The 144,179-nt window shown below is 32.7% G+C and overlaps 1 protein-coding gene across 4 annotated transcripts; it reads right to left on the bottom strand.

The window, feature by feature from the left end:
* Window positions 1-44,080: 44,080 nt before the first annotated feature.
* Window positions 44,081-143,078, bottom strand: SCN9A (sodium voltage-gated channel alpha subunit 9). 4 transcript variants are annotated; one of them, XM_031960535.1, is made up of 26 exons: window positions 142,740-143,078; window positions 136,327-136,445; window positions 135,866-135,955; window positions 135,132-135,260; window positions 131,114-131,205; window positions 129,940-130,152; window positions 125,596-125,659; window positions 124,208-124,349; window positions 121,407-121,613; window positions 118,536-118,823; window positions 116,570-116,941; window positions 113,928-114,060; window positions 112,999-113,237; window positions 108,599-108,772; window positions 106,993-107,349; window positions 103,036-103,512; window positions 88,577-88,697; window positions 73,920-74,074; window positions 70,623-70,796; window positions 64,254-64,376; window positions 62,507-62,788; window positions 61,048-61,101; window positions 60,144-60,281; window positions 52,696-52,800; window positions 48,761-49,031; window positions 44,081-46,758 (listed from the first exon to the last, which is right to left on the bottom strand). In XM_031960535.1, exons 1-26 carry the CDS (start codon window positions 142,995-142,997, stop codon window positions 45,569-45,571), a joined length of 5,967 nt encoding a protein of 1,988 aa, XP_031816395.1. In that variant the 5' UTR covers window positions 142,998-143,078; the 3' UTR covers window positions 44,081-45,568. The 4 variants fall into 4 exon arrangements, with proteins under 4 accessions (XP_031816395.1, XP_031816397.1, XP_031816394.1 ...); XM_031960537.1 differs by having other exon boundaries at window positions 116,603-116,941; XM_031960534.1 differs by lacking the exon at window positions 131,114-131,205 and adding an exon at window positions 130,898-130,989.
* Between the last annotated feature and the right edge of the window lie 1,101 nt (window positions 143,079-144,179).

Here is a 144,179-nt window from a genome sequence, read left to right as displayed (position 1 = left end):
TTTCCTCTTCTTTAAAATGGAGATAATAATATCACCTATCTCTCAGGGTTGTTATGAGAAGAGAATGAGATAATATTTGTAAAGTACTTTATAAACCAAGAAATATTCTAAAATATTATATATTATTATTGTATAATATCAATAATAATATCATTAGTAATAAAAACCAGAAGATATTTTTGAAACCTCAATTATGGAGTCCATGAGTTCATTATAGGTACATTAACTCTGTGTTAAGCATAGATTCATAACTGGCCAAACTTTAAAGATATCCATAAATAAAACCAGTACAATTGCTTACTACAAGAAAGTAATGATTACTTTGAGCTTTGTGCTATGGACTAGGATTGCCAGTATGTTTCTTTTTAAAAAGATATTCCATTTAACTTGTAATTAAAATTTTTTCTTTATAAAAGGAGCAATTTAAATTTCAGTTTTTTCCTTGTTTCTTTCTGGATAGGAAAGAATTTTTCTCTGGGTAGAAGAAGGGGGAACAATATTTATTTTTATGCATTTGCTCAGATTTGGGAATATAGTCTATGATATGGCAAGTTATGGTTATTTCTAATTGACACAGCTAAATATAATTGAAATCAACTCTAATTGCCTTGCTTCAGCACTTGAACAGTTTTTTATTCCATGAATCTGGGTCTCCAAGCATAATGCAAAATATTCTCATCTCCTTTTGCCCTTCTTCTGCCAGGCACTCTATCCTTCCCTTTTCCCTTAGTAATTCCAAGAAGAAATCAGCTTGAATAAAGTATTTTCCTGCATACTTGGCCAAGCACAATAATCCTCTCTGGTAACATTCTTCTAGAATTATCCTAGGAAGTGGAAGGGACCACACTGCAAGTCTGGATTGAGTGCCAAAGAGAAGGAGGCAGAGGAACAAGAGCATATACTGGCAGCATCCAATCCAATTTCCTCATTTTACAGACAAAGCTAAGGCTTTGTTCAGTGGTACACCTAGAACTAGAATCTTGCTCCCTTATTGCCTAGGCTGTGTTCTTTGTGCTAGCTGCAAACTAAATTGCAATCGGTATTTTGAATAAGGTTCCATAGATTCCACTGATAATATAATAAAGGAACTGGACTTGACATGTGATTGAGTTGGTATGGGAAATTCCCAGATGAGAAATTCCCTTTACTGATGCAGGTCAGCAAGTTCTTTGGAATTCACAGTTTTATGCAGTCTAAGTACTTTTTTTCTAAAATTTTCATTTTATTTTATTTTATATACATATATATATTGTATTTTACACACACATACATATATATATATATACAATAATATATATTGTATTTTAATAAAACTAATTTTCTTTGTAATTGTATGCATTTTATTTTATACATTTGAAAACATTAAGACCATAGACTTTACCAAGATGTCAAATGGATTCACAACACAAAAAAAGATTAAGAACTCCTACACTACAACATCAAAATATTAAATGACTTGTTCAAGATCATATAGCCAATATGTAGTAGAACTAGGGATGATTGAGGTATTCTTGGTTTTGAGATTAGCTCTTCATCCACATATGCCTATATCATGAAATGAAGTCTTCTATGACTCACTATATCTAGAAAGTGGTCAATTAATCATCCTCTAGAAGGTACGAGAATTTTCAGGAATATATACAGGCTATATGCTTGGTGTACTCTGTGTTGGCTGAACGTTCATTGTCATTATTTCATTCTTGTCAAGTGGCCCAGGCTGGCTTTATCAAGTTAGTCTTTTGGAATTTGAGAAGACTGTATGACCAGAATCAGCTCTTTAAAAGACTTTTTTCCACCTTTTCCCAGCTAGCTTCAATCTTTTTCTTTTCTCAAGAGAGAAAAATGTTTTTAGGGGAAAAAAGCCAAATTGTTCCAGGAGGGGTAATAAATTGTGAATAGTTAGGAGTGGTCAAATTTCATGTCTTTAGCAATTTTTAGCTTGATAGAATATAACCCTTGCTTCACAGATGCTTCTGTCCCGACAGATGCAGGGATATTTTATGGAACAGGATTCTTCTTTAGACTAGAGTCCTCATTCAGAAATCTGGGAAAATCTTTCTGCTGAACAGTCTATTATGCTAGAACCAATTTCCTTAAGCATCATGTATATTGTGAATCTGAAGGAAGTTTTATCAAAAGAAAAGTAAATGATTAAAGATTGAAACAGCAAAAAATAAACTTTAGTAACCTAACATTTCAACAATCCTCAAAATGATTCTTTTAAAAAACCAACTTTATTTTCAGTTCTGAATTCTATATCCCCAACTTTCTTTCATCATTAACTTAGGAGTCAAGAAAAATAAAATCCATTGCATACATATATATATATATATATATATATATATATATATATTCAAGAAAAACAAATTCCCTCATTAGTTAGGTCCAAAAAGAAATAAGAAAAGAAAATATGCTTATATTTTCTTATATTTTCATATGATAAATATGAGGGACCACTTTGATTCTCTCAATTTTCTGTGTCTCTTAAATTTGTGGTCCATTAGTCATTGTATTGATCAGAGTTCCTAAATCTCTCAAAGTTGTTTATTACAATATTGCCCAATGATAACTCTTTCCCAAAACAACTCTCAGCTCCTGTTAACAATTCTTAATAGCTCTCATATATGTCATTTCTCTGATAACTGTCTATAGCTAGGTGTGGTTGATTCTTAGCTATCTAAGGCCTCAACTGTTCTCCTAAAGTATCTTACATTAATAGATGAAAGTCTAAGTTCCTCTCTTAGTTTGACTGTTATTTATAGATATTCTACCAGAAGACTGGAAATAAGATCCCAGACTAAGCATTTCTTTCTTTTGGATTCATTTTGATTTTATTTTTAGTTCCAAATTCTCTACCTTCCACATTCATTGAGAAAGGAAGAAAAACCAAACATATTACAAGAATATATAGTTATGCAAAACAAATTCCCCTTTAGTCATGCCCTCTGCCCCCCCCCCCCCACCTTCAACCCCACCACAAAATAACAATAAAAAAGGATTGAGAACATGTGTTTTGATCTGTACCCTGAGCTCTCTTAAGTGGAGGTGGATGACATGTTTTATGTGGTTAGTATCAGTTATAAAATCTTTCAAAATTGATTATCTTTAAATATGAATTTTATATATTTTACATATTTTATTTTCCCTTTTTTATGATTTCTTTAGCATACATATCCAATACTGCGGAGTCAAAGGGTATGCACAGTCTTATTGCATGGTTCCAAATTACTCTACCTAATGGCTGGATTATTTCACAACTCCACTAATAATGCATTAGTATCCCAGTTTTCTCACATCCAATCCAACATTTATAATTATCTTTTGCTGTCATCTTAGCCAATCTGAAAAGTGTGAAGTGGTATCAAAAACCACTGGTTTTTTCTAGTTTTTTTTTGCTTCCCTTCTAATCTTGGATATTTTGGTTTTATTTGTGCAAAAAACTTTTTATTATAATATAATCAAAATTTTCCATTTTCCATTTAATAATATTCTCTAGTTCTTCTTTGGCTATAAATTCCTCTCTTCATCTTCCCAATTTTCAATTCTTTGTCATCACAGAAAGAGCTGCCATAAGTATATTTTGCATGTATGGGTTCTTTTTCTCATTCTTTGCTATTGTTGATGTGTAGAGAAGGATTTTTCTGTTGAGGTTTATGCTCTCTGTTTATAGCGCAATATCATTGTACTTACAGAGATGTAAAGAATGGTGTTATGTTCTGTTTCCTTAAAATATGTTAAACCTCCTTTTGTATGTTTTTGGTGCTTTTTCTGTACTGAGCTACAGTAGAACCCAAGAAATGAATATATTTCTAGATAAATATAACAGAAATATCATCTCAGTTCTGGAATCTTTCCTACCGTTTGACATTAGAACTGTTCAATCTTTGCCCAGGGGTTAACAGAGCAGCCCACTTTATTTGCCCAATTTATAGTCTTTCTATATAGGCAAGAATGGTCAGAGCACTAAGATTGAATGCAAAATTTTTATCATGCTACCTATCCTACGTAATATCAAATTCAACAAACATTGCACCTAGTAAACTTAAAGTCCTAAAATATTGTATCAACAACAGTTTTCAACATATTCAAACCCACATCTCCTATCTTCCTTAATGAGGCTGGGAAAACGAGTAAGGATTCACAATCTTGAATAAAGCTAAGCAAGGGTACATTAATAAATTCCCAGAGCCTGATCAATTTTGCTTCAAGTCTTTTGTTTTGCAATGTTTCCTAAAATGATTCTGAAACTAGAATTTGTTAACTATATAATACAAAGAGAATTATAGCATACTCTATATTTTATTGTTTACTAGCAGTCTAAACCTTAAATTATCTAATGCTTAAAAGCCTAACTCTTGTTACTTCATAAAACAATTTTAATACTTTAATTTTTTTCTGATTGCAATAGAGAAAATAATATTTGCAAAATGACTCATCTACTTGAAACATACCAACCAAAATCCAGTGATCTCAAGACTTCATGGCCACAGAGGAGAATGATTAAATTGACCCATTCCTTTCTGAAGATTTGAGAATGCAAAGGTCAAGAGGAGGGAAAAAAATGATGTCAGGAGTAGAAGAAATCTATATAATCCATAGGTAATAGGCTGCTGCACTTACTCCAAATACAAAAGTCAAGCTACTTTAAGCCCAGGATTGGTATTCTGTAAAATGAATAGTGAAATTTTATCAGTCTCTCAACAAGCATTTATTAAGCATCTACTATTTCCAGGCACTATGGGTGGGGAATATAGTGTCTATCAAATTCCAGGCACTATGATAAGGGCTTTCCTTCCCCTCCCCACCTATAAACATTATCTCTTTTGATTCTCAAAAGAATCCTGAAAGTGAATGACTGTTTTTATTCTTGTTTTATAATTTGGAAACTAAAAAACAAACAACATAGGTTATGTGATTGACCAGGGTCACATAGATAGCATTTGAGGACAGATTTGAACTCAGCTTTCCCTGAGTTCCTGCTTTGTGCTCTATCTAAAGCATCATCAGCTGCCAGGTGCAAAGACATTCTGTGATCTTGAGGAGATTGGAATCTAATGAGACAGGGGAACTATATAAACAACTATGCATAAGAAATATACAAGCTAAATTGGAGATTATTATCTGAGGGAAGACACTAGCATTAAAATGGATGAGGGAAAGCTTATTGTAAAGTAAACCTGGACTTAAAGGAAGTCAGGGAGGCCAGATGACAGATAAAAAGGAGAGAATTCCTATCATGGGAGACAAGCAATGAAAATTTCTGAAGTTGTGAGATGTGTGCCTTACACTAGGGAAAGTAAAGAATGCAATATCATAAGATACTAAAGTATGTAAATTGGAGGATGGAAGAAGGACATAAAAAGACTAGTGAGGTAGAAGAAGGTAAGGTTATGAAGAGACAAACATAAGAATTTATTTTTGATACACAAAGTATCAAAGGGTGACCGGAGTTTACTAAACAGCAATGTGACATGGTTAGATTTGTGCTTTGGAAAGAGCAGTTTGACTGCCGAGTGGAAGACAGAATAGAATGGGGAGAGAGGTTTGAGGAAAGGACTGACCAAAAGGCATTGAAATAAAACAGGTGTAGGAAAAACATACACAACAACAAGAAGATCATGTATGATGACTTGGTTTTTCTCATTAGTTTAGTGATCCAAGGCAATTCCAATAAACTTTGGATAGGAAACCCATTGGCATCCAGAGAATGAAGCATGGAGACTGAATGTGAATCAATGTACACTACTTTCATCTTTTTTTTTTTCTTCTGTTTTTTTTTTTTCTTGTGGTTTTCCTTTTTTGTTCTGACTTTTTAGCTCAGTCAGTAGGGCAATCAGATTTTTAATCTGAGGGTCCAGAGTTCATTCAAGTCCCTGTCTGGGTGAACCACCATTCCATTCTCCCAACATGACTCATATAGAAATATTAAAAAAAAAGAGTATACATGTATAATCGAAAATAAATAAATAAATAATACCTTATATCTATGAATTGATGATACGTCAGGCTAGGATCATAGTATTGTCAGAGGAGAAAAAGATACAAGACATGCTATGGAGGACAACCAAGACAGAATAGTGTCATGGAACCCTGAAGAAAAGAGAGTATCAAAGAGAAAATGGTGATCAACAGCATCAAAGGGCTGCAGAGAGATCAAGAAAGATGAATATTGAGACATGGCTATTATATTTGGCAATTAAGAGACCAGTAGTTATTTTGGAGAGAGCAGTTTTCCTTGAATGATGAGATTAGAAGCTAGATTGTAGAGAGTTAAAGAAGAAAGTGGGAGGAAAGAGAATGGAGGCATTGATTGTAAATGACCTCAAGGAAAATTCTACTAAAGAGATCAAACATATGAGATGATAACTAGGAAGGATGGATGGATAAAATGACAGTTTTTATTTTTATTTATTTACTTTTTGGAATAGAGTACCTATGCACATGTGCATTGACTACTTTAATGCAATAATATGTAAAATTATGAGAAAAGTTTGCCCATGAAAGATTTATATAATCATTTGGCAAAAATAACTTCTAAATATTATATCAAATAATTAAATATTTGCTTATTTATCTTGAAAAATCAGAGCAATAAGATTCTCAAAATTATCTAATACTTAAAAGTCTGTTATTACTTCATAAAACAATTTTAATGCTTCAATCTTTTCCTGATTGCAATAGAGAAAAAATTAATATTTGCAAAATGACAAATCTACTTGAAATATACTGACTTTTAATAAACTGAAGAAATTATTCAAGCTTAAAAGATTTTATATTTTTGACCAAATTGTCATTTTGACCTTCTTCAAAGTCAACTTCTACTTACTTGAGGTATCTTGTCATAAAACTTAAGACTGTCTTTAACCCAAAGCATTATGAAGTTCATTGCTCTCCTTAGATTGAAGTACAAAATATTTCTCTTGTTCTGCTATTGTCATCAGGAATTTGACATCATCTGATATTGTACTGGAAGATAATCACATCAGAGGAAATTAAGGATTTCATACCAGTCTTTTCTCTTTTTTATAAAGGAGATGTCCTGTGGCTATCAACACTGAAAACCCTTACTATCATCCCTGGCTATGAAATATTCAGTGTTACAAAACATTAAAGCTGGAAGGGACTTTAAAGATTATCTAGTTCAATCTTCTCATGTTAAAATTGAGTTAGCTGAGTTCCTGAAACATTGCAACTTATTCAAGTTCACACAGTACTTAGAAAAAGTTGAAATTTAAGTCCATTGGATTCTCAAAGACTCCTTCTACTATCCTGGGACAAGAAGTAAATATACGTTTTAGCACTTTTAGAGGTAATTTAATTTAATTTTTTATATTGCCTGTTCCTGATTCTATAAGAATTCTCAAATACTGCAAAAGATGGTCATAAAATGATTAGAGGTATCAAAAGTAAGTTGTAGTTCCAAGTTTCAGTTAGATCTTTAATTCACCTTGGACAATCAATCAACCTTTTTGAACCTCAGTTTTCTAATCTGCAAAATGGAAATAATAATTTGTAAACTACCTTCTTCATTGGTTTACTATGAGAATTAAGTGAAGTCATGTGGAAATAGTATTTTGTAATTGAACTGAATGGATCTCCCTATGAAGGATTTTAGGAGGATTCATACAAGATACCTCTCAATTTCTGCCACCATTGGAAGGAGTATCCATCTTGATGAGGTCACACATTTATCAAAGAGCTGAAATATTATTTTTCCCCTGAAAATATAAATGGTACTTCCAAATCTCACATAGACTAAGCAATGGACAGGAAAGAAGTTGTTATTTACTAGAAACTAAAAGCTGAAACTTTATATTTCTAGGCAGCAAACATGTAAATGGCAATCAAGTGCTTGAATCATTATAATTATCAATCCTTAAATTTCTCTCATGTCCATTTCCAGGTGCACTGAAATAGAAATTTTCTTTCCCATGGCTCCTATCTCATCTTATTTGTCAAGTCCTGTAGTGTTCTTCTTTTCTAAAATATAATTGTTCTCTGGGAGCAGGTTTCTTGGGGAGCTTCTGGAGGCAGCCTTAGTTTCAGTTCCAAGTAATAATCACCTCAAATGCAGCTAGCTGTTAAAGTACAGTCTTTTATTGTTTCTTCTAAAACAGCGCGGTTAGCTTTCCTTGGTTCTGAGAACTCTTGTTGCTATTCCTTTGCCTCTGCCTCTGCCAGCTTCAGCCTCTCCTCTTCCAAATCCCCAGTTCTGCCCAACTGTAGTCTCTGGCTTCTCAATCTCCTCCACTGACTCCTGCTCTCTCAGTCTCCTAAAAGTCTCTAGTGCTTATCCTTTTATATGCTCTTTTAGAGGTGTGAACTGAAAGGTTGACTCCTCCTCCAAGGGAGTGGGATTGTGGGTTCCTGACTTTTGAATCTTGAATGCTAATGTGTGAACTCTTAAAGGTGTGAAAGTATGAACTCTGAACTAGAGAACTGCTAAGCACGATGCTAAAATTAGACAACTGACTTTATCACTTTGTACGAATCCTAACAAAGCCCCATCATTTCTGCTTTAATAACATCTTTTATATATGTCCCCTTCTCTCCTGTGACAATACCATCACCCTTGCTGAAGCCCTCATCATCTCAACTTCTGGACTACTACAATAGTGTGCTTATTATTCTTTCTGCCTCAAGTTTCATCCTGATCCAGTCCATTCTTCATTCAGCTATAAAAATGATCTTCCTAAAGTACAAGTCTGGCTATATTACTACATTCCCCTAATTTAATTTGTCTTGTGCTTACCAATTAATTCTAAGACCATATGTGAAATCCTTTATGTTTTAAAACACTTTCTAATCTAGCTTCTTCCTATCTTTCTAGTCTTTTAATGCACAATCCTCTCCAATGAATCTGTGATTCAGTGGTATTGGTCGACTTTTTGTTCCTAGAATAAGATATTTCATATCCTGTTGGAATCTTTACAAAATGTAAAGTCATTAGAGTTGACAGAGACAATAATTATCTAATTTAGCATGGTTCAGTATGATTGATTTGATCTTACAAGGAGATGTTATGGGCCAGAAGAAACAAGGTACTAAATACAACTGATAGAAACAATGCTTGTGTTCACACCTTTAGAGAGCTCAAATAAGTAAGAAGTATTTAAGTACTCCGAGTTCACACGTTTGGGAGATTTCAGGGTTTAGCATGAGATATCCGAATTCACATCTCTCTGCCTCCAGAAAGGAGGAGTCAACCTTTGGGAGATGATATATAAGAAGTGGACAGAGCCTCAGTCGGCAGTTGAGCTGAATTAGATTGAAGAAGGGAGAATCAAGTCAGTTCAGGAGAAGCCCACTCTCGGAGGTGCAACCAGATTCACTTAAACTCACACAGTTGTGGTGGCTGGGCTCCTGCATTTCCCCCACTGAGACCAACGCTGGTCTGAAAGGCTCTCCAAAAAGCTGCCCAACCCTGGCAAGGAGGTGCTGGCTGGAGGCTGAAGAAAGCAGAGGCAGAAGCAAGGGACAAAGCTCCAAGAGCTCTTGGAACCAAGTAGAGAGATAGGCCTCTAAGAAAACTAACTGGGCTATATTGGAGACAATAAAAGTTCTGAACTTTTATCACCTGGCTGCATTTGGAGTAATTATTACTTTTAACTGAAACGAAGGCTGCCTCCAGAAAACCTTCCCAAGAAACCTCTCTCCCAGAAAGAACCACTATTATTTTAAAGAAGAAAAAACATCACAATATCCCAATCCTGAAAATTTTTGTTGGCCTTCCCCTATTCCTGCAATACTATTTCTTCTTATCTCTAGTTTCACCCTATCCTGATTTTCTTCAAGTCTCACTTAAAGTCTCACATACTGCAAGAAGCACTTTCTGGTCCTGCTTAGTACATTCCTATAAAACTATTCTCCCTCATTTATTCTGTATATATTTTGTTTATTTGTATCCCTCATTAGACTGTAAGCTCCTTGAGAGAGAGAGAGAGAGAGAGAGAGAGAGAGAAAGAGAGAAAGAGAGAGAAGAGAGAGAGAGAGAGTCTATGTGTGTGTGTATAATATATACACATTGCTTTTATTACATATCAGTGCTTAGCACAGTGCCTGGCATAAAGTAGGCTTAATAAATGCTAGTTGACTGATTGATACATTAGGACTGGAATCCTATTAAGAAGATTATAGAAACAAGGGAAATGAACCTAGAACTTTTAGGATTTGTAGATGTAAGGGAGGACAAAGAGTCATGTGAGGTGAACCTATCAATAAAGGAAGTAATAAGATGGGGTATTTTAAGTGATATGATTGACTTGATATAAATGGTATTAATAATTCTAACTACCCTCTAAAGATCTTCTCTAATGTCTCATGGAGATGACTATGAGTTTGTAAGGGCTCTACTAATAAAATCACTTATCTTTTAGTTGTAATATTAGAATAATAACAGAATTTTTTATAATTTTTAATTTTTTTTATAAAACTATTTACACACAAAATTTCATTCTCCCTTCCACTCATAAACAACCCTCTTGTCAGGTCTTTATAGTAAATAGCAACACTTAAATTTTACAGATAGGGAAATTGAAACTGGGAGACATTATGTAATTAACTTAGATCACTGAACTAGAAATATGAGTTCTAGAACTTATATTCTATTCTTTCTGACTCTTAATCAAATATCCTTTTGACTATCCCTCATTGTTATAAATAGCGCAGTGATCTTATCACACTATCAAACTGATTTTAAGAATTTTAGAAGAAAGGAAAGACATGATGATGTTTTAGAATATCCAGGGGAAAGCTTTTTTTCGATTGGAACTTTGGGAAAATATTATTTCAATTATTCAATGGATATTTGTGAGTACTTTTTTAAAATCAGTATATCATGTAATTTACCTAATCCTTATCATCCTATATAATTCTTTTCAATGTCCTTCCATAAATCTTTGGTAGAGGATCTATCCAATTTTCAGAAAAGTTTTCTTTGTGACTTTAACCTACGGCAATATTGAGGCTAATCATTTGTTAATTCTTGATCTTGCTGCACCATTAGACTCTTTGTCTACTTATGACTCCTTGATGATGCTTTTTACATTGGTTTTCATGTGTGACTCATTTCTTATTAATTCATTTGTTCAACATTTATTAAGGGCCAGCTATACTCTGGATACTGCATTTATCATCAAGAATATATAAATAAGTATTCTGCTGGCTACTTACATCTACCTAGTATTTTTTTACTGTTTTCTGAGCATCTTGCAACTTTGATTCTTCTTTGATCATGATATTATGTGATTTGTAGCACATACTAGAAAAATCTTAGTATTGGGAACATGAACTGTATCAACAATTGCTTGGAATCATTAAAAATATTGTGCCACTTCCCAGTGTAATTCAGATTACTCCTCATCTTTCACTGTATTATAAACTGAGATCATTGCCCATATGCCCTGATGTCTGAGAAATGTCTATTGATAAACTAACTTAATGGCCATTCCATCCAACTCAATGTCATAAATTGAACAATATATTTTTCATCCACTTGGCTTTTCCCATGTAGATTGATGAGTCTTACTGAGATGGCAAGATGATACAACAGGACTCCATGCAATTAATACAGTGTCATCCACAATAAATGAATATTGAGGTAAATCCAAATCCATCACTACCTACTTTAGCATGCTCTGGAACTAAAGCTGAAGATGGAGAAAAAAACAAACCAAAAGAGTGACCTATTCCCCAATAAATTTCCTAGAAATTGAATACAAAATTAAAAAATCCTCTGCACCCCAGAACATCAGAATTCTTAACTGTTAAAACATCTCTATAGACTTCTCACAATGGAATTAATTTTGTTTATGAATATGTGATTGGGAATAGTAAAATCACCAGCCTAAGCTTTAGTTAATTTCTACACATGGAATTAAATAAACTTAAAAGTGCATCTTCAGAACAAGTTATTCCTCCTTGGGATTGTTAAAATAGTACTTGAGGATGACCTAAAAACCTCTAAAGAAATAGCTGTTCAAAGAAAGTAAAGGTTATCAAATTTAACAGATACTATTCACTTGTTCCCATAAAGGAATGAAGGAAGCCTGTTAGAAGTCAGTGGGAATGTTTTAACCAATAAGACATAGTCAGGAAGAACATTAACTTTTCAACAACTATGTCAAGGGGGGAAAAAAGAAAAATAAAAGCCCTTTAAGGATAATTCTAAAAATGTTTCAGTGTGTTCATCTTATGGAAATGAAAGATGTAAAGAATTAGGTTTCATAAAACTGTAGATTTTTAAAAAACCTTTTAAATGCAGACATGTAAAGCAAGGCATTAGACTGTATGTGTCTTAATGCTAGACTTCAAAAGATCTGATCAGTGTAGATGTTCTCTCCTTGGTGTAGATCTTAGCTCCTTCATGACTTGGTAGATGATGTTTATGAGTTACTATTGACAAAAGGAATCCATAGATGGGTGGCTAACCTGATGGAGAGTGTCTTCATTTTCAAGTAGGCAGGCACAGTTTCTTACTAAGCCCAACTCATATTTGAAACTTTAATGACTTGATAGGTCTTTCTGAAGTTTGTATTTCACTGTCCTAGCCCTTAAGAACTATGAGTTGCTATCATATATCTTACTTGAACTATGTTTTGGCAGCACAATAATAGCACTCACCTTGAATTTGAACTTGACAAATTCTGATGGAAAAAAATGGAATGCCTGAAAGCAAGTGGCAAAGCTGGGTGATATAGGAAGAATACATAGGAATCGAGCATAGATATTAAGTGTTTGAGCACTTAGAAGATATTGAATCCAACCCTCTCATTTTAAAGGCTTGTAAACCGAAATTCCGAGAGGTTAAGTGACTCATCTGGGATCACACAACTAGGCATCTGATATACAATTTGACCATATATATTTTTTGACCATGGGTCTTTCTAACTTTGGTTCTAGCACTTTCTATCTTGGGCTGGATGGAGAGACTATATTCTTAAGCACTTTTCATGAGCAATGCTGCATCATAAACAAACCAATAAAACATACTCATTTCATTTCAATAGTTTTTATTTCTTTGTCAGCATTGCTTTGTGATTAAGTCATTTTTGTTCTCTGACTCATGCTTATTGTTCTCAAAAGTAAAATAGAATACCCTTGGGTCTGCTCTATCTGAACAATGTGTGTGGTCTTTAAAATGGACTCACTCTGAAGATTCCCATTCAAGAACACAACTTAAAAAGTAATCTTTTTGAAGAAGACTTGCTAGTTCTAAATAAGACATAAGAACTCTTGGCACCTAGTCTGAGAATACTGCAGTCAGGGATATATTTATTACATAGTGAACTTGGCACTGATCATTCTTTGGGACAAAAGAAGCAATGAAATTAACATACCAGAAGAATTATATATAATTCACCCTCCTCTTCATTAAGTTTCCTTGATTTGACAGAACTATCCATTTTTATGTGATAATTAAGGAACTCGTGAAATATTTTTGCCAATTTATTGCTTTAATTTAAAAATGTGTGTTGTTTACAATTATATAGAAGCTTTCATAAATTTCTCATTTGATTCTCACAAAAATCATATTAAATAAGTTGTAAAAATATTTTATTCAAATTTTAATTTCTGATAAATAACTGGGTAGCTTGCTTCAACCACAATTCTGGTACTGATTTTTTCTATTTATGTCTGATTAATAAATGAATACTTTACCTTAGCTGGTGGAATTTTTCTACTTATTCCTTTACTTATGACTTGCCATTTGGTTTAGAAATCTTTGGACAATTGACTGAAATAATCAACTAGATTACACATATCATATCTGACATAGTAGCTCTGCTTTTCAGTGTCTTTTAAAACACTAGCCAATTTCTGATTCAAAGAAAATTCTGAATATGGAATTAAGACATACTACTGTCATATTTCCTTTGCACTTTCTATTAATCACATTTTTTTCTCAAATCTAGTTCTAACATTTTCCTCTAAGGATACAAAATTACTTTCAAGAAATACATTGTTCTCATTTATTGTATAAAATCCAAGGTCACTTCTGCTCACTTGTGGCCTCCTCCAACACACATAACCTATCCTATATGGAAAGTTCTTTGGATTGATATCCCCTCAAAAGCATAGCTTATACTTGAAAAGCAACATTTCAATGGGTATACTTTTATTACTTGAACAGTGAGCAGATTTAGCCAAGAATTAGCCCAGCAAATTCAACCAGTTTGCTGCCTGGCAACTCTAGGAGAAATGCTAAGAACTTAATATAAGTTTGTACAAGCAAAAATAATTATTTGGACATGTATACATATATTGTATTTAACTTATACTTTAACATATTTAACATGTATTGGTTAACCTGCCATCTGGGGGAAGGGGTGGGGGGAAGGAGGGGAAAAAGTTGGAACAAAAGGATTTGCAACTTTCAATGCTGAAAAATTACCTATGCATATATCCTGTAAATAAAAAGCTATAGTAAAAAATAAGTCTGTACAAAACATTCTTCTACCTGAGTAAAGTCTCTAATACTATCAGTCATGAGGACTTGTGGAGAATTGTGACAAAATTCGGTTGCCTGGAAAAGCTCATCAGTATTATATGTCAATTTCATGACAATATTCTTACATGGTTTCTGGACAATAAATGATCTTCTCTTGCTTTCCCAGTCACCATAGAGTGATATAAGGCTGTGTATTTGCTCCCATGTTTTTTAGAAATGATATTTTCAGCAATGTTGTCAAAGAGATTGAAAACATCAAGGTCAGTGCTCATACTGATGGTAAATTAATTAACATGAAAAGTCTACAAGCCAAGATTAAAGGGGAGGGAGAGTTGGAGTATAACTTTTTGTTCAGAGATGATTGTATATTCAATGCAGTCTCTGAGCCTGGGATACAACAGAATGTGAATCAATTATTTGCCACTCATGCTAATTTTGGCTTGACAGATAATACCAAGAAACAGAGGTTATCCTCCAGCCAATAGGTTCTGCATCATCCATAGGTGGAACTATTAGTTACAGTAAATGGAAAGATTTTGAATTCTATGGATATGTTCAGTAACTTTGACAGTGTACTTTCCAGAGATGTACATAGAGACAATGAGGTGGATGCATGCATTGACAAAGCTAGCTCAGTGTTGAGAAGGTCTGATGGAAAGTGTAGGAGGGAAGAGTTATTAGACTGATTACCAAGATGAAGGTATACCGAGCTGTTGTGCTGACTTTATTCTTGTACACTTATGAAACCTGGGCAATATGCTAATGCCACACCAGGAAAGTGAGTCATTTCTCAAGGTCTCTCTGAAGAACTTTGGAATCGTGTGCGACATGAGAAACATAGATTCAAGACAGTGGCTCAAAAGGAACGTGAGGTGGATTATTTGTTTCCCACCAGAATCTTTTAAGTTTATATTTGTCTGATCAGTCAGTCAGATGTACAGTATCTTGACCCTAACGTAGTGATATCATTTTGGTCCTCTTCAAGAACAAAGGACAATAGCAAATCAATGTAGAATAAACATAAGCATAAACAAAATAGAAAAAATTTAAAGAGAGGACATAGAGGAAATATTAGTTTTAAAATGTGCTAATTGCTTGCTGGTACAATTTTTTTTAAGATTTGCATCACCTATGAGGGGTTGGTGGAGGTGGGTGGGGAGAAATCAAATGTTGAAGAATCATGTTGTCTATCTCCAAAGAACTATGAGATATTGAGAATTCAGAACAACTGCACTAGACTCAGGCAAGGGATAGAGAACAGCAGAAGCAAGCACTGGCAACAAAATCCAGTGTAATGCTAATTCTGCTGTTCCCCGCAGCTCTTAGATTTTTTCCATGCACTTCAGTGGATTGACTTTTGATACTCCCTATATTATGTGTACCCTCTTTAGAAGATCTCTTATTTAGATAAGTATAATACCTTTAATAATAATTATAATAAATTTTATGTCACTTCTTCCTTTCAAAAAGTTAGCCCTTTTTAAAACTTGACTTTTAAAACAGACTTTTTAAAAAAAAAGGAATAGAAAAATTCACAAACTAGTCAACATATGGGAAAAAAAATCTGACAATGTGTGCAATGTTCTATACTTGTGCAATATGATTCCATTTAAAGAACCATATTTCTATATTATTCAAGTTATACATAATTAGAATACACAATTTCTAATAAATCTTTTATTAAATATCTATTCTCATGGTGGTTGTGTTAAAAATATTTTCTAGCTCCCATTTGATTTAATTCCACTATTTAATATAATATTCTCAAACTAAGATTCACCACTGAACAATCACATAAAATAATGAATATTTTAACATAATAATTCAAAAATTATAGGAACATAGTGGGGAGATGAACAAAGGAGAGTTGTGGGAATTACATGTATTAACAGGTTGGTTACTGGTATAATTAAGCTAAGGGTTGCTGTAGTTAGAAAGACCTGCTCTAATTTTCTCTGTTGCAAATATGAATATAATAATTGTTAGATTAAAGTATTTGTATTTACTTAAAATTAATCATTTAAATTTAACAGTAATAATAAATTATTTTTAAACTAGTAACTTTGCTACTAACTTAATTCCCTTCTCCTTGACCTTAAAAATTGCACTCATTGGTATGCCCTGACACTTTAAATGTTCAATGTTAGACGTGTAGTGCTTTGGGTTTTAAGTCACTGTGCCTATAATATTCCCATGATAGAATGCAAACATATCTGGGAAGTTTTATATCTTAATTTCTCATAGACATTTTAGCAGCAATGTTATGGAAGGTTTTCTTTCTATGACTGAATGATAGCTAAAAATAGAATCTGTAGGAATGAGGGACCTAAGTTGTGAGAAGAAAGAGTAGTGCAAATAGGTCACACATTTTTGAATCAGATTTATTCTTTTAATTTTGAGGTCCAATGGTTTTTCTCCATCACCTCCAGCCCCATTTTGAAGATCTTTTAAGAGGCAATTCTGGGTGATTTTCAGTCCAGCCTAGCTACCCTATGGCAAAGTGGGAAATAGAAAAAAAGAAAGAAAATAGAACAAGGATCCTTCAAAAATTTCAATGGGAGTTGTGGACAGAATGGTCGGCAAAGTGCCTAGGTGCTGGAGAATAGAAAAAGCAAATTGTACTGACTTAGTAGGAGTTAAGGCAGAATGAAAAAATAAATTAAGGAGGAAGTGTTCTTTTGGCCATCTGCAAAGATTTGGGACTCAGGTATAAAATGAGACACTTTAACACACACACGTGTGTGTGTGTGTGTGTGTGTATGAAGCAGCGAGAGTCCTATCATCTGAAATGTCAAGACAGTTTTTTCATAGGCCAGCTGCTCAAATCCTTGGTGAAAAGCTAATAAGCAGAACCAGCGAGGGGATAGCTCAACAACTGGGAGCAGTAAAGTGGTCAAAGCTGGAAAATTTGGGCCAAATGCAGAGCAATAAAACCCTGTGGGGAACAAAACCTGGAAAGATGAAAAGTCATTGGGGTAATTGCATTGGCAATGGCAGCTAAGGGTGGGGAGTAGGGGCAATGGTATAGGGGATTGACCATTGACCATTTTGCTGTACTTCCCAAGGATTTTTTCTCATTCAAGGGGATATTTTAAATTATGGAGGTTTTAAGTGGGATTAGAGTAGCCCACTGAACTTTATTTAGATTGTGTTCTTCACTGTATAAATAGAATTGGTATATTTTGAAACTGTGAATTTGAGTACTCATAAGGGAAGCTGCTTGCTATTATTGGGGGAGTACACAAAGTCTCCTATAAATCCAATAAAAGGGATGTAAGGAAAATATACCCAAACTCTTTATGTAGGGTGGAGTAGGGTTATTGGCCAGGTAGGGCTCATCTCTTAACTTCTCTGATCTTTGTTTTTCTCATTTATCAAATGGAGATAATGATACCTATAGCAATTACTTTCCAGAGTTGTTGTAAGATTCATATAAAATAATGTGATGAATGAATAAAACATTTAATAAGTTCTCACTTTGTGCAAATTACTGTTCTAAATACTGGGGTACAAAGAGAAAAATGAGATGATCCCTGTTTTTAAAGGATTCTATATTCTAATGGCAGAATTCCATATATTTATGGAAGGGTTGAGCTTTTACTATTAACTAGCAAATGGAATCACATGGAGGGACTCCACAGTCCTTGGAATTTATCAGCAAGGCAAATAGGAATGCAGTCTTCCCCCTCCCCCCAAGGCAATTGGGGCTAAGCAACTTTCCCAGTATCAGACAGTTAGTAAGTGTTCCATGTCTGAGTCTGGATTTGAACTCAAATCCTCCTGATTCCAGACTCAATGCTCTATTCACTGTGCCATTTAGCTGCCTCAAAATGCCAATTCTTTAATGTCATTTCCACCAAATATATATATATATATATATATATATATATATATATATATATATATTTCTGATATTGAACCATCTGATAGTGCAAAGGACTCTAGTGGCCAGAATTTTTTAGGATCTTAGCTATGGGCTATTGACCTGCAGTAGTAGTTTCCAGGCTGTATCTCCATAAAGGTTATTTTCCAGATTGAACACTGAGGGAACTGGGCTAGAAATATTGCTATTCTTAAGGGTCTTGGGTCCAGGACCCTTGATAGTCTCCATCAGAGTCTAAGATAAGATGGTGATCAAGGTGGTGGTGGTGGTTTGACTTGCCTGGAACATTCTGCCTCCTGTTTCTTCCTCAAAGGGCCTTTGTGTTTCAGCTAGGATGGATGTCTCCACTGCTTTGAATATATATGTTAGCTATTGAAACAATGAAACAATCTATAAGGAAACAATAATAAAAGTAACTCATTTGTATAGTATATAATAGAAAACTCATTTGTAGAGTATATAATAGAAAAATACAAAAATACTCTATTGACACTATTTTATTACAAAAGAACTCTGTAAAATAGGATGTATAATTATCGTTCCAATTTCTAAAAGACATCCCAGGATCAAGCTAGAAAGTATTTTTTTACTAAGACAGGAAACCAAGTTACTTGATTCCAAATTCAGTGTTCTTCCCACAAATGATTCTTCCTCAGTTCCCTCCTCCCCATTATCAAGAATTAATTTTTTCCCTTATGGGAGAAAAAAAGTAAAAAAAAAAAAAAAGAAAATTAAGTTATTATAAGAGGATATCTAAATAAACTGAATTTCTACATTGATCATGTCCAAAAATGTGTTTCTCATTGTGCATTTTTATCCATCCATTTTTTGTTACCAGGTGGGCAATGTTCGTTAGTCCACTGGAATCAAGCCACAACTGATCATTTTATTGACCAAAATTTTAAAGTTGAAGAATGCTTCAGGACAGTTTTTAAAGGAAGATGCTTTGTACAATATATTGATAATTTGTATCTACCTCTTTCAGAATAGTTTAAATGTTGCATAAGGGTATATCATATGATTTGGTTTAGGCTAAAGTTTGAAAAAGTATTTATTTTAGATGCCAGTAGATGGAGCTATTACACAAAAGGTTAATGTAATGGGAAAGAAAACGCAGAAAAGCAAATCTCTGCGGAACTATACTTTATTTCTGTTTGTTTGTTTTTCTACATTTTACTGAGTGTGAACACAGATAGCTTGGTGTAGCAAAGAGAGTCCTGATGTTGGGGCCAGAAAGACTTAGTATCAAATACTGCCTTTGACACATAAAAGCTAAATAATAGAAGGGTTGTTTGATGGGTAGTTCTCATGTTACAAGGTGACATAAATTGAAAGAACCTTCTTGTGTTAAATTTGAATATGACAGAGAAGAATAGATTTAATGGACTGGATTTAATAACAGGCAACAAACATTTATATAGCCCCTCTCACATGCCAGAAACTACGCTAAGTGTATTACAAAGCACTTATATATCTTATTAGATCCTCATTACCTAAGAGGTAGATGTAGTTACTATCCCTATTTTAATTTACAGTTGAGCAAATGCATGTGTTAAGTGACTTGCCCCAAATCACACAACTACCAACCACCTGAGGCTGGATTGGAATTCAGGACTTCCTGACTCCAGATCAGACAATCTTATCTTCTATACCACCAAGATGCTGTTTTTTTAATTAAAGTTAAGGGTCTCTGTTTATAATCAAATATTTATGTCAAAGATGTCATAATCTGTAAATCAATAGAGCACATATGAAAATCTTGTTGACATGCCTTGGAATTCTGATTTGGACTTTTTGGGGTAAAAGATATTCTTGGAGATTCTAACAAAGACAGTATCAGTATTCATAAAAATAAGGCAAAATCTATAAACACAATTGCTAGAGTTAATAATGAGGGCAGTTCAAAGACGTGTTTGGTGAAATGTCAAGCTGTTATTCACACCTCTTCCTTGTGATTTAGCTTATGTAACATTTATCCTCTGGCCCTATCTCTCAGAGGAAGGCCTGCTATGTTGCATGGGTACTATAGTGGGTGGATTTTTTTTTCTCTACTTCCATATTTTTATTCCCTAGAAGCTTTGCTTTTGCATTTGTGAGAAAGAGAGTAACTGGCAGCTGAGTTCCCTTTAACTACTTAACACTGACTTTTACAAAGGGATATTTTTTTCAGATATAGCAAGAACAAATATGCAGATCTTTCCTCATCATCTTGGGGACATTTTCTCATATGTGATCTGAATTTTTAGGATGAGGAGGACAACTTAGCTCATTTCCTATATAATTTAAGTTCCATAAGTTCATCTCAGGATATGACATGATTGCTAGATAAGCCTGAATTTCAGCTACTCTTGGGCTGTGGTTCATTCTCTTCACTAATCACCTATCTGCCCTCAAAGTAAAGATAGAAAATGGAGGTGGTAAGTCTTTTTTTTTTTTTTTTTTTTTTTTAATGCTCCATAGGAAATCAACCACTTCAATATCTTTGCCAAGAAATCCCCATGGATGGTATAATCCATGGAAGTCATGAAAAATCAGACATAATTGAATGACTCATCAACAACAGCAGCAACAGCAGCAGCAACAACCACTACCACCACCTCTTTATCACTTGCTTAACTTCCCAGAACCAATCATAGTGTATCTTCACATATTTCAGTTACTTTAAAGCACTTGCCTTCCACATAATTGATTTCAAAGGAGGCCATCTCCTCTGACTCCTATTACACTTATTTCAAACCAGGATTTCTTTAATGAGGAAGCATATTTCAGCATCAGGCTACTAAAACCATGTTTTTCTTAGATAATAATAAGATTTATTTATAACTAAGAGGAAACCTTGGAGACCATCTAGTCCAACTCATCTCATTTTACAAACAGGGAAACTGAGGCTCTCAGAGATTAAGTGGCTTGTCTAAAGTTCCACAAGGTGTAAGTGGCAGAACTAGGATTTGAACTTGGGTCTTCTGACAGAGTCCAGTGTTTTTTCCACAGTACTGGGAAGCTTACAATACTGTATGGTAGCTAGGAGCAATGTCCTGCAGGAGTAATGTAGAATGATTGGAGGAGATTAGGTAAAATGAGTCAGAAATAAAGGGGACCAGGAACATAGGCGTGGAAAGATTATTGAAACAGGGGCTCTTGGAAATGCCATAGAGACATAAGGTAAGGGAAGGAAGAGAGGATCCAAAAGAAAATCTTGCTTAATTTGATACTTTAGGTTACAGCTAGCTTTTCATGTGTGTTTTGTGACTAGATCATCAATTCATCAAAACACTTGTGTCATTTAAAAAATTTGAGAGATATAATTTCTGGTAATTAATTACTTTACTAATAATGCCAGCATTTTACCAAAAGGAGGTCTGTGGTATTTTCCAATGTCAAAGACAATCATAATGGTGGACTAAAGACTTATATGCCCTTGAAAGAGAGGTGTTCCTGAGGATGACAATAAACTCTGATTGGTTAACAATTAATGGGAGGATGAATAATACTGTGAGTGGATGGACCTATTCCAATGAATTGTGATTATTTCATTTACATCTAAGTTACTTCCAGACTTGGGCAATCTATTCAAAGAATTTATCTTCTTATCCAAGCCTGAGCAGAAGGGAGTTTCACCTTAGATTAGAAGACTGATCTGATTGAATGGAGTAGCAATAACCAGAATGAGGAGAATCTTAATCCTATTTTCAATCAGCCTTTCAATCAGTTTAGACAAGAAAATAGTACAGAGGAAAAACCTGGGGCTCCCTCCAATTTCAATAATTAGCTATTACTATTTGGATGGGGAATTCAAACTGGTAAATAAACAAATGGAGCAAATGAATACAGCATTTAAAATTTACTAAATACAAAACATTTTACTAAACTCTGTGGATATTAATGAAACTAGTAATATAGACTAGTACATTTGCAAGTTTTGTACATTAATTAGAAAGCGATGAGTCTCAGACTCAGTATTTTCTCAAACTTCCAAAATCGTTGAATTCGGTTCAGTCTTCAAGTTGAGGAGAGACATTACCACTTGTCTCTGTCTTAATTATAAATGACTTGTTTTGTCATATTTTTGCGATCCTCATCAAGAAACATTTATTGAGTACAAGGACATGAAGCTAGGCATTGGGATTAAAACTTCTACTTTGGAAAATGATTTTCACAAAATCGAACCTGATGTAACTAATGGTAGATTGAAGATAAAAAATAATGACTTTGAAAGAGTTTAGATGATTCATTAAACTGGGATAAGTTGGCGACAATCTAAATTTAATGGAAGGTAAGGGGGAGGATGAAAGACTGAGTATATATCATAGTGGGTAGCTGCTATTATTATTTCCATTTTACTCCATCTCCATTAAAGAAAAGACAGAGGTAAGTGATTTGCCCAGGATCACATTGCTAATAAGTATCTGAAGCAAAATTTGAACTCATGTCTTTTTTCACTCTAGGCACGGTACTCTATCCACCATGCTACCTAACTGCCCACATAGGATGGTGGCTAACTTCAAGTAATTGAAAGGCTGTGAAGTGGAGATAGAATTAGATTTGTTCTTTTGAACAAATTAAAAAGAGGCAGATTTCAGCTTGATACTAAGAAAATCTTCCTAACAGTTAAAGCTGTCCAAGAAGATCATGAGCTGCCTTGGGAAATGATGGATTTTCTTCCTTGGAGCTTTTCACATATAAGCGGATGACTATATGGCCAATATATTATAAAGTGGTTTATTATTATGCCTATCTATTAATTTCATATCTATCTTTTTGCCCAACATCTATTATCTTTATCTGTTTATCACCTCTATCTAAATACATATCATTATATCATCCTATCTAAATCTTACTTATTTCCACGATTCACCCACCCACAGATCCTTCCATCTATCTATATACCTATCTTTCCATCCATCATCTATTCATCATCTTTCTTTTTCAAATGGACAATTAGTAAGATTATAACATCTATCTATCTTTCACAATCTGAATATATCCTACCTTTTTGGGGTTGCTGAACATTATCCCCTTTCACATGTCACATTTTAACTTAACTTGTTTTTCTCCATACTTTGATCTCTCATCTCCAGGTCTTTGCGCAGACTGTTCCCCATGCTTGAAATGAACTCTTTCATGTCCTTCACATCTTTAATTCCTTCTGCTTTTTCCAATGAGACCCATTCTGATTCTCCCAGTTACTACTTCACTCTTCCCCAACAAAATTACTTTTTATATTTTCACTCCAATAGTATTCAATCATTTTTGAAAATAGATTCTATTTCATTTTTGTTTTTGAATTTTCAGAATCTAGCACAGTTCCTTGCCATAAAATATGCACTTAGCAAATACTTATTGAGTAAATGGAGAAGAAAACAGGTCATAGTAGCATAGAAAATTCTAGTGTGATTAAAAAATGTTATAAGCCTCAGAATTAAAAAAAAAAAAAAAGGATGAAAGGCTTGGCACTTTCTCTTTCCCCTAGATTAAAGAAGATATTCTAGACTGTATTTTCTTATGCTTTTTGAAAGTGGACACTTTGGCAAAAGGCACTTGACAGCTCTTGACCTGGACCAAAGTTGATTACCTCATGAATATAAGTATATATAGAAAAGGTTTCCCTGTCTTCCTTCAAGTCTCAGCTAAAATTTTATCTTTTGCAAGTGTTTTTCTTCATCCCTGCAACTTATAAGTGAAAGATAGAATTATAACTCAGGTCTGCTTGACTTCAAATCAAGTCTTTATCTACTATGGTGTGTTATTGGTATATAAGGATTAAATATGTCTCAATCTTTAAAGGTGTTTACTGCCTTTTTCCAATTACTGCCTTTTGTTGTCTAGAAACACCATTGCCAGAGTAGAATCAATTAGGAACAAAGAAGAAAATTTATTTAATCGCTTTCCAGTTCCACCTTTTAATCTTTGGAAGAATCAGAGTTATATCTACCTATAGCACATTTTAAGTTCCTTTTAAGTGTTTCCTCATATAATTTGTCTCATTAAAATTAGAAGGTTCATTTTGTTATTTCCTACCTCCAGAATAAATGGCCTGAGTGACAGAAGAGTCAGTGACCTTCAGAAACTGAAACAGAATGAGATTCCGAGGAAAAACACCCCCTTCTCCCTCCCCCCCCCCCCCCCCCCTCATTGGACAGTACATGGACTAGTTTAGCATCTGGAGAGAACAGCTAAGGGAGTTCCCCTGCTCAGGGAACAGCCAGAGAGTAGAGCAACCCATGGTTGCTATTTAAGCTGCCAAAGTGCTTCTGGGGCTGCTTTTAGGCAAAGGGGCACCATCCTTCTTCAACAGGATTGACTCCCTATCCATTTGTTCTTTTCCTCTTTTGGCATCACCTCAGTGAACAAAGAGCATTCTTATATTCTACTCCAAAGCAGAAAGGCATTTGCCTACCATGTTTCTTGTTTATATTCTGGTTCAGGCCAGAATTCTGGTATTAGCATTCTAGGGCAACCAACCCCCTCTCATTTTTCCTGGCTCCCTTCCAGAAGTAGCTCAGCACTCAGCCTTGACCTAAGTGATATTCTGGCTGTCACCCAGGAAAAGCTTTTCTCTCTCTCCATCACTCCCTTCCTTCTTCCCTGCCTCTCTGTCTCTATCTCTCCCTCTCCCTCTCTCCCCCTTCCCTTCCCCCTTGGTCCCCCCTCCCCCCTCTCTTTTTCTGTCTTTGTGCCTCTCTCTCTCTCTCCCTCTCTCCTTTCTCTCCCTCCCTTCCTCCCTCCCTTTCACTTTCCCTCCTTCCCCTCCTCCTCCTCCTCCTCCTCCTTCTTCTTCTCTCTCTCCTCTCTTTTCCACCTTTCTTCTTTTTTCTTTCTTTCTTTTTCAAATGGACAATTAGTGACATTATAACAACTTCAGAAATAAACACATTTTTTTTGAGGGGGGTATACTTTTAGTTGTCAAAATCAATGCCAAAGTGCTTCCAACACAGCTATCAATCTTCATTCTAGGTGCAGGGAAGATTCTGTTACTTGACATGGAACCTGACCCTTTTATTTCCAGGATCTTTAGGGCCCAAAGTGCACTTAGGATAAAACCAGTGAATAAAAGGAGATAATGATAGACAAAGGAGCAGTAACATAAAATAGGGTAAAATTGTTATGTGACAGATTCCTGCCTTGCTCCTCCTATTCTCTGTCTTTTCCATGGAAATGAGAGCAGTGAGAGGTAATAAGCCAATCAGCTTTTAATGAAGTAACTCAGTTAAAATAGGAGGAAGTACAAGAGTAAAATATTTGGAGAAATGTAGAAACAACCACGATAATTCCACTTTTACTATATTTTATTTGCAAGCTAAAAGAGCAACATGATATTCTAAAGTTTATTAGCAACGAAATTCACATATATTAACTTATTATTTTTTGGAAACTTGATATCTATTAGTTTATCATGAGAATAGATTATAAAACTCACTCAGTTTGCCATTGTGAAAAGGGAAAAAGGGCAATATGAGTAATTCATATCTTTACACAGCAGCAAGGATATTCATTTTTCCACATTCATGGTATTCTTTGGCTCTACATCCTTCCCAAACCACAATTTACAAGCCCCCACCAATACGCTTACCTTTACTAGTTAGCCAGAGGTCATACAGTTCAAAGTAAAAATATTTAATGAAATAAATGACAAATGTAGCAATGGAACATTCTCCCTATAAATTTGAAATACATTTCTCCACAGTCACACATAAGGGCATTTAGAAAGGGAACATCTGTGGACAGGCCACATAAGTGAAAAAAGACAATTCATATTTTTTATATTAATTACTATTTTATGGTGACAGCATTATGTCATTGTCTCTATTTCTTTTCTATCAATTCTGAATTTGGTTAGTGCATTTTATCTTTGCTATTCTCCGCCTCCTCTTTCCTGGGCTTTTCTCCTTCCCATTGGATATTTTGGTCTATTGCTCTCCAGTAAGCAACATTTACAAGTTTCTGTGCTTTATCTCCTCTAGGTCACATATTGGACATGTCTCCAGTTTTTTAGGGTATGTTGACTAGAAAACATCTTCTAGCTCATGGCACTCACCATAAGCAAGCCACCACAAACATATTCAATTAACCAAAACCAGTTATCTATTTGCTCCAGACAAATACTGTTATTTCTTTTAACTCCTTTTTGTAGGTCTGAAGTCCCAGCTTCCCAAATTATCTCCAGTTTTGTGTGCAGATGAATTTGATCTAGAACAAAAATGAAGTCAATTAGGTAAAGTCTCCATCCACCTAAGGCATATTTCTCTTTTTATGATATATATTTGTTAAAGGAAAACCCCACAGTTTTTGTACTGTTTTGATTAGCAGAAATCTCCCTGGTTCCCTGTATTCACATAATCAAAGCTTTATTTTTAACTATCATTTTCAACCTCCATGTCTGAGACTTAAACTATTATCAAGTGGCAAACTAATTTTTTTTTTTCCCACATCAAGTGTTTGCCCTCACATCAATGATCTAATGAATAGGCAAATAATGAGTATCATCAAGACAGACAACTTTTACCTATCTCCACTGAGGTCAGGAAAATGAATTAAAGTTGATTTGAAAGAACATTTTATAACATTTCCAGGGTGGAAGTATTGATGGAATTGCTCCCTAAGCATTGGAAGGGCATTGATGGGGATCAGTCCCACCCTCTGGAGGTCTTGGGCAGCACTGTCTTACTATATCCATCCAGAAATCCAACTTATGTCAACTCCCTGAAGTTAAATTTTCCCTAGAAATTTGTTCCTTATAAATCCCTATAAATAAATTATTCACACAATCTTTGCTAAACCTCTTTTGGGATATAGCCCATTATGACACTGCTTTGTAGTGTCTTTCTCTTCACCTCTCCTCTTATCCCATAGTGTCTTTCTCCTTTTTATAGCTAACTAACTCTTTTAGGATGCTAAACTCCTCTATAGATAGACATAGCCTACCAGCTAAGGGCATACTTCAACCTCATGGAGAACATCCTTTCTCCTTGTTAATTTTGAGTTCCATTAAAGAACTTGTCTTTTCCATCATTAATTATTAATACCCCTTCCATTCCAACTCTTTCAACTCTATTTCATATTTATCATTCCTGGTGTCTATTATTTCTTTTAATTTTCTCTGTAATCTCTTCTCCTAAATAAACCTATCTTTACTGAAGAGAATGGCCATTGTGAATTCTTCATATAATTGAACCCCAGTATTTGGTGCCTCAATATTCTATGCCTGTACTTCAATCTAACTAGCAATTGCTCTCCTAAACCACATCATTTGGTGCCTACATTAATCACATTCTGGGAATTAGAGTTGTTCAGCTATTTCTCTTTGTCATGCACTCCATTTACTGTATCATTGCCTAGAAAGGTTGTTGGCAAGAACCAAAGCTGAAATAGTTTTAGAAAGAAATGTATTATTTGTCAGATGAAAGTACTCCAGAAAGAGGTGTATGAGTCCCTTCTGTCCATGTTGTTTTTTTGTTTTGTTTTGTTTCTTGGGTGGAGGAGCAAGGATGGCCAAAAAGTCAAGAAATTCTTGCCAATCTTGGCAATAATTCAGCATGTTTTATTGACAGTTTCCTTTCTGGAATGGGAAATGCTGTCCCACAGCATAAATAGTTAGAGTATTGGAAGGGGTGAGGAAGAATAGAGTTAAAATCTTACTTCTGCCATTTATTAACTTTATGACCCTGGCCTAGTCAATTAATTTTTCCTCATTCTCAGTTTGAAATTTGTAAAATGGTGTGAATGATATTTGCAGCACCTTCCTCCCAGAGTTATTTATGAGATCTGAATGAACTAATGTATCTAAAATGATTTGTAAATCTTAAAGTAATATATGAATATCAACTGTGTCTGTTATTATTATTGTTACTATTTTTAGTGTAATGTCATTACCTGATTATCCTTTGCTGAACTCCTTGCAGCTATGTTCTTTTCCCATGACATGCTAAATAGTGGGCCTCCCAAAGTGCTTGTATTCAGTTTTGCCTGGACGCTAATGCATCTAAAACTATTCCACTTAAAATTCCCTGGAGTTGTGGGATATTGATGTGGTTCTGACTAAGTTGACGTTACTCCTTTTTGAGCCACCTGAGAGCTTAGAGCTCAAGTTTCCAGACAGGAAAGACTTTTTTTTTTTTTTTTTTTTTTTTAACTGTAGCTGTGGATTCAATATGCTTTTAAAGTGAACAGCAAGAAGCTCTAACTACACCTGAATGCCATTACCTTAACTCAAAGGAAGAGGGCAATGTTGTTAAGTTTCTTTTGGGCTTTTTACTCCCCAAATACCTGAGTAGTAGTCTACATTTCTCCTGAAACTCATTAATTAAACTAGAGTTGGAGATACAATGCAAATTTCAGAAAGCTGAGAATAACAGCCTTTGCCCATACATGACACATGATCAAGTAGATCTCTGATCTCATGGATGAGGGTGTCCCCTCCAGCTAACTGTACAGATGGAAATCTATTCATGCTGGTTGTCTAATCTTTTTCTCTGTGTGACACAGTGATCCTTACCCAAATTAAAATCAGAGACTCTCTAGGTTAAAAAAAAATGAATTTATTAAGATCTCAGGAAGAAAGGGCAACTCCCAACAGACAAGGTGTCAGTTGCGGAGTGCAAAGCACAAATTGTAAAATACAAGATTAAATAAACCCTAAATGCAAAAGCCTCCCACCCCCCTTAACCTTTTCTTTCATTGTTTGGGGTGGGGTATCTGAGGTTTACATTCTAAACAAAGAAATCTATTCCAGAAACAAAAGAATATTAGTAATAACAAACTTTTAATTTAAATTTCCCTAGAGAAATGCTATCTAAATAGGTGTTCTTGGATGAGAGAATTCTGTTATTTGAATTTCCAAAGCCATTGTCTTTAAAAGAAGTACTAAATGTTAATTAAGAGGTGAGGGGAACAGAAGGGGAAATATTCATCTAAAACAATCAAACACTTGCAGCTTTTTATTGTAAAGTCTCAAGTCACATTTAGAGCATAGTTCAGGGTCATATTCCCATGAGGTCTTCACTCAGTTTATCCCATTCATTTCTTAACTATGTCCTCCAATGACTTCACCACATGTTTTATTACTTTCTCTCAATATAATATTAGAATTGAAAGAACAATATTCTGGAATCAGAAAGTCATCGTTCCAATCCCTTCTCCCATAACCTATGTGGTCTTAGTAACATCATTTAATATCTTCAGATCGCAGTTTCCTGGAACTGGACCTATGATTCATTTGATTACGGAGATAGCAATTAAGCACATAGAGGTAACCTACTGGTTCTTTTTACTCTTGACTACTGATTTCTTTATATTTTTCTGTTTGTAGTATGTTATTCTTCCTCTCTTCTGTGCATCTTTCCATTGCTTTCTGTTTGAAACTTATTTTTTAGCTTTTTAGAGACTATAGTGTGCTATATCTCACATAAATGCATCATACTATATGAGAATAATAGCCATAGAAATGTCTAGAGACTATAAATCATATTTTTGTTTAATATAATTTTATGAATTTGCAGCCATTTAGAGATATCAAACAATAGCATGGAGGTGATAAAACTCTATATTAGCAGTATGCAAGCACTAATCTACTTAAAGATTATTGTTCTTCAGAATTGTGAGAATTCAGGAATCATGTGGGAGACTGATCTTGTTGATCCTTAAGATTTCTTTCATTCTAATATTCTAAAATTCTGAGCAATTCTATTAAATACTTTTTATGTGATTTGGGACATCTTATATATAAGATATTCTGACACCCCTATCAGTGTAACCTAGGAGTCAAGTCTATATTTGTATACAACTCTCCTCAGGAAAACAAAACAACAACAACAACAATAACAAAACAAAACCAAAAAAAAACCAACTTTCTCTCCATCAATGAAGAGAATGATATGCAAATTCATGCTTAAACTAGGATTACTTTAGAATGTGCGAGCCTGTTGGGTAGGGCACCGTTTTTTGCCTGTCCTAGGATTTTGTAATCCTAGAGTTTATTACAGAGCATAAAGTCTAAAGCACAGTAAGCCTTCAATAAATGCTAATAAATAAATACAAGCTGTCTACTGACTGACTGACTAATTGGACCTTGTTATCCTCATCTATAAAACAAGAGGAGTGGAGGTCTCTTGGACATGAAATGAAATGAAAAAAGGCATTTATTAAGCAGTTACTATGTACCAACATTATACTAAGCACTAGAATTAGAAACACAAAACCAGGGACCTGTTCCTATCCTTCTGAACATAAGCTTTAATGGGGAAATCACACAATTAAAGAAGTTTTAAATCTAGGGAGAAATATTTTGTTTTGAAAGTTAATGGGTTACCGATAGAGCTATCTACAAGTAGATTGGCACACCTTTTCCAGTAGCAAAGATTGCATTGATTTAATTATGATACCAGAGTTTGAAATTTAAGTGGACAATTGTGGGGAGAGGGTTATGCTAAAGCTGAGGTAGCTAGTAAGAAGATAGGTAGGATACAAAGTAAAGCATTTCTAGGGCTACTTAAATATAGTGAGTTCCATGAAGTACTCAACAATCAAGAAAAAAAAGTAAGAAAAACCTTGATATTATAAGAATCATGCTTGAGGAAATGATAGAGTTCATTATAAATTAGTTGAAGTTCTGAGTTTCAGAAGAGTTTCAAATTTAATTTGATTACTTTCAAGTACAACCAGTAACACAGGTGATCCTCAACTAAAATGAAAATTAGTAATAAAATATAAAAACTTAGGTCCAATCATAACACTTCTCTACTCACTAAACTCCAATGGCTCCCTATTACTTTCATGATCAAATATAAAGTCCTATGTTTGGCTTTTAAATCCCTTCACAATCTGTACCTTCCTACCTTTCTACATACAACTTTCTTCCCTTCCATATATTCTATGAGTCAGCCATTTTGACCTACATGACTGTTCTTGCATACAACATTTCATAACTTCTACATATAAAGCTGTCTTTTGCATGAGCTGTCCATCATGCCTAGAAGGTTCTGTATCTTCTTATCACTGCCTCTTAGTGAGTTTTTTTTCAAAATTCTATTCTGACTACAAAATCTTTTGGAATTATGGCTCTACAACTGTTAATGCCTTCCCCATCAGATATTATATCCCCTATCTTCATATTTCTTATGTGTACCTAGATATTTTCACATTCTCTCCCCCATTAATGTGTATATATATATATGTATATATGTGTGTATGTGTGTGTATATACATATATATGTATGTATGTATGAATATGATTTAATGCCATAATTTTTGTTTTTCATGGCTTAATGCCATCATTTTTGTATCTCTAAAAATCAGAGATATCAACCATATGACTTGGGGGCAGCATGCCTAGAACATTCCTGTGTACTGCAAAGTCAGATTAAAACATGTACATAATACATATATACATGTAATATAATTAAATTTTATCTAGATTTTTATATTACATGTTTTATTATGTTATATATTATTATATACATTATATATAGGTATATATAATGTATATATTTTGTATATATTATATAATGTGGTTTTATAATATAATAAACTTATTTACATATTAAATTAAATTATAAAATAAATGATATAATTAAATTTAGAATATATATGATATACATATATCCCCACTATTTAGCATAGTATACCTAATAAACATTTCATAAAAGATAGATTAATTGACAAGAGCTAGTACAAGAATTCTGAACACTGACATTGCTGAATACTAAGATTTGGGAAGGTTGAAGGTTTCTTTCTGCCCTTGGTATCCACCTTCCCTTGGTATGTATATTTCATGAGCTACTTAGAGAACAGCTCTACCTAGAATGTGGGATGAGGTGGGGATGGTTTGCACTAAACACTGATACACTGTCATTTTTGACAGTAAACATCCTGTACCTGTTGAAAAGAAACTAAAAGCAACTGGGAAATTCTGGCCATTCCCTAGATAATTAGGAAGAAGCCCTTTGAAGGAGAGAGGCAATAAGGATTCTAAGTTTGGGATGAGGTTGGATTCTCCCTTCTTGAAGATGGGGTTCATGATGATAATTCTCCTGATGTTTCAGGCTTGAATTGAAAAGAACTAGGATTTCCACCTGAGGAGGTTACTGCTGATGTAGCTCACAGTTTATAGAATCATCAAGTCTGCCAAAAAAGCTGCCTGTAATCACTAGCCAGATTTTTAGTTTTCATATTCTGCTGCTAAAATGCAGAGTGACCTAAAGAAACTGGACATGTCTATTGAAGGATGAGACAAGATAGCAGCAAAACTTGAATGAAGACAAAGGAAACACCACACACACACACGCACACACACACACACACACACACACACACACCACAGGCAAACAGTGCGAAGATCATGGCAACAAAATGATCTCCTTCCACAGGAGGATGATGGGACCAACTCACAGCAATTGAAGGGAATGAAAAGGACTTTGTGGTTTAAGGTACATAAAATTACATTGATATAGCTCATGGCAAAATAAATCCCTTGTATAATCAGATTTTTTTTTTCAAACAATGGCTAATTTTTTGTGGATGTTGTGGAGCAGGGCTTACCTTGTAATAGTGAGGTATCATGGAATTTAACATTTCTCTGTTTTGGTTCTGGCAGACAAGTTAAGGTTTGTTGTTTTTCTTTTGTGTCAATAACAAATGGTTGTTGGTAAATAGTAATAAATGATAAATGGTAAATAAATATAGATAAAAGTAAGGAAGTTGATGCTAGAAGCAGTGGGGTTAGGGGGAAACTGTACTTCATTTGAAATCAGAGGATCTGGGTTTTGCTACTACATTGAGTAAATTACTTAAATCCCTGGGGCTTCAGATTCCTTATCTGCAGAATGAGAAATTTGGAATTGACCTTTATGATCTTTTATGGTTCCAAATCTATGATCCAGTTTTAAATGTATGAGCCTGTGAAAATATTGAGCTGGCTCTTCAGAGAAGAGTGCTAGAAACCATCTCCCTGTTTCAGTTTTCTGAGTCCCTCAAATAAATTTGATGATATTAAACAGAATGCAGACTTTAGTGAAGGTCCGTAAAGATCCCCTCACATGAAAATAGACTTTGAATTGACAACTCTAGCAATTGATTTCACAGACTGTGATTGCTTCATTGATTGAATGAGGAATTAGATCCTGGTTATCTATAAAGCATCTTGATCTTCTGGCAGGATAAAATACCAGGCACTGAGGTCCTTTCTCAACCTAAATTCCAAGTATTCAAACTCTACTGCAGAGAGTTCAATTTTGTTGATCCAGTCACATTATTTGAATGCCAAATGTACACTTGCCAAAAAAAAAAAAAAAAAAAAAAAAAAAAACATTTTGTAGAGAATTCACACAGGGCAAAACCTCACATGGTGGTTATTCAAAATCTCTCTTAAGAATTTTGGAATTGATTGTGCAACATGGGAGACACTGGCACAGGATTGTCCATTATGGTGTGCTCATGTTAGAGAAGATGCTGTGCTCTGTAAGTAAGGCAGAATTGAATTACCTTAGAAGAAATATGAAATGCTCAAAGTTATAGAATCCACACTAAATGTTCACATGGACTATTTGTGCCCAACCTGAAATAGAGCATTCTGAATTCATATTGTTCTGATCAACCATAGTCGGACTATGTCTTGACACTAACATAGTGATGTCATTTTGGTCCTCTTGGAAAATGAAGGACAACAATCAATCAATCAGTAAATAAAGCGATGGAGTCAGTAGTAGCTGAGTTTGAATCCCATTTCAGACACAATAACAATGTGATCCTGGGCAAGGCTACTTCAAAAGGAAAAGTGAAACAGTTACTTTCAGAAGAAACACATGGCAAGTGGCCTGCTTTTACTCAGTTGAGCGTCAGAGGGTAGTACTTGGAGCTCCAATGTCTGGCTGCATTCTTTTGACTTTTTTTTTCTTTCACTGAACAGAAGTCAGAGGCTAATGGTTCTTTCAATGGTTGTTTCCACCTTGAGATAATTCTGAGTTTGAAATATTTCTGAATTCAAGAGTTTCAGATTTTGAGAGTTAAGCACTAGTCCCTCACAAGATTTCAGTATGATATCCATAAAAGAGAATCTTCCAAAGAGATCCAATTAATAATAAAAACAAAAATTGAAGAACTGAAGTCATATCATGAGGGGCTAAGAGATCTATGATATTGGTGATCAAGTCAAAGGGGAATGGAAAATATTTGTTAATTAATCTCCCGAAATACTTTTTCCTTCTGGACAAAATCTAATGGTCTTTATGTTTCTGCATTTGTTTATAGACTATAATGAATCTATTGTGCTGTATGCATTTTCTGTGTGTAAGAAAAAATTTTCATACCTGGTATTAGGGATGTGCTGGTAAATGCTTATCAACTAGCTCCCTGAAAACAAAAAAGTTCATAGATGTATTTATTGATAGATAAATGCTCTTCATTGAATATTTAACAAAAAGGAGCCAGAAAGAACTAGTTCCAGTACCCTCCTTCCTGGTTCTCAGTTCGGGGCCTGGATGGCTACATTTGAAGAAATCTATACATAAACTAAGCCTAAACTTCCTTTGGGAGGTTGAAGAGCCAAAGAGAGAAAGTGACCTTCTTGGAAGTTAGGTTTTCAGGTTTAGGAGGAAACCCAAGTTCGATACAAAGAGAGTCCATGGGTATGTACCTTGTATTTGTTTTATAAATGATTTATGAGAATTTAATATTGTTTCCTTCCATTAGAATATAAGCTCTTTAGGATTTGTTCATTTGTGTCTTCTAAACCCCAAAGCTTAGTACAATTCCTGGGACATAGAAATTGCTTAATACTTTTCAAACTTGTTTGTGAAGCATTTATTCTTGAGAGGATATAAGGGAGGGAGGGAGGGAGGAGGGCAAAAGAATAAAGAAAAGAAGGAAGGAAGGAAAGAATAAAAGGTGGAAGGGATGAAAAGAGAAAGGAAAATTTAGAGAAAGGAAGGAAAAAAGAAAGAGAAGAAGGGGAGAAAAGAGGTTGGAAGGAAGGAAAGAAAAAAAAAGAATGAAAGGAAATATTGGAGTAAAAAAAGCACCAAAAAAGGAAGGAACATCCAAAGGAAGGAAGAGAGGAAAGCTGGGAGGAAAGGAGGAGGAAAGAGAGGAAGGAAGGAAGCATGGAAGGAAGGAAGGAAAAAAGGGAGGAAGGAAAGGAAAAAGAGGGAAGAAGGACAGAAAGAAGGAAGGAAGGGAAGAAGGAAAGAGGAAGAAAGTAAAGGAAGGGGACAAGGAGGGAAATATGGGAGGAAGAAAACCAACATTTACTAAGTGTCTATTACATTTACAATTATCTCATTTAATTCTCACAATTATCCTAGGAAGTAAGTGTAATCATTACTTCCATTTACAGTTGAGCAAACTGAGGCAGACAAACTTAGGGCAATTGATTTGCCCAGAATGACACAACAACTAAATATCTGAAATTGGATTTGAACACAGATTGTCCTGTCCAGTTTGTACCATCTAGTTGCTTTTAGAGGCGGTGGACTGTAGGTGAGAAGGACTTTTCATTTGCGTGCAGCCTCTATTGTATCATAAAGGGAAGAGTGTTCTTTCAGCCCAGATTTTGTAGCTGCCATCATCTCAGACTTTGTCCTGTTGTGGTGCTGCTCTAAAGAGAAATATTATTATTATAATTATTTTTAGAGGATAAGACTTCCACCTGGCTTAGGTTTTTCAGCTTATCAGTCACTAAATAGTCCCTCAGCCTATATAGCTCCATAGTACACAAAAGGGGCTGCTTTGGCAGCCAACCAACTTCTGTCTCTCCTTATGGAAAGTGTTGAATCCTTGATTTATCTGAATCAGAGTGAGTAAATTCTACTGGCCTCTACCATGAATCAATTTTCAGTTAGCATGCCAACCAGAACCTCCGACTATCTCCTCTGATGTGCATATAACCCTTTTCCTTTTGCTTTTTAACTCCTCACTTAAAAATCCTTTCCCTAGAGAATTCATGCAAATGATCCTAAAGCTCCCAGACTCCACTGAAAGCCTTGGAAGGGGAGGGGACACAGTGGGCAACTTCCTGGCTCATTTCTGCTGAAAGGACAAGGCCAAATCCTTGACCCTTTTATCGATGTAGATTAATTTTTAAACCAAAGCTGCTATTCAATCATCAGCTGGTAAGACAGAGTAAGTTCTAGCAACATGCAATTCAATTACAGGAGAAATTCTGCACTGGCAAGTCAGATAGTCTGATTTTTCTCTATCTTTTCCATTTATTAGCTGAAAAAGGAACTTGTTGAGGCTTCACAATGCTTTTAAAATTAGCTTCCTTCCCGTACAGATCAATTGCTGATGGAGATATCCAATTACTTCCCTTACAAAGCATTAGGGAATATAGTGAAGTGTGGGGTGTTTGATACAGCAGCTTGTTTATAACAGTACATTATTCATGTCTCCATTCCTATGTGCATTTGAAGGCTTTGCTACAAAGATCACATGTCCTGAAGCCTGCCCAACCAAGATTTCTCCTCCACTTCAGGGATGGTACCATAGACCTGTAGTTAATTTTGTTTGGGTTATACTGCAGCATGATCTGTTTGTCAAGCTGCAAACTGATTTTTTTGTGGCATAATTTCTGAGAGTAGGGATTAGATCACAGGCATATATGAGGGTGGGGAGAGAGAAGTGCTGATCATACAGATATCATAGTGATAAATGGTTATTATTCCCTGTGAGAAAGCACATCGATACAGACTCGGTGTTGTGATATAGAGCCCTGCTAATGGCTGGCGTCCTAGGCTGCAGAGAAGACAGAGTTCTTTGTGCTAAAGGAGGGACTGAGTCATATTTGTCTTTTTTTTTTTTTTTTTTTTTTACCAGTACTAGCACAGTGCTTGATTAGGAGTAAGTGCTTTATAAACATTTGTTGATTGATTGGTCCAAACAGCAAGACTCTTTCTTAGTGCTAAGATTCAAACATTTGGAAAAACAGATACCTTTCTGAGTAAGAGCTACCAAGTGAGTCTGGCTTTGGAATATATTTTCATTAGTATATTAGGAAAGCTAAACCCCCTCTTTTCTTTGCCAAAAGAGGACTTTTGTGAGATAAATAATCAACAAAGCATTTTTGGGCTTTATCTTGAACTTGAAATTACATTTACCTTCCCAATTAAAACTTTATTAAGTTACCATTAAATTATTTTGAGCCTATAGTTTAGGGGGAGGGGGGAAAGTGAACTAGTAAACCCACAAAAGAGTAGTATTAATAACTTGCATTTATATAACATTTTAAAATTTCCTAAGTGTTTTCTTGAAACAAAAAACCATTGAGAGGTAAGTAGGTCAACTATCTTAAGTATATTTTATAATGTAAAGACCTTTGACCCATAGAGGATAAATATATTACCATGAGTTACGCAACTTGGTAGTAATTAAGGCAAGGACTTAAAATTCCAAGAATAAAGTAAATCATGTTATAGATAATACAAATGTAGTTGAGAGTTAATTGTTAGCAGAAGTAACATCTATTGTACCTCACAATAATACTACAAACTAATAATGATTCAATTTTAACTTGAAAGGATGTCTCCAAGAGCAAAGTCTGGAGTTCTATGTTTAGTCCTGTTTTGCTTTACATTTTTATTGATAACTTGATAAAATAAAGGTATAGGTGGCATCTTTAGCCTATTTGCAGTCACCAAGAAAAACTGAAGGATCAAAGTGAGTGTAGATAACAAATAATAAAACTTTTTTAAAAAAAAAAGGTTTATAGTAAAAACGTTAGTCCAAACCTAATGGGATGAAATTTGAGTGATAAAGATAGGGCATTGTGATTTCATTGATGCAGCTAGATGCTGCAGTGAATAGAGTGCTAGGTCTGAAGTCAGGAACATCTGAGTTCAAATTCTGCTTCAGACACTTGGTAGTTGTATGACCTGGATGAGTCCTTTAAATCTATTTGCATCAGTTTCCCCAACTGTAAAGTGAGGATAATACCAGCATCTATTTCCCAGGATTGTTGTGAGGACACAATGATATGACATTTGTAAAGGTCTTTGCAAAACTTAAAGTAGAATGTAAATATTAGCTATTATTATTATCATGACTATTAATATTATATAGGGAGCATCCAAGGGGGAAAAAAAACCCTGTAGAAGTGAAGTTTGACAATTTCCCTGCAATTTGCACATATCTGAGGCAAACATTATATATGTAGAGGAATTATGAGTTATATATAATAAATTTGCAGTTTCATATATAATTATCTTTTATTATGCTGTTTAATACCTTATTTAATGCTTAATGCCATAAATTTGAAAAATTAATTAATTAAAAAAGAGAGAGACATATGCAAAGGAGTAGAACTTTTAAGAATTAGGGAATGACAATCTTTCTGTATTTTACCCTAGTCAGACCATTGTTAGAATAGTGTTCATGGAGTTTCATAGATCTAGTTGTTTTGGCATCATAAAACATTATATGCTGAAAACTTTTTACTTTTCAAAAGAGAAAAAATGATGTCACTTAATTAGAAAGATTAAAAAGCTAGTAAATGAAAGAGCTGGGATTCAAATGCAGGTCCTCTGACTCCAAGCCCAGCATGCTTCCCCTGGAGTCTGGACACCATGTTTTAGGAAGGATATTAAAAAAAATGCAGGGGAGGACAATCAGAATGGTGAAGGGACATGGGCTCATGTGATATAAGGAATGACAAAAAGACTTGGGGATATTTATTCTATAGAAAAGACTTGGGATCGTAGCGGCTATTTCCAAGTATTTGAAAAACTTTAAAATTCAAGAGGAATAAGGAGTGAAATAGGAAAAAGGAGTGAAATTTAATGTCAAAGTAGCAAATTTATATTTGGCGACAGAAAATAACTTCCCCATATTAGAAATATCTAAAACAGGAATGGGCTAATTTGGGAGGAGACAGGTTCTCCAACATTGGAAATTTTCAAGCAAAGGCTGGATGATATATTTCACAGGTGTGGAGCATTAGGGATTCTTTTATTTTTAGGATGAGTTGGCCACTGGAACCTGCTCTGAGATTATGTGATCATGTGAGTAATGAATATTTGCTTTAGAAGACTAACATTTATTATACCTCTCAAGAATAAGAGGTTTGAGAAAATTGAGAAAATTTAAGAAAAACCTTCTTGGCCTATGATTATTTGGGTTAGAAAAGTAATTATTACCCTAATTATCAGTATAACTATTTTCTACCATTTTGGGAACTTACTTGAAAATTAAATGAAAACCCCAAATTCATTTGGGCCAAAGGAATGATCCACACATGTGCTGATTTTTCGTACCTTGAAGAAATAGTAAATTTGTGCCCCTCCCCCCAAAAAAAATGCCCAATAGGCTTTTCCTGATTCCTATAGGAATTTCTTATAGAGCATTTGTATTGAAGGAGAGTTTTCAGTTAAATTCCATAAATGATAATCAATACTGGAAATAACATCAATGAGGATGACGATGATTATAGTGGAGCAGGGTTTAGTGGATAAAGGATCAAGATGACCTTAGTGTTTAAGTCTTTCCTTTCATACATCTGGGCTATGTAAGCATAGCCAAATCCCTTGTGCCCCAAGTGTTTCAAGGAACTAAACCCACAGGTTATAGAACAATGATAGAGCTTGCCTATTCTTAGCTGCTAAGCATTGCTTATCAATGAATTAATCAACACCCATTTATTATACACAAGACACTGTGCTCTCATGGAACTACCTTGCCATGGGAGGATATGGCATGTATATAAGTAAGACTCAAATTTATCTGCAATCTCATTTTTCATCCATATCTGCTCATTTTTCATATTCTCCCAAAAGTTCCCCAAAAGGGACCCAGATAACATTCGGAGAACTTTCTCAATTTCTCTCAACATATCCAAGTACAGAGCTCTCTGGCTTATCACCCATCACCAGTCTTTGTTCTCACCTTTGACTGGTCTAAATATTTGTATACAGGATGATCACATGAACAAACATGAATAGAGAATAAATATTTTTGAAATAAATACAACATAATAATTAACTTTGAAATAGTAGAGAGCCTCTAGAGTTTATTGAATAGTAGAGCTCCATGATTAGGCCTAAGTTTTGGAAATATCACTTCAGGAGCTGTATAAAGGATGGGTTAGAGAGGGGAGAGACTTGAGGCAAAGACTAATTAGAAGGCTATTGAAAAAGTTTGGGTGAGAAGTCAGAAGAAGCTTAACTGCAGATAGTAATTCTGAGAGTCAAGAGAATGTAATGAATGTTATGGAGGTACAATTGACAAGTTTTGGCAATAGATTACATATATAGAAGGAGAAGACAAAATACAATTCAGATTGTTGAGTCAGTAATATAATATGGCAGATAAAACAAGCTAACACAATACTGGATTAACAGAAGATTAGTGTTGAAAATAAAGGAATTTATAATTCTGTCTCATGGTATTCCGATTATATCACATCTGGTAAACTCAAGGGATTGAGAGCGACTGCCATGAGAAGAGACTATTTAGAAAATGCTATAATTTTTAGTATTTGAAAGACTTGAAGGTAGAAAAGAAATTATCATTGTTTTGCTTTGAGGCCAAAGGGAAGAAACAGATGCAATGAAAGTAACAAATAAATGCTGATTCAAGATAAGAAAAAATGCAATAATCTGAGATATCCCAAAGTGGAATAGGTTGCTTTGGGACATACTGAGTTTCCCATTATTTAAGGTCTCCAAGCAAAAGCTCAATGAATAAGCAATGTTAAAAGACCTTGCTGCTCAGGGATGAGTAAGAGAGGATGACCTCTGAGGTCAAGTCTAAGATTTTATGATTTCTAAATCTAAATAAAAGAGTAAAGTATCAACAGTCAAATTATATTTGGGTATACAGAATGTACAAAATTTTCTAAATTTACCTCATAAAATTACAGATTATTAATGTTGGTAGGCCGTATTACTCATAATGATGATCATGTCACAAGTTATAAACATCTACTGATTCTTTTTAATGTTTCAGTTTTGAGACTAATATTAAATTTATATTTTTCCCATGGCTTTATTACAAAATATTTTTTCCATGCTCTCTCCATCAATTAATTTCCTTCAACAGCAAACAGAAAGAAATCTATTGCTAAGTCCACTGATGTGACATTAATGTGTATTTTATTGCTCATATTCTAGCCAACATTTTAAAGTTCCCCATGATGAATCATAAAACAACATTTTTTCTCATTCTTCATCTTAAGGTAATTGAAAAAGTATAGATGTATTTTTAAAAATTCAAAATGATTAATTTCCACTAATTTTTTTCTTTTCATGAAAGTAGTTTCAAATTCAAATAGAAATGTAGCTCTGCTAGCTACATGACTTAGAAAACCACAAGTTAGCATTCTTTATATTGTATTACATTTTTATTTTTAAAAATTTATAATTACATTTTAATCCAGTTAAATGATATGAGATTAGCTGCCTTGATGACTACTATCAAACTTTTTGGCAGAAAGAGGAATGATAAAATTATTATTATTATTATTGCTAGAAAAGAAGACACATTTATACACAAGTGACTTAATTTTTCTTATGGTTTTATTCTCATTTTCTATTACAATGTGTTAGTCCAAATACAATTGGCCTATTATGCTACTGATGACAAACTCTTTTTTTCTTTTTTAAAGAGCTAGGGACTTGAACATTTCATAATTCTAAATAAATGCACAGATAAGTTATGTTTTATGTTCATGGCCATTCTATTACCTTCATGAAACTATTTCTCATCAGCGTTTGCCCCAAGAATATCACAATATAATAATAATGGAAGTAAACAACAAAGCCTACACGAAAGGACTATGTTGATACTTCTGATTTTTTTTTTTTTTTGTTCTCTAAGTCTCAACATATTATTTGACCTTCTATTCTAGCTGGATACCTTATTCTTGGCTTCATTTGATATACTTTTGAAATGTCATTTCACTAGATCCTTTAACTTTTACTCACTTTAATAAAAGCAATGAAAATATACTCAATTTTCAGTTTTGAGGAATGAGGGTGGGATTATACCTCTATTAGGGAGAGAACAAAGAACATCAATTTGCTTGCCCAAATTCATGTTAGTCACGAAGAACAAATAACTTCACTTGTTTTCATCTTTAGCACATATTCAACCAAATGCTCCAGAGATAAATAGCCTCATCCTGCAAATCAGTTTGTTTTCCATTTAAAGTTTCTTTGTTATATATGGTAGTTTTTTTTTTTTTTACTGTGTCATGTTAATTTTAATAAAAAATGAAAACAGATAAGAGAATGTAATGGAAAGGTAACCATGATTCTTCAACTTAGTCTAAGGATATTATAGGTTAGCTTTATGTGTGGCAGTGTCTTCTGTAGGCAGTTAAAATTTAAAATGGGGATAGTCTAAATTAAAAAATTAGTCTAAATTGACTTTTTATTTGCGCTACAATCACCAAAGCTTCAACCGTTACTATCAATTATCAATAGAAGACCACTATTATATATACGCATATATATACATACAACTTATACATAAACATATACATACTTCATTTGTATGTGTATATATGTATGTTTATGTTTGCATGTATGTATGCATGCATATATATATATAAAATATATACATATAATTTCTATGTATGTAATAAAGTTTTAATGGACCTGTGATTTCATTGACAGAGGAAGCTCCCAGTGAATTATTTCCTCTCCCAATGAAGATTGGCACTTACTCTCCAATTTATAGTCTTTGAGAATTGCCAGGGGTCACTGAGCTGTGACTCCCCCAGGTCACAAAGCCAGTAAGTGTTAAGAGACAAGAGCTGAACTCTGTTTTTCTGGTCAACTCTTTATCCTCTATGACATAACGCTTCATATTAGTTTGTTTTCCTGAAGCAAAAATTTGCATAATCTACCCATTTTTCTATTTGTGAAGGAAAGAAACTGTGAAATTTTTTCCTTTCCAATGTGACTTCCAAGAAATCTGTGAATTAAAGTTCCAGTCTCAAAGCTATTCACATTAAAATGGAGCAATGTAAGAACATTGACAATGCAAGAACTATATACTTTTTATTTTGTATTAAATTTTATCAAATAATTACATGAATTTAAAATAATGAGAAGGAAATTTTAGCATAAATAAAAGGTGATGTTTCAATGTACAAAATGCTGAAAATGATCATATATAAGTTATTTTATAAAATTATCTTGATCTATTTTAACAGGCTAAGCAGGTATGCAATGCCCTGTGAAGTTTAGGAAAACACTGCATGGTATCTATTTTTTTTAATGTTGCTGAAATAATTGTTTAAATAAAAGTGGGAACCACGGTCCCTTGGCTTAATTTCATCAGGCCCAAGAGTTGCTAAAATATAACACAGCTGTAAAAGCCTCAATTGGTAATAATCTAAAAGGACCACACAAAGGGTTTGTGACTATTATTTTGTGAAAGTCCATGTTTCTCTGTTATCTGCCTCTCTTCTATGTATATATTTTTCCTTTCTATGTATCTGTCTCTTTTCTATGTGTCTATCTCTCTGTCTTCATCTATCTATGAAGATAGTTTTGTGGTCCTCCGTGCATATGTGTATATGCATATTTATCACAGGTTATTGACTAAATTCTTATTGTCTTTGCTATTAATTTAAAGAGATAGCATGTCTTTTGTTAAAGAACAAGTAACAAAACCAAGAAACAAAGCTATATAATTTTAAAAAAACTCCTAGGGCCCTCAATTATTTTCCTTTAGATCAGTGGCTCTAATTATAAAAAAGCATTCTCTGTCTGTGGCTCAAAGTTATTAAAATATAGTGATTTGAACTTTTTTTTTGGAGGGGGTACAAGTCACTAATGACAAGGCTTGCCAAATCTTTGAAAAGTAGAAAAAGAAAAATGGCAATAATATAGGCAAGACAAACATGCATTTCTTATATCCTTCAAGCTACTAGTAGTACACTGGGACCCAATATAGACTATAGTTAAATAAAGCATTTTTGAGTAGTAGCTTAGCTTCAAAATCAGCCAGCCTACCTCTCAATTTAACAGGAATAATGTGGCTCAGATTAGGTAGTCATGGTCACATAGGTAGTGGTAGAGCTAGGATTAGGGAACCAAAATCTTCAAACTACCAACCAAATGATCTTTTTATTTTACTTTTCTGTTTGCTATGAGAAGCTCAACAGGTCACCAATGAAAATTTTGCCAATTAAGTATGAGGCAGTACATATTTAATGCAATAAATACTGTGCCCAAGTCATTTATCAGTTTGCTAAACATGCACCATGATATCAAATTGCTATTTACAAGTCAGCAAGCACATCTCAATGAGGGTGGGAGCTGAAGGGTTGACCAAAAATACTGCAGGAGAAGATATGAATAATATCACAAAGCAATTTATAGTTGGACCACTCTTAGTTCCCCAGGGCATTTAGATGCAATATTTGACTCCACTAATCAAGAAAATACTCAAGAATTGCTTTTTTGCTCTATAAATTACATACATTTTGATGTAATGCAGACCTTCCTTGGCTTTTCACAACATGTGAAAAAGTGCATAACTACAGGAAAATTAAAAAAAATTCATCAACTCAAACCTTTGGTGGTGACTTCTTTGTTGCTTAGGCTAAACAAGTAATATATTAATAAAAGTAAGTCACCTACATACTTAGGGACATCTCCAAGATTTTACATGATTGAAAACAACTAGTTCTGATGCCACATGAAATGAAATCAAGCACCTTAAAATAGAAAAATCCTTTTTATGCACAGTTAACTGCAAGACTCTTAGCAGTAGGTTTCCTTTTGTATAAGTAGAAATCTCAGCCATCATAGCTATTTTTATTATGATGTAGAGAAACAGAGGAAAACACTTTTTTTATTTGTTATTTTTCTAAATGAGAATGTATACCGGAACAATTATCTATATTATTAATATGTGTATGTTTGTGGGTGTGATGAATAATAAACCAAAAATATAAATAGATTACAGAATTGTGACTGTTCTGAATACCCATATATTCAACCAAAAGCAGAAAATTTAGATTCTGCCTCTCTTAAACCATAGTTTCTTTTATCTGAGAACCTTTTGTTTTGCTGAAGGACCAACTAACAGTGCAAAGAATAAAACTATTGTCAAATTTGCTGCCCCTTTCCCCCCAGAATCATTGTTAGTCAATGAAGGGCCACTACACAGTTAGAAAACTAACTTTGAGCTTATAGTGGTAAAAAAAAAAAAAAATCAGTTTGGCATACTTCTAAAAAAATCCTGTTGACATAATATGCCATTTCCCAGGCTATATGCTATTGGTGGAAAAACTAAATTCTCTATCACTCATCTTCCCTGCCATCTTTATCTTTATCTTCCTTTTCTGTTTTGTCTTTTTCATATTTCTCTTTGTCTCTCTTTGTTACACTGTCATAAGAAGGTGGAGAAGTAGTGGAAGGAGTCACATCATCCATTTTCTCTGGAGTTGAGTTTTCATTACCCTTACCAAAAACAATATCTTCTTTCATAACCAGATCAACTCTTTCATCACCTTTGTTATATATGCCTGATATATTTTTGACATTTTGTCTTAAGCGGTAACGTCTAAATGCGCGCTGAATGATTGTAGCTGATACTTCCTCTTGTTTTCGTTTTAGTGTAGTGGTAATGGGTTCATAAGAAACTTTAGAAGGATTTGCAGCCACAAAACGCTCTTCCATTTGTAAACGAAGGGTGTCCATCTCTTCACTTTCACCCAACACACGTTTTGTAAATGCAAATAAGATGTCAAGGCAGTGAATTCGGTCCCCATTTACCATGGGTAGATCCATGGCTATGAGCTGAACTTTGTTTGGTTTTGCTATATGAAGAGGAGGATCTAATGAAGCTGCAAAATCAGAGAGTTTACTGTATTCTATGAACTGGGTAGCATCAGGATCAAACTTTTCCCAAACTTCATAGAACATCTCAAAGTCGTCCTCACTTAATGGCTCTGCACTTTCTTCAGTTGCAACACTGAAATTTTCCAGGATTACAGCAATGTACATGTTCACAACCACCAGGAATGAGATGATGATGTAGCTGACAAAATAGAAAATCCCAACAGAGGAATTGCCACAATCGCCTTTGACTGAGCTTCCAGGATGAACTTTTTCAGGGTCACAGTCTGGTGGTCCGCTGTTAAGAATGGGTGCAAGCAAACCATCCCAACCAGCAGATGTGGTAATTTGGAAGAGGCAGATCATGCTGTTGCCAAAGGTTTCAAAGTTGAACATGTCATTAATTCCAGCTTCCTTTTTAACATAGGCAAAATTGGACATTCCAAAGATGGCATAGATAAACATGACTAGAAAAAGCAGGAGCCCAATGTTAAATAGAGCAGGAAGGGACATCATCAAAGCAAAGAGCAGTGTGCGGATCCCTTTTGCCCCTTTAATGAGACGAAGGATTCGGCCAATTCTGGCAAGCCGGATTACACGAAACAGGGTAGGAGATACGAAATATTTTTCTATCATATCAGCTAGAAACATACCTGTTAAAGAACGTAAAACAAATATTTAAATATAGTTACACACACTATTCTTATGAGGATAAATATTTTTTTCTTTTTTCTTTTTTGTTCTCTAGGCTAAGAATACCAAATTTTCCCTTACCACTAGAATTCTAAGTGTAATTTCTCCCCTGCCTCCCAATCAATACAAATGACAACTCTGGACATTTTAATGGCCTTTCATTGTTTTCCTTCACTAACAATATTATGGCCAGAATCTTACAGTGTTGTTTACTTTAAAAAAAAAAAAGGAACCATAGATTCTGGAAACATAATAATAATACCATGGATATAACAACCTAGAATTTCAGAGTTGAAAAGATATCGGAAATTATTTACAATGATCCATGTCAAAATGCAAGAATCCACTCTACCATATATCTGAAAGTTAATTACCCAAACTTTTTTTGATCACCACACAATGGTGTTATTTTGTTCATAATAATTTTAAATTTTTATTGAACTAAATTACAAACAAGTTCCTACAAGTTTCAGATAGTTCTCATTGTTAAATAGTTTTATACAGAGTGTACCAAAAGTCTTATTAGTGTTTTTTTTCTAGGTATGGTTTTATGACACTAAGGCTTAAAATTTCACTAAAGCTCTTGGGACACCCTGCATATCAAGAGCAACATATTTGGCTTTAACCATTTGTCCAAATTCTGTCTTCTGGATAAATCTATAATTTCAGTCCATTGGGGTAATTTTTCTATCAGGGCAGGTCATAAGCATAGCCCTATATACCTTCTCATTCTGTTCCTCTCTGACCTAATTTTTCTATACGTCTTCTACAGAGGATTTATTCGCTGGGTTGAAAACCATCATCTAGTTCAGGAATTTTTAATCTTTTTTTGTATTTGTCATGGACCTATGTGGCAGACTGGCCAAGCTTGTGGGTTCCTTCTCAAAATCATGTATAAAAATGCATACTTAAAAAAAAGAAATAGAAGAACATATGAATCCAAAGATTAGTGTGAAAAAATCTAGCATTTTTCTCATCCAAGTTTACAGACCCTATAAAATATATTGGACCCAAATTTAGATTTGGCAATTAAGGGATTACTACTAATTTTTGGAGATTAGGCTTGGTTGAATAAGGTCTTCAGTCAGACTGTAAAGAGTATTTCAGCCAAAAAAACAGAGATACAGGATCACATCTTTTGGGCATAGATGGATGAAGTGAGGATTTTTTGAGGATGGAGGAGACATGGGTATGTCTGTAAGTAGCAAAGAAGGTAAGCTGAGAAATCTAAGGCATACAGTGGTTAAAAGATTTGTCCAGGGTCATACAGCTACTAGGGATTTGAGGCTATATTTGAACTCAGATTTCCCTGACTTAGGTATAGAATTCTATCCACTCTGTTTGTTCTTGGGACTCTTTCCCTGAAAGTCCTCTTGGTGATTAGTGAGTTAAAATTATCTCTGGAACCATACTCATCATAGTCTTATCATCCTCCATATCACATCCTAGTATCTCCCTTCCCCAGCCCGCATTATCTTTTCTAATTCTAATTTCCCAAAATGTATCTTCCATCAGAATGTTAGATCCTTGAGGGCAGAGATACTTTGCTTTTTAAAAATTACTAATATTTGTCACACTGTGACTGACACAAATTAAGTACTTAAAATATTTTAAAAATTCAGTCACTCATTTTTGCACCTAATTGTCCTTTCTTTTCATGTCTTATGGTAAATTCATAAAAGAAACACATTGGTTAGTGCCTGAGTTATGATGCATGGAAATTTAACCATACTAATTATGATCTTTACCTTTGGATTGCAAACATTTGTGAGCAGGTACCCAAGGCTACAGGAATAAAAAATTGTAATATTTGAAACATATTAAAATGGTTCTTCATCCTTCACATTAGCTGAAAGTATTTTTCAAAAGAAAGATCCCCAAATGGGGATCCTTTCACCTCTTATTCCTTTTTGATCTATTTAAATAAATAACTGTAAAGATATAGTAAATAAAGATACTTACCTACGATAGACAGAATGACCACCACAAAATCAAAAATGTTCCATCCAATAGTGAAATAATAATGGCGAAGGGAAATCAGCTTCAGTACACATTCTCCAGTGAATAAGATAATAAAAACCATATTTATCCAATATAAAACATAAGTCATGGTTTGACTTTGTTCATCTTTTTCTACCATCATGGTCACCATGTTAAGACAAATAAGTACCATGATTGTAATATCAAAAGCTTGCTTTGTCACCAAATCAAATATACATCCTTGGAATTTGTTCTGTAAAATGAAGAATATAAATTGTATAACAATCTTATAAATAAGATTTAAAAGCTATTAGCATACAAAAGCATTTTGGGTGATCCAAATTTCAATGATTTGGTCCATAAACAATTATACTAACTTTATTCAATAAAATGTTTTTTATAGAGAGTACAGGTCAAAGATTTATAAATTACAGATATATGTGTATACATACATATATATTTATGTTCTAGATATTCATTAACCTCTAAATAATAATTCTTCTAATATACGAAGTCCCTCTTTTTCATTACATTTTCTGACATTTAATGACCTATAAATACTTAACTATATTTAGTGCCTCTTAAAAGAAACTGTCATTTCTCAATAGATAGATAATTGATCAAAGAATATAAGCAAACAATTCACAAAAGAATTTCACACTAACAACAATATTAAAGAAGGATCCATATAGTTAAGAATAAGTGAAATACAAATCAAAACAATCCTGAGGTTTCAAATGACATCCTACAAATTGGCACACATAACAAAAGATGGAAATATTAAATGACAGAAAAGTTGTGGGAAGAGAGACCCAGTAATATATAGCTGGTAGAGATGTGTATCAATACAACAATTCTGGAAAGCAAATAATGTGACTACATTGTCCATATCCTTTGATCTAGAGAATCCATTACTATACTTCTACCCTTACAAAACCTAAAACAAAAACAAAATCTACATCATCAATACATTTTATGATAGCAAAAGATTGAAAACAAAGTAGATATCTGTGAATTGAAGAATGACTAAACAAATTGTGAAATATGAATGATTGGAATATTACTATGCTATAAAAAGAATTAATATTAATAATATAGACCTGCATGGGAAGATATACATGAATTGATGTAAAATCAAAGTAATAGAGTCAAGAACACTATAAACAGAAAATCAGCAATAAAAATATCAAAGGTAAATATTGAGAAAATGAAAAAGAACAAAAAGTATTTTTCTGTATTGATTAGTTATGTCAATTTTTTCCTAACATTTTTTTTCAAATTATTTCACTTTTTTAATCAATAAAGATATTTGCTAAAGATATTCTCTTGGGATGGAGAAGAGAAGCAGATTAGTGGGAGAAATTATGGTCTTGTAAAAATAAATAGCACCAATAAATATCTTTATTTATGTCTCTACATATGGATATAGATAAAAAATCTAAAACATCAAAAAAAATTCAAGATGTTCTGATAGTTGTAATGCAGTTTTAAGTTTCAATTAATTCAGGAGTATTAAATAGATACTCACAAAACACATCTTGAAATTTTTATTTAAATTTCATTCACATTTATTTAGTATTGTATATTGTAAGTTAAAAAAATTCCATTTTCATTTTAACAAAATTGGACTCCCCTGTGTGTGACAGTTTCAAAATACTTTCTCAATCAGGTATCAGTAGAAGAGATTATATTGCTTTATCACTTTGGTTACCTAATCTATCTCCAATAGATCTCTTTTTATGGAATTCTGCCAGAACTGTCATGTATGCATCAAAACTTCACTTTTTGATTGATTTTAAGGATAGAATTACAAACAAATGTGATGCTTTCAGTCTCTGAGCAGTAACAGCTGACCAAAATTTATAAAGTTTTGAAAAATTGCTGGAGGGACATATGGCACATGCTATGTTTTAACAGGACATATTCATGTTGGAAATGAAAATAATTTACCTTTCAATTGTGTAAGTTTGTAGAAATTATATTTTGAGCTTTAAAAAAGTTTAAAATAGTACTAAGATTTTTGGGATATATTATATATTAAAAAGAAGATAGGATTGAAGAAATTATGGTGTTTTTAAAATGACCTTTTTAAAAAAGGAAACTGATTTTTGACTAATGTTTCAAAATATAAAGAATATCCTGCTAATTGACTCATTTTTACAAATTTCAATTTCTTTTCACAGATTTTCTTACCAGAAGCAGCATAGCCATATGTTAAACTAACCATTTCTCTTTTTAAAATATTTGTACTTTAATTCACTAAACCCTGTATCAATATGATCAGAGAAATGGAATTGTTCTCTATACTTAACAATTGATGATGGTATCATCAATTTTCATGAAAACTATGTGGAAAAAATAGAATGGCAGAATGCCTACAATCTGACCTGAATTGACATGTGTTTACTGTATTCAGATATATTGATGTTGACTTTAAGATCTCAAGCTTCTGGAGGGTATGGCTTGATGGGGTTAATAATTTCCCATTTCAGCCTCTTATAAATAACACTATTATATTATGATTTCCCCTTCTTCATTATATAATCTTTTCTTTTTAATTAATATTTTATTTTCCCTCAATTACATGTAAAAACATTTACATTTTTTTTTCAAATTTTGAATCCCAAAATTTCTCTTTCCCTTCCTCTGTACCTTTCCCCCCTCCTCCCATCATTGAGAAGACAAGCAATTTGACATAGATTTTACATGCACAGTCATAAGACAAAATGCACTTTTCCTACCTTTTCTGGGTTTAGAATTCACACCTGTATGTATATGCTGTTTATATATATATATTATGTGCATGTATACACTTCGCATCCACATTTAATTATAAAATGCATCTCATTAACTCTTTCTTTCATATTTTTTATTGCTAGGATTCTTTAACTGATGTATCACTACTGGACTCAGAAAAGGTATTAACAATTTAACTGTTTTATTATGAAGATAAGAATCAAACAATTTCAAATATGCTCAGAAAGTTAAATGCGCCATAAAGATAGATGATAATTTATCCTTTTTAGGGTCAATAATCTCTTTTAGAGCTGTCCTGCTTCCACAAATAAGAAGAAATTAATATTTGATTCTACTTCTGAGAGGGAGTTAGGGGTTACTCTTTAGTTACCTTTATCCTTATGTTTACCTGGCTATTTTTTTCCTGAAATATTAGAATACAAAATTACAGTAAATTCTGTTACAGAAGAGTATATTGTTGAGATTAAAAACAAAAGTTTGCATATTTATAGAAAACTTTAGAATTTACATATGTCACAATGCACAGTGCTACAGACTTCATTATTTGTTTATTTCATTAATAATTGTTATTCAAAAGTAGCTTTAAAATGGTCACTGATTTCTGATCCCAAAACAAATAGGATATATAGATAGACCCCTTTATAGACCACTATCCCAAATGATGAGCAATAATTTAGCTTCAATAAGAACTAGAATATAAACCATTATTATATCATCACCTCATATAAAACTGGGTCATATCAATGCTACCCAGTATATTGTTGATGGTGAGATTTTTTTTGTTTTTGAGGAAAGAGGGGAGAGAGAGAATTAAGGCTTTTTTTTCTCAGATTTTAAAAAATCCATGATAAATAACATACATATTAATTGAAGAGAAAAATAATTCTAAAAAAGCAGTTGTTCTTAAGCTTTTTTGTGTGTCATTGATTTTTCTGACAGTCTGGTGAAGTTTATGGATTTTATCTTTGAACAATGTTTTTGAATGCATAAATTATATAAAATTACAAAGGAAACTAGTTATATGGAAATAATATTATGAATATATTTTTTTAAAAAAATGACAACTTCATAAATTTCAGATTAAGAACTCCAGCTCTGAACAAAGCTCTCCAAAAAATCTTCTGAAATTCCAGATAACTGAGAGGTAACAGTTTGCTTACCCCTGGCCTGGGTATTGGTTTTTGTGGTTTCTTGGATCCCAGCTTTTTCATTGCATTATAATATTTCTTCTGCTCTTCTGTCATAAAGATATCTTGGCCTCCAAGGTAAAGAAATAAAATGAAAATTATTTAAAACCTGCTTTACTGACCTAATGTCCATCAAATCCTTAATAAATATTTCAAGAACAATGACTGTACAAAATTTGGCCCTTAAGAAACAGGATTCTTTAAGTATATTATATCCCCATGTAAAAATGATTTTAAAATCTGTATATTTTAGATTCTTCTGGATTTTGAACACACACATATATATACTTCTTACCACTATGGGCAAATTGCCTCGTTAGGTCTTTTGTAATTTTTTTTTTTTACAATGGGGATATAAATGTCATTTGTACATATGTAAAATATTTATGATATGAAAGTAATAATGATACACTTAGATGTCTAGTTGTAGAGTAATATAGAAAAGGCTTAACAATGCTTTCCTTGTTGCATTGTCTGTTAGTGTGGTGAATATTTCATTTTGCCTTATGAGTAGAGGGAAGACAAACAGTAAAAATATCTAGTGTGGTAATTTGGTTCACATTCATTAATCTTTCAAAAGTTTACAGAGAAAGTTGAAATTAATAGCTCAAATAAAGCCTTGGATTGGCTGTAATACACTATCCTTTCATTAGCAAAAAGAAAAAAAAGAAAAAGGAAAAAGAAATTTTGCTATGCGTAATTTCATGCTCTGGGTTGAACTGTATATTTATCATATTAATGGAATATTTCTGCAGATAGTAAATATAAGTAACTGAGTAATCTAAGTAAAAATAAATAATATTTTTCAGTTATATGTAACTATACATCATTTATAGATATAATGATGTATGATTATAATTACATAAATATAATTATATTGTACTATAAAATACAAGTTAAAGTAATGGAAATAAATGTAAAAACTAAAAGTAACATGGAAATATCTATAAAATTATGTATATAAATATACATATAGTACATATGTATATGTACACATATATATGCACATGTATATATACTTATGTGTTTGTGTGTGTGTGTGTGTGTGTGTGTGTTCTAACTGGAAAACGAATGTTATAAAACAGGGCAACATCGTTCTGTCTGAACATGACATACATGTTTTTATAGATTGACATATTTTCAAGTTAAGTTTATAAGAAGGAATGAAAACAACTTTAAGAATAGAAGGATCCTGAGAGGTCAACTAATCTATGCCTGTCATTTTAAAGATTAAGAAGGTGAAACCCAAAGATCTTAAATTTCTGTAAGATATAGAAGTTGAACTATTTTAATAAATAAATTAAATCTCACCCTGCAATCTTTTAACAAAAAATAAAATAATACTGGTTAGCAAATAATGGGCTATCTGGCTTCCACTTATGGCATAAGGGTTAAGAATAAAATTTTATTTAAAAATATAAAAAACTTTCTTGGCTTACCAGGTATAGTAAACCAAGAGCTGGGCAGACCTTGATCTAAATAATTGAGTGAATTAATTTTCCCTCTATGGCTATAGTAGCTATGTCACATTACATTACTTGGTACATAGTGGGCATATAATAAAAATAATCAACAAATAATTGTTAAGTGGTGAATTCCCTATGCATAAATATCTTTAATTTGGACAATACCTCCTATGATCTTGATTCTAATTTTAAAAAGAAATCCTATACATCCTTCTTTGAAACCTGTTCTTCTAATATCTTTGATGTATGGAATCATTCCCAGTTTTCTTTTAATCCTTTACCATAAATTTCAAGGTAAAGTTTAAGTGGCATCATTATTATATTATGCCTAATTGCCAAACTAGTAATCTTATTGTCCAAATTTGTCACTTTGAAAATACAGAAATTCTAGTGTTAATTTGTGGACTTTTGGTGGCTTTCTTGAGCTACCAGTAGAGAAGTCTGAAAACTCTCAGCACATAGTACTAACATCTGCAAGTAAGAATTTAATTTATATCCTCTGACATGTCAGAACAATGTAAGGAAGAGAAATTGCCAAGATGGATATATAACTATGAAAGTTCTTCAGGGATTTTGAAAAATACGTTTCAATAGTCTAAGTTCTAGTATATTTTACCAAAACTGGAAAAAAATCTGAGTATGAATCCAAGGATAAGTCTACCTGGTTAGTTTTGAAGAGGTTCTCGAACAGAAATTTGGTCACCAGGCAATAAACTGTCTGACTGAGGTAACAAAAAATGTAAAAAATGCTAAACAGTTCCCAGTCCTAGTGGTAGAATGACAGAAGAGCGAGAATAGAGTACTAAGAATATCACAATTTACTTGGCAGAAATGTATAAAGACATTCTTGCTATAAACTTCCTCTCATGTATATGTTAAAATTATAAAAATTAAACATGATTCTATGATCTATGATTTCAGAAACAATTATGCTTGACAAATGATTAAGAATCAACAAGATGCTAGGAATAAAATGGGAAGACATAGATGTATTAATGAGATCACAATGGAGTTGTGGAGATCAACTCAGCAACCAAAAGCATTCTCAGGTCTTCCTGACAAGCCCAGAACTCTCCACACTGCCATTTAGCTCTCAAACATGTGGGATAACCTTTGGAAACTTGGATGGCCTGGGGTGCTTATCGGTGATGATTCTTGCTGTCTTATATCTATATCTATTTATATCCATATCTATCTATCTATTTATCTATCTAATGAATAAGGGATAAATGATAATTTGATAACTGCCTTACCTAAAGATGAGATGGGATGTGTGCATATATGTATTTTATGTGTGTGCATTATCCTGAGTTCATAACTCTAGAGATTATTGATGCTTCCTACATATTATGAATTTCTTCTTAGCTGCACTTTAAACCCAGTTTTATTCATTTTTTGTCTTACTAATTCTTAAAATTTGTTTTGTATTTTTCTAATTACATATTAAAAAAATCTTCAACATTTTTTTTAAATGTTGCATTCCAAATTCTTTCCCTCTTTCTTCTCCCATCATTAAGAAGGCAAGCAATTTAATATAGGTTACATATGTGTAGTTATGCAAAACCTATTTCCATGTTAGTTATTTTGTGAAAGAAAACACTCTCCCTTTACTCCCCCCTCAAAAAAAAAAAACTCAGGAAAATTAAAATAAAAAAATATACTTCAATCTGTATTGAGATTCCATCAGTTTTTGCTTTGGCGATGGATAGCATTTTTACATCATAAATCCTTCAGAATTACCATTAGTCATTATATTGCTGAATATACCTAATTCATTCATTGCTGAGTATACCTAATTCATTCATAGTTGATTATCACATAATATTGCTATTATTATGTACAATATTCTCTTAGTTCTACTAATTTCCCTTTACATTTGTTCATGTAAGTCTTTCTAGTTTTTATTTTCTTTCAGAGAATCCTGCTTGATATTTCTTATATCACAATAGTATTCCATCACCATTATATACCATGCCTTGTTCAGCCATTCCCCAATTAATGGGTATTTCCTCAATTTCCATTTCCTTGCCATCACAAAAGAGCTGCTTAAATATTTTTGTATAATTTCTCTTATTTTTAACATTATTATATGTCTTTTGAGATTTATATTTGAAAGTCAAATTTTTTTTGTTCAGTTCAGATTTTTTCATCAGAAATGATTAAAACTCCTCTATTTCATACTTTTTCCCCCCAAAAGGATTACACTAAATTCTTCTGGGTAGGTGATTCTTTATTGTAATCCTAGCTTCTTTCCCTGTAGATAGGGGTGAAGAACCTTTTTCTGCCAAGAGCCATTTGCATATTTACAAACATCATTTGTGGGCCATACAAAATAATCAATTTATGTAAGTGACTTGCCTAGGGTCATACAACTAGGAGGTGTTAAGTGTCTGAGGCCAAATTTGAACTTAGGTCCTTCTAATTCAGGACTGCTACTTTAGTCAGTTGCTCCTACATTTATTTTTTATGTTGACAACTTTTTAATGATTATTTTTGCAACACTCTCATCTCTTTTTCTATTTTTTCTTTAATTCTCTTATTTGATTTTTAAAACCCTTTTTGGAGGTCTTTTATGGCCTGAGTCCAATTAATTTTTTTTTCTTTAAGGTTTTGGATGTAGCAGTTTTAACTCTGTTATTTTCTTTTGAGTTTGTATTTTGATCTTCCTTGTTATCATAATAACTTTAAGGCTCTTTTTGTTGTTGTTTTCTCATTTTCCCAGATTCTTTCTTGAGTTTTAACTCATATAACACATATAAAAGTTGGACTCTACTCCCATGGTAGAGGGGCACTATCCCAAATTCAGTTGTTTTTGTGCAGCTGTTTTCAGATTTAGTTCTGGGAAGTAAGGGGGTGTCTGTAGACTTCAGTTTTGCAAGAGGGTGAGATCTAAGGAAAGGTATGTTTACTACTTTCCTGATCTTTGAAGTGGTCTGTTGGGTGATCATAAGTAATCTTTTCTGCCCTGAACTGTGACCAATTGTCTTGAGCCACAAGCTCTGGTGTGGTAATGCTCCACCTTGAAATTGGACTGTGACACATATCTGAGTAAGGAAAATGAAACAGAGTTCTTCCCCCAGGGACCTTTGCAATCTTTTTCTGACTAGTTGTTTGACCCCCTTAGCATATGTGGGTTAAGAGTTCCTGAAGGACTGGCTGCTTCTTCTTCAGTCACTTTCAGGGCCTGTTCCTATTTTGCTGAGTTGTCTCCCCACAGATGTTCACTCTGCTCTTACCCAGCGTGATAGATTTTTCCTGCCAACCTACTAAGTTATCTTGGGCTGAAAAATTGTATCCCTCTGGCCTTTTGTGGGTTCTGCTACTCCAGAATTTGTTTTGAGGTGTTATTTAAAATTGTTTTGAGAGGAATTTGAGAGAGTTCAGGAGAATCCCTGCCTTTTCTTTGTCACATTGGCTCTGCCCTCCTACTATCTTACTTTAAATCATACTCTAGAATTTTCTAATAAATACTCACATTTACTAAGTATCTACTGTGTCAAAAGGACTGCAACAATCTTAAAGTAAAATTTGGAGATTATAAGAGACTTGTTCATTGTCACATTGCATTAAAGGTAGGATTTCAAGTCCAACACTTGATATAACAGTTCCCATATATCATAATGATTCTTGATATTCACATTAACATTTTTATAAAAATAAAATACAGTATCTTTTACCTTTCAAGAACTGAGCACACAGATTCTGTCCCTTTCCACTAGTACCACTGTAATTAACTTCCATATCATGTTATGCCTAGCCTATATATATAATTTTCATGTTAATTTTTTTCCTAAAATGCTATCTAGTACTTAACATTCTCCCATTCAAAAATCTTCAAGAATCCTCACTGTTCAGAGAATTAAATACAAACTGGCATTTAATAGTATAAACTCAATCTAAGAGTAAAGTTGTTTCCATAATTAACTGCCCTGCATAAAATCTCCTCTCCAATCAAAAGGTTTTTTGAAATATTCCATGCACATTCTTTCCATTAAAGTGAACATTTTATATAGACAGTAACTGTCTTTAGTTTTGTTTGTATTTTGTATCCATGGTAGAGTGTATTGTTTACAAATAAAGCATGTTCTTCCCTCCCCTTTGCAGCTAGTGTCAATGACTCAATTCCACATTTTACTGCAAGAAATTATTATAACTAATTTTCCTAGAAAGAGGTCATTATTTATGCAGATAACAGTAAGAAAGAAGAGGAGGTAGGTGAAGTTATTATGATGGGAAATTCTTCAAAAGCAGAAATGATTAAATAAGGAAATAATCCTCATTGAAAAGGTATTTTAAAAAAGAGACCAGAGCTTGTCAGGTTAAAAAAAAAAAAAAGGAATTAGGAAAAAGAAGTTATGAAGATAGAAAAGCAAAGGAAAGTGGAAGAAAGATTAATAAAAAAAAATGAAGATCTAGGAATCACTAACTAATTTCTCACTTGACCTCTAATCACATAATGGGTTCTCTCATCAACTGGTCTTTCCTGTGGTAACAATTCCAATATTATAAGATGCCTCCAGGATTTAATGAACAATGGGTGTGAAAAAGGGGACAACATAATAACATTGCTACTAAGAGTATGCAAATATTTTATTCTAAATCATTTCAAATTTGATACACATTAACTATGCTATAAATATGTAACTAAGTATGAATGTCTTTTAAATACTGGTGATGTTGGTTAATGTTATCAACAAAGTAGAATAATTAGAAAATTTGGGAAAAATAATTTCTTTGCCATCATATGTTTTTGAGGAAAATAAGTATATAATTCCTATCATAATAATAATTTTACCCTTCACTTGTAATTTAACTGTGAAGATTGCGATCGCGTATTTTTAAATCAGCAGGAGTCAGGAATTCAGGTTAGGGGAAAATCGTCAGTCTTTATTCTCAGTGAAGAAGGATCGGAGGTGGAAGAGAATCGGCGATAGCAATATGTGCAGCTGAGTCAAGAAGCTAGCTCGACCAGCAGCCACACAACCAGCAGCTCGGAATATCGAACCCAGGCCCAATCTCTCCCAGCTTCTCTTCCTGTCTCTCTCTGCCTCCACCCACCAAAATCGTCATTTCACATCAGGACTTGCACAGAGAGTGGGCAGGGATCATTCTTTATCCAATCATGTATATTAATAGAGTATAGCCCAATTACTATTTAGCCTCACGTACTTGGGACCTCAGTGCATCAACTCAAACCTCAGCTCATTACATTTAACTATCAGGGATAATAAATTACTTTAAATAAAATGATGAATTACAAGTAATAGCCAACCCAAGCAAATGTTGGGTAAAGTTGGTATTCACGTATAAACATAGAAGCTCAAAAGTTAAAATGTACTTGGGAAATGTAAACCATAGATACTTTTATTAAGGGCTAACAAAACTTAAGTGAAACCCAATTTAAAGACACAATTAGCTTTGAAATTCAAAATGTAGAAGAAGAATCTAATAATTTCTTGTTATCTTCTCTGATGTGAAGATCACTGTTCAGTTTTTAATTTCCTAGTTTTAGACATGACTATTTTCCTCATGTGTTCCCCTTCTCACTTAAATACTCATGAATTCATCATTCTTATTTTTCATTTTTTTGCAATTAGAATTGTAATTAAGTACTCTTTTAAATATATTATCTCTGTGTATATAAGAAGGTAATATAAATGAATGAAATAACATTTACTTTTACTCATTCTTACAAATAATTTAAATAAATAATGAGCCTTTTAATGAGAATGTTTCAAATGATGATACACCAAATACATTGAAGATTTTAAGTTTACTTATATGCACATATGAATATATACACACACATATATTACATACATGATGTATATATAAAGTGTCCTGAAAGTTTTAATGAAGTTTTAAGCTTTTAAAACTTCACTAAGCCTTTTGGGATACCCAGTATATACATACTCATTCACTTCAGACAATGAAAAAAATGCTTGGAATACTTATCTTCTTTTTCTGTTGATTGAAATTATCTATGATGACACCAATGAAGAGATTCAAAGTGAAGAATGACCCAAAGATGATAAAGATGACAAAATAAAGATACATGTAGAGGTTTGCTTCATATTGAGGCTGATGACCTATCTATAAAATTAGCAAGAATTAGCAATATAGAGACACTAAGTATGGGTAGTAACTTCATTTTTATACAATGATAATTAGCAAATTAATTCAAATACTCTTTTGGAGATTGTAATTCTGCTTTGACACACAGGGATTAGCATTCTGCCTTGGTTTAATTTTAAAATTCCAAATTCTTGGCTTTCAATATTCCTATAAACTCTGAACTGACAAATGGGGTGAAGCTAGAACTATATATGCTACCAGATCTAAATGATAAATAAATAAATGATCTGAAACATGATTTTAATTTGAATTGATCGTTATTTAAACAAAATCTGCCCAGGTAATAATGTTAACATCCTCAGTGTCCTTTTATTTAATTACAAAAAAAAATTGGAAGTTTGAGAATATGAATTCTCAAATTTTCCATGCATGAATTACTCTCCTGTTTAATGTAAAAAAAAAAAAAAAAGTTTATAGACTTTCACATGGTACAAGTTGGACTTTTAACCACTTGAAAAAATACATAATGGCAAAAGGAATTCAAATAAGTTCTTATTAAATCACACCAGAATCTCCATTTTTTTTGGAAAAAAAAAACAGTATCATATATTTGTGTAAGATAATTTAGTCTATGGAAAGCATGTTTGTTTCTTTATTATGCTGAGTCATTTAATGGAATAGAGTCCTTGCAATAATGTCAAAGCCTAACAAAGGGTCCTTAGCAAATATCTTGGGAAGCAATTAAGATATTGTAGTTTTAATTAATAAATTGTCCAGTACTTACATCAACTGAATCGACAGCCGCATACATAATATCCATCCATCCTTTAAATGTAGCCTGTCAAAACATGCCTTTCATTAAATTTGTGTCTGAAGGTTATAACTTAGAACAAATAAAAATTTTAATGCAAGATATTTAAAATTCTTTATTAATTAATAAAATATTGATCAGTCTAGCAACATTTCAAAATACTGTTTTAATAATAAATATTCATTTTATTGTTTTCTCCAAAATTCAATGTTAAATAGTTAAATTTTTATAATATTCCTACTTAAAAACTATTACTTTAATTCCATAATTATTTGTTAACAGTGGCAATATATTTTATTAGGGAAAGAGAGGAAGAACTTTTCCCCACTCCTGCAGAATACATTGGACCTCTGATCAACTCATTTCCACAGTCATTATATTCCATTAGTCCTACAAGGGGTGTGTGTGTGTGTATGTGTGTGTGTGTGTGTATGTGTGTGTGTGTGTGTGTATAACTGGTGTGGGTGTCATGGACATCAGTGTAATGAGAATGGAATTAATTATGAATTCATGTTTTTTATCTTCACCCTTTCCTCTTTTTCCTCCACTCTAACCTTCCTCACCTTTCCAAATCCAACCTCCTCCCCCCCCACCCCCAACTTCCATAAATGTTTGAATGGTTGTTGAATGAATTGGAATTAGTTGAATGAGGGGTCAAAATTATGTTCAATACTATCTTCTAAACAGGGATCAGGGGAGTTTTGGTTAAGGATATGGGGATGGAACAGAGAAATATAGGAGTGAAAAACTATCTATATAATCTAAAGAAACTTGCATAGGCTTCCTATTAAATAAAACAACAACAAATAAATAAAACCCCAGAATTTTCCTACCTAACATCTAAAACATAAAAATTATAATTTCATTTCTTTGACTAAAGTAAAAAATGGGTCTGAGCTATTTACAAAATGTCAAATAAATTCCTGGAAAAGATAACATTAATTTTTATCAGTGGTTTAGATAATAGTGTGAAAGATATGAACTGATTCTATGAAAAACTATCAAAGACTATTATCCCTTTATCAAAACCTGCATTTAGAAAACAATCTATTCATAGTTCAGGGGAGAGTCAATTATTTTTCCCCTACTATGGACATAAAAATGTATATTCAATAATTTATCAGATCTAGAATGGAATAATAAAATAACACTATACCTATGCTAATTTTACTTTGAAACAAACAACACAGGACAAATATATTAATATCTAAGCTATGCAAAAAGTCTGTAGAATTCATGCTTGTGCCATAAAAGGGAGAGTATCTTGAATAATCACAAAAAGCCATATTCAAACATTTCTCTAATTTCATTTTAATTTATAATCAAGCTCACTAATTTATAATTAAACAAACTTAATTAAATAAAATGACCTATTGAAATATTGATATATTACACAATACAAATATATATTATTTTTTAAAGTATCACTTACAACTTGAAGCAGAGAAAGGTAACCAATTCCAACATTATCAAAGTTCACTTTCACATTTTTCCACCGGACATCATGGCTACTATTCATGAGTTGTTCACACTGCTCATGATTCTCAACCATGCTTATAGGAAACCTCTCGCCGTCTGTGGTGTTAATGCATTCATAGAACTTGCCAGCAAACAAATTTACTCCCATAATGCTAAAAATTAGCCAGAATATGAGGCAGACCAGAAGTACATTCATAATGGATGGAATTGCTCCTAAAAGTGCATTCACCACCACCTACCACATCAAAAATAAATAAATAAATAGATAAATTTTCAGTCATCAATTAATCATTCAATAAGTATTTATTGGGCACTAATATGTTGCAGGAGCTATACTAGGTATGAGTATATAATTGCACAGAACGAAACAATCCGTCAATAATAAGATATCAAACAATTACAGCATCTTATAAGTCAAATGAAGACAATACAAATGAAGTCAGTATCCCAAATTTTGTATTACAGAATCAGGAAATACAGCTATCAAATGATGATATTAACCAACCAAGAAGACATATTACATCCTTAACAGTATGCTTAGTCAGTACTGTGTTAAATAAAGTAGAATAAGCGTTTGGTCATTTCCTGAAATATATAATGAAAATGAAGATAAATGGTACTCATGGACAACAGGTGAAAACGAAAAATGATGAATGACATTTAAAGTTCTTAACAGAACTTAAATGAAAAATGGATAAATAAACAAATAAATGGAAGCCTAGTATTTATAAGGTGAAGTCATATATTCTGCATACACTTGAAAAGAAAAATGAATTAAATGAAATATAGTATGTCAATTTAAATAATGTAATAAATCATAACACAAAGGCTATACAATCACTTTTAAAAAAATTAATGACCTGAGGATTGTCAATATTTCACATATCTTCAAATATCAAAGCTATTGTAGATAATTTTTTTTTAATTTTGAAGGTAAGAAATTCTGGGTATAATGGAAAGAACATCATTCTGTATTTAAGTTAGGAAGACTTGCATTCAAAGCCAATTTCAGACACATATCAGCTGTGTGACCAGGAACAGGTCAGGTCATTTAACTTTTACCTGCTTCATTTTCCTTGTCTGTAAAATCAAGATGATAAAATTATCTGCTTCGCAAGATTGTTGTAAGGATAAAATAAAATAATATGTATAGCACTTTGCAAGCCTTCATGTTCTCTATAAATTCTCTATAAATTCACAATGGCTCAGGCTTCCTGACAAGATTAGGAAGCTTATCATATATAGATTATATGCCAAATTAAAAGAAAATCATGAAAAGATTTGGTTCATATTATAAAATGGGATGAACGATTTGAACAAAAAAAATTATAAAACTTGGAAATAGATTATGAGGTAGAGTTTCTAACGATCATTTCTAATGCTAACTTGTTTGTGTCCTGTTTAAGATACACAATAGTAGCATGATACCTGCTTCAATATGCTTCACTGGCACTATAAGACTAGAGGATCATCAGCCAATCAGCATAGATGAAGGAAGTTCTTAAAACAGGATTAAAATACACTGATGAAATCCCAGGAAAGGGCCCAAAACTATGGCTATGAAGTATTTGATTACGCTTGTCCAAATGGGACAAAAAACATTAGGAATTCTATACAGACGTTTATATTTTTATTCACATTTTTATAGTTTCTTCTGAATAATACTGATGAATACTTCATGAAATTAATTATTTTCTCACCCTCATTCCTTCAAATCGAGATAAAGCACGGAGTGGTCTTAAAGCTCTTAATGTCCGGAGGGATTTAATGGGACCAAGGTCTGAATATCCAAGAGTACTGGCTACAAGTGTAATTATAGATACCTGCCAAAAATTAGAAAAAAACCCAATAACAAGATCTCACATTTATTGTGTTAAACTCCTACATAAAATTTAAAGTTGTTATATAAGAACTGCTTAATAAATAACCAAATCATGCAAAGTACATGCTTATTGCTTAGGAAAAGACATATAAAGAAATTTTTTTTTGAGAAATGCTGCTAAAGAACAAATTACATTAATGAAAAATTTTGGCTATATGATTTAGAATTGCCAGATAAACATAGATAAACTTAAGTTATGTATGTAGTAAAAAGAGACCTGGAGATATTGTAGGTAGAGGCAGGAAGTATGACAGTTACTACCTATGAACTATAGACAAGTTACTTTACTTCTTTGCTCCTTTTCTATAAAACATTCACTAGCAGATGTACTACCCAATTCATAGAGTTTTTGAGAACACTTTGTATATCTGAGAGTGCCATAGAAATATGAATTACTTTTTACTGAAATTGATTTGTAGTAGCATTTGTAGAAATTTGCTAATTGAAAGTTGTTATTAGAGACCCAACATTGTAATTAAAATCAATTTATAATGAAACCATCTGAAAGAAACACCAGACTATGCTCATAGTTATGTAAAGTTAAGCCAGTACCTGTACATAAAGCTTCCACTGATGAAGTCTGAGCAAAATACACATATTATTGAATGATATTTTGATGGCTTTCTGATTTCTACATTCTCCTGTTTCCCTAAATGATATAATTTCAACCTGGCCTAAATTTATCTTACAACTTTTCAAAAACTAATATCAAATAAATGCTTCCAGTTATCAATAATTAATTAAGAGCAAAGAGTCAATTAGATCAATAAGAGACTACAATTTAATTGATGTTTCATTGACTAATTTAAGCAGGGGTGTTATGAAGCTCAAATGAAATAATGGATATAAAGCATTATGCAAATCTTAAAACATTAATATGTGCCAGTTATTATTATTAGTCACCAGGCCTGCAGTCTAATAACTTCATCCCTGAAAGCTTCCAATGAATTCTTACTAAGCTTAAAAAATGTTTGTAGAGTAATAGAGAAGTATACTGGTAAATGTTTAACAATTACAGAACAAATTGTCTCTTCAAAACAAATGCATGCAAACATACTTTTATATACATTAAATCTAGACAATCAACAAAATAACAAATCAAACCCTTATTGATAAAGATTTATGATTTCTTTTTTATATCTTGTATCTTCCCTTCTATCCTTTAATTTTCAATAGTAATTTATTTTCCAAATACATTTAAAGATAGTTTTCAAAATTCATTTTTGTAAGACTCTGTGTTCCAGATTTTTCTCCCTTCCTCCCTTACCTCTTCTTTCCCAAGACAAAAACCATGATTTATGATATCTGAAGTATATGCCCGTACTGAAAATTTAACAATCAGATATTGTAAGTAAGATAGAGCTGATTCTAGAGCCACCTAAATTTCATTGAATCCTTCCTTCTTTCTGTCTGTCTCTCTCTCTCTGTTTCTCTATGTCTGTCTCCCCCTTCCTTCCTTCCTTCCTTCCTTCCTTCCTTCCTTCCTTCCTTCCTTTCTTCCTTCCTTCCTTCCTTCCTTCTTTCCTTCCTTCCTTCCTTCCTTCCTTTTTTTCAGAAGCAATCAAAGTTAAGTGACTTGGCCATTCTCACACAGCTAGTAAGTGTGTCTGAGGCTGGATTTGAATTCAGATCTTTCTGATTCCAGGGACAGTATACTATCCACTTGCTGCTCTTAGCTGCCTGAATTTAATGATCATGTTATAAAACTCTAGTATTTAATATTCTTAATGAACATGGGACATGAATTTCTTAATATATTCAATTATTTTAATATCATGCTTCAAACCAGTTTTTTTTTTTTGTTCTTATCCTTCCCTCCCCTTTTCCTTCACATCTAGTCAATTGCCAAGTTCTCTTAATTGTAATTCTACATTTCTTATGTCTTTCACTAGTTTAAACCCTCTCTAAATGCTATATATTATTATCCATCTCCAGTTTTTCTTCTTTCTGCATATTTCCTACACAAGTGCCAAAAAATGTTCCTTATACAACCTGGTCTGACCATTTCACTTTCCCTCTCAAAAAAACTTTCCCTATTTGCTTATGGGGTAAAATATAAACACCTAAGCCCAAACTAAATGTAATTAGGTTTCAAACTTTTTTTTTTTTTTTTTTTTTTTTTGCAAAGCAATTGTTTATGTGATTTGCCCAGGATCACACAGCTAGTAGGTGTTATATGTCTGAGGCTGGATTTAAACTCGGGTTAAAAAGAAAGTTTGAAATATAGATGTAACAATGGGATAAAATGTCATTAGAACTGGATTGGAACTATATAATTGTTAAAATAGCGATGGAAATTGGCTACAGTTAAAACTGAAAAAAGTTTTTTGTAAAACCAGAACTGTAAGGGCTTTTAGGTGGCATAATGGAAAGAGCACTGACCCTGTAGTCAGGAGGATGTAAGTTGAAATTTGGCCCTAGACACTTACTAGCTGTGTGATGCTGGGCAACTCACGTAACTCCAAATGTCTACCAAAAAACTACTAAATTTATAAAGAACTGTTATTAGGAAAGCCTACCAGTGGAAAACGACTTTCAAAATCTGAACAAGTAAAGAGTTCCCCAGCCCCACCCCAGCCTTGACTTACACGCTACATTGTAGCGTGTAAAACTACAGTGTAGTTTTCAGGAATTTTGATTATTCTTACATTTTGTCTTCATGATCCATTTTCCAGATCAGTTATTTTTCTTATGAGATTTCTCACATTCTCTTTTATTTTTTCATTCTTCATATTTTGTTTTATTATTCCTTGGTGTCTTATAACTATGTCAACTTTTCCCTTGGCCAATTCTATTTCTCAAGTATTCATTATGGATCTCCATTTCTAGTTAGTTGACTTTTCATAATCTTGTTTTTCCTGGATTGTTCATTTAATTTTTTTTCCTTTCATTTTTCTCATTTGATTTTAAGTCTGAGTTTTTTCAAGGAATTCTTTTTGGGCAGATGACCATTTGACATTACTCTTTGGGATAGAAGGGGCTTTTAAAAATTTCAGCATTTTCCTCTGAAGACAACCCTAGTCTTTTTCTATTCTTATAGTAATGTTGTGATGACCGTATTTAGCACCCAGAGTATTTTAAAATCAGCCAGAGTCAAGATAAGGGAAAAATCCTAGTTCTTTATTCTTTGCAGAGGTGAAGGGGAATGGCGATATGAAGTGAGAGCAATCACAACAGGAATCTGGCCAGCAGTGTCTCTGGCTCTCACACTCCACCCACCAAATCTTCTACACAATCTCCTATACAACACATCAAACTTGCACAAAGAGTGGGTGGGGGCCATTTTTCTCCAAGCATATATTAATAGAGTATTGTCCAATTGCTAATTAGCCTTAAGTGCTCAGTGCAGCTGCTCAGCTTCAGCCCATTACAGTTCTATGGTTGGGTTCGTTCTCCTTTGCCAGCTTATCTTTACTTATTTATTATTTATAAGCAGTTAGTATAATCACTTCTAGTTCTGGGATATGGATCTTAATTCCTCCTCTAGTTCTCTCTATCCTGGAACTAAATGAAGAACTCTGCCCTCCTATAAGTGTCCAGAGTCAGCAGTGTTCCTGTCCCATTGCTTCTGCACTCACCAGGCTTCTGCTGGTTCCTTCTTATCCAAGACTATTTCTCCAGCGTCACAGAAGGGTCTGGTGTCCCTTATCATCAGAGCCTTCACCCATTCAGGACTCAGAGGCCTGACTCCTCAGACTGTTAGGAGATGAAAATTCCTATGACTGGGCAGTAGGTTGCCTCCAAACCCGGCTAGTTCCAGGGCTCACAATCTGTTATTTCAGTGGAACTAGCAGGGATCTTTAGACTTTACTATGGCCAAGTCTCTGTCCTGGTATATTTCTTTGGATCTTCTCCAATTGTCCCAGGAGGACTACTGCTCTAACCCAATACTTTATTTTTATCTGCTCAACATTCTTCCTGAGGCAACATTTTGTTGTCTTTGTGGAGAAGATTTAGAGAGCTCAGAATGTTCTGACCTATTCTACCATCTTCCCAGAATCCTCTTTCTATTCATGATGTCTTATATATATCTTCTATTGGTTCTTCTCATTGCTACCTCTCTAATCCAATACCTTCATTACCTCATGCATGAAGTAGTTTCTTAACCTTTTTTCTCCATTTCTGTATCTCCTTCATTAAATCCATCCTCCATATAACTATCAGGCTGTTCTTCCTACAGGTGAGAACTGGCCATGCCATCTCCTTATTCAAGAATTTCCAGTGGTTCCCTAGTTTCTTCCAAATAAAAGTCAAGCTTTTTATTTTTTTTTCCTTTGGCTTGGCATTCAAAGACTTATACAAGCTACTTCTCTCTTTCAAGAGTTCCATTCTCCCATCAAATTTCTAACTTTATAGCACTATTTTTTGCTACTCTCTCTGGCTATTAGATGCTCTGTTTCCAAATCCTCCTCTTCTTAATTAATCTTTAAATTTCTAAACAACATATTATTCTTGAAACTCATCCTAATCTTGCTTCCTAGAGACTTGTGAAGTACTTTGTTAGCATATCTTTTATGCACTTCTCATTTTTCTTTTCTTTTTCTGTTTTTTTTTTTTTTTTTTTTTTTTTTGGGAGGGGAAGCTATTTGTTAGGCATATCCTTAGTCTCCTACTAGAATACAAGGTTTTGAGGGAAGCTGCATGCTTAATAAAAGTTCAATGAATTCTGCTGATGGAGACATCTGGTTTGGTACTTAAGTGAATAATACAGAAAGAAGTGCTGCAATTTGATTATGAAGAAAGTAATAAAAAGTGAACTAGACCCACTTAGTTTCTTGTGTTCATAGATTAAAAGTCATCTGGTCAATATATTCTTTTTACAGATAAAGCACTGAAGTTTTACCTGAGGTCACAAAAGTAATAAATTGCAGAGATGAGATCTGAACTGAGGTACCCTGACCTCCAAGAACTCTTTGCACTTCACCTTAATGCTTCTCAACATATGGGGTAAATTTTTATAGGAAGTAAAGAATTATAAGTAGAACCATTAGGACTCACTGCAGAACATAAAAGTTTGTTATCACTAACCAAAAGATTTTTCAAAATATAGGTCACAAAAATCTAAATATTATGTCATCCTTAATACATGTTAAAAATCAGAGTTCTGGAAGAGGGAAATCAGAAACATAAATAAAATAGATGACATTCCTCTCACAGTTATTTTCATAATATATAAGCATAAATGTGTCATTAAAAGAACAGCTAAAGTAGAAAAATCTTAACTATAGTTTTGATTATTTTATATTTATATTTTCATTTTATAGTTCTATATAGTTATTCTATAGGGTTGCACATATTTGTTTTAAAATGCCTAATAATATTCCTTTCTTTCTCCACTGTAATGCTTGGTATAATCAACCAATGGCTAATTCTGAAGTTATTTGTATGTGATAGGTTTGTTTACACATTGGACGCAATTCTCTATAAGCCTACACACACAGACACGTATATGTATATTACATGTATATACATACATAATTTTAGAATTTAGCTATTGGTTAACTATATCTCTTTGTATTTATACACATATGTACAAACTGTGTTATAAAATATATAAGATAGAAAATGAATTTCTATTTCTATTTAGAAATGATAGCAGGACATACATATATATTTCCAAATATTTCCAAAACAGTAAAAGAGATATTCAAGACAACAAAATCAACTTTAAAGCAAAGGAAGTGGCTAGTAGAGAAAATCCTACTCTCTTTTTAGATTTAGAGTCAGGATAATCTTAGGTTAAATCCTATCTCAGATACTTACTAGCTGTATGACCTGGACAAATCACTTAAGTTTATCTAAGCCTCAGTTTCCTCATGTATAAAATGGGGAAAATGTTCAAACTATTTCAGAGCATTGTTAAGAACGCACTGATATTTTATACACATATATAATGATTTTAAGAGGAAATATATGTAGAATGATTTTCAAATCTTAAAGCACCATATAAATTATTAGCTATTAAGTACTGTTATCATCATTTTATCATAGTTTGCATAATAACATAACACATGTATAATCAGAATAAAAAGATATACACACAACATAGCACACAAATGTATATTTGGTGAAATATCTTTTAGTGTTTCTGCTCACATTATCACAACCATTATGAAAGTACTTATGTTTAATAATGAATGTTGGAGGCACCAGTATCCTCTGTAAGAAATTATTTTAAAATACGTACATCAACAATCAAGAAGTCCAGCCAGCACCAAGCATTAGTAAAATATGTTTTATAACCATATGCTACCCATTTTAGAAGCATTTCCATAATGAAGACATAAGTGAAGATCTTGTCAGCATATTCCAATACAGTCTTAATGGTCTTTCGCTTTTCAATGTATATATCTTCAAAAGCCTGTGGAGGAGAAAAGTCATATTTCAATGATAACTAACATTGAAAAATGATTTGGAGTAAAGATTAGAAAAGAAAATTGGTTTCTATAGATTGAATGGTGGTGGTAAGGCTAAGAACGAGATCACATGAACTAATTTTCTTTGCTTTCTTTCACAGCCACAGGTAATCAATCTACTTATTTTTTATTTTATCATCTTATACATGAATTTATGAATTATCAGAGTCATAGGCAAAGAAAGCCTGGACAGAGACCCCAAATCCAGTGGTATTAATAAAAATGAGTCCCAAAGTTCATGGTACATCAATAGCATATTATCATCTAAAGAAGCACTTTTTTTTGTGAATCTTAAAAGAAATTTTTATCCACATTGAGTACTTTCAGAAAGAAATAAGACTTCTCTGGCTTTCAATATTGAAATGCCTCAATCCTTCAATAGAATAATTATGTGAAAATTTAGAATAAACATTATAATAATGGTTGATACTGTAAAACCTGACAAAAATTTAATAAAACAAGTAAAGGGCAAATTTTGAACTAATTCAATCCTCTTTTAAATAGTGTGTGTGTGTGTATATGTGTATATATATATAACATTACTAATAATGTCATTTCAGAGAATGTAACTATATATAATGCTTGTTCTCTCTCTTTTTTGGAGGAAATTGGAGTTGTGACTTGCCTAGAGTCACAAAAGTAGTAAGGGTCTGAGACTGGATTTTAACTCAGGTCCTCCAGACCAAAGGGGAAGAAATTTATCTATTGTGCAATATAGTTGCCCTAATACATATTCTTTACCAAAGAAATACAAGAAAATTAAATATGAGAACAACTTTGCTTCAAAAATCTACATAATAAATACACACTACCTATGAATTCAAGTTTCATAAATATTATTTAAAAGAATTTATAAAAAACATCTATGCTATTGACCTTAGTAACATATTTTGAATATATTTGTTACTATAATACAATAAACAGTCCAAGAAGAAGATATCTTTGTATAGTCCTTTAGTAATTGAGACTAACTATACAATTTCCTGGTTTTTCAAAGTAAGGGAAGCTCTAAATTAAAAAAAAAAATTATGTCTCTAAAGATCATTTCTAAGGTCATTGTATCTATAACTGAAAGGGACTTTAAACATCATCTGTATTCAGTAAGTAGTCAATAAACACTTTCTATATACTTACTACATGCCAAGAACTGTGCTAAATGCTTGGGATATGAAGAAAACTTCCTCATTTTACATAAAAGAAAACAGGAGTTTAGAGAAATGAAGCAACTTATCCAAAACTCTATAGGTAGTATTTAGTTGTCTTGGTATTCAAATTCAGGTCCTCTCATCTAAACATATTATTGTGGCATTCTCCCTCTCCCTCTCTCTCCCTTTTCCCCCTTCTCCCTCCTTCTCTTTCCCTCACTCCCTTCCTTTTTCCCTTCCTCCCTTTCTCCCTTCCTTACTCTCTCCCTCTGTCTCTCTCTCTTTCTATCTGTCCCTGTTTCTTTTTACCTTTGCCATCTCTCTTTCTGTCTATGTCTCTCCTTCTTTGTCTCTTTTTGCCTCTCTGTCTTTCTATCTCTCTCTCCCTCTGTTTGTGTCTCTCTTTACCTCACTCTTGTTGTCTCTTTGTCTCTTTCTCTCTTCTCTCCCTTTCTCTCTCTCTGTGTCTCTCCCTCTCTTTATCTGTCTTTCTCTTTGTCTTTCCCTCTCTCTTTCTATTTCTGTCTCTGTGTCTTTCTCTTAATTCTTGTCTTTGTCTCTATCTCTCTTTATCTTTCTCTCTCTTTCCATGTCTGTATCTGTCTGTCTATCTCTTAGGTTTGAAAACATAACAAATATACTGTACAGATAGAGCAAATAAATAGTTGTTTGGCACTTTATATTCATATCCATCTAGAGTTTTATATTCATTTTTTTGGTATAACACTTTAAGAAGGTTCCAGAAAAACTACAGAGCATCTTGAGGGAGAGAAAAGATAGTGAAATATTTGGAAATTTTATTATATGATGCATATTTGAGGGAACAAAAGATATTTTGTCAGAACATTCGTTTTGAGGATGGAGCAAGATTACTTCCTTCAAGTGTTTAAAGTCTGTCATAGTTCTTGAGAGGACAAAATTGAATTCAACTTTCAGAACAAAAGTTACATGGCAACCAATTTAGGATCAGTATAGGGATGAACTTTTAAAAATAATAAAAGTAATTAATAATTATATATTAGCATAGTAGATTATATAATTCTATCTTATATGTTATATATAATTATAATAAATAATATATAGGATAATAAAAATAATTTGAATTGCAGAATGTAACCTTTCACAATAAAAGAGTTTGCTTCACGTTATGGTTACTCTGCTTGGATCATACCTTTCCTCATCTACCTGGAAGCCCATAGAAATTGCCTTCCTACTCATCCACACCTCCCCTCTATCCCTTACTCAAAGACTTTAATTGAAACTGTGCAATGTCTGTCTATCTTTGCTGTCTACCATTCTCATTGCAACGAAAAATTTGTCAACTACATTGTGAGTTAGATAGGTTTTTATAATCAAGCCAGTGAGCTGAACCCCATTTAATTAAAACATTAGAGAAAAATACATCTAGATCTGGAAGAGTTTCAAAAGTCATTCAGGTCAAATACCTGTTTTAAAGATGAGGAAAATGAGTTTGAAGGTGAAATGAATCTGATCCCTGTGATTTGTTAAGAGACAGGATTTTAACCCAGATATTCTGAGTCAAATTAAAGCTCCATTCTCTGTCATATATTTATAGTAGTGTTCCTAAATAAAATTATCTGTCAGGGTAAATGATGGAAAGAAAAGACAATGGATTGGGAAATGCTTTGTATCTTGACACAAAGGGGGCACTTGTTGCTTATTTTAAGCAGGTTGTAGCAAAAAAGGCAAGTTTAGCATAGTTCTGAGAATATCTTGTTCTATTCTGTATAGTGTGAAGATTTTAATTTTTCACATATTCCTTATTTGGATCTCTATAATTCAAGGAGAATTTACATTATAATTTAGGTGAAAACAATCATTTGTGATGTTCAGTAAAACTGATGCTCTACATCAGTTAAATTCTTAAGTCAAATGTTTTCATACACATGGTCCATCACTTACCAAGGCACCACTGCTGAGAAGGATCATGAGAACAATGAAACTCTCGAACCAGTTGTGTTCTACTATTTTGTAGCAGGTTTTCCTTATGTTCCACCAAACTTTTCCTTTGCCAGATTCTATGCTGACTTGACAGCATGGGAACCTTCGTACACAACCTAAGAGAATGGAATTTTTATGAACAAACAATGTGAAAGATAAAAGTAAGTTGTTCTCATCTAGTCACCACCTTTTTATTATTCCCCAATATATTTCCAAAACACTATTCAATATATTTTCATTCAAGATTAGCCATATTATAAGGTCAAGATTTCAGTACACAAAAGAAAAGCATTGCATAGGATAATACTCATGTGACAGCAAAATGGAATTCTTCCTCCAGGAGACATTTCCACTAAAAAAGTAAGAAGAATGAATGCCCTCTTTACTTATCCAGAAATCAATTCCCATAAAAACCCTCAAGGGATTGGGAGGGAATTCTCAGCAATATTCATTCATTAATATGGAGATTAGATGAAATAAGTTAATTGCCTTGTTTTCCCAAAAGGTTTAGGGATCAGGAAGCTGGAACTTGAGTCTGATTAAACTCAGAAACATGAAAGCAATATGGGAAAACATAATAGACAATTTCCACCTCTCCCATAAGTTCTCTCTTCATTCTGTTAGCTACCATCCTAGTGCAGGACTCCAGAATCTCACCTAGACTATTCTAAATACCTAATTGTCCTCTCTGCTTCTAATCTTTTCATTCCCCAGTTTATCCTCCACAGAGCTGTGGGAGTTGCCCATTTTGGGGCCTCCATACTTAGCTATTGATCCATCATATAGATGTGAGAGAATATAGAAAGAACTAAACAAAAACATTGAGTGAATTGTTAATCTGCTTTTTTGTTATTTTTATTTTTAGTCATCTCTAACTCTTATTTGGGTCTTGGCTTTTGTTCTCCTTCCCCCCGACCTTCCAATCCACACATACCTTACCCCCCAACAAAAAAAAATCCTGGAGTGGATTGCTATTTCCTTCTCCAGGTCATTTTATAGAAGAGAAAACTGAGACAAGCAGGGATAAGTAACATACAGCTGTTAAGGGTCACACAGCTATTAAGTGTCTGAGGCTGGATTTGACCTTAAGAAAATGAGTCTTCCTGACTGCAGGCCTGGTACTCTAGCTATTATTCCACTGTATTGTATCTGCTGAGAGAAGTAATTCATCTGGGACTCCTATTCGATTTCAATCAGTATTAATCAATTTGATAGAATCATATCAATGTTTTATACATAAGATCACAGAGCTGTGAGCTGCAGATTCTAATTTCACTTGCTTAACTATAGGAAGCTAATTAAAGACTCTCCATCCCTGTGTTGCCCATTATGATGATCAAGCCCAGTGCAGCAGAGATCCCAACCACAAGGAAAGTCCTCCAAAATGGTTTTGTATTTTCAGACCCATCACTTATCCAAAGGAGCAGGTGGTCATCTTGTGACCGTGTGATCCTGCTATTATTCATATTTTAGCTTATATTAACCAATGAAATCTCTGTTCTACATTAGGTATAATTGTAACCCTATAAAAGTATAGCCTTAAGGGAAGGTAATATCTCAGATTGTTGAGAAGATCTGAGGTCTACTTCACTGGAGGGATCATGGATTCTTTAATAAAGTGCTAAGAAAAGCTAAGAAAAACTACATTTAGAAAAAAAATAACAACTTGTCTCTCTCTACCAGTTAAAAACAGAAAGTCCAAAACCAGACCAAGAAGTGGAAAAACCAACAGAAATGTCACAGTTCACCTGGGGAGCTGAGGAATAGCTATAAGATTCCACTGCGCTGGACTGTCAGACTTATGCCCCAGCTGCTGGGAGTCATTGTAAAATGTCTAACTGGAATCAGAAGTGGATACAAAACTAGAGAATCTTACGGTCTAGAAAAACCCTTTCTGAAAATGCCCAAGGCCACATTTCTTTTGGGGAGAGATAGGGGGAGTTAAAAGTATCTTCAGAATTTTTCTTAATAATTACTTAGAATTCAGATATCTAATTTAAAAAAAAAAATGAAATGTCTGTTTTTCTTATAGTATGGCTACCACATTTTTGGTATGGCCACTGGATCACTAAATTACCCATTCTGAGAGCCTCTGTTATTAAATAGTTGGGATGAGGGTGGAGAAAGGGGAAGCTGATTTTCCAATACATTCACTTTCCAACCCCCTCAATTTAAGAGCTTCCAAAATAATATTTTTAAAACACAGGTCACTTCACTGCCCTCAAATCTCGAGTGCCTCTCTATTTCACCTAGGATAAAATAAAATCTTTAATTTTGTGAATAATATACTTGCAATCAAGAAGTTAGCCTGAGCAAACTTCATTTTCCCAAGGCTCTTGGGTAGGGTATATGAGCCAGAAAAGTAAATTGAGTCTTACTGGGTCCTTAAAGTTTCTGTCAAAAAGATATATGTAAATATTTAATTATAATCCTCGAAATATATCCCTCTATGAATTTTAAAAAATTACAAAGATAATGGAAAAAGTAAATAAGTATTATTATTACATATATTACTTAAATGAAGTTAGTCATAATTAAGATTACCAAGAAAAGGAAATCCTAAAAACAATGTTACTATTTTCTTCCAAATACATAACTTAATTGGAAAAATATTATGATTTTAAAAATTATGAAATAAAAAAATAGCACTTAATCAGAATTGAAAAGCAATTTTTAAGAGATTTTTGTCTTCTAAGGCATGTAAAGAGATTGGAAGAAAGCATGATTAGAGCCTTTTATAATATCTTAGCTCTTAGTACTTATCATAATTAAATACGTAAAATGAAATGATGTAATGAATATGAAATAGCTCATATGAAATATGAAAAAAGCTCATGTGAATAGTTAGCTATGCTTTCTTTACATATGCTTGCCAAAGAAAAAAATCATTATGTTAAATTTTTTAAATGATTAATATTTGTTTTCTTGAGAGGGAGTATGATATATTGAATAGACAGCTAAACCTGGAGACAGGAAGGCCTTTGAAACTAGTAATGTGATTGACAAGTAATTTTACCTCTCAGAATGCTAGGTAACTTTTTAAAAACATATGTAATTAGTTCTCCATAGTTTTTTGATCAGTATAGATGGAAGAAAATTTTATATAGATAACATCACAAGACCTTTAAGTATTATTGGGATTAAAAGGGAGAGAAAATATGTATTACTTGATCCTATAATCAAGATCTACACACAGGCCTTCTCCTTTTCCCTTCCCAATACATATCCCAATTAGAAAAATAAGAAAACTTTTCATATGATGAAGACTCATAAATATTGCCCTCTGGGTTTATTTCACTTGAGAGAGTTTCATTTTCTCCTTTTGGGATTACAATACTTAGCCACTTGGCTGATTTATAGACAAAAGTAAATCTTAAGAGAATTTGAGCCTATCTAGTTAGCAATGTTATCAGACCTCCTTTTATGAAAACCTATTAAATAAATGTAAACATAACAGAAAACATCTCAAACACTTTAATGAGTATCAAAGGGAAAAACTATTTCTCTTGGGTGGCTTCATTAGGTTGCTCTGATGATGTATTACATAATGGCTATACCATCTTTCATCATTTTAAACTAAAGCTCTTAGATTTAAAATGTTGTGCACATTATAAAAAATTGGCACAAAAGCTTTAACCAAAATAAAGAGCTATTCATTGATTCAACACTTTTTAAAGTTTCAAAATTTCTCAATACATACTTAAGCTTTTTTCTTTTAAAACAACTTTTTCAATATAGTGATTATAAAAAACAATCCATGCATTAGATATTGATTTATTTTAATTAGTTCTTTTATGAAAAGTTGGTGTGTATTGAAAATGATTTAGGAAGTGGTATCAAATAATTTGGATTGGAATTAGCATGTAATTAACATGTAAGTCATAGAATTTATCTACTATTAATACAGTTGAGTTGGGTGCAAAATACTTTATATTAAGATATAAAGTCTTAATACATGTTGAAATACCCTAAAAACAATAAAAAAATTTAGAAATGCAAAGGATTAATATCCCCAAAACCTTTTATGTGTTCTGGTACTTAACAAAATCTGTATTGAATCTAAATTAATTCAATCACTGGTATCAATTTGCCTTATCAGTATCAATATCATATAAGCGAAATGATGAATGGTGCAAATATTCTGCTTGGATTATAGGTATTTGTTGAAATCATAGCAATAAAAGTTGAGATGAAATGAAAAATTAATACTAATAATGGGGTATGAAAGAATTAGGCTGAAAGTATTAATTAGAAGTATAAAAGTATATGACTACAGAGAGGAATTGTTAGGAAGAGATGATATGAAAGTCTATAAAATTAAGAATTATAAAATATTTAGGTTACATCATATAGCATCAGCATTGCTCAAACGCTATAACATCCACAAAGACTCTCCTGAGCCTACCACTATAAGTGTTCATTCTCGTATCAAACTAACACAATCTTTGATATCCAATTGGCTTTTTTTTAGAAAGTTACAATTACTTGAGTAATATGCCTTCTCTCTTTGTAAGGTTCACAAGAACATAGGTTGTATGTTAAAGTTAGTATTCCCAGAATATTTCTATAATGTGCTTTATATACCAACATTCATTAAATGTTTGTTGAATAAATGAGGCTGGCATAAAAAAAAAAAATTATGTTTCCTGGAAACAAAGGTAAAAATAACATCAGTGAAAGTTAGGAGGAAGTGTAAAATAGCTATAGGAATAGTTTTAGTCAGTAATAGGCAAAATAATCACTCCTATCCGAGCCCAGTGGAGAACAAGGAAGAATGTTCTTTAAGTAGTTAGGTCTTCCCCTTTAGAGCAGCTTTTGTTGTTCTTTATTGTATTTATTATTACATTGTGCATTCAACTTTAGGAGTGTGTCTTATTCCTTACGGATTATATGCTCAAAGTAGACAAGAATAATTCTTATACACACTTTTTCTCTCTAAATTGCTAAAATCAATGTCCCTCACTGCTACATTATTGGTAGAATTGTGAAGGGATCCAACCATTCTGGAGAACAATTTGGAACTAACTCAAAAAGTTATCAAACTGTGCATACTCTTTGATCCAGCAGTGTTACTACTGGGCTTATATCCCAAAGAGATCATAAAGAAGGGAAAGGGACCTGTATGTGCAAGAATATTTGTGGCAGCCCTTTTTGTAGTGGCTAGAAACTGGAAAAAATGAATGGATGCCCAACAATTGGAGAATGGTTGGGTAAATTGTGCTATATGAAATGTTATGGAATGTTATTGTTCTAAAGAAATGACCAGCAGGATGAATACAGAGAGGATTGGCGAGACTTACATGAATTGATGCTAAGTGAAATGAGCAGAACCAGGAAATCATTATACACTTCAACAACAATATTATATCATGATCAATTCTGATGGATGTGGCTCTCTTCAACAATGATATGATCCAAATCAGTTTCAATTGTTAAATAATGAAGAGAATCAGCTACACTCAGTGAAAGAACTGTGGGAACTGAGTGTGGACCACAACATAGCACTTCCACTCTATCTGTTGTTTGCTTGCATTTTTATTTTCCTTCTCAGGTTGTTTTTACATTCTTCCTAAATCCGATTTTTCTTGTGAAGCAAAATAACTGTATAAATATGTGTACATATAATGTTTTTAATATATACCTTAACATCTAGGGAAGGGGGGGTGGGAGAAGGAGGGGAAAAGTTGGAACAGAAGTTTCGCAAGGGTCAATGATGAAAATTACCTGTGCATATGTTTTGCAAATCAAAATCTATAATAAAAAAAATCAGTATCCCTTTGTCAGTTTTAATTCTGCTTGACATCTTGGGAGCATTTGACTATGTACTTCTCAGAACTACCCCTGGATTTATCTTAAACACTTTCTTCTTTGGATTTCAATTATACTACTTAATTTACTTTTTCCTCCGATCTGGACACAAACTATCCAAAATACCCCTATCCAAAATTGTGGGCATATTCCAAGGCTCTATCTTGATTATAGTCCTTTTTTTCCTATATAATTTATTTAGATTATTTGATCCCTTATAGTGGGTTTAAAAAATCAATTAACTAATATTGATTAAGCTCATACTACGTTCCACTTACTAAACTGCTACAGCAAATTCAATGGTAAAAAGAAAACACTTTATCTTCAAGGAGATTTTATTAGAAAAACAATTCATATTCAATTAATATTAAAGGAGGAAATGCTAACAGTTATGAGGATATGAAAAGGACTCTTGCAGAAAGGGGAACTTGAAGTTATCTTTAGAAGGAAACTAGGGATTTTTGGAGGTGAAGTGAAGAGCAAGTTCCTTCCAGTCATGGTGGTGGCTGAACACAAATGGCACTCCATGTAAAGTGAACATCTGGCAGGGTAGTTGGGGTGAGATACAAAATTCGTGGAAGGCTTTAGTTGTCAAAAAGAGGATCTTGTATGTTATTTAAGTGTGATTTGAGTTTTTTGAGTAGCAGACTATTATTTAAGCAACAGTGTGAAAAACAGATTGGAGTGGGAAGAGATTGGTGGCCAGAAGACAAATTAGCAAACTACTTCAATAATTCAGGAAAGGGATAATAAGGGCCTGGACAATAATGATTGTGTCGTGTATAAAGAGAAGTGGACAGATATGAGAGATGTTGAGAGGGTATAATTATAGAAGACTTAGTAACTCACGATATATGGAAAAGAATAAAAAATTAAAGATGACTCTGAAAATATGAACTTAAGATGTCTGGAAAGCTGGTATACCATAGACATAAATAGGGAAGTTAGGAACTAGGGCTGGTTTTGGGGAAAATAATATATTTGTTTTGTGCACATAGGTAAAATAGAATAAGAACTCAAAAGAGATTAGGGCAAGATAAATATCTCAGAGTCCTCTACATAGATATAATAACTAAATTCATGAAAACTGACAACATCACCAAGAAAGAAGAGATCCTGACCCTTTTAGACATATCCACAGTTTGGAGGTGGGGCATGAGTAATGATCCAGCAAATGAGAATGAGAAGAACCAGCCAGTCAGGGAGAACGCTTTGTAGGGGGGGGGGTTCATCTGGAATTTTCTTAGAAGTTATTTATTGTTTCATAACATAATATAGCAATTTTTAAAAATGGATAATAAATGGGGGCAGTTAGTTGGTGTAGTGGATAGAGCACCAGCCCTGAAGTCAGGAGGACCTGAGTTCAACTCTGACCAGAGACACTTAACATTTCCTGGCTGTATGACCCAGGGCAACTGAACCCCCAAATGCCTCAGCAAAAAAAAAAAAAATGAATAAAAATAAATTTTAAAGTGGATAATGAAAATGGAATGGGATAAATATTCTCCAAATAGCCTAGTTTTAATTATTGCCTTTTCTCTCTCATCCATTGATACAGCATCTCTAAAATGTAGTCTCATTTCCAATCACTTTCCTAAAACTGTACACTTCAAGATTTCCAGTGACTTCTTCACTGCTAATTCTAATGGCCTCTTTTCAATCCTTATATTCATTAGCCTATTTGCTACATCTGCCACTCTAGACCAGTCCCTTCTAACCAGAGATAGTTGTTGTTCAATCATTTCAGTCCTGTCTGATTAAGATACTGAGACAAATAGAAGTAAGTGATTTGCCCAGGTTTGCACAGCTAATAAATGTTCACATTTGAACTCAGTTTTTTACTCCAGATTTGCTGCTCTTTCCACTGAGTTACTAGCTTCCCATCTAGTCAAAGGAATAATTCACTCTCAGTTTTCCTATTTATGTACTATGTGACACTATAGTCTCATTTGCAAAGTAATGAGGCTGGGTCATTTCGGTTTACATGTTACAATTTTCTGATTCTTGTTGCCGAATTGTCTTTCTGACTCAGTCATTTCATAGGCTAAACAGTTGACAACTGGTCTTTTGACTAAAAACTTAGCTGTATGGCATTGTGAGATTTATATAGTCTTTTCAACTTTGAATACTCAGTCCCTATCTGAAGCATTCAGCCTGTACATAACAGGCAGTTATAAGTTATAAGTGACCTAAACCATGTGAAAACGTTTAGTAATGGAACCTTTGTTAGATTCAAAAGTGGTATTATCTCTGGTAAGGAGGCAAAAACCAAGATGAATTTGGGGGTCTGTGAAGCAGTTTAAGAGAGTCCATGAAAAAACAAGTTGTAGTGTTTGATAAAGTCCAAACAGAAAAACCATCAACTTTGATTTCTGTATTGCTTGTGCACAGAGTATGCGCTGACTTGAGATGCAGGGCCGTGGCTGATTGATTATTTTAAATTGTGTGACTGACCTCATTGTTCTAAATTCAATCTGAAAATACTTAAGATGAGCCTTACCAGAGTCCACCTGTGTCAAGACCAGGCCCATAAGAGGGATTAATTTTGACTAAAGGGCAAGAAAACTGTCCTCCGAAACTAATTGGCTCCTAACTTCCCATTACACAGCCTTCTGGTAAACAAAGAACATTAAAAAGTCCCATTCATGTGGAGTTGAGACTTCTCTAACATATCAGACAATATAAGTTAGTATAAAAAGACCTGCCATGGGGGGCTGCATTTATAGTCACTGTATGCTTCTTGTTTATATCTTTGCTAATCTGGAGCTAAATAAGCCTTTATTCACTGTTCAATGATTTATGAGTGCTTCTTTTGCTCCCAGACAGAATCTAAATAAAAGTTTACTGTTAGCACCCTTTCCTCTTGGCCCCATAGTATATGAAAAATAGGCATTCGCACATAAATAATATGCCCATGTATAGGATAATGGAGCAAAACAGGACCTTGGAGGCTCATATTACTCATATTTCTCATTTTGCAGATGAAGACTAAATGACTTACCTACACTCACAAAGCAATACATGAAAGAACTTGATTTGAGAACACCTTCTTTAACTTTAATGGCAACACTTTTTTAGCTATTTACTCTCATTATTTTTGTAATTATGATAATTGATATTATGATGATAACAGATAATTGGGCAAGGTTATAAAGGATAAATGAAACAAACTTCAAAATTGTGTAAAGACCAGAGTTTAAATAAATCTATTGCTATCTATATCTATAATTTTGGGCAAATCACTATTATTTTCCTCATCTAAAAATGAAAGATTTGTGTTAAATGATCTCTTTGATACCTATCATCAGTAAATCATCTAATTCTTACTTACTGATAATGAAATAAACATCCATGAATCTCATTCAAGAAATCAAATCCCCCCCACAAGAAATGACAATATAATTATAGTTTCAATTTCAGTTTTATTCTAGTACTGTGTCAAATTACCACTTTAAAAATAAATGGATCCATGTATTTCATTGAAATGCATCAAATTTAAAATTAAAATATAGAAAAATTTAAGTGAAAGCATGATGAACTGAAACCATGCCCTCAAAGATGAGCTATGTAAAAAAAAAAAAGTAGAAGGAAAAAGAAAATTGTTGCAGAATATCTTGCAAGGTTATCTCTAACATCCAATAGTGTTCTCGGTTATAAAATACTTGTTAATATTGAATATTCATCTCCTTCTAGGATATGCATGACCACATTAGATCCATAATAAAACAGCTCTTAAAAGTTTTTTTTTTTTTAATAATTTACATTAACAGTATGTCAGTTTGGTAGTGTTAATGACCATTATTTCTAAAAAATAATTTGGAAAGATTTTTTTTTTTTTTTTTTTTTTTTTGGCTAGGACTCTGCAGATTTTATTTTTTGCAAAGGGTGCTGTCACTGCAAAAGGCATGATAATCCATATTCTAGATGGCAAATGCTATCTTTCCCATATAATGATGGAAGAGGAAATAGAAAATTGTTGGCAGTTCATACTCATTAAGTTCTACCACTTTTCTAGTAAAATAAAATATGCAAAAATAAGATTTACTTAAAATAAAAAGCCTTCACAGTTTCAGAGCATTTAAAATTAGAAGCAATCTTCTAGTTTCTTCAATATCATTTAGTTCAATGCTCTCATTTTACTAATCAGGAAATTCAAGCATTTTATAATAACCTGGAAATCTTCAAAATATGCTAAAAGCATATGGAGTAAACAAGGTAATAAATGAATCTTTTACTATATTATGCTTATATATAAGTTCAAATGAGAAAATGTCTTTAATAATCATCTTCAATGTTCAATACCTTTGTACTATAAGTGCTATATCAATATCAATTATTATCATCATCATTATTGAAAATACATGAGGCAAAATGTTAGGGTGCTAGAATGTAAAGTTTATATGTTTATTACATCCTTAACATTTACAATTTTATCAAGATGTTTAAAAAGTCAGTTAGAAAAGGAAATATACAAAAAAGAAATCAGCTCTTTTTGAATGCTTTGATTTAATTTTAGTTTGATTATAAAATTAGGCTCCCTTCTATAGGAATAGCTAGCCCTAAGTTAAATGAAACTCACATAATCTCTTAAATATAGGTTATCTATAGATTTAGTGAATAGGCTGAGAAGACTTTATCATTTAGTAGCAGATAATTTAGAAGAATAAAATAATCATAAACTTATAATGTATTTTAAAAGGTAACATGCCTCTTTCCACTAGAAATGAAAGGCTAAAATTCCCTTTTTGTCAGTTGGAGAAAGATTAGCCAGTCTTTTTTCCAGTGGGTAAAAAGTAGGTAAGTGGGTAAGCCCACTCCCCCCTTTTTTTTTTCTTTAGCTAGAATCTAAATTGAGTAAGGGATTTTCTAAGGAAATTGAGAGAAAGGAGTAATTGTTAACCATTGACCACAAGTTCCTCTTTCTCACTTTATTTTCTGATTACAAAAGGTACTGGGAGGGGAGGGGAAGAGAAAAACACTAACTATTCTTTGTCCAAATGAATTAAGTTCAAAACATGTTTCTGTCATTTTATCAGTACTTTTTTTTTTAATTATCTCCTTAAATCTCTCCTTGTTTCTTACCTCTGAGCATCTGGGCAACTTGGTTTCGATATGCAAATGCTAGCTTTGCAAATTAAAACATAGATGGCTCTGTAATTTTGTCCTCAGTTTCCTTTTTACTTCAGACAATCATTTTTTCAAAAGTATGAATAGATCAGATGAAATCTATCCTCAAATGACTCAAATTTCAAATCCCACTGTTGGCAGATGTACAAATCAATAAACAAGCCAACTACTATACTAAACCAGGACACCCAAAGAAAGGTGTTATTAAGATAATCTTCACAAAAGAAAAATAGCTCATTACTTTAGATCCCAGTCTTTGCCTCTATAGTGCCAATTTTCATTTAAGATCACAAAGGAAAATTAGTGTCAAATAAAATCAATGATGATTGATTATATTTAGGGTACTGAAGTAGGCCTTCACAATCTTCTATCTTTCCACTTATAATACATACTAATACTGATATTAATATAACTGGGTCCCGATTAGTGCAAATAATGTTTCTTGAAAAGTGGTCTTATTACTGATATTCATACTGATTAGAGTTCAATGGAAATAATGTAGTATGAATTCCAATAATATGACCACCTCGAAGGATTTATTTTTTAAAATAATCATATTTGAAAGCTTGCAAAGTATTTTATGACAATTAGGTTGCACAGTACAAGAACTCGAGGCCTGGAGTCAAGAAGATGGATTACTAGTTCTCTGACCTTAGACAAGTTCCTTAACCTTGTTTGCCTTAGTTCTTCATCTGTAAAATGAATGGAGGAAGAAATGGCAAACCACTCTAGTAACTTTGCAAGAAAATCCCAAATGGAGACACAGAGTGAGACATGACTGAAAATGGCCCCAAAACCACCTTACATACATTCTCTTATTTGAACTTCAGAGCAATCCTGTGTTGTACATATTTCAGGAATTATTAACAGATGAGAAAAATAAGGTTCAGAGATATTTCCTGACCTGTTCATACTGACATCTATTACATGTTTGTAACTGTATTGAACTCTGATCCTTTAAATTCTTTTCTCTATTCACTATACTCAGCTTCCTTGCTCCAAGACTTGCACACACTGCCTATTAGATCAAGTTTGTTAAAAGGTCTTCAAGATCACATTTTGAGAAGTGTGAAGCACTTCTTTATTTGCAATCACCTGATCATAGTCTTTTTCCCTCCACTCATAGAATTGCTAATCCAATTATAAGAACAGAGGAAAAGAGGAAAGGGAAGTGCTAGTTGGGAGGTAATTTAATAGATGAAAGGATTCAAATTCAAGATTACTACTGATTCATACTTATCTTGGGCAGCTAGTCTGTATGATAGAATATTGGGTATAAAATCAGGAAGACTCCTTTTCCTGAGTTCACATCTGGCCTCAGATAGCTGTCACTGAACACTATTTACCCAATTACTCATTTCCAAAATTAGTTATAGAAGGAAATAAAAGACAAACCACTCCACTATCTTTGCTAAGAACAACAACCAAATAAGGAAGTACTGGGCTGTCACTGTTAGTAAATAAGTTAATATTCCAGAGCCCCAGGCAACTGTGTAATACCCCTAAGTCAAACTAGGGAAGAAATTCCTACATTAGGAGTTCTTTTAAAAAATGTGTCATAGGGACTCTCCCCTTCCCAAGATACACCATAAAAGTGGCTATCTCTTAGTTAACGGGTCTTGTAATTAAACTTACTGGTAAACTAAAGTTTAGTTAATAACCAAACTAAATTTGGTAAAACACTACAACTAAAACCCTTCTAATGTGAAATTACTCTCTTACAGTCTGGGTGAGGTGGAACCATTCTTTTTCATGGCCATCTTCTCTTCCAAGCAACTGTTTCATAAGTAAGTGCTGTTAGTCAACAAATGAAGGGCATATTGTGTAAGGCTAAGGTGAATGTGACTGGAAATAAGACCAGCAAAGATCACTCATTCTTGCAATTTTAATTGGAATTCCTATTCATGTTATGACCCAGTCTTTATTCCAAAGTACTAGAAACAAAAAAGCCTCATTATATCATCATCTTAATAATGAATTCCATGCCCAAAGGGTTATCAAACTGTGCTGCCCTTTGATCCAGCACTCTGTACTGGGTTTGTATTCCCAAAAAATCATAAATAAGGGAAAAGAAGCCATATGTGCAAAAGTGTTTGTAGCAGCCCTTTTTTGTAATGGCAAGGAACTGGACATTGAGTGGATGCCCATTAGTTGGGGAATGGCTGAATAAGTTATGGTATATGAATGTGATGAAATATTATTGTTCTATAAAAAAATGATGACCCACCATTTTGGAGAGCAATTTGGAACTATGCCCAAAGGGCTGTAAAACTGTGCATACCCTTTTGACCCACCAGTGCCATTACTGAATCTGGATCCCTAGGAAATCATAAAAGAAGGGAAAGAACCTGCATGTGCAAAAATATTTGTAGCAGCTCTTTTTGGGTAGCAAAGAATTGGAAAAGGAGTGGATGCCCATCGATTAAGAAATGGCTGAACAATTGGTGACATATGAAGATAATGGAATATTATCCTATAAAAACGATAAACAAACTGATTTTAGAAAGGCTTGGAAAAATTTACACAAACTGATGCTGAGCAAGAAAAGAAAAGCCAGGAATACATTGTACACAATAATAGCAAGAATGTGCGATGATCAGCTATGAAAGATTTGGTTTTTCTCAGTGGTTCAGGGATTCAGAGTAATACCAAGAGACTTTGAACAGAAAATGCCATCTGCATCCAGAAAAAAGACTGAGACTGAATATAAATCAACACATGCTACATTTACTTTTTTTTGTTTTCTGTTATTTGATCTCTCCTATGGTTTTTCCCTTTTGCTTTGATTTTTCTCTCCCAACATCTTTAGTAAAGCAATGTGTTTTAAAAACAAATAAATTTACTAGGGGAAAAAAGAAAGAATTTGTGAGGACCAAATGAGATAATTTTGTAAAGCACTTAGTACAGTATCTAGCAAATAATTGGTACTCTATAAATGTTATCATTATCGTCACACAGAAAATGTCACCCCCTTATCCATTTAAAGAGTCCCAAATCCAAGGAGATATATTTACTGGATGGATTTGAATGTGGGTACTATTTTCTCATTTCCCATTGTAGTAATAATTTGAAAATTCAGCACACCTCTTTAGAGGGAGACATAAAATAAAATAAGACTTTACAAATTAAAAAAAAAAAAAAAATAATGAGCCAGCTGATTCCAGAAGATTCTGAAGACTTGCATGAACTGATGCTAAAGTGAAGTGAATGGAACCAAGAGAACATTGTACACAAAACCAAAATTATGTGATAATCAACTGTGATGGACTAGGCTCTTATCAAAAGAAGGATATTCAAGGCAATGCTAATAGATTTGTAATGGAAAGAACCATTCCAAAGAGAAAACTATGGATACTAAATATGGATCAAAGCATAGTATTTTTACTTTTGTTGTTATTACTTGTTTGCTTGTTTTTTTCTCATGTCTTTTTTTTTCCTCTTTCACCTTTTGATCTGATTTTTCTTGTCTAGTATGACAAATATGGAAATATGTTTAGAAAATTGCACATTTAATTTATATTGGATTGCTTGTCTAGAGGAAGAGATGAGAAAAAGGGAGAACAATTTGGAACACAAGATTTACAATGTTTAAAACTATCTGTGTATTTGGGGGAAAAACTATTAAAATGAATTCTATTAAGAATAGTAAAATCACTCTGAACAGACGTCCATTTTTCTCTTACCATCTGTAAAACAGGCCTCTGGTTCATCTGAATTTTCAGGTTCAGCTATTTCTTCTTCTCTGTCATCAGGGATAGCATTATCAATTGTACTGCCTTCAGAGGAACTAGATCGGTGTACTCGCTAAAAACAAAAAAAACCAAAAAGCCTCAGCCACAAAAATAATTTTAGAATTAATTTAACAAAGTACCTCTAGAATTTCATATTGAGAAGCATGCAACACATTATGCAAAACACAACAATATTGCGGCCATAGAAATGTATAAGCACACATTAAGGTTTAGAAACCTTGCAATGTGTCATTGCTTCATCTTTCTACCCACATTATGGGTTGGCTTCTATGTTTGTTAATAAACATTGTAAAATAAACATATTCTTAAAAATAGTAATAACTTTGCAACACTAGTACTATACTATAGTATTTGTATTATAGCATTGTTTTTAAGTCCATTGTCTTACCATGATTTCTTTTGCATTGCATTTTTTAAAAAGCAACAGGAAATATGTTTAAGAACCATCAAGATTGTAAAATCCATAGCATTTCACCACTTGTCATACTATGTCTATCTCTTTTAACTGAAAATTCAATTCAGTTCAGTCAGCTACTGATAAGTGAAGGCATTAATAATTAAAAATGAAAAAAAAAATGACCAGAAGAAAGCAAGAGAAAATTGAAATTTTAAGCTCCTCTTTTTTGATGTAAAAAGCAATATAACAGGATGATATAAGATAAAAATTTCAAAATAGCATTAAAATCAGAATTCAAGAGGCCAATTAAATTTTCTCTTCTTATATCATCTATTTGATCTATAAGATTTAAAAGCATTTACACAAAAATTCATTTGCACAAAAAGTCAAGACATTAGTTTACACATTGAGTTGAATATCACATGCGAACTCTACAACAAATAATGAAATCAAACATGATAGACTTACAGATGAGAATAATGAGTTTAATTTCCTTATGGTCATAAAATTAATTCTAAGACAAAGAGAGTTTATTTTTTATCTCCTATTTTATTCCTAAACTTAAATAAATATAAAAAAACACACTTTTTTGTTAGAAATAAAATTTATTAGCAGGGATAGGAAAAGTCTTGAAAATATAATTTCCTAATTTGGTCCTTATACATGGAAGAACAGCAGGTAATTTAATGCATTTTTATTTGCTTATATATGTAAGAATATTTTAAAAGTACCATCAAGGCACATAAGATTATCTAATGAAAATTATAAATGATTTTTAGAGCATTTCAAATCAAATGTTAATTGTGGCTCCTAAAACAGAATAAGAAAAATACTTCACATTAGCTGACCCAAATTTGCAATTTAATATTTGCCATAAGGCAATTTTTTATTTTTTATTTACTGATGACTTTTAGGATCAGTTGCAAATATTGAATTATATGTTAGCATTGTAAATACATATTTTGGCTCAACTACTACAATCTCGTTATCACACAGAGTATGACATAAGTAAAAAAACTGTACAAATAAAAACCTGTATGAGAGAGGAATGATGTAAGCAGATACGGTCTTCATGAAACCACAGTAATCAGAAGAACAGTGGTACTGGTACTTATTTTATAAAAGGCATTAGAGGCATTATTCCCATTAGGTGGCTGTACTTTGATTTGGGAGATTATTAATGGAAATCTATCATGTTTTAGGAGTCCATCATTTAGAACAAATGAAAATCTAGGAATCTAAAACCTATGTGCATGAATATTCAGGAATACTGAGAGAATGAGTGGTTTTAGAGGAAAAATTTCTCTTTCTAAAATATTTGGGGAACAAAGCAAAAGCAACGAGTTAACAATCAACAAATAATTATTAAGTGCCTTCTATAAGGCAGGCACTGTGCCAAGTGTTGGAATTTTTTTATTTAAGTAGTAGAGTCTAATTTTTATCTATATTAGTAATAAAATAATTTTGACATGTATATTTGTGTATATATACCTACATATACATATGAATTGTTTTCTATAGTAATATGACAGAGCAAAGGGATAAATCATTGCCCATTTTGTAGTGAAGCAAATTTCCATAGGCATGTGAGATATCTGTATGTGTATCTTTTCTAAATTTAAGATCATTAGGTCCTGAAAATATGTTGTCAAATAGGTCCCAGCAGAGGAATTGCTCACAACACAAGTGTAAACATACACACATACACACACACATACATATATATACACACACACATATATGTGTGTGTGTGTGTATATATATATACACACACACACACACATATATGTGTGTGTATACATATATATAGATATGCTGATATAAGTATATAAATGCATATATATATATATATATATGAAGGCACATTACCATTCATATATATACTCTACTAAAGTAGAGTTTTTAAGCTGGGGTCAATAAACTTGTGGTTTTAGTATTTAGATAACTGTATTTCAGTGTAATTAGTTTCCTTTGTGATGCTATGTATTTCATTTTATTTTATGCATTAAAAAAAGATAATTCTGAGGAGACTATAAGATTCATGAACACATCAATAGAATCTAAGAAACAAAAGAAAATTAATAATCCCTGATGCTAAACCATATACATATAAGGCTTTTTTTTTTTTTTTTTTAACATTTGAAATGTAAGCATTTTTTAATGTAACGATTTTTGGATGTACTGGTTAATGAATTTGACCTGAGTAATTTAAAGGTAGTTTTGAGATTTCTTCTTGCTCTTCTTATTAAATATCATCAAATATAATATATCCTAAAATAATTAAAAGAGTAAAATATATTTATTTTAAGGTAGTATCTACATTAAAAAATCTTCTTGTCAAAATTTATTATTTTAATCAATTGCAGTAGGAGTTCCTTTGAGTCTGAGCTGATGCCAATCAGTACTATTCATTAATGCTACTTATTGGAATGAAAATGATATTTCATAAATTCAAATTTACTAGTATTAGAATGTCATATACAGCCCTGATTCTGCTAAAATGAAGCTTTTAAGCAGCTGGTTTTTCCTTTTTCAAAATCACAATAAGATTACTGGCTTCACCAAACAAATATCCAGTATAGTAATTTTTAAAAATAATTATCCACAATTATTAAAATAGAATAAGGAAAAGGAACTATTTATTCTGCTAGTCCTAATTCTATTTTCAGCAGTCACTATTATTCCTTGTTGTAAAATACATTGATAAAGAATAATCAACTTGTTTTTACAAAGTAAAGAAGTTACTGTATATAAAGAATCCTGTATATAACATTAAATATTCAATGTGTGTGCACTGGTCACATTGATGTAGTTTGATCAAACAATAATGATATAAGGAGGAAGGGAAGAAGCATTTATTAAGTACCAACTATGTGCCAGGCACTGTGCTAAGTGTCTTACAAACTATCCTATATGATTTATTGAACTAAAATTTTTATCTCAATTAAAGAAGAAAAGAAGGGTACCTTTTTACATAAAGAAAGACTAAGATGCAGTAATGAATCTAGGTTGGTACCCCAGCTTTTAACTTATACCTGCAAATTGCCTTATTTTTAAAACTGTAGGATCAAACTATTTAATCTCTAAAGTCTTTTTTTCAGTTCCAAATCTATCATCATGTAGTCCGATGATGTATGAAAAAACATAAACAAGAATCATCAGGGATCACAAGGCAGGGAGGAATTTCAATCTAACTAAATGGAGTAAGTAATCATATAAATTAAACCACAGAGGCAAAGGACCAAAGCAAGAAATGGAAAATTATATACAAATGAAGTTATACCCCCCACAAAAGACTTCTGATTTCCCTTCTAGATCTGAGGTTAACCTGAAGTTTTTCAAGATTATGACAACAGATGACTACTGGTAGGTGGCAGGTTGTATCAGAATGGAAAGGCTTTTAGTTTGGACTTGAAGACAGTCTGTTATATGAGGATGAATATAGCTAATTTCAGAAGAACTCATCACTGGATGATTATTTTTAACTATGCTAATCTATTTAACAAATAAAAAATATAAAATAACCTTCAGTGCTATTAAGTTTTCTTCATTTAAATTACTTTGAAATCACTTTTTTTTTCTCTTTTACCACCTGAGCAGTAAGGATGGTAGTATGAAAAGAATATCATATTGATTTAAGTATTGGTACCAAGTATGCAATCTTGTCAGATGGCCAAATTATTTCTGGAGAAACTAAAACATTTCCACATTGGTACAAAAATGGTCTGCTGCAACAAAACTCAGCTGAATTAACACTAACTGGAAAATAGCTACCCACGTCTCTGTTGTATGATGAATAAAAGTGGGAATCAGAAAATCAGAAAATACCAGAAACATGATAGACTGGGACATAAGAGTAAATGACAGTAATCAACAGACTAATCACATAAAGACACAAGATATGTGATGAACTAAACAAAGTCAAAGACAGAGCCAAAATTGAATTGTAAAATAAAGGGAGGAAATTATATTGGTGCAAATAGCTTGTAATCTATCTTTGGCCATGGTCTTTGTTAATGAAATACAATAAAGGATAAACTCTAGTTAAAGACTTTCTGTTTTGTTCTGTATGTTGTTTACAAAGTTATAAATCAGGATAAAGTAAAAATGCTCTACTCAGTCACAGAATTTTATTGTTTCCAATCATAAGCCACTTTCAGAAGAGTTTATTAAAAAGCTTTATCATCAAACCCATTATATATAATTTTCTGTAAATATATTGAGGATAAATGCTATATTTTGGAGAGCCATTCACAAAGTTTTATAATTCTTAGCAAAATGACCATAAAAATTTGATTCATGTTTTCTTAAAGTAATTTAGTAAGCAAGTCAAAAGCATTTTGTTAAAATGTGTTCAAATATACATGATTTAAATTCTTTCTAGTCACTTTGACAAAGATGCTTTTCTTCCTCAAAGTTGGCTAAGGTAATGCTAAGTTGACAATATAAAAGGGAAGTTTTTCACTTGACTTCCTGATAGAAGTATTCTGGTCTTGGGTTTTGTGGAATCTGAAATAGTTTTTTTTTTTTTTTTAATAAATTGCAGAGCTGTAAATATTTTTATAGTTTAGAAACAAATTGTTTTTGAATGGAATACTGCCTCTAAGTCATTTAATTTTTAGTATAGGTAGGCATGATGGCAAAATATATTGGAAAAGATAAAAATAAATAGAGAAACCTGAATATAATAACACTATTTTTTATTGTTAAGTAATACTCTATGAAGCAAGGTAATTTTATTTATCCATTATAAATCTTTGAGTAAGTTTTGCTTTCATCATTCCATAATGGATTGTTGTGATATAGATGTCACAGCAATGACAGGCCATATTGATGCCATGAACTGGATTATAAAACAAATATTTTTAAGAACACACTTACTTTAAAGAAAAAAGCCATTATATTTCAAATACTCATAAGTGTCTTCTGAGGTTGAAAATGAATACTCATGTTTTCTTTCTTTTTTTTTTTTAATGTTACAGCAGCATTATATAAAGAAATCTGTAATAGCTTTGGCAAATTAGGATATATATTCTACAGCTGGTCTCTGATAGTGAAACACAATAAAGGATAAACTAGTTAAAAACAGCTGAGTTAAATAAACCCAATGTGTCTCAAAAGTTTTAGAAAAGTTTAAAGCATTTTAAGACATCTTGGGATAGGTTTATAAAAAGTGCAAAATATATGAGACATAAAAAAGTCACTGCAGAATTAAGAAGAAAGGAATAATCTAAGTCCCTTTTTATTAAGACTAGTCAAATTACTCCTTGAACTATAACTCACAGCTTGTCAGCATGAAAATATGCTAAGGTTCAAGAAAGTTGTAGTAATAATTAATGAAGTAAATAGCTTTATCTAAGGTATTGTTTTAATTTTCATTGAACTTAATAATTTGAGGAAAACATAAAAAATTATATTTTTGTTATTTTTTTCCACTGATCCTTGTCAACCTAAATTACTAATATTCTGCCAAAACTAAAAAGGAGTATTTTAACTCATATTGTAAATAGATTTACAGAGCAGAGTCAGTTTACTCAACAGAGAGATACTGTATTAATTAATCCTTGATTTCCTTCATAAAAAAAAAAAATCCAAAAAAAAGTCAAGATCTTCATCCAGATAATGAAATTCCCCACCACTCATTTTGTGACCTGGGACAAAAGGTACACATATGTTGTTGCTATAGTTTTCTTTACTGAAAAAAGTTAGTTGTGATTCTGGTTTCAGAGTCAGAAGACTTGAGTCACAGAATTTCAGAGTTGTAAAGTATTCAGTGTCTATCAAATTCATTTTAAAGGAATTTCCTGCCTGAACATGCCTGATAAATGGTTATTTGGACCTTTACTTGAGTATCACTGAGGCCACAAAATCCACTGTCTCTGAAGGCAGACCACTCTGTTTCTGGGTAGCTCTTAGAAAATTTATATTCCACAATATCAAGTCAAAATTTGATATTTTGCAACTTCTACCCAGTTCCATCTCTGATACAGATCAGTTACATAATCCTGGGCAAGTCTCTGTTTCTCTCAAACAAAAAATGGTGACAATATTGGCAAAACTTGTTATGAAAAAAAGTAATTTATAAGCACTTCAAGTGCTCTCTAAAGATGAGTTATTCTTTTTTTTTCTGAAAATATATAGCTAGTCTAAAATTATAGAGAGTTTCTACTGGAATTTGAGTCACCTTTTTTTGGTAGTTGAATCAGAATTAAAATTCCAATTATGTAAATTCCTCTTTTTCTGGTTAAGAATTCTTTAAAACATGAGCTCAATTTTTATTTCTCCCAAAGATGTCTTGCTTTGAAAGCAAAATTTCAATGAATATAAATTTTAAAAGGGATATGATACATAGTCTTTTCAAAATAACAGTTAAATTGGCCACTCTCCAAGTTCAATGGTGTTTTAATGGCTTCTGTTACACCCAATTTCTCACTTTTATAATCCAAATGATAAAAACCGATTGAACATGCAGTTGAGGATGCCAAAATACTACATAGATGTATTAGAGAACTTTCAGCAAGGGAATCACAAAAAAATGATGCAATGCTCCAGGAACATGCTGTGATAAGAGCTTCAATCCTGGTTATGGAATTTTACTTTATTGCAATGGACTTGGCAGGAATATATTCCAGCTTATTGGCATGCAAGACAAGAGACATTGAAAAAAATATCATATATGTATGATTTTTTTTTAGGTAACCTGTGCAAAAGTTGTCACATTTGTCTCTGCCTGGTTTAAAACACCAAAACTGCTTCCTTGATTTATCCACCTTCCTTTTTAACCCCTGTGAGAAGTAAGAATGTAAGGCAATGAAGGTTACACATGTAGTCATACTACCTTCAGCTTCTAGAATAAGGTTAATTATTTGAGTATAATTTAAAAATAAAGAATATATCTGAATTTTATGAATATTTATGCGCCTAAAATATGTGAAAATGTTGCTTTTTATACACTTGAAGAAAACTTTGAAAGTAATTTGAAACTCAGTCAACATAATATTAAAAAGCAATTCACAAAAGGAAAAAAAAAAGAAAGACACAGGTTAGAAACCATCTAATATCATCACTTGGTTATATAAGAAGAGAACCTTATGAAAGAAGGCATAATATTTTCTGTGTTGATTCTAATGCAACACTTCTTAATCTTCAAGGAAGCTGGCTGGCACAGTAAATATATAGACTGGCCCAGTGCCAGGAAGACCTGAGTTCAAATCCAGCTCAGACACTAGCCATGTGACCTTGTGCCTCAGTTTCCCCAACTGTAAAGTAAGACATTATAAGAGAACAAGTTTTTTATGAAAATAAATGAGATAGTATTCATAGAGCACTTAACCCAATGCCCACCCAACAAGTGCTATATAAATGCTTGACTTCCTTCTCCTTTTTTCCCTAATAGTCCTTACTATTCAACCCCAATGAGAATGTTTAATAATGGAGGCAGAAAACTTTCTATTTTTACACTATTTAAACAAATATTTGATCATAAAAATGTGACAAATCACTAGCATCAGGTGAGTAGAAATGTTATTCAAGTCAAAATCTGTAGAACATTCTCTTTGCTGTAAGAAGTTTTCTCTGTTCCCACAGAGAAAATTTTCATACCACTCATTGAGCCTACATTGATTACAGAATATACTGGCCAAACATCAACTGGACAATAACACTAATATCAAATTTTTTACACTCAATTCTAAGAAAATATGAAGTATAAATAGAAATAAGAACCAGATAATAAGGAGTTTCATATTTACTTTTCTTCTCTAAGAGAATATATTAACAATCAAAAATAATTTTACATGGTATATAAGTATAAGTGAAATACAGACACACAAAACAAATATTATACAGTAAATTATTCTTTCATATATTTAAGTTTATGTATGAAATAATATTCAGAGTTTTACCTTACTAAATATATGCTCTTATGGGTTTCACAGAAATCTCAGGGTTGATATCAATCCCAAAGATCATTTAGTCCAAATTACTAGCAACAATGCTTTGTATAACATTTATCCATTCTGAGAAAATTTCTAATACCAATAATTGCCTCTCTGAAACATGAAACATAATGATTCTACTGTCTTTCTGCCCTTAAGATACTTGAATGCAATTGTCACTTCTCTCTACCTCTATGTTTTTGCTTTTCTTGGTACAATGGATAGAGTCCTGGGGTCTGGAGTCAGAAAGACTCATTTTCCTCAGTTCAAATCTTATTAGTTGTGTGGCCCTGGGCAAATCACTTAACCCTGTTTGCCTCAGTGTCATTATCTGTAGAATGTATTGAAGAAGGAAATGGTAAACCATTGTAGTACCTTTGTAAATAAAACTGCAAATGAGGTCACAAAGAGTTGGATATGACTGCACCAACTGAACAACAAGGATAAAAGTACCTTTAGTTCTTTCAAGCAATCTGCATATTATACAATTTTCATTTCCCTGGTTATCCTGGCAATCTTCATCTAGCTATGTTCTTTCATCTGGCCATGTTCCTTCCCAGTAATGTGGAACTTCTCTATTGGCAAGGACATCATTTTTCATCACTGTATTGTTGGTGCCTAGTACAGTCTCTTGAACATAGTAAGAGCTTAATAAATGTTTGTTGAATCGAATTTAGTTTCTTGTGCACCCAGGAAAGAAGTGAAGATGACAATGATGGTCACTTTAGGAAAATAACTAACTAGAACAAAGCTATGAGATGGTATGTGCTGTTAAAAGGAGGCAATAACAATAAATTTTATATTCCTCACAATCATCAATGAAATAAACATGTTTTCCTGTTGACTTTTTGTTTGATCTTAACTAAGGATCATATTTTCCAAAATGACTGCTAACCACATGTCAAATCTTTAAAATTTTGCATGTCCCTATTTCTTTTTACCTTTTTTTATATATCCTAGTTGTGAAAAATCAGAGTATGTACCTTTTGAGTTAGAAGGACAAAAGGTCATTGGAAGAGAAATAACTAGTACATACTAGCACAGTTCATAAATTCTTAAGGAAACCAAAATTGTTAAAAAAAAAAACAAAAAAACAGTAGGACTTGAAGACAAATCTGAAAGATAAATATGGTGCTACTGGAGAGTCACTTTGAAGTTTTAAGAATTCATACAAAGAGAGTGAAGTCTTTAGAGATATTAAATGTAAAATTCACAAAGGGGGTTAAGATGCCATCATACTTTTAACATAAAACTCAAAATAATAGTCCTCAAGGATCTATAGTATATGCATTTGGAAATTGTTAGTTTAGCTATACTACCACTAAGTGACTAATAATTACACCTAAGAAGGTGATGATTTTTCACTGATTTTTGCATCTACTTGGGGAAATGTCTGGTGTTAGACAATAGATACCTAGCATAAGCTCATGTAAATTTAATATTTATTATGAACTAGATGAAGTTATTAACTATGATGCTGTCGGATGTCCTTGTTTAGTCAGTCAAAAACCATTTATTAAATAACTACTATATTCAAAGAACAATGTTAAACACTATTTAGGGATGAGATAGAGTTAATATGTCTCAGAGAAAAAGAATCATATTCTAAGGACAAAATTTCCATAAAATTAAATATGGCAGTATATTTATGGGTAAAGAGCAAAATCTTGTCATGGAAAATGAAGAATCATTCTTTAGATTTTCCAATGGTTTGGAAGTGAAAATATACCAAATACACTCAATAAAGAAACAATGTAATATTAAAAAATATAGATAGATAGACACATAGTGTTAGATTATATTAACAGGAATCTGAAATGCAAAAACTAATAAATTATTCTTCTTAGAGATACATTTTTTGCTACTGATTACAAAAATATAAACAAGGAGCAAGAATGTCTGTTTCAGGAATAGATTCGGAACTTACCTGCCCAAATACAGGGTGAAGATCAGAATATTTAGCAAAGTGCATTTCAAAGCAATGATGTTATTACTTTCTTCCAGAGCAAGATAAATAGATTATAGACAAGAAGAATAGGTTTGAAAAATGCTACTATTTTTCAAAGAAAAAAATAAAAACAAAAAAACTTGGAGCAGTTGTTCTAGAGAATCATCTTCTTGCCCTGAAAAGATTTTTTCTCCCTACTTTTAAAAATAAATTCAGTGGGATAAATCTAAACTTCTCCTTCCTTTCTCTAACTCAGAATGATAAGTCATTAAAATTTTATCATGCATAAAGGATAAAAGCCAGTACTCTGAGCTAAATCCTAAAATTCTAAATTGTAAGTCCAACCATGTCACACTCTTTTAAAAACAAAACAAAACGAAACAAAAACCAAACAAACTCCAGTGGTTCCCTGTTAAGTCCAATGAAATACAACATCTTTTGGGTTTGCAAAATCTTTCACAACCTTATTTCTTCTGACTTAATTTTTCTAGTATTCTTACACCTCATACCACCATCCTCTTCAGTCCAATCACAGTGGACTCCAGGTTATTCTCTGATTAAACCACTCTTTCTCTTGGCTCTAGTCACTGTCTCTGACTTTCTTATATGCCAAGAAAACTTTCCCTCATCTCTGCCTCCTGGTTTCCCCACCCTTCTTTAAATCCCAACTAAAATCTCTTCTATGGGGCTTCTACAGGAAGCCTTTCCTAACTTCTCTTTATCTCTCTATTAATTATTTCCTATTTGTTCTATATATAACTCGTTTGTATATATTTGTTTGCTTGTTGTCTTCACCATTAAAATGTGAGTTCTTTGATAGGGGAGATTTTTAGCTCTTTTTATAACCATGGCATTTAGCACCAGTAACTGGCACATATTAGGTAATAAATAAATATTTATTGACTGATTGCCTAGAAAAATGGCCAAAAATAATAAGATTAGAGAATTCAGAGTGAAGACATTAAAATTATTTTGACAAATAGTCATATTACAAAGAAAGGCTCTGATTTTGATATTATAGCATTGCACATTTCACTAAGTCTTTAGTATGACATTTTCAAGATAACATTTACTATGTAATGTTTTGTATTCTGTGTTTTACAAGGAACCAAAAATTTTAAACTTATACAAAATAAGTGTTTAAATAATTAGTAATCATCAAGACAATAATTATACCTCCTATGCATATATTATCTCAATTGACTGATAAGATAACCTTATTAGTAGGCAGATGACTCTAGATAGTGCACTACACCTGTAGCCAGGAAGACCTGACCTCACATGGTTACTAGTTGTATGACCCTGTTAAGTTATTTAACCAGTACCTGCCTAAGTTTCCTTGACTATAAAATGGGAATAGTAATAGCACCTAAATCTCATGGCATTTGTGAGGATTACAAGACAATATTTGTAAAGTGCTTTGGAGCCTATAAAGCAGTATTTAAATGCAAGAAACAAAGCTTGTATTTAAAGCTTTTGTTATTATTCTTATTCTTATATACAATTCCAAGAAAAAGATTAGAATGGTTTTATTAAAACAGTTTGTTTTACCTATTAATTAAAGGGGAAAGTAACCTATTATCAAGTAATTGCCAACGGTTTATGTCTTTATTTTAGAAATAAATGAGAATTTTGCACATTATAGAAAGGGATCCTACATTTTAAAGAACTCTTGATCATCTAATGACTGTGAATCACTGTGATAAGTAAAAAGAAAATTGGATTTTTCTCTTTAGTTTAATTGAACATCTCATTACTACTCTGCTGTAGCAATAACATTCTGACTTGGGTCTAGAGTATGGACATTCTAAGATTTAATAGGTAGTTCTATCACTATGTTCTGAAAAGGTATAATAGTGGCTATATTCCAGTGGTTAAACCACAGATGACAGCATATGCTTTCTAGTTCTAGGAGATATAAATTGTGTCTACATTAAGTCAATAGTTTTACATCAAACACAGACACTGTATCTGCCAAATGAAACCAGATTGATTTAGGAGGGCACTATAGCTAAACATTTTGCTTGAACTTAACTTCAACAATATTTGAAGAAGGTTGCTAGCCAAAAGAGTTCATTAGTTCAGAATAAAGAATCTAATTACAATTTAGAGAAGTATAGTTCATTTTCTTCTTTATGTAGGTCTCCTCAGCTAACTTAACAATTGATAAGGAAAATTATCTGTCAATTATCAACGTACAAGGGTTATACTATATAACAAAGCAAGTCAGGCAAATTCTTAGAATTTTAGGTTCTAGCAGAATTTCTGGGCTGGCCAGACTAGTACTCTCCTTCCTTTTCTCCAAAACACAGGAGAAATTTCCAAGTAATGTCTACTATTTATTTAATGCCTAGTATTTATTTAGTAATTTGAGTTACACAAAATATTTTACAAACATCAAATCTTTTTTTATCCCCATAACAACTTTGGAAGATAGGTGGTATTATTTATCCCCAATTTACAGAAAAATAAACTGAATTTCAGATAAGTTGTCCAAAGTCAAAGGGTTAGTATCTGAGATAGAATTCGAACTCAGGCTTAACTCAGGCTTTCCTGATTATACTGGTTGACCTAATTAGGCAATTGATTGCCTAATTATATACCCCTAAGGTTTAGAAATGAAAACTACAACTTGGACCAAAGAAAACTTCCAGCCTAATGGATCTTAAAAAGAGCCAGTTATGGACTTCTCTTCCTCAACAACAACAACAACAACAATCAAATATAGATCATAGTCAAATACGCTGCTTCCCCTTTTCTTTAAAATCATTCCAGTAGGGTTTTGAATTGCTTTACTGATAAGGCTTTCATTAAGAGCCTGTGACCATTTCTATTTAAAACGAACAAACAAACAAAAAATCCAGACAAGCTAGATGTTTAATAGCATCAAAAAATTCACCACATCAAGCCCTTGAGATTTATTTCACCCCAGCAGGAATGCAAGGTAGTAAATACAATCCAGCCACACAATGTGTGTCATATGTCAAGAAGGCACATTTTAAGAACTGCTCTATGGAACAAATGCATATTTCCATAAAATTTCATTTTTGATCTTTGCAGGAAAAAACGACATTCATTATTCTTGAAGATGTGATCATGTGCTGGTGTCTTTTCTGCATATAGTTACCAAATTAAAAAAAAATAAAAAGAACTCTTCTTATTTCTATCTTTCTATTTCAATTTTATATTCTTTTTGAATAGAAGAGGGTAGCAAAAATGGGAAGCAATAGACATCATGGTATTGTGGAAAATATATTGATCTTGGAATCAGTAAAGATGTTAGGTCTAGATGCTTCCCCTGACATGTACTAGCCAAGTGACAACCCATATAATTTAATCTTATTCTCACTTTTCTAATTTATATGTAGTTAGTATATAATATATGAGCCAAATAAATAGAAAGCATTACATAAATGATTATTTTTATTGTTACGAAATTTTAAACTTTTATGACATGTTCTTTTACTAAAAAAAAAAATGTAAGTACCAATGAAATTAATCACACTATGTGAAAAATAGTTTTACCTTAATAACTTCCCCCTTTCCTGGATTCTTTCTTGTGTCCCTTCTATTGCTTAAATTACCACCCATTCTTCAAATCCCATCTCAAGTTTCACATCTTTAGTTAAATCCTTTCTCGGGCCTCTTTTAGCTCTTTCATCTCTGAACTATGACTCAGCGTTTCATTATAAATAATTTTCAATTTTTTCAAGTCAGTCTTTTATCCATAACTAGATTGTAAACTCATGAGGCCATTTCTTACCTTCCGTGAATCCCACAGAATACATATTCAGTTCTACCTGATGATTATTTGAAAAGTTCTCTATCACATGATTTAAAACACCAATAATTTTCTTAAATAGAACCTAAAAGTAAAATAATTATTTTTTTTCCTACAAGGAAAAGTTTAAAGATACTTTTGTTTTAATTAATTAAATTTTTTATATAATTTATGAGATGTGAAATTCATTTTTTGGTACTAATAAGTGAAACCATGAGATTTGTTAGGAAATTACTGAGTGCAGATAAATTTTAAGATAAAAACTTCATAAATGACTATCAATCCTACTATCTTATACTATCAAAAATATTCATAAAATAATCTTACCTCTTTGCTGCCCTCAATATCTGATTCACTGCTAAATTCTTCAGTATTTGCATTTTCAAAATCAGATTCTCCCAGGGCAATAGGTACTGTGACAGTGAGACTAGGATTGTGAATGACAGATTGATAGTCACTCTCATCCATCATGTATCTTTCCATGCTGCTGTCAAAACCACTGGTCCCATCTCTATCTGGGTGAAAATACTGATCTTTGCTCATTTCAGCAAGAGTACGATTGGGTATGTAATTTTCCTTTTTAATATTTTGATTATCCACTCTTCTGATCTCGTTTGAAATCTTTGGCTTTTTAATGAATGCTTTTTGAATGAATTCATACATGTTTTTTTTCACATAATTTATTCCCTTTTTGATTCTCACCACTGCAAGCTGAAGATTATTTGCATCAGTATCTTCTTCAATTGCTGTAAGATTATCTGAACTAAATGAGCTCAGTAACAAAGCCAGAAAAAGGTTCAGGACCTACAAATAGGAAATGAAAAAAATACAAGGATACCTTTAATTTTCTGAAGAGACGTTGATCTATATACACAATACATGTATGTCTGTGCATATATACACTATATACATATACACACATACATGTGTATATATTTAAAGTCTATTCTCTGTAGATAAAGTCAGGTCTGCCAAACAAAAACAAAAACAAAAACAAACAAAAACAAAAAACCTCTTCCCTTGTTTACATATGGGAGAAACATAAGTTTTCACTGCCCATAGTAGATCTTATCCCAGTCTCTTGTTCTGCTATCTCATCTGTTCAAAAGGAGATGGAATTATTCACAACCTTAAAAGAAAACTCTTACAATGTTCCTACTAAGAATATTTCTATATAATGCATGAAACAAGAGGCCTGTTGCCAAAAGTCTATTTTAAAAGATTTTGAAAAAGTATATGAGAGCAGGGAAAATCTTACAAAATGATTCCTCTGTTCATTGTTTGTATTTCTCTCATTTAGCAATGAGAATGCATTATTTATTTTAATATGTATGTTTTATTTTTCAGGAGAATGTTAGTGAGTAATGAGAAAGAGGGACTACCGTTTCTGTTTTGTGACATGTTAGTATTCATTTCTTTAAAAAAAAAAAAAAAAGAAATTGGACAAGGGGAAAAGCCCCAATCTAGAGGCTTCCCTTTCTCTGTAATATTTTCCCCAGGATACTTCCCTTGTTAATATCTTGGTTCTAATCTTTTGACAATTATTTAATTTTAAGAATTATGCCCCAATAAGTTTAGTACCTGATGTCTAGATGAAAATCACAAATTATATTATGATTAGCTCTTGACTAGTAATGATCAAGATAATATAACTGAAATGTCTAGGTTATTAAAAGTTTCATTCTAATAACATCTGCTTTTCTCACATTGCCTTTAAATGATCTTGTACTACAATGGATATCCCTGTATCATATTAGATAATATCAATGTGAGAGACACCAAAGGAAAAGATAATGTGAAGAAAAGATGGATATAGAATAAAAACCAAACAAATTCTAATACTTATATTTTCATAACTTAAATTAGTTGAATGCCAATGAATGGAGTATTTAAAGAAAAACAGTTTTATTTAGTCATTGAAGGCAATCACTGGTATGGAAAATGGAGAACTGTAGAATGTGGAAGGAAACCTAGAATTTAATTTTGTCTTATTGCTGTCTCTATGACCATGGTCAAATCATTTAACCTCACTGAAACTCAGTTTCTCGAGATGCTAAAATGGAGATAACAATATCTTATTTGTCTGAATGTAGAGGGCTATTTTAGATGACTTCATGAACTATAAGACTAAACTAATATGATTCTTTGCCAAGCTTTGCACAAAGAAAATTTTATAATTTGATCCACATGTACTAAAGATAATTTAAGACAGAAAACTGACCTGTAAATAAAACGGAATATATAAGACTTTCTTTCCCTTTGTATGTTTGAAGAGATAGTGTTTAAAAAGTGATCACACATAAAATGCATTTGTTACTAACATTTAAATATGATCAAGTCATGTAAAAATAAGTGGAACACAGGTCTGGTCTTCAAAATCACTTACCAAATATTTCTAAGGAGGATGATTAATTTAATTCTCACTCAAGCTTTAAAATAATTGCTGGGAAAGTATTTGTAAATGAAAAAGCCCGAATACCTTAAATGCTTTACATATCAATTGAAGATAGACATACACACATCCAAGTCTATCTGCAAGTTTTCTCCTTGCCATACCTCACAATGATCATAGAAGTCCTGTCATATCAAAATAGGTACTAGCAACACTAAAATTTCTTGTGGCTCATCAACATGGCAACCTGATCATCTGAGGAGGGGCCTAAAGGCATGTTGAGATCATGGGTTAACTCCACATAACACCATAATGCTAGAAGGACAAAAAGTCATGATAGAGGAGAACCTAGTTTTAGTTCTTTAAATGAATTATCTTGAAATGCCTCCTAACAGGAAGCAGAATTAAAAGGTGAGAAAGGGTCTTTTAAAAAAGCAATATGTAAGCATAAATGTCTGCATAAAAAGATGATGCAATCTAACCATTAAGTTTTGCCCAGAAGTACTGATAAGTCTGAGAGTGGGTAGGCAATACAGTGAATAAAGTACTAGGCTAGCAGTCAGGAAAACCTAAGTTTAAATCTTGGTGGATGAAGTGCTGGACCTGAAGTCAGCAAGACATCTTCCTGATTTCAAATCTGACCTAAGACACTTAGTAGCTGTGTGACTCTGGACAAGTCACATTATCTTCTTTGCCCCAGTTTCTTCATCTGTAAAATCAGCTGGAGAAGAAGAGCAAACCATCATCTTTGCCAAGAAAATGCTAAATAGAATCATAAAGAGTTGGACACAACCAAACAATAACAACTGATAAGCCTAAATAATATCTTTTGCCTTTAATTTCTAATAGCAATGACAGACTTTCACCAATGAAAAGAAAAGCTGCAGGCATTATTCCTATGCTGCCACTATTTTCAACTAGATAAAGTGATAGTTTTGCTTTAGAATACTAAAGTTCTTCCTAGAACTTGAAGTTTAAGGAATCGTTTGCATTGAATGCCACTGAGCCTTAATATACAGTAGGGATTTTGAGAAATTCACTTAACCTCAGTCCCAGCTTCTTTGTGAAAGAAATGATTATTGTTATTTTGTATTATTAATTAATTATTCAATCAGGACCCAGGCTTTTTCTCTTTTCCTATTTCCTCATCCAGAAACCAACAAGTGTGGGAAATTTTGTTGAAAAACCCAGCCAGGCTAAGATCTAATAAAATAGTAAAATAGATTGTAAGTTTAAACTAATAGGAGAATTCCTGCTCACTGTGTTTACTCAGTCAATTATGGGAAATTATGGGTTCTCCCCTTTTGTAAGATAGATGATACGGAAATTATTAGGTCTCTTTGACCAAGACTTGGGTTATCCAAGTCAGGTACTTTAAGATCTTCATTGTAAGAAAATCCACATCCCATTATAACATCAATTCTCTCATCATTAGCAATCAAAGTTGATTACTACCATCAGGAACACTTGTTCTTCTAAGGGTATCTAAATTATGAGCCCACTGCCATGAGAGATCTTTGGCATTGGAGGGTGCTACTGACTGCTTTTTTTATTAAAAAAAAAAGATGATAATATTATTAATAAAATGATTAAATTATCCAGAAACTATGTTTCTTGAATTTTTAAAATGCCACATTCATTAGCAACATGGAGAGAATACCATTTACATTATCTAGATAACAGAATATTTTAATAAAATGCTTTGTAAATTCTAATATTTTATTAATGTGAGCTGTTACTACTATTACAAGTAAGAGTAAATAATACATCTATAGTCAACCTAGCTTAAAGACTGTTGAAAACTAAAAACTCAACATCAGAAAAATATAACAGCAGAGCATGGAATTTTATGCAAGTTTTATGAATGAATGTTTGAAGTCTTGATTACGTACCACTAGGTTTCCAATCACCATGACCATCATGTAAACAATGAGGCACATAGATTGACCTGCAACCTCCATACAATCCCACATGGTCTCTATCCATTCTCCACATAGCACTCGGAATACAATTAGGAAGGAGTGAAAAAAGTCATTCATGTGCCAGCGTGGCAGTGTGCAATCACTGTTGATCTTGCAGACACATTCTTTATAACTCTTGCCAAAGAGCTGCATACCGACCACGGCAAAAATAAAGACAATGATGGCCAACACCAAGGTCAGGTTTCCTAGAGCCCCCACTGAGTTGCCAATAATTTTTATCAGCATATTCAATGTTGGCCAAGATTTTGCCAACTTGAAAACTCGTAGCTAAAAAAACAAACCAACAAAACACCATCAACATTATTTGAAATGAAGATTTTTCTTTTTAAAATTCTCAGTATTACAGTCAATATAAATTAAAAAAATAAAAGTCAGCAAATGTATAACCTATATCAAATTACTTGTTTTCTCAACTGGGGCAGTGGAGAGAGTGTGTGATGGAATTTAGAACTGAAAATTGAAAAAAAAAAAAACAATGTTAAAATTGCTTTTACATGTAATCAAAAATAGAAAACCAAAGCTAACTTTAGCTTTTATCATCAGTACTACTCAATGAAAATGTACTTCATACAAGTAATTTCTCACTGATTCTCAATATTTATATGTTAACACTATTTTCTACAATATAGCAATCACTAGAATTTAGGAGTTTGAAATTTTAATTAAGGAATATTATGAACATTGTTCAACTGCAATATTTCCTTGCAAAAAGTTTTTTTTCAATATAGACACAATATGGCATAGAGGATATAATGAGAGATTTTAAGTCAAAGAGATCTACATTCAGATCTGTCTGTGATATTAACTCTATGATCAAGCTAAGTAAGCCATTTAATTTCTCTAAGTCTGAGAAAACTTTAAGACTATATAACTTTGATCATGTGACATGACCAGCATTAGAGTTTCTACACTGATGGAATCTTAGGTCTTTGATATGTTGATATATTTATATAACATTCAATTTGGGGCAAAGATCCACAATTATTTTTATAAATTTGTGTATAAGCAATAAAATAATAGTTATTGTGGTAGGTAATGACTATTTTAGAAGGCTTTATTCGATTTTTCAATTGCTCTTAATAGCTAAAATAATAAAGACAACCTATAAATACTTTTAATGTCCATTCACAGAATCCCAACTTATAACACTTACTGGATATAGTGCTTGACACAGAGATTGCACTTAATAAATGCTTAAGTGACTGATGAATTGCTGGGCAGTATAATTTACCCCTTTCCCCATATTTAAAAAAAAAAGTGCTATTTGACTCATTTCTATGCTAGGCACAAATACCTAATTGAAGGCTCCAGGTTCCTCAAGAACTTTAAGATTTGTATTTTCACTTTCAAGTATGTTATTCCTGAGTTTCTTTCAATTTTTCCATATCTTGTAAGGTTATATCCTTATAAAGTAACATTTTTATCATGTAAAATAAAAATTCTAAGACTGGACAAATGCTACTCTATTTTTTTTCCTCAAACATAAAATACAAAGGCATATCTGGTCTGTACTTACCAATCTGAATGAACGGAGAACAGACAATCCTTCCACATCATTTAGAAGAAGCTCCACTAAACTAAGAGTCACGATGACACTATCAAAAATGTTCCAGCCTACTTGGAAATACTCATATGGATCCAGAGCAATTAGCTTTAAAACCATTTCTGCAGTGAAAATCCCAGTGAATACCTAAAGGCAAACCTATATGTTATTATAGAACAACAGAGTCCACACATTCTTAAATTAATAAAAAGCAGGATTTATCTCGAGCATATTCCACACAACTGGTGTACACAGAATGGCCATGAAAGTACTGACACCACTCTTCACTGCCTATATCATGCTAAAATCATTCTTTGAAAAATAAAACAAAACAAAGCAAAATCTGTAATGAACTAATATCTAACAAAGCATCCACAATGCTGGAGTATATTAAGCACAGTCTTTCTGGAAGATGACAAAAGGATCATAATTCTTGAGCTAGACAGTACCTCAAAGGCCAAACATTTTAACACTTCCATTTAATTGAGATAGAAACGGAGGTCCAAGGACTTAAAGGCCTGAGATTACACAGAAAATAAGCACCAGAGACAGGATTTGAATTTAGATCTTCTGATTTCAGATTTCAGTGCTTTTTTCAGTATACTATACACTTCCTTGATCTGATCAAGACTGACAAATCTTTTATTATCCAATGAGAGTATCTCCAGGTTCCAAAGAACATTTCTGTGACAAATAGCTCATTAATAAATTAGTTTTTAGAATTGAGAATAAATTCAAGACTATAAAGTCACAGAGTAGTTGCCAAAGTAAGATTACCAAATTCTTACAAGCACACTGGAAGACTTCATTAATTCAAGATTTTAATATAAAAAGGAAAATAATGGATAGACCAGATTTAAATTTTGTAAAAAATGTAGAACTCAAGTCTTAATTGTGACTCATGAATTTTGTGACCATTGGCAAATCACTTAAATAGCAGTTAAGAAAGACATTTATAAAAATACTTTTCTCATGAACCTGATGTTTGGTAAATTTATGTCAGAAAAAAATTTTCTCTTTATGTTATAACCCCTGTTATAATATTGTTGAGTTTTAGGGCCCCAGATGCTCCAGAAAAGATGCCCCAGAGACCAGCTGGACTAGAAAGTACCTTTCCCCAGCATCAGAATGTTTATGCTTAGTGCATGAAGGAGTAATATCTGTGAGAATATTAATGGGAGTCTTTCTTTCCATTCCTCTCCAAGAACCTGTGAATCCTGAGAACCAAGCTCCGTAGGTGTCACTATTACTTCTCTCAAACCTTCAAGTTTGGACTCTGGATCTAGTTAATGGTTTAATCTTTTCTGCTGGCCAATTTTTACCTATTCAGCATTACCTATAATACCAAAAGGTTGGTTCATTCCCTCAAATCTCTTCCTATATCTCTTTCTATATGGACCTCATCCTTTCTGGGACATTCTCTAGAACTTAGACTAGACTTGGAGAACAATAGTGAAAGATTATTCTGGTAAATATTTAATAAATGACTCTCTGGGGAAAATATATGCACTTGTACATTTAATCTATTTTATTAACATTTTCTCCATTAATTTCTTGCATCTGAATAATCAACAAAGCAATAAAATCAAGCCTCAGAACTATCTGTTGACTTCTAAGATATAAATGTTCACATTGAAAATTTAACAGTCCCATGTGAAGAAGGCTCAAGCTAGCTTTCCAGGTTTACTCTATATTAAAGAAATTTGACATTAGTCTCTAACTTTCTCTTAAATATTCTCAACTTACTGAATGAATTGATGTAGTGCTTCTCCCTGAAGATAACACAGATAATACTACAACAAATCTTTCTTCCTTCACTCAAACCTTGAGACCAGGAGAGGTGTGTATACTTTTCTTCCTCTGCTGTTATCAGATAAGAATCTAGTTTTCTTACTTAAAAATTATACAATTGAATGATACTATCTTATATCCATTCTTATTGTTACATATCAACTTTTATTATCTTCTAGGAGAATATTTTTACTGGCTTAAACATATCTATCAACCTTTTTTTCCTTTTGATGATATCAATATAATAGTCTTCAACAATTTTTATTATTAATGTTGATCATCGTTTTAACTGAGGGGTAACATGGCATAGTGGATAGAAGGTTGGAGTAAAGATGTAAAGACAATCTAGATTCAAATATTGCCTCAGGAATATAGTAGCTATTATAACTATAAGATATCTACTTGTCTTGTCAGTGTCTCTAGACCAGTCTCTAAGACTGTAGAGGAGAAGTATATTATTGATGAATGTTGTTAGAGGAGATTGCCACACTAAGAGCTGTATATTATAATGCTATCACATGTCTAGATTATTTGTTCCCATTGATCTTTTCCTTCACCAAAAATCCTTCTGAGACTTTTACCTAAAATTTTCTCATTAACAATTTTCATTTCCATCCATTTTAGTCACACGTAAACACAGGTATATTTTAGACTCCACTATCTGCTGGGATTCTATTATCTCAAGATCCTTAACTCTGAAATTCCATTTTTTTGACTACAAAATCTTGGCTTTCTACACATTCCACTGAATCTACTCTTCAACGTCACTGAGCCCATCTGTCTCTACTCTTCTCTATATGTCTATTGTGTATTCCCACTTCACTTGCTTCTCTAGCCATTCATGACCCTATTCAATTAATCTATAATCACTTATCCCTTTGAACTTCTGCCAATTCCACCTTGTTAATATTCAACAAGTATCTCCCAGGATCTTATTTCTTATTTACATTCAGATCACAGAACATAATTGGAGAAAATAATAACCGTGCTGATATTGTCCCTTATAAATTCAGATGAATCCTTACTTCTAACTTTATAGTGACTTTTTTCAACCTTTGACTCACAGTCATCTTCCTTAGGGACTATTCTAAATCATATTATCTCTCAAGATCTCAATCCTAACTCTACACATATAATCATAGCAGGTGACATTGCTTTATAAATTCATGAACAGACTGAGGCTGATTGTGCATTGTGTATCTCAGAATTTTGTGTTTTCACCCGTATTTGCCCCTCCTACATTAGAGGAGAATGTGCTCTTCTCATTACTAAGAAAATATATTCTGCCTTTGGCTTCCATTGTATTCTCCTTTTATTCTTATTTTATTCTATCTCTCACCATCTTTCCCCTATGAATCTTCATGATCTTCTCTCTTAACTTCCTCCTCCTGCATAGTATAACACCATATTCATATCTCTTATTCTTAAGACACAGTAAACCAAAACAAATAATCTCAGTTCACGTTCAGTGCACTTCCTGACCACCCACTTACTCTTCAACAGCTCACAAGATATCTTTTGACCTTCAAAACATAACTGCAACTATCCTTCTAGTCCTCACCCTTCTTGATCTATCAGGAGTATTTGTCCATATCAAACACCTTTTTTGGAATAGTACCTTCTTTTTGCTTTTAAAATATTTTTCTATATTATTCCCCCTCCACCTCTCTGAATGATCCTGTTGAATTCCTATACCTTTTTTTTACTTTATCCTTTTCTTCTTCCATCCCTTAAATGGAAATACTTCCAATAGTTTTGCCCAGTCCCCTCTTATTTCTATATTCTCTCTTTTGATTATTTTATTTGCTTGTTATTCTAGGTTTATTCCCTTCAGATATAATTCCCACATAGATACCAGATGAAATTTCCCTATTCATAGCTCTAAGTATCTTTTCTTTCTTCAAATACTCCAGGGATTTTTATCTTATTCCCTGTTGAATAAAACTCAGGGTATTTAGCCTGATTTTTTAGACTTTCCACAATCTAACTTTGTATTCTTGTTTCATCTTAATTTTTCCTTGCTCCATATTAACCTCATAATAATCCAGCAGTCATTTCAGAATGTTCTTCAAGCTTGTGCTTCCAAAGATGTATTCCAGTACTGAACAATACTGAACTCTAGATTTAGTCTGAATGGAACAGAGTACTACAGAAGTATCATTCCATACTAGACAATGTGATTCTATTCATTAGACAATATTCAGAAATAATATAAAAATATTTTTTCATTAAAAAGACCAAAGTTTGAAGGTATTGCCTTCAATATTCAGATACTCATCATAATGACATTGGTTCAACATTTTTTTAGCAAGGGACCAAACATCAAATCTGTCTGTCAATGTTGATGGATATAAATACAGACCAATACTGCTACACACCAGGTAAATTTAAACAATTACAAATAATCAAGTGCAAAAACTATTATAGGAACATATGAGACTATGATCGATAGATATAATACATTAAGTAAAGTGTAATACTTATATAGAAGATCTATCTAAATTATAAAAGTAAAAGAATAAGGGTGATGATCAAGGAAAAAGCTGTAGTTAAGTGACATACATACATTGGGAAAGACTTACCAGGTTTCCCACATAAAGCACATTTTTAAATCCTGCAGTCATTGGATAATGTTCCATCGCCATAAATAGTGTATTTAAAACTATGCAAATAGTAATGGCAAGATCAACAAATGGATCCATTACAATTAAATGGATAAACTTTTTGAATTTCAACCAACGTGGTGAGCAATTCCAGATGAGAAAAGTATTAGCAAACTTATACCACCAAGGTGGACATTTTTGTCTGGATTCTTCAAGTTCTGGAGGGAAAGAATATGGTAAATAAAATCAGATTTTGTTTTTATTATTTTGCACTTCATTATTTAGCTCCTATATTTTGAAAGACATTTGAAGCCAGGTTCTGATTTAAAATCTGCAGACTAAATAGTGCCATGACAATTAAAGTATAGTATATGCCATAAAGGCTCATATATTATATTTTCTACTTAATTGGATACATATGAGTAAATAAGGCAAACCAAAAATGGAAAACAAAATATGGCTGCATCACCATGTGGTGGTAATGAATATGAGAATTATGAATCTGTAAGTGAAAAATGCATATATATATATATATATAAATATATATACACACACACAAAATACAGTTTTTAGTGAAGAAAACATTTTTTATTCAACCTATGGATTAGGTTAGAATCACAAATAAATCACATAATCAAAGGGTTAGAAAAACTCCTGGAAAATTATGTAGTTCAGATCCAAACATTCCAATCCTATTCTTTTAATTTAGAGATAAAAAAAAGATAATTCTATTTTGGTATTCCCTCCAAACATTTCATTTTCTTCAGTTCAAACATACATTTTTCTGGAATTCTTCATTTTATTATGGTCTTCCCTGATTCTTTATGTGGCTATTAGATTTAGTCTTGCTTCATTTAAAAAACAGAGAAAAATGCCTAATAATATTGAATGTAAATAATGACACATACCTTCCATTGTGTTTGTTATTATGCTGGCTATGCTCAGTGCCCTTTGTCTGACAGTAGGATCATCCAACATATCCATAGAAATGAGGAAAGAACTTGATGCTCTTTTGGGTGCGTCTATTTTAGTTGTCCCACCCTGCAAAATAATCTAAAGAGTTAGCATCTCATCTCTAACTTCTTACTAAATTTAAAATAACTGATAAATTCTGCTAATCTGCTTTAGTTTAATTTTCCCTTCACTATCCTCATCTTTCTGTCTCCAATGGTTCTAAATAATTCTGTTTGGAAAGATTACAAACTATTAAAAATAGCTAAAAGGAACATGTTTATTTTTGTTCAATTGTTTTACAAAGAGATAGTGGACGGGAAAGAGTGAAGTCTTAGGGGATCTCCTGTGATTTTTAAGAATTTTCTTTCACTGAATAAACAAAGTCAATGGTGTCCTCTCAAAAAGTGACTTATAATCTGTTTCTTGGAGGAGTTATTTGAGCAGTATATAGCTAAGTTTGGATCTTAATATCCATCCTTGCATATCTAGAAATCAGGCTTCTAAAGTTACACAATGCACTACAATTATATGAATCACCCATATAGAGAGGCAAGTAAATCTATTATGGGCTAAATAACCCCAAGCAACTGAGTAGTCAAGGGAACTTCAGGATTAAATTCTTCAAACTCAGCTATAGAGTTATAGAAAAGAAAGGTATTAGAGACCTCTCTATTTATATAACTCTTCAACTAAACTTTTTTATAATTGCAGAATTTAGTTGAAATAAATATTTCCAATCATCTCCCTGGATTATACAGATTTTCTTCTATGAAAATCATAATTCAAGCCAAAAGGTTGTTTTGTTTTCTCATGCATTTTCAGAGCTAAGCAAACTAACCATGCTAGACTTTTCTTATTCATTGTATTTTTCATAGGGGCCACAGAATATCTTCCTCTTTGTTTCCCATATTTTTATAATAATTTTATAGTACTTTTTCCATAAAATTAAGATTTACAAGGAAAATATCATGTAATTCATTTATTACTGAAAGACAATCTCACATAATTATAAGTAAGCCTGATTTTATGTTTTAGAGGTTATGACCAATCTGTTAGCCAAAAATTTAAAAAAAAATACAACAAACCAAAATAGTCTGGCACTGGGCATTTAAAATAACAGGATAAAAGAGGTGCCATAAGCCACATCATGCAATCATGCAGGGAAAACCCTACCTAAAATATATTCATAAACCCATGGTGTTATTTTAATGTCAAATGAATCAATGCTTAGTTGATCCATTTTACTAACACTGTTAATGAAATGTAAGTGCAACCATACAGAAAAGCACAATATTATTTTGAACATAGCATATTTACATTTTCTTTTAAATTTTTAAATTGACAAAAATGTATATAAGCCACTTGAACACATGCATATTGTAATTTGGTAAACCATGTGGTGGCAAATAAAATCAACAGATATATTTGTGCTTCTCTGGGTTTATTCTTACTAGGAATGTACCTCCATTTACTAACATGCAGTAAATGCAAGTAAAGAGTAGCCAAAGTTTTGCTTTCTTGATCAAAGTTATTGCTGATATACTATGTAGCTCTCAGAACTGCTTTTTAGCAGTTTCTTTAACTCCTGGGTCTTCTTAATTAGAAAACCTTAGAGGAAAATGTTTATGTCTTTTAGGAGGAATAATGTATTACATCATGTACTGGAATATTTTTAAGGAAGGAAATTTCTTCATGGAGGGAGATTCTAATGCAATCAGATTCTTAGTTATAAGTGGTGGGAACCAAGCATAAAATATAGACATTAAGAAGATGGGAAGTGATTTAAAATACTTTTTCACAGATGAAAGTTGCTTATTTTCTGATGACATTAGCATTAGCTATTCTACAATAATAACAGTTCATTTTAATAGCATTATAAAATTTGTAAAGGGCTTTTCTCACAAAAACAAACAAACAAACAAACAAACAAAAACAACTCTGTGAGATCATATAACCATGATCATTCCCACTTTACAGATGTAGAAAGAGATCTTGACAAGTTATGTGATTTGCCCACAGTCAAACAGAGGCAGAGCCAGGATCTGAAAGGTAAATTCAATAATCTTTCTCCACATGCTTAGAATAAACTTTCTGGTTATAATGAAGTAGATATGGCATAAGTCAATCTTGAGTCAAGAAGACAGGCTTGAGTTTCACCTTTGATATATGCTACTTCTGTGTTTGTAGAAAAGCAATTTAATTTTTCAGTATTCCCATGCAACTCTTTAGCATTATACTAACAAATAGCTGATCTGCATCAGTAAAGGGAGTTTCCACACTGGAAAATTCCCTGTACCAAGGAAATCACAAGTCCAACTCTCTATCCTCCCTTTCTTACCATTAAACTGTGATTTAGACAACTGACAAGTGCTTTGTTTTTATATGAATTTATATCATTCTATTTTACAAGTATGCTGAATTGTATATTTAAGAACTATAGGGTTTAGGTGAAAGACTGAGGGCTAATGGTTTTTAAAAATAAAGATATTGCAACATCCTGGGATTGTGCAGATTTTCAAGAAGGCCCAATCAGCAGAGTAATCAGTTGATGCAATAAATTGGCCTGTCATGCCTGGAATATTCAAAACTTTCTTACACTGTCATCAGAAGTTGCCTTATCTATTATCACCTCTGGCAAAAGCTGTCCATTAGGCAGCATGAGGGCTGTAGGACCATCAACCAGGGACACCACACCATTACAATCCACAGCACTGTGCATCTTGCCATTCACTGGAAGCATCCGAGGAGATCTACTGGTTTGGCTGATGTTACTACTCCGTCGTTCTCTGTGCCCATGGGGCACAAACAAAGAGCCCCTTCTGCTTTCGTTGTCTCCAAAAATACTGTGCTCATCATCTGCAAAATCAGTCTCAGATCCAACATCCTTTCCCTGACCCCTGAAGCTAAAAATACTTGTTCTACTGCTGGGTCTTGTAGAACGCAAGGAGCCACGTATGCTAAGAGGAGACTGAAAAACAAGGAAATATCAATAAATATTTCTGAAGCTCTCTAATTTTAACTATGCACACACAGACCTACACATATATAAAATATACAATTTTTATCATTTAAAGTTTTGGTATAAAGAGCATATTCTTTTTCAGTGAATGAATTGAAAAAAGAAAGATCCAAAACTAGAAATCTTTTTACTAGCACTACAAAATAACCCTTTTAAATACATGATGAGTAGAATCATAAAGATTCATAAATTATAAATAGTTCAGAGATCATTGAGTCGATATTCTACTTTTTACAGATGAGCAAGAGATTAAATTACTCATGTCACACACAGGAGGCAGATTCCCTGACTTCAAATCTCAGTTTCCTTTCAATATTACATGGTCTTTTGAGTTTAAAACTCTTATAAACTTAGCTCCATGAATTTGATTAGACTTATTAAAAGCAAAATCTCCATCTTCTTTTACAGAAACACATTGTCCACACCACTTATTTTATAATTATGTATTGACTTGTTACAAGTATGATACTTTCTACTCGATTTTTCTCAAATTAATGTGTTTTCTTTTACCCATTTGGATTGCATGCTTTTTGAGGAAGAAGAAAGGGAAGGAAAGAAAGGAAAGAGAAAGGATGGAAGGTGCAGGGAGGGGAGGAGAGAGGAAACAGAGTGGACAGGAGAGAAAAGGAGAGGAGCAGAAGAGAGAGAAGAAAGAGAGAGACAGCAAGAAATGGAAGGGGGAATATCTCTATTTTTCTAGTCATTCAGTTTGGAAACTTCAATCATCTTTGAATTTTCCCTGTCTCTAACCTTCCACAATCAGTTGCCCAATTATATCAATTCTTCTTCCACATTTTTAAAATATGCATCTTCTTTCTAGAGAGTCACACTGCCATCATCTTATTTCAGGTTAATATCATCTCTCACCTGAACTATAGCAGTAGTTGTCTGCCTTTTATTTCTGCCTCCAATCTATTTCCTCTTCAATACATGCTTTGCACACAACACTTCTCCAAATCATTTTTCTAATGAACAGATCTTTCCCTTCCTCAAAAACTATAAATGCCTCCCTATTATATATATATATATATATATATATATATATATATATATATAAGCAAACTCATTAAATTCGCATGTAAGACTCTCTCTGCAGTCTGATTCCAACTTCCCTTTGCAACTTAATTCTCATTATTCCCCTACATATAATATACATTCTACTAAGACAAAAGAATGTCTGGCATCTGACATTGACATTTGTGCAGATCATCACTGTATCTAACATCCACTAGATCCTTGTTTCTCTCTATTTACATTCTTTGAAGATCAGTTCAAAACTCATTACCTCTATGAACCCTTTTTATATGATAACAGATAAAAAATATTCTGTTCCTTCTCAATTGTCTTTCCAGAACACTTTAAATATTTCATTTGTTTCCAGACATTTATCTGCATATATGATGCATCAGCAATGGTAGAATATAAAATTGAGAGTGGAGACTGTGGCATTTTCAGTCTTTGTATTTCTAGGGCTTGAACACAACAGACATGCAAATGAATATAAATAAACTGATAAATGAATGAATGATTAAGTAGGTGGTACCTGATTTGGAGAAGACATCCTCTTTCCTTGAGGTAGTCTATGTCCTTCAACACCAAGGTGACAACTTTTCTTCTTGATACTCTCATCTGATTCAGATTTAGATAATTTTTCATTATCTTTCTTTTCGTCTCCATTGGACTGTTTTTTCTGATTCTTTTTTTTCCTTCGGTTACGCCTTTCTTTAGCACTCTTTGAGCTCAATTTGGATGTTTCAGAAGAACTTTCTGAAAGTCCCATAACTTTGCCTCCACCAATACTTGTATACTCATCTGCTGCTGCTACTATTGCCTGTGATATCAAGGTGAGATTAAATAAACAGAAACAACACTAAGAAATTTTCCAAAAATCAAAAATACTAGTAATAGCTAATTTTTATGTGCACTTTAAGGATTCTGAAACACTTCACAAATTTTATTTTATCCTGGCAATAACCTTGAGATTTTTATAAATAAGGAAACTGGAGACAGGCAGGTTATAAGTGACTTGCCCAGGGTCTCAGAGACGGCACATGACTTAGGTGGCATTTGAACTGAGCTCTTCCTAATTCCTATTCAAGGGCTCTGTTCACTATCCTATTTACCTGCCTGACATTTGTATTGGGCTTTTAAGGTCTATAAATTACAAAGTTTACCTCCTTTGATCCTTAACTCCTCTCTCTAACACACTCATGAGATGTTATTTTCTCATTTTACAAATAAGGAAACTGAGGCCTCAGAGGGATGAAGTGATTTTCCCAATGTCACACAGCTCGTGAATATCAGAGGAAGAATTAGAATCCAGACTTTATTTCATGTTTAGTGTTCTTTATATTATACACATGCCAGCTCCAACCTATAAGGATTTTATTCTCTCTCACAGAATCATAGATACAGAAGTGGATAGGATGACAGAGGCCAAGTCCTCATCACTTCATTTAACTTGTTCAAGGTCACAAAGGTACTAAGTATCAGTGACAATATTTGAACTCAGGTCCTCTTACTACAGTCATTGATTTTTCTCCTGAACTACGTTTCCTCTTTAGGTCTTCATTGCCATGAAAAAAGATCTTCTCATGATTTAATAGATAATCTCTGGAGTTTCAGTGGACCAGTCAGCCAATGAGATAATTATCTGTACTTCCAAATTTAGCTAGGTTGGTCTTCAAACAGCAGATATGTGTCTACACTAGATTCATACATCAGCAACTCTCAAAGTGGGGTGGGATTTACCAGAAGACAGACTCAATCAGCTGGAATACAATGATCTTTTGATGCTAAACTGAGATTTTAATGGTAATCTGGGCATAGGCTACAATCACATACACTTGTGATAGAAAATACCATTTATATCCAGAGAGAGAACCATGGAGACTAAATACAGTTTGAAGCATACTATTTTCACCTTTTTTTTATTTGCTTTTTTTCTTTAATGGTTTTCTCCTTTGATTCTGATTTTTTCACGACACGATTAATATGTAAACCTGTTTAAATGATTATACATATGTAACCTATATCAGATTGTTTATTTTTGTGAGAAGAGAAAAGATAAGGAAGGAGGAGAGAAAAAAATTAAAAGTCACAATCCTCTAAAAACAAGTGTTGAAAACTATCTTTACGTGTAATTGGAAAAATAAAATACTATTGAAATAAAAATAAGAATTAAAGACAACAACCACAGTGATACACTGCAGTCTATTTCCAACAGATTATACTAGTATTATAATACAAGTGAGGGTTTAACAGTTTGTTACTTGTATAATTGTATTGGATCAAATTTGTAGGAGATATAAAGTTTTTCTCTAGTTAATAATGATATATTCATTCAAACAAGTTAATTTCAAATCATATTTCTAGTACAAATAATGAGACAGATATCAAAAATAAAACATAGCATATAAAGTCCAAAATTAAATGATAACAAATTCATAACTGCACATCAAAGTATCTGTGATTCTTAAGAAAATCTCAGGATTTTTAATTAATTGCTATGAGCCTACAGAAAAAATCCCATTACATATAAGTGTTTGGGAATCTTAAGTCTCAACTCCTATAGGGCAGCAACTACTGGGACAATCAGTCAGATAATCAATAAATTAACCAATAAGCATTCACTAAGTGGTTAATTAACATTTTATTAAGTGCCCACTGCATGTTAGGTTCTGTGCTGCTCACTTGTTATTTAAAGAATAGTACCTGCCATTGAGAACCTTACAGCCAATTTGTAAACATATATGTACAAACTATTTATAAAACAAATTAGAAATGACAGAGCAAAGAACCTAGAATTAAGGGGAACTGAAAAAAGCTTGCTTTTAGTTAGGACTTAAAAAGAAGCCAGGGAAGCCAAGAGATAGAAGTGAATAGGAAAAGTATTTTATCACTGAGAGGACAGTAAATGCCTCAGATTGGGAGATAATGTTTCATTTTAAGGAATAAGAAGGAAACCAGTGTCACTTGTGTAGAGTAGTAGGAGTTGGTGTCAGTGAGTAAGGAAAAAAAAACTGTTAAGGGGGTTGGGTGGGATAGGTTATGAAGGATTTTGAATGTCAATAAGATTTTACATTTGACCTTGAAAGTGAGAGAGCCACTGAATTTTACTGAATGGGGGAGGGAAGGAAAGGGACATAGACCTGAGTTTTAAGACGACCACTTCAGCAACTCAGTAGAGAATGAATATGACTTCTCTAATTAGGGTAACTAGAAAGTGGTGAGAGACCATTTTTTCTCTAAAACATTATGTTTCTTGAATTTGTCCTTCAAGCACAGTGACAGTTACAATTCAATTTAGAAGGAAGCTGTTAAATAAATCTTGTTTGAGGGACTTGGTACAGGAGCTCTGGAAGTAACTTTTAGACTTATTTCTATGAAGCTTTTAAAATTAGGTCTATAATACCTCTGCTTCCTCTTGCTCTTTTTTAAGCCGCTCTAACATTTGCTGAAATTCCAATTCTTTTTGCCGAGCTTCTTCAATGGTTGCCTGGTTCTGTTCTTCATAGGCCATGGCAACTACAGCCAAGATCAGGTTTATCAAATAAAATGAGCCCAAGAAAATCACCACAACAAAAAATATCATGTAAGTCTTCCCAGCAGCACGTAAAGTCTGGAGGAGGAGAAAAAAAATGTTCTATTTAGATTCAATTTATAATTCATGCATTATGCTTCTACTATATATTAGGCCTTAAAAAGACAAATAAAAAAATGAGACAGGCTCTGCTTTCAAGGAAATTATGCTTTATCATAACCTAACAGAAAAGTTTTGTTAGCAAAGTCATTTTTTAACCATAAGGTAATGGAAATCAATGGAAATGCAAGCAGTTTAATCTGTCATTATATTATAAATTCATATTAGCTGTTTTTACAGAAATAAACAAAATATCTCAAAGAAAAACTACTAGCACAAAACAAAAATATATATAGAACAAATCTACTCATCTCTCATATGGATACTATTTTCAAGCATAATTTTAGATTTCTAGGTTCTCATAATTACAGAAATGTGGGCAAAGTCAGGTATCAAACTTAGAGCAGGCCTCCCAAATTCCTAAGTGTTTATGAGGAAGGAATCAGAATAACATTAATTTAGTAACCATTTTATAAATGGATAGGTAACTTGGTAGATAGATATTAGGTCTAAAGTCTGGAAGATTGTCAAATCCAGTCTCAAACATTTACCAGTTTTGTCATCCTGAACAAATAACATCCCTATCTACCTCAGTTTCCTCATCTGTAAAGTGAGCTGGAGAAGGAAATGGCAAGCTATCTTTGCCAAAAAACAAACAAAACAAAGGGATCAAGAAGAGTCAGGCACAATGGAAAAACAAACACAAAAACTATTTTAGAAAATGAATAAGGATATAGCACAGATAATGTGCAATTGTGGTTTCCTAAATCAAAATGCAACAGCAGAAATTTCTTTTTATTTTTTTGATAGGAAGATCTGAGTTCAAATACAGCATCTATTACATACACGATGTTACCCCAATCCAGTCATTGAACCTTATCTCTTACTTTACTTCTTAGAAACCAAGGTAATCTTTAATACTAGTAGTTAAACAGAAGTTACCCAATGTTTATAGACAGAAGAAATTTCTTAGTAGGAGCTCCCTACATAGATAGTATCATAGGTACAATAAAAACCAAAAACAAATTTATATTATTCTTATTAAAACATTACTTCCTGTATTCTACAAAGTTTGATTTATTAGAAATATGCAAACATGGATAATAGTAGTGAACAATTAAATGAAATACTTGGATTGTATTTAGTTATCTATGGCTAACATATCAGAGATATGAAGTGAATACAAAATGTCAGGATATTTTTCTCTAACATTTTTACTAAAACTTTTAAAAATCTGGTTAACTCAGTTTTTTAAATATATAAAATATTATATTATAAATTGTTCCATCAGTTAACTATTTTCTAAAATTCAGTTAGGTAAATTTTGGAAATTTTAAGAAATTTTAAGAACTCTTTTTGGTCAATGAGATGTAGTAATTTACTGATTAATTATAATATACAAAATGGTATTCAATAGAAAATATACATAGTTTCCCACTCTACTGATAAATTCAATTAGGATCATTACTAGAAGGGGCTGAATGTATATTGAGTAGATGTGAGAAGCTAGATAGACTCTAACCTCTGTTCTGTCTTGGTGCTTACAGAATTGAATGTCCTAATATTTTAGATCTAGATTTTCCACATGAAAGAAGAGCATCATTCACTGAATATTTGGCTACTTATTTGGATTTTATTAGAAAATTCTTTAGAACAATGTAATAATAATATTTTAAAAGTTTAGTTTTCTTTAACTGTGTATTATAATGGATTTTTCAATAACTTATCATGTTACCTTCTATTCCTTCACTTTGTTATGTTATACCATCAAAAACAATTGGAATTCCCACTGATGGTGAAACTCAGAACTATAATTAGGATAAAATTAGCTTAAGTTTCCTGCCCACAATTAACTGATATTAGTTCTGATGCAACTGTATTGAATGAGGAATGGGAGTAGATGTTCTCTGTTTTCCTTCCTATTTTACATAAAATTAACTTTCATTTTAAAAGTGCTCTTGGGGAAAAAAACTATTATTAATACTGATGCTAGTACTAATAATGACAGCATTTGGATAGCACTTTCAGGTTTGAAAATAATTACAAAAATTATCTCAGAGGTGGATATTGTTATTACACCCATTTTACAGATGAAGAACCTAAGAAAGATAGGGATCCTAAACCTAGTTAATCAGTGTCTGAAGCAGGATTTAAATTCAGGCAATCCTGCTGTACTCTAACCATTCTCCTACCTAGCTGCATAAATGACAGAGAGATATTCTATTTCTCAAATTCCATTCCTAAAATTGCATTACAATAAGTTTCCAACTATATTATGCTCATGTAGAAGAAACTTAAGAATTTGAAAGACTTGAAAATCACAGAGGCCTAAAAAAGGAGAATCAGATACCTTTTCCTAAGAACTATGGCTTAGAAAAATAAAGCTCTTTATTCATCTCATTAGTATTAAAAGTAAAAGCAGTATAATTTTAATGAGGTATTATTAAGAATGTAAATTCTGCCTTAAAATTTCATAAAGAACCTTCCTTAGGAATTCAATCAAGGGAACTAATTCATTCCCCCTTTTATGAAATTCACAAGATACAAAATACAATGGTTGTTTCACTTCTTACCTGTTGGTAAAGATTTTCCCAGAAATCTTGAGTCATTAATCGAAATAAAGCCAAGAAGGCCCAACTGAAAGTGTCAAAACTTGTGTAGCCATAATCTGGATTGGCACAGGCTTTCACACACATATATCCTTCTGGACACTGGCTACATGTAAAAAAGAAGGATTAAATCTTAGATTGTCTTCAGAATGTGTTCAGGACACAGGTAATGAACACTTCAGAAATAGGATACAGATGCAAATTCTCTATCCAAAGCTAGGAATCTGCTAATAAACAGGATTTTTTGCTGTTGTTGTTGCTTTGCTTTTTTTTTTTATATATATAGCTTTTTATTTACAAGATACATGCATGGGTAATTTTTCAGCATTGACAACTGCAAAACCTTTTGTTCCAATTTTTCCCCTCCTTCTCCCTACCCCCTCCCCCAGATGGCAGGTTGACCAATACATGTTAAATATGTTAAAGTATAAGTTAAATACAATACATGAATACATGTCCAGTTATTTTGCTGTAATACACAGGATTTAAAGAAATATGCCTCCTTCCAAAGCAGTTTCCTCACAGCAAAAGGCTCAGAGTGAATTAGATATGGGGATGATCTAAGAATGTTCAAGTAATCAATTTCCCTCAAAAAGGTTCTTGTCAAGCCTTTAAGCTGTCTTGAAGGTTATGAAAGCAGACCTCAGAATAAGCTGGATGGTCCTTGTTACACAAAGCTGGAAAGGATTCAAATACTAGCTTAGATGTTTTAAAGTGCATTAAATTTTTATTAAACTGTCCTTAACTACCAGATGTTCAAGTGCTGAGTCATCTGATAGCAAGGCTATTCAACGAATTGATTATGTGCCTTCTATATGTATAACATTGTACAATGTATAAAAGAATATGGAAAAAAGCATAAGATGTGGTCTCTATTTGTAAGTGGTATTAATCCAAAATCATGCTTTCCATTTTTTTTCTTTTAGAGTAAGCATAGGTTTCTGGCAGTCGGGCTCAGAAGAAGTAATATTTTATTCAGAGCCAGGGAGTAGGAAGAGTAATTATAATTTTTCTAGACACCACTTCTTTTTCTTTCCAGGAGAGTATGAAGCCACATCTATTATCTTTCAGAATATGCTCTGACAGCAGGATTCTCTTCTACTTTCTCAGCCCTCCAAGTAAAGGGCAGAAAACCACAATATAGTAAGAGAGATAATTTATATATTATTTAAAGCAGTGCCTATAAGTTTAATTTTCAAGCATATGTTTTTCTTATTTTTTTTATGATTTTTATTAATTAAAACTTTAGATGAACAAAATAAATGAGGACCAAACTAATGGTTCTGGTCATCAAACTGATTTGTATTGAATGCCCACTTAAGCCTGTGGAATAAAAATTCAATGTCACTTACCCTGCATCAGTGCCATTACCACAAAGAAGAGCATCCTTTTGTCCTTCCACATGATAGAAATAGCCTGTTCCAGAAGAATATAAAAAACTACATTAGCTGAATATGTATACACAGTTTACATATCATAAAACACAGAGGATTGGGGGATAAGGTACAAATTCACACTACATATTTACATTGGCTATAATAAATGACATCACTTGACATAACTGTAATTTCAAGTGGTATGAATTTAAATTATAATTCAAAATTAATCAAACCATGAATACTCTATTATGAGAAAAAATATTTGCTAGTAACAAATCTATCACTGAAATAAAGTTCCTTAATTAAATGAAGAAAAAAGATGAAAGTCAAAAAAATTAGAGTAATTAAAGTTGATCAGAACATTTCATAATAATCCCTAAACAATATAGTCATTAAGAATATAATTTATCATTGGTCCCATGAGGGTTTTAAGGAAATATTTTTTCTAATTAACCACATTTCTTTTTAATGAAAAAAGGAAGAGTTGGATACAGCAATATGATCTATTAATACTCAAAAAAATCAATTCCCTTGAAAGTCCATCAAATCTTTCTGGCCTTAATGATATTTAAGGGATAAAATAAATGAGGATTTGGTGTATCTCTTTAAAGCTCACAGTAAGTAGAAGACCATGACTTGAATGTTTATATAAATTTACTTCAAATTTTACAACTGTGTAGGTCCCTAAAATTAACTATTATTTTTGTGGAAATACATATGACAATGCTTTATACATGTAAACTTAAAATTAATTTAGTGAAAGTCAAGAATATGTTACAAGTTCCATACAAATATGCTTGCATAAAAATCTGCCAGACCAAGTATCTAAGAAATGATTGAAAAACCTAGATTACCAAAGGAGCACATTTCTATTTAAGAAAAATTTTGGTCAGTTTTGAACAAATCACTGTCAAAATTGTTCTATAAAGCTCCATTTTCTAGTTTGGATTCAGTTAGAAGATGACAACTAAAAATTCAACATTTGAACATTAGAAAGTCTAGAACCAACATGGGAGAAATTAGTGGATAAAAAATTAAAAAAGAAAAGTAAACACAGAGAAAACTTTCTCAGAGGAAAAAACAGAATGAGAAATACAGAAGGAAAAAATGTGTTATATAGAACGTTTTTATACAATACAGAAAAATAATATGTCTATTGAAGATATGAAGAAAGTGTCAAGGAATTATATGAAGTAACTTTTCTCAAATACAAAACAAAAAAGTTTATTTTAAACAACTGTATTGTAACAAGAATATTCCCTTTCAAGTAATATACACACACACACACTCATATATGTATACACATACTTATGTGTATATATAATATAAATTCAATTTCACAAATTTTTTGCCTTCTATGTACTGTTTGACAGTTATTTAAGTTCCCTTTTATTTCTAGGGATCACAGTTCTAGTAGAAATATGAAAATATTATTATCAGGCTTCAAACTATTTAAGTATTCGTCACAATTAGTAATGCTAAAAGATTATATAGATTTATTGTGGTATTGCAGAAAGAGCCTTAAAATAAGAATATAAATCTCATCATTCTCAGCACTAAATCGATGCTCCTCAGGTTCATGTTCAAATCTTGGCTCAGTAATTTAATCTGTTATCTTCAATAAATCACTTAAATCTCTTTAGGCCTCAGTTTTTCATCTGTAATATTCAGCACCATCCAGATATAAATCAATACTTAGGTAAACTGGGATCTTACCACATTGGTAACTAGAACACAGGTTAGCTAGGTGACACAATGGATAAAATTCAAGACCTGGAGTTAGGGAGATGCATCTTTGTGAGTTCAAATCTGGCCTCAAACACTTACTGTGTGACTCTGTTCAAATCATTTAGCCCTATTTGCCTCAGTTTCCTCATCTGTAAAATGTGAAGGAAATGGCAAACCATTTCATTATTTCTGCAAGAAATACACCAAGAGGGGTCAGAGAGGGTCAGACATGACTGAAAATAACAGAACAACAACTAGAATACATGATGAAATCCACATTCTTTGGAATTTTTTTCTCTTTTTCTAACTTAACCAGGTCATGGAAACATAGTTGGGATTGATATTAGCATCATTGCACAACCATATAGTTTCTAATTTCCTCAAATATTTTCGCTGAATGATCTAATTTTATAAATTTAGTCATTTTTGTTGATGGTATTATTTTCCTTCTTGTTTACCTGTATTTTTGTTTTTGTTTCCATTTATATCCTTGTCAAACTACTAGGTAAGAAGTAAAGCATGACTGCCATTAAAGGCAAATTGATCACTACTGGTAGGTGAATACATTTTGGAATGTTGAGAAAGTAAAAGAAAAAAACTGGTGTAATTTGATTAGTTTATAAATGGAGTAACACCCTGCTGAAGACTATTCAAAAGAGATGAGCTGCTATTCTAATAGCACACAGCTTTTATAGGCTAGGAATTCAAAATTGTCTTCTTCTTGTGGAGTACAAAACTTATCTTTACCTGACAGGTTCTCAAATTAGAGACTACTTAATTCCAATCTCCTCATTTTACAGATGAGGAAATGAGACCTACAAAGGTCTCACATTTGGGAAAAAGAGTTCTTACTTTTTATTCTTTTTCTTTTATTCCAATCACACTTCCCACATTTCAAGTTGAAGTTTGTTTAAAAAAAATATTCTTTGATCTGCTTTAAAAAAAACTATTTTCTGACCTATTTTTGCCTTTTTTTTAAACTTCCTTCCACCTCTTCAACTCCATATATTTGTTGTATTTAGTGTATTTCTACATTATGTTTTATGTTCAATCTTTTTTTATTGTTTCAAAAGAAAATAAGGTTCAAGGTATGCTTTCTCTCCCATAATTCTTTCTCTATATTTGAATATCTTTTATTTCTTGTGTTTCTGTTATGTAAAATAGTGAGTTCTCTCCCTTTCTCCTCATTTTCTCCTCAGGATAGTCCCTTATCACTTTCTGCCTTCTACTAGGAAATCAAAGTACAAATAAATTATAGTTAGCTAGCTAGCTAACTAGCTAGATGACAGAGAGATAGATAAAAGAAATCTATCTCAGGCTCTCTCTCTAGCTTATTTCAACTTTTTTTTTTTTACAGGTAATGGGATTTTGAGAAGACTTTATATCTTCTGCTATTGGAATATTAATAATTTACACCTAAATAATTCATTCTAATTGATCAAATGTGTGTATCTTTCTATGTTTCTCTTAACTCCTAAATTTTTATTCAAAAATGTCTACTCAATTCTGGTCTTTTTATCTGGGATGCTAAGAAACCTATTTATTAAATATCTATATAGGGTTACATTCAGTTTTGTCTGAGAGACTATTCTTGGTTGTAAGCCTTTATCTTTTGCTTTTGGTGATATCCTATTCTCCAAACTCCTGTCTTTTATATTGGCAGCTGCCAAGTCTTGTGGTCTCTTGATTGCAGTGTCAATACTTGATTGACATTCTGGGGGTTTTTTTCTTGTCAGCATTCTGAGACTGCCCTTTGTTTATCCAAACTCCATTCTTAAAATATCAAATCACCTATCTGATGATGCAACCAAAATTCAAAGATCATGGCTTTTGAACTGTGGATCTTTGAAGGGTATCTAATGAAATCCTCTATGAAATGGAGTTCTGGGGACTTGCTCAATATAAAACATCTAATAGTGAAGCAAAGGGAGAGAATTTTGGAAAAAAATAAAGGAAGGAAAGAGAAAAGAAGGGAAGAAAAAAAAAGAAAACCAAAAAAAACCCCATTTACATAGTGGATACTATGTGCCAGACAACATGACAATAGTTTTTTTTTTCCCCTAAAAACAACTATTATCTCATTTGATCCTCAAAATAACTCTCAAATACATTTTATTATTACTATTTTCATTTTATAAATGAGGAATCTGAAGGAAACAGGAATTAAATGAGTTGCCCAGGGTCACACTATTAGTTAAATGTCTGAGGCCAAATTTGAATTCAGATCTTCCTGATTCTTGGACCTGTGCTCTATTCACTGTGACACCAGCTGTTTCTCCAATATTATAATAATGATGGAAATAATAATGAGAAGAAAAAGAAGGAGGAAGGAAAAGGGGGAGATGTTTCAAAAGTAGAATTTGAAATTACGCCCTCTTATTTCAGATTTAGGGTTCTTTCTACTGCCCCACACTGCCTTGCTGATTTACAACTGAACACACAAAATAAGGAAAACACATATGCAAAAACACACACAAGCTGATTTAATGCATCTGAACAGTTGTGACTGTGCTACACACTCAGCATTTCCATATTTCCCATAAGACAACATGCTTTCAGTCTTATTTCAATAATAGCAGAACTTCTTACTTCTGTAATTTTCTGCTTCACAAAGAACACTTATATTTTCTAGAGTTATATTTTCATCTTCTAAAGGCCACCGTACACATTTATGCCTCAGGTTGCCCATAAACAGCTGCAGCCCAATGAGAGCAAATACACTGAGACAAAACAATGTCAGGATCATGACATCAGAAAGCTTCTTCACTGACTGGATCAGGGCCCCCACAATAGTCTTCAGTCCTAAAAACAAACAGGTGTTAATGGTCGTAAAACAAGCTACCCAACCAGTTAACATTACAAACTCCCACAAGTTGTAGGACACATGCAGTATTCCCCTATCAGTGAAGTCATCTTGTTCACATGAAGAGTTCAGATAGGTGAATGTGTAACTGAATATTTGTCTATGTGTTAACTGGGAGGGATTGATTACATATGGGATAATATAGTTCCAAATGCTGGTTTTTTCATGCTTCATCACAAAACCGAGGTAAAGAAAAACCATCACTCTGTCAATGCTTTTCAAACAAACTGACTCCCTTTAATTGTATATTAATGATTCTGACTTGGAACAAATGAATAAATAACACAATCATGTTTGGTTAAGAAGCTGTTTGTAGAGAAAAAGCATCTTGATAAAACTATGCCATGCAATACCTCATGCTAATACTTTCCAGTATTTTTTCCCTAATTCTACTAAGAGCTAAAGTATGAAGACTATTTGAAATTTTCAATCCTGCATGGGCATTAAAGGGGAGGATTTTTGAAGGAAAGAAAATTTCAAATGGAAATGCAAGCCAAAGGCTGCATACCTTCTCCAAAACTCATGCAATAATTGATTAAACTCAAAGGCTGATTTTGACTCTAAAAGTCAATGCATTGAAAAATATTTATTTTCATTAAAAATGTATAAGCTATTTGATTCCTGATTATTGGTATCATGAGTAGTGAGATCAAAATCAGCCTCAGTGTTTAATCTCACTCTCACCTGGAATGACTGAAATTGTTTTCAACGCTCGGAGAACTCTGAATGTTCTCAACGCTGAGACGTTGCCCAGATCCACAAACTCTGTCACATATCTGTATAGGGGAGTTCACACACAAACACAATGACAACACACTCATACACACACACACACACAACAACAACAACCCACAGTTGGAGATATGAAGGACCTAATGCTTCACACCCAACACTTCTTACCTGGGATTACAGAAATAGTTTTCAAAGCTCTCAAGACTCTGAAAGTTCGAAGAGCTGAAACATTGCCTAGGTTTACAAATTCTGTTAAAAACCTGTAGAATTAAACCAGAGTTATTCAGAATTTAGATACTTTATTTTACTTACCGATGCCTTTTATCAGGACCTCTTTATGCTTTTGAAATTCATTTTTTAAAAACTCAGTCATATTTTACATGCAGCAAAGTTGCTGTTTCTTTCATTATCACAAAGGAAAATAAACACATAACTACTCATGCATTGTTTACCAAAGTTTACCAAAGAGGAGTAATTACAAACATCAAAGAGCTAACAAAAAGTGTACCAAATCATAGCTACAACAGCCTTTTTTATAGCCCATTGTTGTATTGAATAGATAAGAGCTGAGGAAAGCTAATATTTGGTATTTTAGTACTGGTGCATTTTAAGAAACACTAAATATGAATGTTTGATTAAAAAGAAAAAACAACACATGAACAATCTAAATATGCTACCATTTAAAACAACAATAAAGTATATCTTAAAACATTGTTTAATTGGAAATTAAAATAGAAAGAATATTAAAAAGGTGTGTTTGTATGGACATATAGATTGGTCCAAAAGTTTTGTCAGTACAGTTTTAAGATGTATGTGTACATACATATATGGATATGGATATGTAATATTTAGAGGAAGTATGTTATGCATATGTTTACTAATAGACACAGAGTGTTTCAAAGGCCTAGTTCAATGTTAAGTTATTAAAAATACATACAGACATTCATGTATTTATATATATATATGCAGCATACATGAGCACAAAAATGTTTATATCATTAACATGCATGCACCCAGATATGCATACATATGAAACGTGCCATATTATGATTACATACATTGTATTCATATAAATATCACCATTTTCATACATCTAGTATATATATGTGTATTTGTGTATGTACACATGTAATACATTATAATGTGTTAGTACATGCATATAGCATATAAAATGTTTTCATGTATAAGTATACAAATATGTGTGACACATTTTACATGTAGCATCAGTACTATACATACGCATGTGCACATGCATGCTAAATATGTATGTATATAATATGTGTATATATGTGAATGAAAATATATGCATGGTTTGTTTAACAGTTTAAAATTGCATTGAGACTTTTGAAACACTCTCTGTATAGATACATAATACCGACATTCCTGTTAAATATATCATTTGTATTTTCTAATGAAATGATATATTAAGATGTTTTCTTGTTATTATATTATTTTTATATGTGTGTGTTTATGTTCATGTGCGTGTGTGTGTGTGTGTGTGTGTGCTGGGGCCAGCTCAAACCAGTTTTCAAGAGTCAACTGTTAATTTTCAATATGAGCATTTACACCTTGGAAACTGGAAAATGCTGAAAACCACTGATTTATTGTGATATTGTGAATTATCTAGAGGTAAGAGGGTGATGGAAAGAATGCTAAAACCTAAAAGTATGTTTTGAACATATTTCCCCTCCTGAAGAATCAATCATCAAACATTTATTTACAAGTTTGTAAATGCTGAGCAATTGGGCAATTCTTTTATTAAGATGGCGAGCCTCCAACATTGTCTCCCAATCAATCAATCAACCAATAATCATTTACTAATTATGTGACAGACACTATATTAGGGATGGGGATATAAAGACAAAATGAAACAGCGGCTGACCCCAAGTTGTTTACATTCTGTAAAGGGATACCAACAATATCACTACAGGGGAACTGGTTGTTTGGTTGGTTATTGCCCTTCATTCTTGAAGAGGATCAGAATGACATCACTATGTTAGAATTGAATTCCAATGTTCCAACTATGGCTGATCAGACCAACACGAGCTCAAAATGCTCTGCCACAGGTCAGGTACTTTGTGGCAGCTTCTCAAACTCTGTCCATCTTGTGTTCTTCTGAGCTAATTTAACTGTGCTTTGTTCCCAGAGAACAGCACCTTTGATGAGGGCACACCACGCTGGGCAGTCCTGTGCCAGTGTCTCCCATCTGACAAAATCAATTCTAAAGTTCTTGAGTGTCCTTGTATCACTTTTTCTGACCTCCTTGTGTGAGTTTGATGTGGGAAAGATTCCTATATCTGATTCCCAACCCCCCCTAGTTAATGTAATTACCCTTTAATTCACAAATCCTGGTCCCTTTGAATTCCAATAGAAGATCCGGGCCTGTCTCAGCCTCACCTGGATCTGAGCCAACTTTGGGACTAGGACTACACCCAAAAGCCCCTCCAGCTAAATCTCCCATTATAAAAGGGAGAAGCTGGGACCCCCTCTTTGCAGAGATTCCAAACATGCTAACCATGTGAGGACCCTCTGTCCATTGAACCCTCTGTCCAGTACCCTCCTAATCTCTACCTTCACCTATCTCCTTACTTCCAAACCCAATAATAAACCTCTTTTATCATTCCAGCTCTTGGGCCAATAAATGCCTTTACTGGGGACTTACACCGCTACTAGGTCTCAATTACCGCCATATCCTTGTGCCGAATCCAAGGGAGTTGCAGGGGGGAGCTCTGTTTGACTCCCTATACCCCAAACCTGCCACTAGACCTCAACTAAACCCTAATCTCATTTAGGTACCCCAAATCTAGATCTCAACATGTTCCCAATAAAATAGTCTTTTGGCAAGTGTACATTTGGCATCTGAGTAATGTGGCCAGCCCAACAGTATTGTGCTCTCTATGGCAGAGTTGGAATGCCTGGCTGTTTTGTTCGAGGAAGGACCTCAGAATCTGGTACCTTATCCTGCCAAGTGATCTTCAGAACCTTCCTAAGACAATTCAAATGGAAGCGATTCAGCTTCTATCAAGATTCAGATACTGCAGCTTCAACTTGAAAGGGCTAAAACTAACACTAAAGAGAACAGAATGTTGGTGCATGATTTTTTGTTTTCAGATGATTGTGCACTCAACACAGCCTCTGAAGCTGAGATGCAATAAAGTATGGATCTATTCTCCGCTGCTTGTGCTAACTTTAATCTAACAATCAACGCCAAGGAAGCAAAGGTACTCCACCTACCAGCACCACACCATCCATATGTGGAACCACTGATTACAGCAAATGGTCAAGTTTTGAATGCTGCAGGTAAGTTCACTTACATTGGCAGTATACTCTCCAGAAATAAACACACTGATAATGAGCTTGACACATACATGTCCAAAGCTAGCTCAGTGTTGGGGAAATTCCAAAGGATAATGTGGGGAAGGAAAAGTATTTGACTGACCAAAGTCTGCAGAGTTATTGTGCTGACCTCATTGTTGTATGTCTGGAAAACCTGGGCAGTATACTAGCTTCATGCCAGGAAAAATGGTAATTATTTTGAAAAGGATAGCACTAGTATCTTGGGGAAACTCAAAAACATATACCATATACATATGTGTACACATATTTAACCATTGGTAGTTGTATGATACATATGCATACACACATACATAGTATGAAAAAGACAAAGACAGAAATTGGGCTTAAATCTCATCCCAGTTGCTACTGATGCTCATTCACCCCCCCCCCTCCAAAAAATACCTTATCTCTATTTCTATATATGTATCCCTCTAGAGAATGAAAGCTCATTGTGCTTATAACTCCTCAACTGTTATATATTTTTTCTTTTTATTTCCAGTCCCTCATACACAGAAGTGCTTCATAAACACTTCCTGAATGACTGATTCAGTGAGATACCATGTTGGAGATGCCTTTCCTATTAAAATATTGTCTTGTGAGTTTGTATGCATTTATTGGTACCCAAAATATGTGCTTAATTAAATTTTCAGTGGATGGATTTTCCAATTTTGTATGTGAATTTGGGAAATGTATGAAATCAACCTATATGTTACTTTTTAGCTAGGAAAAATGGATTAAAATATAGTCTTACTTTTGTTTATAATCTGGTTCTGAGAATTAAATACAACTAATTTGAAGAATCTTTGGATGATATATATGTAAATTCAAAATAAACATTGACAATACTTACGCAAAACAAATGACAATGAAGTCAAGCCAGTTCCAGGGATCACGGAGAAAAGTAAATGGCCCTATACAGAAGCCTCTTGCAAGAATTTTTACCAGCGATTCAAAAGTATATATTCCCGTGAAAGTGTACCTGAAGGTAAGTACCCATAAAAATATTACAACCCCATAACATCTGTGATCAAAAGAGCTGGAAATGATGTGAGTCTATATAAGTAAGCCATTACTTTAGAATAGTAACCTAATACCCAGGAAATTCTATAGGATCACTGTTTGTGGTGTTCATCTTTTCTGTTAAAATGGACCACAGCTAGAGATGAGTAATTAATTTCTCAAAAATATGTAATTTCATTGGTGTGGCCATTCCCATCAACAATGAAGATTATAAATTTCTCTATAACTTAGTACATTGTTTTAGAGAGTTATAGGCCAAAAATATATATATATCATCCTATGGTCAAATTTGTGATGAGCTTCTTTAAACTAACTATGTTGGTCTTTATTTTGTAAGAGCACAGATTTATCCTATGAAATACTCTCTGAATAGTTCAGTGATAGCCATACTAATTCTCATTTCTCTAAGGTAAAAAAAAAAGTAGGACAGCTATTAATAATGTAACATAAGGATAGTTAAACACCAAGGCAATGACTTTACTAAAGGAATAAAGAATAGTCTAATTCAGAATAGACTAAGGAATATTCAGCATTTTAAATTTGCATTTTAGGGGGCAAACTTACTCAACATTCTTTGTCCAATCTGGAGGGTTGCTCATTGTCATAAATATACAATTAGTCAGGATAGTACACATGATGAGCATGCTGAATAAAGTAGGTCAGAATCAAGGAACATAGTATAATAAAACATACTATATATAAGACATTAGATGCATTCAATTAAGACAATCGTCTAAATAACTGATATTTAAAAACTGTGATAAGATTTTTTCCCCAAAAAGGCCCTCTTTCCCCCACTTTATACAGTTGTGGATATACAGTAACAAATAATAGTACAATGCTTCTAAATGTTGATAGTCTATATATCGTTGCATATATAACAAATATGGAATTCAATCAAGTTGAAAAACTAAAACAAATGATTCTTTCAAAGTAGAAAACATCATTTGAAGATTAAAAGAGAATTCTATTCATTCAATATAAGATGATTTTTACTATCAAAAAACTTGCTGGAAAAAGGATATGAATGAACCAAAATCTTAATAGAAATTCTTCTAATCAGGCTGAAAGGTGATAAAATGTACAAGGCAGGAGTGGCACTGAATCGGAAAATTGTTTTCCCTTTATTCAATACTATGAATGTCTGTAGGAAAAAAAATGAACATAGTGTGAAATTGAATATTACATTTTTAAATTAATTACATTGTCTTTATTTATTCATGACAAAAACTAATGGTTATGTAGATTAAGTAATATTGGATGAACACCAGCCATCACATTAACAACTGGCATTTGTATAGTGCTTTGATATTTGTAAAATAGTTTCTATTCATTATTGAACTTGATTAGCTAGTTTTATTACCTTGAACAAACAAGTCCCGCTTTCTCTCTAGGTTCCAGTTTCTATTTTTATAAAATGAAAAAACTGAATAAGATAATAATTAATATTACCTAATTTCTGTATTTGGATTCCCTTGACTGATACTGAATGATATTCCCTTATACTTCAAATCAATCATGAACACTCATTAAAATGATTACATTTAAATTTATCATACAGCTTTCTTCCTTGCCAATTAGATTTTAGTCATAGACCTATATTAATGAATTAGAACAGAGTTGTATTTTTGAAGGAAAAAATGTGCTGCATTTTCATGAAAATTAGGGTTTAGATTAAAGAAAATCAAGATACAATGGCATATTGCTATTCTAGGGAAGAAAAATTTCTTCCTTATTTGAAAAAAACTAATCACATGTATTATCACTGAAAGCATAATAGATTAAATTAATTGTTAATGAAACAGTGAATGCATTACATATATTATAACGGAATAGCTATAAGAAAAGCCAATAAGAATTTTCTTTATGACCCAAGTAATTATAAAAATAATTTTTCTTCTTAATGATGATCCCCAGATCTTACATTTATATAACATCTCAGACTCATGGAATTTTAGAGTTGGGATGGTTGAATTGTCTCGTTCAGCCACGTTATATGTTTAGAGGAAAAAATGAGAGATTATATTTCTTAACAAACCTTGTGAAGTTAGTTATCTTAAGAGAAAATTAAACAATACTATTTGGACACAAAGTACTTAATAAAATACAATAAATGAAATATTTCTAATAAAAATATATTTATGTTTAAATTCTTGTTTATGAAAATATATCCCCAATACACAATCCTGGAAGTAATTTAGAATGTTGTAAGAGTATATGTAATATTCTTCTCTAAAATGTAATTTCTCTGTTGAAGTTTCCTTGGGTCTTTGGGAGCAGCCTTCATTTCAGTTCAGTAATCACCCCAAATGCAGCCAGGTTTTAAAGTCCAAATCCTTTATTATCTCTTTCCAAGTCTTGTCTCCTCTCCTGTGGCCCCATTAGCTTTCTTAAAGGCCTTCTGTAGTCTTGGTTCCGGGAGCTTGAGTTCTGGTTTCTGAATCTCCCAGATTGAATCCTGGTTGAGGCTCCTAGCTTATATATGCTCTCTTAAAGGTGTGAATCTTGTGGAACTATAGAGTACTAAGTACATCTAGAGAATTGTTAAGCACTCTCCTAAACAACCATGGTCTCTATCAATTCCACTGACTTAGCACCTTGTTTCAAGTTCTGGCCCATAACAAGTATAGATTTATAATTTTTAAAAATTTGGGGTTTTTTGGGGGGGTGTTTCCTTTCCTCTTTTTTCACTAGGCTTCTTTTGTTTCCAAGTTAGCAAGATTGATGGTTAAAATAGAACAGACTAGAAAAGTGGTTACAATAGAATCACTGAGAATCAAATCATAAAGGAAAGTGCCTAATCCTAATTAGACGCCTAATCCAATTCCCTGTGTTAAAAGGGAGTCAGCCTGTTTTCAAGAACAGAATGAATATTTTACCTTACCAATAATCTCACTTCAGGTGCTACTTCTGCTTTCAAGCCTTCCCTGATCCCACCACATATAAGCACCTTTTTTTTTTTTTTTTTTTTTTTTTTTTTTTTTAAATCAAACTGGTGCAGCTAAGTGGTACAGTGGATAGATTATGGTCTTGGAGTCAAAAAGACTCTTCTTTCTGAGTTCAAAGCTGGTTTTAGCCACTTAACTAGATGTGTGGCTCTGGGCTAGTCACTTAACCCTGTTTGCCTCAGTTTCTGTTTTATAAAATGAGTTGGAAAGGAAGTGGCAAAACACTCCAGTATCTCTGCCAATAAAACCCACATGGAGTTACAAAATCCAGACATGACTGAAAAATAACTGAATAGTCTTCATCAAATGCCCCAATATGTAAATATTTGTATATGTACTGTGTAACCTCTGACAGAATGTAAGTTTCTTAAGGAAAAGATAAATATTGATTTTTGTCTTTGTAAGTCTGGCACTAAAACAGTGCTTTGTATGCAGCAATTGCTTGATAAATGTTTAGTAAACTGCTGATAATGCAAAAAAAAAATCTGTAAATCCCTATTAGCAGAGTAATTTCATTCTAACCTAAACAACATCTCTTCCCTCATATTCTTTTGAATTTATTTTTTGGGTCATGGCAATTGTAAAATGAGAATTAGCTGAGGTAAGAAACAAAAATAAACATAAAAACTGCTAACCCCATATTTAACTGAGATATCATTTGGAAGTTCTTATTCTATAGTACTACAGTTCTCTAAAATCAAACATTGGTAACCAACATGGTTGCTCTACATTACTATTTCAGTTGTATGAGCTAAAACTGGGACAACATGCCATTTTTATTACTGTTATTGTTAACAATAGTAACAGATAGCAGAATGGATAGAGTGCCAGGCCTAAAGTCAGGAAGACTAATCTTCCTGAATTCAAATCTTGTTTCAGACACTTATTAGCCATGTGTCCCTGGGCAAGTCACTTAACTCTGTTTGTCTATTTTCCTCATCTATAAAATGAGGTGGAAAAGAAAATGACAAACTACTTTAATATCTTCATCAAGGAAACTCCAAAAAGGGTGACGAAAAGTTAGATGTGACTAAAATGACTGAATAAAAAAAAAAGATAACAGTAATAATGTCACCTTCTTCTTCTTCATCATCATCATTGTTGCCATTTTCACCACCATATCATTATATTTTCTTGATAGATAAGGTTTATTGATCCAATTTTTTTTCAATATACTATAGATATGGAATTGTCATATGAAACCAGTAGATAATACTCCATATTCAAAAAGAAAAACAGCATTACCCCTCCTCTAATGTCTCTATGGACTAATGGGATGGTTTAACATTTCATTTCAATGACCTTGAATGGATCTCATTACAAAACAGCCACAACGGGAATGTTATGTATTTCTACTATTTAATGCATTATCTTGTCAAGATTGAAATCATTACAATTGCTAAAAGGAAATGATAATATTCACAGCTTTCCCCTGCTTTTTCTAAAAATTGTATTTGTGCTTTTTTGAAAAAATATTTTCAGATCTTCCCATGATGTGTGAATTTTCCTTTCTTAATAATGTATTAGATTTGTGCTTTCCTTTAAGTTAAATTGTCATCTTACAAAATGTCATCTATTTTTTGCTCTCCCCCCAATATTGTGCTAATGTTTGTTTTACCATCAAACAACATACAAAGACTTTGGACCAGACTTTAACAGAGAGTAATTCATTGATTTTTGTGCTTGGCTACTAGAAGCTGATATTTATCCCCTTCAAAATTTCCTTAAAAATCATTTTTTATCACTAGATAAAGTAACAATCATATTTGCTACAGCAGGTTATTTGGAAGCAGTAATGATTATGGTTGCAAAACATGTTATTCTAATTTGGAGGGAAAACTGAAAAGTTATAAGTAATATAAATTTTCATTACCCTTAATCAAAATTTTAATGGTGCTTATTTTCTTTCTTTCATTTGGTAACATTTGGTAAAAGAATTTTTCTCTTTAAACAGACCAAAAATTTTGTGATATTGGGAATTCTGGTATGGAAAATCCTTTATTTGGGCTGCCTTTCAACTTTTCTGCAATTGGTATAGTCTTAGAAATTATAACATCATTTAACATACAAAGTGTAACAAATTAGAGTAGATACAAGAGTATGTCTCATTAACATGCTTAAGTTTAATCTATCACACTTTAGAAATTCTTGGTATTAATAATTTTTTGTTTTATCTTGCATAATTTTTTTCCTCCTCAGCTTAAAATGCTTTCCTAAGGACTAGTCCATGGAATTTTGCATCATTAACAATAAAGCAAAAATTATTCTATGCTCTTTGTTCTAGAAAAGGGATGCATATGGCACAATTTTTATAGCATATATTGAAGAACCAATTTTTTTTTTAAAGTGATGGGCTGAATTTGCAAACTTCTTTGAAAGTATTTTTACGCTATACTCTTTATTATTAGCATCCTTATTCACATAATTGCTAATATTTGTCTACTTTAAGATTTCTATTTTTTTAAAGTGATGGACTGAATTTGCAAACCTCGTTGAAAATATTTTATGCTATACACTTTGTTGTTAGACTCCTTATTCATATAATAGCTAATATTTGTCTACTTTAAGGTTTGCAAAATATTTTAGAAATATTATCTTATTTGATGATCTCAACAAATATGTAAGGTAGACTCTTATTAACCCATTTATGGATGAGGAAACTGAGACAGAGATTTATTCATTTACTCGGTATCATATACCTAGCAAGTATTTGAGTCTGGCTTTGTACAAGTGTCTACATGATTCCTATTCAAGTACTTGATATGTCACACTATCTGGATGTCTCTACAAAACAACTGTCTCAGATGTTCTTTTAGCTTTGATTTCTTTTTCCACAGCAGCTCTCCTTTTTGTCTCCTTTCCACTCACACAGCCATTAATTGAGCTCTCATCACCTCCTAATTTATATAATAATATATAATATTATTTAATTTATCCTAATTTATCTCCTTTTCTAAAATCTTTTATGAACTCAAATTCATCACCCAGCATAGCTTTCAAAGTGGTTTTCCTAAAATATATATATATATATATCTATGACTCCTTTTCCATAAGCTCCCTTGACTCCCCCTATTAACTCTATGATCAAAGGCAAATACCTCTCTGTTTGGTATTTGAGCTCTTGATAGCCTTGCCATTGTCTGTATTTCCAGGATTTTGATGCAAAGCTCTTCATCAAACACTTAATGATCAAACCATGTTGTGTATTTGGGGGTCCTCACAATTACATTCTATCTCCTACTTTCATGGTTTTGTACTGTCTCTCATATCCGGAATACTCTTTTTCCTCACCTCCACCTTATAGAATTTCTAGCCTCATTTAAGACACAATTCTAATGTGACTTTTTGCAAAAGATCCTTCTAACTCCCCCAAATTGTGGATTTCTCACTCTCTAAAATTTTGTTATTTCTATCCTGCATGTTATACATATCTATTTAGGTCATCTGGTCTATTCCATCATAATGTAAGCTTCTTGAAGGAAGGAACTGTTTCTGCTTTCCTGTATATCAATTCCCAAGTGCTAATCAGAGTGCCTGACTTACACTAAGTATTTAATAAATGCTTATTGATTGATCAGTATAAACTCTCTGATTGAGAAAAACGGAAAGGCAAGCAACATACCATTTTGACCAACTCATTTTGTATTCATCAGAATGTCTGCATATGAATATTATTCACTTCCTGACTGGTGTTTCAAGACTCCACATTGGGATTTCTCCTGTGTCCCATTGCTACAAGGCTTTAATCTCAATTAGGTAGCAGTAGTAAATAATCTGAAACTAATCTCTATTTCTGAAAATGGCTTAAAACACTCCCTGTAGTCCTCTATATTTTAATAGGGAACCACTGAAAACAGAGGAATGACAAACATTTTAAAAGATTAACTTATTACTGAATTTCAGACCCTGAAAATGATGTAGGAGACATCTAGAGACAAGATGTGTGTGTGTGTGTGTGTGTGTGTGTGTGTGTATGTGTATGTTTGGGTTCAGGGTTCTTTGAAGTGTTAGCTGAAGTCCTACAAGGAATTTTTATTGGTCTTCAATCTAAGTGCCTTCCTTCTGTGATCATATTTTACAATCCATTTAACGATGAAGTAATTACTTGAAGCAGGAAATTTTTTTTTTTTTTGCCTTTCTTTTGCCTTTCTAAGTTTTCCAGAACTTAGTGCAGTGCCTGACATGCAGTTAAGTTTTAATAAATGCTTAATGACTGAATGAATGAATTAATGGGCTCTACTCAAAGCCTCAGCTCATTACTGATTATTAATATCCTGCTTCATATTATTTCTGAATAGAACTTAGCAATACTGTTACTCCTCACAAATACTCATAATTAAATTAATGTATTTACACTGAAGATTCATATAACTGATATAAATTCCTGCCATCCCCATTTTCATTCAATTCCCTTATCCTAATTTAAAATTTCTTCCTGTATGGAGAATGAAACAAAAACATTTATCTTTTGGGTTATAGGAAATGCTCACTTTTTTATCCATGTAGAATGGGTCCATATCTTCCAAGGGCTCTGACACCATCCCTGGAGGAATGTCTCCATAAATAAATGGAAGCTGTTTACCAGCTTCCAAGTCACTACTTGGCTTTGGGCCTTCTTCTTCCTCATCTGTTTTCTCCTCTTTAGGTTCCTTAGATTTTCCTTCGGAAATGCGTTGTTCAATGAGTGCAAGAGACTGTCTGGTGAAGTAGACAAAACTTTCAGGTCCTGGGGGAGGCAACATTGCCATCTTTTCATCCTGTAAATGTTAATTCCCTTTCTTTTCTTTATATAAGAGGCCTACATAAGATAGGGCATGGAGAAAAAAATCATAAAAAGAGCAGTTAATATTATATTATAGCCACAAAACAGTACTTTTTTTGAAATATGATTACATTATATATTATTATATTATACATTTAAAACTAGGTTTAAGAGCTTCAAGTGAATTTTACTCACCAAGTTGACTTTAAAGTTAAAAGTAAAACAAATTAGTCCAAATTCCACACATTACTGTGGTTTATGATTATTTCCTTCCAGATCAGGTGATCTTAATCTATATCTCTAAACCACTAAAATGATAAAAATATTTCACTATAATTTATTTCCCTTGTAATCTCAAACATTTTAATTTTGAATATACTTTATTAGTATATGTTTATGAACCCACATTATTAAACTTTAACCTCTTGATGGCATAACTATCAATTATTTCATTGTATTATCCTATCACTTCAGGTGTAATTATAGCTCTCTGTAATTCACAGAGTGAAGTAGTTCATTTAGAGAATATTGTAAGCTGAAAAATATAAAGGTATGTAAGTATGTATTAGACCTCAGGCATCTAAATAAGCAAGTTCTGGAAAATTAAACCAATTGCTGTTTTTGGAGCATGTTTGGTCCCTTTCCATCTTTCCTTCCCCTTCTCCACTCCTTTTAACCCATTTAACATAATTATCAAATTAACAAATTGTATATATATATATATATATATATATATACTTAGTAACACCATTCCTCTGTTAGAAATTCTGAAGTAGATCTCTACAATCAACTTAGTTAGTTACATATTTTTATCTAGATGTCATATTCCTCCCTTTCAAATACTTTATGCTCCAGCCAAACTAAACTATCCTCCCCCTCTTATTCCTTGTATAAATGTTCTGTGCCTGTTAATTGCTAGGATTCAGGATCTCAGACAGTCACCTTGAAGAGAACAGGTATGAGGCTTAGGATGTATACTCTAGAATATTGCTATTGTTGATTTTTCATACTTATTCCCCATCACTTAGTCCTTGAGTATATTCCATTCCTAACATCTTAAATACCTCACAGTGCAGCCCAACACACAAGACTTTACTCAGGGACATTAACAGCACAAGGGAACACAGACACAGACACTCAGGGAAAGCCACCCAGGTAACCAGACTCC

Source organism: Sarcophilus harrisii, chromosome 3 (assembly GCF_902635505.1).
Source record: "Sarcophilus harrisii chromosome 3, mSarHar1.11, whole genome shotgun sequence".
NCBI lineage: Eukaryota > Metazoa > Chordata > Mammalia > Dasyuromorphia > Dasyuridae > Sarcophilus > Sarcophilus harrisii.
This window is presented reverse-complemented; position numbering and strand designations above follow the sequence as displayed.

Coding starts and splice junctions, on each gene's coding strand:
- SCN9A (XM_031960535.1), bottom strand. CDS start 142,997: ATGGCAATGTTGCCTCCCCCAGGACCTGAAAGTTTTGTCTACTTCACC. Junction 114,061..116,569: donor AGGCAACTTCTGATGACAGT/GTAAGAAAGTTT, acceptor ATTATTTTGCAG/GGTGGGACAACTAAAATAGA. Junction 74,075..88,576: donor AGAGGCCTGTTTTACAGATG/GTAAGAGAAAAA, acceptor CCATTCTCTTAG/GTTGTGTACGAAGGTTCCCA.